The 111,580-nt window shown below is 40.1% G+C and overlaps 6 protein-coding genes across 9 annotated transcripts; 3 read left to right on the forward strand and 3 right to left on the reverse strand.

Annotated features, from left to right (window-relative positions):
- Positions 1-1,176: 1,176 nt before the first annotated feature.
- LOC102787056 (butyrophilin subfamily 2 member A2-like) lies at positions 1,177-8,158 on the reverse strand. Its single transcript, XM_087837264.1, has 10 exons — positions 7,853-8,158; positions 7,609-7,671; positions 7,011-7,373; positions 6,616-6,909; positions 6,412-6,510; positions 6,248-6,283; positions 6,133-6,147; positions 2,065-2,088; positions 1,912-1,956; positions 1,177-1,816 (listed from the first exon to the last, which is right to left on the reverse strand). Exons 1-10 carry the CDS (start codon positions 7,854-7,856, stop codon positions 1,197-1,199), a joined length of 1,563 nt encoding a protein of 520 aa, XP_087693390.1. The 5' UTR covers positions 7,857-8,158; the 3' UTR covers positions 1,177-1,196.
- Positions 8,159-11,662: 3,504 nt separating this feature from the next.
- On the reverse strand, positions 11,663-16,201 carry LOC148104287 (butyrophilin subfamily 2 member A2-like). Its single transcript, XM_087838330.1, has 10 exons — positions 16,198-16,201; positions 15,958-16,020; positions 15,330-15,692; positions 14,935-15,228; positions 14,737-14,835; positions 14,573-14,608; positions 14,458-14,472; positions 13,711-13,734; positions 13,558-13,602; positions 11,663-13,462 (listed from the first exon to the last, which is right to left on the reverse strand). Exons 1-10 carry the CDS (start codon positions 16,199-16,201, stop codon positions 12,867-12,869), a joined length of 1,539 nt encoding a protein of 512 aa, XP_087694456.1. The 3' UTR covers positions 11,663-12,866.
- Positions 16,202-19,150: 2,949 nt separating this feature from the next.
- Positions 19,151-27,107, forward strand: mfsd8 (major facilitator superfamily domain containing 8). Of its 2 annotated transcripts, none has more exons than XM_087837279.1 (12): positions 19,151-19,974; positions 20,400-20,485; positions 20,690-20,733; positions 22,190-22,430; positions 22,539-22,652; positions 22,741-22,885; positions 23,936-23,994; positions 24,247-24,355; positions 25,614-25,748; positions 25,828-25,931; positions 26,075-26,301; positions 26,372-27,107. In XM_087837279.1, exons 1-12 carry the CDS (start codon positions 19,919-19,921, stop codon positions 26,576-26,578), a joined length of 1,527 nt encoding a protein of 508 aa, XP_087693405.1. In that variant the 5' UTR covers positions 19,151-19,918; the 3' UTR covers positions 26,579-27,107. The 2 variants fall into 2 exon arrangements, with proteins under 2 accessions (XP_087693405.1, XP_087693409.1); XM_087837283.1 differs by having other exon boundaries at positions 20,403-20,485.
- Positions 27,108-29,927: 2,820 nt separating this feature from the next.
- LOC102787308 (uncharacterized) lies at positions 29,928-37,803 on the forward strand. Its single transcript, XM_087838331.1, has 15 exons — positions 29,928-30,134; positions 30,215-30,295; positions 30,383-30,451; positions 30,529-30,696; positions 30,893-31,060; positions 31,602-31,665; positions 31,793-31,883; positions 31,974-32,115; positions 32,793-32,897; positions 33,135-33,234; positions 33,398-33,653; positions 35,507-35,581; positions 35,711-35,813; positions 36,416-36,531; positions 36,905-37,803. The coding sequence occupies exons 1-14, from the start codon at positions 29,928-29,930 to the stop codon at positions 36,521-36,523; spliced, it is 1,737 nt and encodes a 578-aa protein (XP_087694457.1). The 3' UTR covers positions 36,524-36,531; positions 36,905-37,803.
- Positions 37,280-96,730, reverse strand: LOC102787026 (zeta-sarcoglycan-like). Of its 3 annotated transcripts, XM_035914547.2 has the most exons (10): positions 96,391-96,730; positions 83,358-83,552; positions 75,220-75,321; positions 65,316-65,403; positions 62,926-63,048; positions 61,081-61,153; positions 46,468-46,591; positions 42,708-43,281; positions 41,107-41,162; positions 37,280-38,779 (listed from the first exon to the last, which is right to left on the reverse strand). In XM_035914547.2, exons 1-8 carry the CDS (start codon positions 96,427-96,429, stop codon positions 43,090-43,092), a joined length of 936 nt encoding a protein of 311 aa, XP_035770440.2. In that variant the 5' UTR covers positions 96,430-96,730; the 3' UTR covers positions 37,280-38,779; positions 41,107-41,162; positions 42,708-43,089. The 3 variants fall into 3 exon arrangements, with proteins under 3 accessions (XP_035770440.2, XP_006806333.2, XP_035770439.2); XM_006806270.3 differs by having other exon boundaries at positions 41,111-43,281; XM_035914546.2 differs by having other exon boundaries at positions 41,107-43,281.
- Positions 96,731-98,326: 1,596 nt separating this feature from the next.
- On the forward strand, positions 98,327-102,387 carry dctn6 (dynactin subunit 6). Its single transcript, XM_006806269.3, has 7 exons — positions 98,327-98,579; positions 98,816-98,880; positions 98,988-99,093; positions 99,213-99,301; positions 101,140-101,187; positions 101,720-101,862; positions 101,971-102,387. The coding sequence occupies exons 1-7, from the start codon at positions 98,545-98,547 to the stop codon at positions 102,067-102,069; spliced, it is 585 nt and encodes a 194-aa protein (XP_006806332.1). The 5' UTR covers positions 98,327-98,544; the 3' UTR covers positions 102,070-102,387.
- Positions 102,388-111,580: the final 9,193 nt, after the last annotated feature.

Consider the following 111,580-nt stretch of genomic DNA (forward strand, 5'->3'; position numbering starts at 1 on the left):
AACACATGTCCTAATCACAGTATAAATAAAACGAGATGGTGTTATTGGCATACAAATACACTCCGTATACAAAGTAAAACATGCAACATCCAACGTGGCATTGGTTCTACATTAAGACGAGAGTGGTTTGAGAACAACTGTAAAACTAACCAAGCCACACACACGGCTGCAATCACAGTATCCTACACACTTGGGTATAAGAAGAAGGTACTGAGTGATACTAACTACTATGTACAGATCTGTGGTATTCTCCAGGATCAATTATTGTGCTCTGTGTTACCACAGGGTCAGCTTTATCAACAACCACAGTAATCATTGCATCACTGAAACACCGTCAGATACTGATGGCTGGATGCGTAGTGTTCTCTGTTTGTATTAACTATTAACTGTTGTTTCACAAAAGTTGGAGATGCAAGGCAGTGACCTCACATTCCAGGATTTTATCGTTTAGGGAATATCACAAAGGTAAGGAGCTTTTATTCCCAGGATAAGAAAGTTTGCCCTCTTTACCACTGGCAGAAGCACAGTAACACACTGCTAACAGAAATAGTCCATTACCTGTGTATAGAATTTTAGAGCAGCCATTGTTTTAGTTTTTTTTTTAAAAAAAAGGTGTATAAATGCGCCTGTAACACAGGTACAAAGGTCATTCCTCTAAACTTTACACCTGATTGTAAAATATTATGCCAATTTATCAGGGCCTAAGTAACCTGGGTCGGCAATATCTGACAGGCATGTGAACAACAAACCAGCTATAACGCTTAGGCTATCTGGTTTACTCACCTCATTTAATTTTTCTTTGTATTAGTGTGCATGAATTTATTATTTTTATCTTTCAGATCATTATTTTTTTATTTTTGGCTCACATTTTTATATATTTTTGTTTTCTTGCTCTTAATTCTTGCATTTAACCTTATTTTATTCGTACTTGCTTAATGTTTGATTCACTTTTTGGACTTCTCTTCATAATTATTTCAGATTAAAAATAAAAAATAAATTGCACACATTTATGTCTCTTCATAATCATAATATGACCTCCAAATTTTTAAACTGTATAAATAACCTGAACATGAGACAGAATTGATTGATTTAATGTCTCAGTAAGTCAGTATAAAAGTAATGTGAGGTCATTCGATACTTTCCCCATAAAAACAAAGAAAATGTTTCAGCTTGTACAGTTTTCCTTACTTACAATATTACGTTTCAGTCTTGTTCTCAACTGATTCTGCACAGTTTCCTTCATCACCTGTTTGACTCTGTACTTCCCTCTGTATTACCACCATAGGTGATGTGTCACCTTTTCCAGGGTTAAATAATGGAAAGATTTCACCTTTGAATGTAGCCGTGAAAGATCCAATTAGTGTTTTCTCTTCTACATTATAAAATGAAAGCTCACCACTGTCACGATCCAAATACACACCAACCGTCACTGGTCTTGAATGTAAAGGTATTAAAATCTCAGGTTTTGTGCTAAACTGAAAACTATTTGCTCTTTTGGGAGATGAAGACAGAAACCAGAAACCATTAGATGTGTTTGGAAAAGATGTGGATGAATTATTGGGGATTTCAGCTGCACTTGTAACTCCTACCCACCAGGACTGTTTGATGACTTGCTCTATGTTTTTATTCGTCATAGAAACCTCCCAGTAGTGTTTTCCAGAAGAGAAGCCAGATGTTCCTTTGATAGCTGTGACACAGGTAACCATGTCTCCATCAGGAAAATGATTTTTAGGAAGATCATCTGGGTGGGTGTCTCTCACTCTGTTGCCTGCAACCTTGAGGTATGGGTTGTTTCTGTCCTCAAGTTTAACATTTACTGTTGAAAATTGAATCAGAAAGAGTTACAAAAGTCATGAAAGAGAAAAAACTGTGAAAATGTGAGCTTGTCAACAAAATGAATGAAGTTATTACCATAATGATTTCTAGCTTCTGAAATGGATGTTGGCTGCACCACTTCTGTAGGGAAATAGAAAATACATGTGTTTATTATATTATGTCCTAATGACATAACCTTCATGAGTCACAGTGATTCTAAGAACAAGGACGGCTTTAGTAACGTCTTACCTCCTGCTAAAAGTTTTTCAGTCTCTGTAGAGAAATACAACAAATAGTTTATCAGTATTTTTCGTTTTAATGGATGAACTCATTTGAATCAGATTTCTTTGTCATGTCAACACTGTGCAAATGATTACAGAATGTCTTGTGTAGCTTTCCACAGTGATACTGATGGGTTAGTGTGGGATACTGCAATCCTATAACTTTTGTAATGTAGGAGGTGTATCTGATATCTCCATGTTGCTGATGTTTCTGCATCATCATAAAACTGTAGGTCCAGGATTAAGATTGCAACCAACCAATTACAATGTTGTGATTTCAATTTTTGTAGTGTGGGGGAAAAGAATAAACTGTCTTTGTTTAGATAAAACTCTCTTCTGAAAGACATGATAAGTATTTTAAGTGTTTTATTCCTTAGTTTTTTCAGTATAACAAATATATTATCGGGTTAGCTTTGCTGTTAGCCAAATTTAGGCTACTCCTGCTGGTTTCCTAGTGACAGTTTTTAAAGCATCAGCTAACTTCTTGACTAATGCTAACGAAGTGCTCAGACAATATGATTGGAGACTTGCAATATTGATCCTGGACCGACATTATGATGATGATGTAAGCACAACACCAGCATGGGGATAACAAATCACAGAGAGAAGTAGGATCCAGGTTCTTTCAGAGGCTGACTTTGCTCCATCTTCAAGCAAATGCTTCATCCTTTTATCCCGTTATTCCACATTTAACAAAACCACAGCTGATGTGAAAAATGATTTGTTCAGTGTGACATTCTTACCACTTAAGCCGTTCCCTGAAACACAAAATATTCATGTCAGGATTCATTTTCTGCCCGGGCACATGTTTATATAACTGAGAGCATTAATTTGAACTTGTCGTGTGCTCTTTCTTACCATCCATTTGGTCTCTTCCTGATTGGGCGTTCCTCACTAAAACACAAAACAAACATTTCAGGATTCAATTTCAGACAGTGAACACTTTCATATGACAGTGGATAACTTTAAAGTATTATCTATTTAAAGATATTATATAAATGTTTTCTTTCCCTAGCGGTAAAGCCTGCGGACCGGATGGGTTCAAGATAGAATTTTATAAAGCCCATATTGATATAATCGCTCCACTTTTACTCAGAATGGTGAACTGCTCTATTGGACGGGGCTCTTTCCCTGATAGCATATATGATGCCCACGTTTGTCTTCTCCCTAAGAAGGACAGAGACCCCACCAATGTGAGTTTATATCGCCCACTTAGTTTATTAAACTGTGATCAAAAAATCATTGCAAAAGTCTTGTCTTCACGCCTTAATAAAGTTTTGGGCACTTTAATTCAACACGATCAAACTGGGTTTATCCCAGACAGATTTGCTTTCTCTAATACCCGTCGTCTATTGAATGTACTGTATGGAACAAATCCTCCAAATTCAGCTGTTATTTCATTAGATGCACAACAAGCTTTCGATCAAATTGAGTGGAAATACCTGTTTGCTACACTTGAGAAATTTGGCTTTGGTAGTAATTTTACAACTTTGGTACGTATGCTTTATGCACGACCAAGATCATCGGTACTGACAAATTTTGATAGATCACATCCGTTTCTACTCCACCGGGGGACTAGGCAGGGTTGCTGTTTATCTCCACTGCTCTTTGCTCTAGCTATGGAGCCTCTGGCCATTGCAGTTAGAAGCAGCTCTGATATTGTAGGTATATCCTGTGGTCCTGTCAAATCCACTATAACTCTATATGCAGATGATGTGGCTCTAACACTGTCTGATGCCAGGCTCTCTTTGCCTCCCCTGCTTCATCTCATTAACAAATTTGGACAACTCTCTGGTTTCACAATTAATTGGGACAAGTCCATTTTTATGCCATTGGCAGATGGGCTCGACTCTAGCTTCATCTCTAGCTTACCTTTTAAAACCACCAGCAGTCACTTTAAATACCTAGGTATTAACATTCCCAGAAACCGTAAGCTGCTATTTAAATTGAACTTTCAGGTACTTATTGATAGTATTAAAGCTAAGATAGATAAATGGACTCTTCTCCCACTTTCTTTAATTGGACGTGTCAATATTATTAAAATGGTAGTACTTCCTAAATTTATTCATCTTTTCCAAAACATACCCATTTTTCTCACCTCATCCTTTTTTAAAACTATCGACTCTATCATTTTGTCTTTCATCTGGGCAAATAAACCCCACAGAATTTCAAAGGCACACTTGCAGAAACCCTTCTCTGAGGGCAGATTAGGCCTCCCAGTTTTCAGGCACTACTATTGGGCTTGCAATGCCAGAACGTGGATTTTCTGGAACAGTGTTTCAGCTGTTCCTGCTGTTCAGAAGGGAGGCGGTCCTTCTTGGCCTTTGATAGAGGCACACAATGCTAAATCAATTTTTGGTACATCACTTGATGGTATTCTGTTTTCTAAGCCCAACATACATACCAAACTTTTAAGTAATGATTTTGTCCTAGGTCATTCTCTTAGGATCTTAAAGCAAGTTAGGGGTGCTTTGTGCCTTCCAGACTTATCCGTTTTTGCTCCCATAACTGAAAACCTTTCTTTTTCACCTGGCTTGATGGACCCTGTGTTTAAGCATTGGTCAGCATTAGGTCTTCACACTATTAAGGATCTCTACATCGACAATTGTTTTGCTTCATTTGCTCAGCTGCAATCAAAATTTATGCTCCCCTCTGCTCATTTATTTAGATACTTACAAATTAGGAATTTTGTTAAACACTCTTTTACCCATCTGGATAAGCCCCCTGCTCATAGTGACTTTTATGATTATTTGATTAAAAATCCCACTTCCAAACACCTAATCAGCCAATTTACTACACTTTTTACACTTATACCACCTACTAACCACATCAAGGATGCTTGGGTTAAGGACTTGGAAGTAGACATATCGGATGCTTTGTGGGCCAATGGGTTAAAGAAGATTAAAGAATGCTCTGTTAATGCCAGACTACAACTTATACAGTTCAAGGTCCTTCATCGTTTGCATTTTTCTAAAACAAAGCTATGCAGCATTTTTCCGTCTATTTCGTCTTTGTGTGACAGATGCAAAGCAATGGATGGAACCCTTGGTCACCTTTTCTGGTCTTGCCCCACACTCAGGAGTTTCTGGGCAGAGATATTTAATATATATAACCGGATTTATGACTTAAAATTAGAGCCGGATGGTGTACTTGCAGTGCTAGGTTGCTCCCTAACCTCATTGGCACTCAGACGTCCTCTTCAGAAAGCCTTAATGTTTGGCATGATTGTAGCTAAAAGGCTTATTCTTAGAGCCTGGAAATCACCATCTCCTCCATTGTTCAGGGTTTGGCTACATGAGATGATTGCTTGTTTGTATATTGAAGAGGTTCGTCATCATTTGGCTGACACCCATTTTAAGTTTGTCGAAATCTGGGGCCCTTTTCTCAATCATATAAATGGGAATTTAACATAAACTTTAACCCCGTTTTACTGCACTTTGTGTTTGTGTGAAACTGCACTTCTGCCGGACCCTGATTCCTTCCTGGACATGTTTCCCACATCTTCTTGTCTTGGTGAACTCTCTGTTGCCCTGTCTAAACTCACACAAAAGATCATCTTTTTTGGACAATGGTGTTTCTGTTGAACTTTTGATTTGTACTGGCTAACTGGTGTATTTTTATTTTTTTATTTATTTTTTTATTTTTATTTTGTTTTTATTTTTTCGTTTTCTTTCCTGTTTGGGTTTTTTTTGTGTGTGTGTTTGGTTTCTTGTTTTTTTTTTCTTTTCTGTGCTTAAATGTTATTGTTTTTGAATCTTATGTCCTTTGTGTGGTGTGACGTTATGTAACTTTGAACTTAAAATCTTATAAATAAACATTAAAAAAATATTGATCCTGGACCGACATTATGATGATTATGTAGGCACAACACCAGCATGGGGATATCAACTCATGTGGAGAAGTAGGATCCAGGTTCTGTCAGAGGCTGACTTTGCCCCATCTTCAAGGAAATACTTCATCCTTTTATCCCGTTATTCCACATTTAACAAAACCACAGCTGATGTGAAAAATGATTTGTTCAGTGTGACGTTCTTACCACTTAAGCCGTTCCCTGAAACACAAAATATTCATGTCAGGATTCATTTTCCGCCCGGACACATGTTTATATAACTGAGAGCATTAATTTGAACTTGTCGTGTGCTCTTTCTTACCATCAATTTGGTCTCTTCCTGATTGGGCGTTCCTCACTAAAACACAAAACAAACATTTCAGGATTTAATTTCAGACAGTGAACACTTCCATATGACAGTGGATAACTTTAAAGTGTTATCTATTCAAAGATATTATATAAATGTATTATGTATGTATTCGGTACCTTTCTTTCTGTAGTACATCACTCCCAATGCAGCCAACACTAATGTGGCAACAAGAAGCAGTGCAAAGGCCACCCACCCACCTGGCGAGGACTCTGACTCTAAACAAAAAGCAAGAAATCTTGTATTTTAGCTTTTACTGTATTTACAATGAAAAACAAATAAAGATAATATAACTATCACACACACACAAAAATTCTCTTTACCAGGTTTAGCAGTGTTATGAAGAGTTCCCAGGCTCACTTTGGCCTCCTTTACCTCTTTATCAGAGAGACCCACTGAGCAGGAAGGCTCAGAGGTGGAGGAAAGAAGAAGCCAACTGTGGACTAAAAAAAGTCCAGAAGACAGATTTCTGTACACCAGACTTTGAGGTTTCACATCCTGCTTCTTGTCTGACCAGCGCAGGACAGGCTGTGGATACCAGCCTTCAGATTCACAGCTCACGTTCACCTTGTCATCTTCTCCCCACACTACTGATAGAAAAGGAGGACTTCCCGAAGCTAGGTAAAGTGTCCGAGGAGGAAGATGAAGAACATTTTAATGCGACGGTTTAGAGCAAAGCTTTGAACATCTTATACATTTCCAGCCCTAAGTCACTCACCTGTCACGATTAGATTAACAGGTGCACTGTCATAACCCTGGCTGCTGCTGACATAACAAAAAAAATCTCCTGCATCCTCAATTGTGACGTTCAGCAGCTTCAGGCTCACATCGCCTGAATTCAGCCCGCCTGACGCTGCATCCTTGAGTCCAAATGAGACTCGGCCAACGTAGGAAGCTTCTTCATATTTGAACTTTTTTGACTGGTAGTGCATTACCGGGCTGTCAAAGCGATTAGCACGGTACCAGCGTACCTCCAGCTCCTCTGCATTTTGCTGTGGACTGAGCCAGCACGGCAATGTGACCTGATGGCCACGAGTCACAGTGACAGGAGACGAGGTGGCAACCACAAAGTTGGTTGAAGCTGTAAGATAAATAACACTGGCATCATTTATCTTTTACACTGGCAGAGTGGAAAAGATGGTTAAACACAGAAAGATAAATCTTATTATAACAAAGTCAATCAAGTTTCCAGGTTTAGCAAGAGAAGTAACAATAACATGTGGCTAAACTTGAACAAATCAGAAACATTAAAGGTATGAGCAGAATCAGACACTGAGATTGTGCGTGTGTGTGTGTGTTACTAATCAGAGACTTACTGGGAGCAGCAGTGCAGGAAGATATAAACAGCGTCAGGAGACACAAACCTGTCACCCGTCGATCTGTAAAAAGGGAGGTGACGGAAAATTGTAAGGGGACGTTATAATTTCCTCCCCATAACTCAAATCTAGTAACGCTTAAGAAAACTAGCGTTTAATGTTGACGGCAGAAAAAAAGGGCCGAGGGCTAGTTCACGATTAGCATGCTGCTAAACGACAAGACAAGTGATCAGTGTCGACCTACCCATCGTGTTTCTGTAGCTCCACCGAGAAATCTCTGTCACACAGTCAGAGATGTGCAGCTTAAAGAGGGGGACGAGAAAAACGTGAAATCCAGGAGTCCGGTTTGTCCTTTCTTTCTCTGCAGTTTCTCCGCCGACCTCGATAGCTTGCTGCTTGCAATACTCTTACTTTCACTTTCATTTTCGTTAGAGAGGGCGGAGAGACGAGGATTTGAACTCTGAAACAACTGTTATTATATCGATCTCAGGATGTCTGTAAGTACAGCGTCTCCCGTTTGGGCCAATCTCAGCGAAACTTTGCGCGAACATCGCCACACATACAGTCATGATTACAATCTATATGATTTTGTTTTGTTTAAAAAAAAAAAAAAAAAAAAGACTTAATGTGAATCTAAAATGTTTGTTTCACGTGACACGCTCAACGTAGGTTGCCCGTATGTAACTTAACGGTCACCGTAGTTTGTATCGGCCACGTGATTTTGTTTCATGCGTCGCTACGAATGACTGCAGACTTTGAAAAAGAGCCGCAGACTGGGTCGATGGCGTGCAGCTCTGTGCCCTCATACAGATGTAGCTACGTACAGACTAAAATGGCTCATACCACTTTTTTGTCCGATACCGATATCATAAATTTGGATATCTGTCGATACTGATATGAATCTGATATAGTGTATTTTATAATCAATAAAACAGTTTTTATGTCTTGTTACATTTTGTATAAGTACATACTCAAGTTTTAAAAAACAAAACTCCAAAGCTATTCTATTATACCCGTATGCAAAAATACATTGCACCCAAAATATTTAAAGTTCACCAATACTGTTCTTTTTATTTTAACTTTTGGTAGAACTTTAAATCTAAGTATTTTAAGAAATATTCAAAAAATAATTCGAAATGCAATTTTATGCATATTTCAAAACCTCTTTGGTTCTGGAAAAAAAGAAGTGCAGTATCAGCACAAAAATAATGTTTATATTCAACAACTTAAAAAAAAATAACAACACGTTGTAGAATGGACCCTTTTATACTTAAAGCTGAACATAAATTGACACCCAGACTGGAAAGCAGTGCAAATAAATGCAAACATGGCTTCATGACACTCATATTTTATTAAGACGGAAGCTGTTTCTATCACATTTAACCTGAGACTGAATTTTGTGTAATTTCTACACACAGCTTAACACAAGTATAAAAAACTTATTTTTCATAGTTTCTTTTTTTTAAAACACGAAACGGTTTCGTCTGCAACACTGCTTTTTCCAAAGAAAGACTTGAGTCTATCCATTGAACGGTTAGATTTAATAATGACAATGCACAGACGTCTGAGCTGCATATATCGGTTGTAAAGCTTAATGTAGGAATGCTTTAAAAACATTCGGTGATGAACTTACACACTTGCTTCACATTTCTGGAATAGGTTGCTCGGAGATTAAATGCCAGTTTGGCAGCATGTAGCGAGGCTCCAAATGCTTTCAGTGTGAAGCAACTCCAGACTGCTGACAGGTCTTGCGAAACCAGCGAGATAGGATCGATACATTGTTTCTATCCTCTGTTCGGTATGTAGCCCTCTGAATTTTGTCAGATAAATGTTTTGGGCTTTTCTTTGTTGTTGTTTTTTTCAATTAAAAAGTCAAAATGTCTGAATGTTTTGTCTGTTTTATTTATAGCCTATAGCACATTTAAACAGCAGATGTTCACGGACAGTGTTTCAGAGACAGGCATTTACATTCCAGGTCTCCAAAAGTCTCCGTTTCGAAATCAAGGAATTAGCTGAAAAGTTTGTTTTGTTGTGTTAAATAATTGTGGAAAATAAAAAAATTTAGTAGTCGTTTAAATGTGTTCAGAGTTTGAAAATTGATGATTCATCTCATAAGTTATTATGACACACGGATCTCCCCTACATAAACTGGTGTTTATTAGCTAAAAGCATCAGTATCGTTATTGGTATCGGCAATGATGGACCACTGAAACACATCGTAATATAAGAAAAGGGAATGTGGTTCCAACCGTATGTACTAGATTTTCCATGAGACAGAAATGCTGCTGAAATAAGTGAAAATTCTTTGAGTTTGACTCTTTGGTCTTAAATTTTAAGAAATAAATGTGTAAAATTACAGGAAAAGATTCTGGTAGCTCGCTCCGCAGACTGTCCTCTAATTATACGTTTGTGTTAATTAATATAAATAAATAAACAAAACCCAAAAACAGACATTTCTGCAGAAAGTTGTTTAAAAAACAGTTTTGTTCTTTATTACTTAATTACTGGGGTATAATATTAATGGGCACTGGGGAGGTTTTTATCAGCTCAATAGACTGAGATTTATTAAAATACATTTAAAAGTAAAAAGTTTAAAGTCATCCAATGAGGTGGATTGGAGTCTTTGCCTGGCCGATTCTGGCCCCTGGGCCTTATGTTTGACACCCATGTTTTAATTACTCTGCCCAGCCTTCGAGGCTTTCTGATGTAAATGATCTTTCAACCTGTCACAGGTGACATGCAGCGCTGATTCCTAGCAGTGTTTTAGAAATCAGCTGTGATTGTTCGCAGTGTAGTGCCATTTATTTGCACCTTTGGTTTGGTGAGTCTCAAATTACAGCTTAGTAGAATATTTGATTGGTGCTGTCTGGGAATATATATTTTGCATCTAAAATACAGTTGGGGTAGAAGCAGAAATGAATATAACATAGAAATACTTACAGAAAATCCAAATACTGCCAGATGCTGAAAAGAAGACAATGTGAAACAGACTTTGAAACAAACTTAAATCAGACAGTTTAAAAGTTTAACTTTTTTATTGACTGTGGCAGAGTTTACACAGGGGGTGATATCAACAGGGAGAGTTCCCGAAGCCTGAGCAGGCTATGTGTGACTCTGTTAGAAAAATAATGACATTCATCATTGATATTTAAATCAGTTTTAATGACACGTCATGATGTACATCATAGGTGTCAAACTCTGGCCCGTGGGCCAAATTTGGCCCGCAGCCTAATTACATTTGGCCCGCGAAGCCATACCAAATTACTATTAGAGCTGGCCTACTGGTATTATACAGCTAATATATATATTGTTTAGTATTAAGCTTTGCTTGTTCCATATTCAGTTTTTCAGCAAAACTTGTTTGAGTCCATAAGAAAGTATACATTCTTATATCTGGAGGAAGATTTTTTTCCAATAAATATTAATGTTAGCCCGCGACTTTGTTCCAGTTTTGAATTTTGGCCCACTGTGTATTTGAGTTTGACACCCCTGATGTACATTATTTATTCTTAAAAGTAAAAACAGAACATTTTAAAAATGACAGACAATCAATTGTTTATAAGGTGGTAACGAGGTGATGGATGGGTTGGAGACAGTGACACTGACAAAATGATTGGAGGCTGAGCTGCAGGTGGAAGAGCAGACGATGCAAAGATTTTAGGTGCATAACAGGAGAGCTATGTGCAGAGCAGAGATAGTGTATATGTCCCACAGTGGAAATTTGTATTTATCGTTTTTATTGTTTCTTTTCAGATTTTAGTGTTTATTTGTGTGTAGTTTTATTTGCATGATGTTATTCTATTTTCATTGCACGTTTTTAGTGTTTTATTTCACATTGTTTTAATTCACAGTTGACTGCCTGGGCATGGGACAAATTAGCTGATAGGGACCACCTGCTGAAGCACGGGTGTGTCCAGACCTATTAAAAGGAAGCTAGCTGAGCACTGGAGGGGAGAGGTCCCAGATATGAGGAGGAACGCGTGGAGGCCAGGTGAAAAGAGGGACCAGCTGCCTGATCATGGGGGTGCGACTCCTCATCTGGAGACGAACCGGTCAGCGTGACGTGGCGGCCCAGTCCCGACAACAGGAACAGCAACAGTAGGAGACAACGTGTGTGATTGGCAGCAGGGCAGAGGTATACCTCTGCCTGCATTGGTGAGTAGTGTCTCCACTGTCGTTCACCGGGTGCAGTCGGTTTGGGGAAGGGTCGCTTCCGGGACGATTGTTCTGGCCCCCATTTGTTTATTTACAGGGCGATGACGTGAGGGGAGCCACGGTGGTATAGAGCGATGGATGCCAGTGCAGAATGCGTGATGGGCCCAGTGAAGGGACAAGATAGGGGTGGATAGAGGCTCTTCCCCGTCGGCCTGGAACAAGACTGGCATGGACCCCGCTCCGCAAGAGGAATGTCTGTCCAGCTCATGAACACCTATCAAACATTTATCCTGGGTTGTGGGACGGTTACATCGGGGAACCGGGTGTGATTTTTAGTGTATGCAGAGAATTTTTTTTTTCCAGCAGTTTTAGAAGTGGGTTTGTTTATTCCCGGGAGATTTTTGTATATTGATAACATTTTGTTTACTTTAAGAAAAAAAAAAATTTAATTAGTGCTCCCTGGCCTGGGAATAAACAGTTTTTGATCAGACCTGCATTATCATTGTGCCCTGGGTTTCTGACTCTCTTGCTCCCCCTTGTATCTAAAGAACCATCCTCCTTAGTAAGGCATCCTGGCATAACTGCTTTAGTGTCAGCATTACATATATAGTGGACAAAGGAGCTTTAAAATGGAACTGTCAAGTAAGCAGAACAGAGAAAGACCCAAGATAATTTTGTCGATGAAGTGAGGAAGAAAAGACACCTTTGAATCAAGAAAAGCCTCCACAGCAGCACACATGTTGTTTACCACATTTTGCCTCCACTTGGAATCAAATGTGTTAAAAGCATAAAGGTTTTCTTAATTATTTGCCAGCCTAAAGATTTAATAGAGACATGAATTAACTTTTAACCATAGCAAGAAATTTATAGTTTAAATTATATTTACATAAAATGATGCTGCAGCCATGGAGTTTGAGTTAATACGACCTCCAAATTTTTAGCTTTACCTTAAACTGTATAAATAACCTGAACATGAGACAGAATGGATGGATTTAATGTCTCAGTAAGTCAGTATAAAAGTAATGTGAGGTCATTTGATACTTTTCCCATAAAAACAAAGAAAATGTTTCAGCTTGTTTGTACAGTTTTCCTTACTTTCAATATTACGTTTCAGTCTTGTTCTCAACTGATTCTGCACAGTTTCTTTCATCACCTGTTTGACTCTGTACTTCCCTGTGTACTACCTCCATATGTGATGTGTCACCTTTTCCAGGGTTAAATAATGGAAAGATTTCACCTTTGAATGTAGCCGTGAAAGATCCAATTAGTGTTTTCTCTTCCACATTATAAAATGAAAGCTCACCACTGTCACGATCCAAATACACACCGACCGTCTCTGGTCTTAAATGTAAAGGTATTGAAATCTCAGGTTGTGTGCAAAACTGAAAACTATTTGCTCTTTTGGGAGATGAAGACAGAAACCAGAAACCATTAGATGTGTTTGGAAAAGATGTGGATGAATTATTGGGGATTCCAGCTGCACTTGTAACTCCTACCCACCAGGACTGTTTGATTTTTGCGTTTATACTCCTCATAGAAACCTCCCAGTAGTGTTTTCCAGAAGAGAAGCCAGATGTTCCTTTGATAGCTGTGACACAGGTAACCATGTCTCCATCAGGAAATTCAGTTTTTTTGTCTCTCACCATTTTGCCTTTAACAATGAGGTATGGGTTGTTTCTGTCCTCAAGTTTAACATTTACTGTTGAAAATTGAATCAGAAAGAGTGACAAAAGTCATGAAAGAGAAAAAACTGTGAAAATGTGAGATTGTCAACAAAATGAATGAAGTTATTACCATAATGATTTCTAGCTTCTGAAATGGATGTTGGCTGCACCACTTCTGTAGGGAAATAGAGAATACATGTGTTTATAATATTATGTCCTAATGACATAACCTTCATGTGTTACAGTGATTCTAAGAACAAGGACGGCTTTAGTAACGTCTTACCTCTTGCTAAAAGTTTTTCAGTCTCTGTGGAGAAATACAACAAATAGTTTATCAGTATTTTTCGTTTTAATGGATGAACTCATTTGAATTAGATTTCTTTGTCATGTCAACACTGTGCAAATGATTACAGAATGTCTTGTGTAGCTTTCCACAGTGATACTGATGGGTCAGTGTGGGATACTGCAATCCTATAACTTTTGTAATGTAGGAGGTGTATCTGATATCTCCATGTTGGTGTTGTTCCTGCATCAACAAACTGTAGGTCCAGGATCAAGATTGCAACCAACCAATTACAATGTTGTGATTTCAATTTTTGCAGTGTGGGGGAAAAGAATAAACTGTCTTTGCTTATAAAACTCTCTTCTGAAAGACATATTAAGTATTTTGAGTGTTTTATTTATTTATTATTTCTGTATAACAAATATATTATCAGGTTAGCTTTGCTGTTAGCCAAATTTACAGGGTATTTTTAAGCATCAGCTAACTTCTTGGCTAATGCTAATGAAGTGCTCAGACAATATGATTGGAGCGTTGCGATATTGATCCTGGACCGACATTATGATGATGATGTAGGCACAACACTTGCATGAGGATATCAACTCATGTGGAGAAGTAGGATCCAGGTTGTGTCAAAGGCTGACTTTGCTCCATCTTCAAGCAAATGCTTCATCCTTTTATCCCGTTATTCCACATATAACAAAACCACAGCTGATGTGAAAAATGATTTGTTCAGTGTGACGTTCTTACCACTTAAGCTGTTCCCTGAAACACAAAATATTCATGTCAGGATTCATTTTCCGCCCGGACACATGTTTATATAACTGAGAGCATTAATTTGAACTTGTCGTGTGCTCTTTCTTACCATCAACTTGGTCTCTTCCTGATTGGGCGTTCCTCACTAAAACACAAAACAAACATTTCAGGATTTAATTTCAGACAGTGAACACTTTCATATGACAGTGGATAACTTTAAAGTGTTATCTATTTAAAGATATTATATAAATGTATTATGTATGTATTCGGTACCTTTCTTTCTGTAGTACATCACTCCCAATGCAGCCAACACTGATGTGGCTACAAGAAGCAGTGCAAAGGCCACCCACCCACCTGGTGAGGACTCTGACTCTAAACAAAAAGCAAGAAATTTTGTATTTTAGCTTTTACTGTATTTACAATGAAAAACAAATAAACATAATATAACTATTACACAAAAATTCTCTTTACCGGGTTCAAGAGTCTTACAAAGAGGTCCCAGGCTCACTTTGGCCTCCTTTACCTCTTTATCAGAGAGACCCACTGAGCAGGAAGGCTCAGAGGTGGAGGAAAGAAGAAGCCAACTGTGGACTAAAAAAAGCCCAGAAGACAGATTTCTGTACACCAGACTTTGAGGTTTCACATCCTGCTTCTTGTCTGACCAGCGCAGCACAGGCTGTGGATACCAGCCTTCAGATTCACAGCTCACGTTCACCTTGTCATCTTCTCCCCACACTACTGATAGAAAAGGAGGACTTCCCGAAGCTAGGTAAAGTGTCCAAGGAGGAAGATGAAGAACATTTTAATGCGATGGTTTAGAGCAAAGCTTTGAACATCATATACATTTCCACCCCTAAATCACTCACCTGTCACGATTAGATTAACAGGTGATCTGTCATAACCCTGGTTGCTGCTGACCAAACAAATGTAATCTCCTGCATCCTCAGTTGTGACGTTCAGCAGCTTCAGGCTCACATCGCCTGAATTCAGCCCGCCTGACGCTGCATCCTTGAGTCCAAATGAGACTCGGCCAACGTAGGAAGCTTCTTGATATTTGAACTTTTTTGACTGGTAGTGCATTACCGGGCTGTCAAAGCGATTAGCACGGTACCAGCGTACCTCTAGCTCCTCTGCATTTTGCTGTGGACTGAGCCAGCACGGCAATGTGACCTGATGGCCACGAGTCCCAGTGACAGGAGACGTGGTGGTAACCACAAAGTTGGTTGAAGCTGTAAGATAAATAACACTGGCATCATTTATCTTTTACACTGGCAGAGTGGAAAAGATGGTTAAACACAGAAAGATAAATCTTAGTATAACAAAGTCAATTTTTGGTATCAGCAAAGTTTTGAGGTTTAGCAAAAGAAGTAACAACAACATGTGGCTGAATGTGAAGAAATCAGAAACATTAAAGTAACAAGCAGAATGAAACACGGAGATTGATGATAAATAGCAGAATGAATGTGTGTGTGTGTGTGTGTGTGTGTGACTTACTGGGAGCAGCAGTGCAGGAAGATATAAACAGCTCCAGGAGACACAGACCCTTCACCCGTGGATCTGTAAAAAGGGAGGTGACGGAAAATTGTAAGGGGACGTTGTAATTTCTTCGCCATAACTCAAATCCAGCAAAGCTTAAGAAACCAAAGTTTGATGTTGACGGAAGAAAGACGGCCGAGGGTTAGTTGACAATTATCATGCTGCTGAAAACAAGACAAGTGATCATTGTCGACCTACACATCGTGTTTTTGTAGCTCCACGGAGAAATCTCTGTCATATAGTGTGAGATAGTGAGGGCTCACTTGACCGCGGTGGGACAAGATAAAACAACAACCCAAGGAGTCCACTTTGTCTTTTCTTTCTCTGCAGTTTCTTCCCCGAGCTCGATAGCCCGCTACTTTCTAGTCACTTACTTTCACTTTCATTTTCTCCTGAGAGGGAGGAACTCTGAAAACAATATTTTATTGTAACGATTTCAGTGCGTCTGTAAGTATAACATCTCCCGTCTGAGCCCATCGCAGCTGGTGGGGTGTCAGAAGCATACCAGCGAGATAGGATCGATACTTTGTTTCTATCCTCTGTTCGGTATGTAGCCCTCTGAATTGTGTCAGATGTTTATTTTTTTTATTTTTTTGAAATAAAAAAATAAAAATGTCGCAATTACGTTTTTCAAAATTCATGAAAAGCTGAAAGGTGTGTTTTGTTGTGTTAACTAACTATTGTGGAAAATAAAACTCACAGTGATTTAGTGGTCTTTAAAACGTGTCCAGAGTTTGCAAATTAATGATTCATCTCATAAGTTATTATGACACACGGGTCTCCCCTACATAAGCTGGTTCACCCCTACATATTAGCTAAACGTATCAGTATTGTAATGATATCGGCAATGATAGACCACTGAAACCAGGGGCGTAATTTCCAGTGGGGTCGTGCCCCCCAATAAAATTACAAATTAGCTTGCATAAATAGGCTGTTGATTTTCTTTACTCGTTTCAGGTATTACCAGCAAAATAGTTGCATGTTTAATCATCTGGAAATTTACCCAGATATATTTATTTATTTAGACAGAGATCTATGAGATCCATGAGACAGATAGGTTTATAAGTTTATAAGCTAACTCTGTTAGCAAAATAATGACATTCATCATTGATATTTAAATCAGTTTTGATGACACATCATGATGTACAGTATTTATTCTGTAAAGTAAAAACAGCAAAATTAAAAAATGACAATAACAGACACCCAACTGTATATAAGGTGGTAACGAGGTGATGTACGGGTTGGAGACAGTGACACTGACAAAACGACTGGAGGCTGAGCTGGAGGTGGCAGAGCAGACGATGCAACGACTTTAGCTGTGTAACAGGAGGTCCTTGTGGAGAAACAGAGAAAGACCAGAGGAGGTGTGTGGATGTAGTGAGGAAGAAAAGACACCTTTGACTAAAACCAAGAAAATTTTAAAAACATTTGTCCTGCACACACTCAAAACACTGTTATAAATAAGGGTTATTTTTATACTAATTTAAATAATGTTAGAATTGAGTTATTGCACTTGAATTCTGTAAAATATATAGCATAGTCCCATTCTGGACAGATGATGAACACTGTTGCTGCATGTGAGAGGATGTTAATAAGGCTTAACTGTAAAAATGAAAAGGAAAGACTACTGGGACAGTTTATGTGGGTTCAAATTCAAAGACAAAGTGGAAACATAGCCTGTATTGATCTTGAGACTGTGCACTAGATGTTTGGCAAATGTATATCACCTAATAACTTACTGTACACATTTCTTTGCACACCGTACTCTATGTCAGTGTATTTGAACTGCCTTGTTCTGTGTTTATGTTTTTATATGTAATTCAGTAAACCTTTAAATTATAAGAAAAACACACCCATTCTTTTTAGAGATTATGCAGAAATACAACCAAATAAATAAAATTATGTTATCCGTATACTTATGTGACATAAATAATGAATGTCTTCATGTCAAAACAACAATGCCCTGGTAAAGAAGGCCTAGCAGCCGCTGCTCTTCTTCCGTGTCCTAAGGAAGAATAACCTGGACCAGAAGCTGCTGCTGGCCTTCCATTACTCCTCAGTGGAGAGTGTGCTCTCCTACTGCATGGGTGTTTGGTATGCACTGAAAAAAAGGCCATGTTGGATTTACTTAATTCAATAGTGGACATTGGTTGCACGCAAATGTTTTGCTTTGGCAGAAACTTGAACAAATAAGTTAAATCAACACAACTTATTCATATTCAATAAACCTGTGCATTTTGTGTTCATAAAATGCGATTGAAACATGTTTTCAAGTAAGTTGAGCTCTTGGAATATTTTAATCCTTCACAATTTTGTCATTTTATTTCAACACTATTCAATAACTTTTAGCCCAATACTACTTGGTCACTTAAATACTACATATTACATAATGTTCAACAAAGTCTAGAGTCTGGTTACCATAAAAAGTGAATGGATCTACAACAACTACCGTCCTCCTATTTTTATCCTGGTTGCAGGGGGGTTGGGGCTTAATCCTGAAGTGATAGGTTACAAGGAAGGGTACACCCCAGACAGCTCGCCATTCTATCACATAGAGACAAACAACCATTTGTACCAGATGGTGGATTTGAACCAGGACCTTCTTACTGGGAGACAGCAGCACTAACCATCATGCCACCAATCCAGGCTTACCAAAAGTAGGAAAGCTATGATTTCAACGCTTGATGCAGAATTTTCTTTACATTTTTGTCCTTGACAGGTTAAACCACAATAAATAGCAATAGCATACATGTGGTGTGTCTAGTTGTCTGCCTCTTATAACTCCAGTGATTTTCCTGCAGTTTGAAATCTCATGTGATTTAATATTTTAATACTGTCATGAGTAGATTAAAAGGTGATCTGTCATAACTCTTGATCTACCTTAATACTCAGGTCACTCACACATGAATTATATTCAGACCAAGTCCTCTGCACTACTTTCAAGCATGTTGCATCCTGTTCACTAATGTGTGTCCTTCTATTGTTTTGTATATATTCCTCTTGTTTTGTACATATTTCTCCTGTTTGTTATTTATTTATGACGTCTTAATATTTATATTTTATTCCTGTAGAATTTTGTTGTACATGTACAATTACAATAAAGGACTATTCTATTCTATTCTATTCTACTCTAATTTTTCACATATAAAAGTCAATAATTGTGCTCAGATTCTTCTACATTAAAGCTGAACTATTTTCCCTTTAAATAACTTTTGTATCAGCCCCGCACTGTAACTGCATCCACCAATCGCAGCACGGCGTCCTTCTCGCCGATCCAATCAAGTGACCCTCGGACTGTGTTTGGGTGGTTTGCTAGTTTTCACGTGAGCGCGGTTCGTCAAGGTGCGCGCTAACAGTCGAGTAAACACGGATGTTATTCGAAATTAGCGTCTAAAACACTGCGCAGCTGGTGCAACAACAAAGGAAAGACACCTCAAAGTGTTTAATGTTTATATAAATAATTTCATGTTAAGTTTTTGATAAGATATGATAAGCGTACTGAAGAAAAACCCCGGCAGAACACAGTTTAATTGGGACTCAATTTGCCTTATTTTGAAAGAATTTACCGGAAGCCGATGCTTAAATAATGGGTGCCTTGCGTGTTAGAGCTGTCACTGATATCATAGTCCAGCTTTGCGAGTTTTTATGTGGCGTACTGTGCTTTATGTGCTTTTTTCTTGGTAAAACGACCATTTATCATGGTTTGTGGGATCAGTTAGACTCGTGCATATGACTTAAGGTGCCAAATGTTTGTCCCTAACGTTAGCTAGCTAGCTACTCGGAGCTTTATGGGAGAGGTGAAAGTTAGCAAGTGTCGTTCACTGACCCTCGACTACATGGCGACCTAAAAGTACTATTTTGCTTTTTCAAAGTCCACGGGTGGAGTCATAATATCGCAGAGTTAGTGTTTTGTTAAAAGATGACTCAACCTGAACCCGACGACACCACCCCGCTGCTCAGGGATGAGAGGACCAGGTAAGTCCAGATAGCCGCATCCCTAAATAAAAACAACGAGAGGAAGCTTGAGTATGAATACACTGTTACCCAACAGGTTGTAGAAGCACTGGATTTACTGGCCTTGTGTTGTGTTTGTTTTGCCGTATGTAAGCAACAGAGTTAAGCTACAAAGCAACTTAACATAGGTAGACTTTATTTACAGTCGCTAAATAAAACACGCAACTGCAGTCAGAGATGGTGGGTGCAGCAGCTTTATTCACCTTTATTCTTTAACCCAGTTTTCCTTTGTCATACTGTGTTCTCGCTCCTATAAAAAGGAGACGCTGACCTGTCACTTGGCCATATATCTTGCTGGCTAGTACATTACTCATATAGGTTACATTGTCTTGCTGGTATGTCATCCTTTATGGATAACTTTATGGATAATCTGTACTCCATGTCAGCAGCGATGACTCACAGGATGATGACTACAGAAGTCGGTGGAGGTCCATCAGAGTCATGTACTTCACTATGTTCCTCAGTAGTGTAGGTGAGGACACGGGAATATAACACTTTTATCATGTTCAAAGTCATGATCTCAGCACTGTTACAGGAAAAACAGAAAAACTGTGGTTTCTGACCTGTGATGCCATTTGATGAGACATGAAATAACTTCAGTCTCTTTTAGCCTAAAAACATGTTGAGCATCTTCAACAGCTTGTGTGTCATTAATGTGATCTGTGCTCTCTCTCAGGTTTCACTATTGTCATCACATCACTTTGGCCCTATTTGCAAAAGGTAAGTAAGTATGACACAGTGTTTTTTGGGCTGAAGATTGTTGCCTGATTCAACTGATGTCAATAATACAAACTAAGCTCCGTGGTTTGTTTTTGCTACTTAAATGCAGTCTTGGGTGTTTAATGAGGAAGTGAAAGATGCAAAGAGGATTGTTGGGGATTTAATTTAGGATATAGTGCCCTGCTCTTTGCCGCGGTCAAATGACTGAAAGATTAAGCACTTGTAAGAAGGGTTCCTATACGGGTGCTGGAGAATACTTGAATTTATGTAGTGTTTTCAAGGTTTACAAAGGTGCTTGGATTTTTAATTAAATGCTTTAAACTGCTTTGAATGTAACTGCAGTCTGTTCATTATATACATGAACAGACTGCAGTTACATGACCCGTGATGTGTTTGGTCAGAAGGTTCCTTTGTAAGTGTGCATGCGCCATTAGCGTGCTGCCTGCTGTAACACATAATTTCCTTCGGGATTAATAAAGTATTCTGATTCTGATTTTAATAGGATGATTCACTGTTTTCTGTTAGCTTGTCATGTCCGCCGCTGTTCTGTCATGCCATTGTCTCCCCAAAAACACTTCAGTCGTCTTTTGTGAGTTCATTTTTCTCCTTGAACTTCTGCTATGTTTTTTTGCTCATTCCATTATGTTTAATTCAACTTCTGTCTTACTTAAGTTGCAGTATACTTAAGTTGCACCACGTGTTGTGCTTTTGAAGCTACAGTTCAGCAGTATATATTCATGTATGCCATAGGTGTCAAACTCTGGCCCGCGGGCCAAATGTAATTAGGCTGTGGGCCAAATTTGGCCCGCGGGCCAGAGTTTGACACCTATGGCATGTAATTTGGTACGCGAAGCCATACCAAATTACTATTAGAGCTGGCCTACTGGTATTATACAGCTAAAATATATATTGTTTAGTATTAAGCTTTGCTTGTTCCATATTCAGTTTTTCAGCAAAACATGTTTGAGTTCATAAGAAAAGATATATTCTTATATCTGGAGGAATAAATATATTTCAATAAATATTAACGTTAGCCCGTGACTTTGTTCCAGTTTTGAATTTTGGCCCACTGTGTATTTGAGTTTGACACCCCTGATGTATGCCACTTTAGTGTCCTAAAACTGGATTCCAAGTATATTTGAAAGCCTGAAATGTTGTTACTTTTCTACATACACTTGTATGCAATGAAGAGGTGAAATAATGTGTATAAACCCTCCTTATGGTTGGACAATGTGTAGGACCCTGCATGTTCTGATTTTACTGTTACACTGAGACATTGGTCTACCAGTGAAGTTTTTCTTCACACTTTCCTTCCACTTCATGCAGCTTGAAAGCCGGTGGAATTATTGCCTAAACATGTATTCAGTTTAATATGTGGTGGCTTTGATCAACAGTGGGGTTTGATGTTGTACTAGGTTTCCTAGGAGGTCTAATGTGGAGCATTCATTTCTTACAGACTGATGACAGCACTGATGCCAGCTTCCTGGGATGGGTGGTTGCAGCATACAGCATCGGACAGATGGTGGCCTCACCCATTTTTGGCTGGTGGTCCAATCATCGGCCACGCAGGGAACCACTGGTGTGTTCCATCTTCATTAACTTGGCAGCCAACATCTACTATGCCTACGCGTACCTGCCGAAGACCTATAACAAGTATCACATCCTCATGTCCAGAGTCTTTGTGGGCTTCGGAGCAGGTGATCATTTAAATATAGACCTAAAAGTTTGATATAATTTCCTTAGTAAGCAAATTGATCTGTTTCCTTTATGATGATCCATGACACGTTTCAGTCTCTCCATGTCAGGTAACGTAGCTGTGGTCAGGTCCTATGTTGCTGGAGCTACATCACTGAACGAGAGGACTGGTGCCATGGCTAACATGAGTGCCTGCCAGGCCCTCGGTTTCATCCTCGGGCCAGGTAAGTTTGACAACAGGGAGCAAAGCTGCGAGTTTGCTGAAGAAAAGATCAGTTTTAATGTTTGTTTATTTTTCTGTGTACATGTCAGCCCTGCAGGCATGTCTGTCCTTCATTGGAGAGGAAGGTGTCACACTGGACTTCATAGCGCTGAAGCTCAACATGTATACCACCCCAGCGTTACTAGCTGCAGTGTTCGGCCTCATCAACATCCTGCTCGTCGTCATTCTGCTGAGGTGACTGAACAAATTCTTGATGTGACTTCTTGTTTGTGTATAACATAGTGTTGCCATAAACTTGATCTCTGTACTGTAGTAAATCTGTCTTCATCCCTCAACTGGGATTTTTTTCTTCTTTTTTTCTTTCTTTGTTTTTTGAGGCACTACCTAAATTAACTTTAGTGGTCACCAGGGTCAAAGATTTAAATCAGGACTGTTTGAGAGTTTAGTATTGTTGATCTGTCAGTTTATGTATAATTAATGTTTTTAAATGCCGTATAAATGTGAAGGTTCACAATTCTTTCAAATTCTGTCTTAAAGCACTATTTGTGCTTTTGAGTTTTATTGAACATACTGAAAAAATGATCCAAGTTTCTCTTCATAACCTAAAAAACGTCCTCTGTGAATTTGAAGAACATTTCATTTTGCTGATTTGAGAAACTCATATTGCTTTTGCAGTTTGTTTTGGGTCATTATCTGTTTACACAGTCTGATCAGGAGCGTTTGGTTGAATCCGAGCAGAGAGTGCAGCCCTGCTGCTTCTATCAGCAGTCACAAAAACACCACTGACAGTCATACATGTCTGCCATAATATTAGCCCCTCCATGTTAGACAGATGATGTGGTATGCTTCAGATCATGAGCTGTTTCTCTCCTGCTCCATACCTTTCTCTTCCCATCATTTCGATACAAGTTAATAAAAGTTAATCTTGGGTTTATCTGAACAAGCATTTTTTTACAGAGCTGTGCTCTTTTAGATGTTTGCTGGCAAAGTCTAGTCTGGCCTTCAACTGGTTGCTTACACCTTTTAAATTATCTGTATTTACATTCATGAAGGTGATTGTAGGCCTTGACAATGATACTCCTGTGTCCTGAAATATTTTTGACTTGTCTTTAACATGTGAAGTTGTTTTCCTTAACCATTTTTTGAAGGAAAAAAAAAGGATTGGTCTTTAGTAGAATAGTTCTGGAAAATTTCACTATTTGACTGTTCATTTTGTTATTTTACATGGACTAAAAAATACTGTGGATATACCCTTTAACTAAAATGTCTGATTCTTTCCATCAGAGAGCATCACATTGATGAAGATGGAAGGCACATTCAATCTATCAACTACACATCAGAAGGTGTATCTATTTTTCTTTAGCATTTACTGTATGCCAAGGAAAGACCACTTCCTGAAGTCAATTTACAGAAAAAATGAAAACTATTTGGACTAAAACATTTATTTATTTTTAAGTCATTTAACATACAGAGTGACATAAAGCAGTACTGCACCGAGTCTGAATGGCTAATGTTAAAGGAATCATACATTTTGAGTATGGAAATAAATGAGTCATGTTTTACAGTTTCTGATGGAAGATATATTTGTTTTCTAGAGAGAGTTGATATTTCAGAAGAAACTGTTGAAAGCATCGATCAGGTGGCTGTCATGACATCCAACATCCTGTTCTTCATCATCATGTTCATCTTTGCCATCTTTGAGACGTATGTATTTCTTCAAAGACGTCAGACTCACAGATGGTACATAAAAGCTGGTTCCAAGTAGGGCTGGGTATCGCCACTGATTTCTATTAGTTATTCAATTTTGATTCATGAGGTCCCGATTTGATTTCATTTTGACTCAGTCAGAAATATTGAGATAATGATCATTTACAAGTACATGTGAGACTTCATCAGAGGTGTAAGCATCACAGCAGATAACTTTGTGTCAAAGTAGATGATGTTCCTGTCCTGGCTTTTTGTAGCAGATAACCTTTAAATATTCTGCAGTTGAACAAAAACTGAAGAAAACCATTAATCATCTCAAGAACATTACCTGATGCTGCTGAAGTGAAGCAGAGCAAAGTTACAGAGGTCATTTTCAACGAGATTAACACTGACAGCACTAGTGGGAATACAACAAATTTGACTGCACATTTACGCAGACATCACCCTAGTGCAAAGACAAGTGGAAGCAGACAAAAACAACAAGCACGCATGCTACAAACTTTACCCGAGTCATTTAGACAGCCGTTAGCACATGATTCTCCTTATGGGGACCTGATATGTTTAATATGCTGCTGAGAATATAGCCCAGAAGAAGCGTATAGTATAGCTTTTATTTTGGAAAGAGCCATTTCTCTGTAATAAACTCTCTTTTCCAAAGATGAGTGATTTCTCGATCAGATAGATTTATTATTATTTTTATTATTATGTTGTTTCAGCAACATTAAATTTAAAAACTGTACTTTTGAGATAAAATATATATTTATAATTTTAATAAATGACAAATTAAAAAGGCATGAACATTTTTTTTTTGTATCGAAAAATTGGCCAGCAGGGTGTGACTTTTGTACTTAAGTGAAAAGACCTAAAGTTGTTCTGATGTCTATGGGAAACAGCACTTTGACTTCCTTGGTCTGTACCCTCAGTCACACTTGGTTTATGGTTTCAATCAGTAGTTTTAAGTCTCATTGAATGTAACAGGAAGTTCATTCTATAGATTTGAATGTAACAGGAAGTTCATTCTATAGATTTGAATGTAACAGGAAGTTCATTCTATAGATTTGAATGTAACAGGAAGTTCATTCTATAGATTATCTCTGTGACTGACAAGCTTCCAATTTACATCTGGTTTCAAAATGCGAGCATGGTGACAGTTCTCAGCCAGAGCTACGCCCGTCTTTTATATCCAGTCTAGGCAGTCTTTCTCTCTCTTTAAAGCCTCTTTTGTACTCTGTTGTGATTTTGTGTTTTTCTTCAGAATTACCACGCCCTTATCTATGGACATGTTTGCCTGGACAAGGGAAGAAGCTGTGCTGTACAACGGGATCATTCTCTGCTGCATCGGATTTGTATCAATCTTGGTGTTTCTGGCTGTAAAAGTGGCTGCTCTTAGGTATCACCCCTCTCACTGCACATATAAATTACATCAAATAAAGAATCGCCTTTCCTGAATTTCGTTAATTTCCTTCCAGATTCGGAGATCGGCCTGTGTTGTTAATCGGCTTGGTCATTATTTTCTGTGGCTTCTTTATTCTTCTTCCATGGGGAAACCATTATCCTAAAATCCAGTGGGCAGGTATTGATCAGTTGAATTAAGTAGTCAGATTAGTTTCCAGTTGTTGCCATTTTGACTCTTGACAGCTCAGTGTGTAGTTGTTACATCTTTCCAAGCATCTGTTTAGATTTAAACTAATTTTTACCCTCCTCTTTCACAAACAGACATAAAAAACAACTCCTTTGTGACTCAGATGCCTGACCTCATGCCAGCCCCGAACAGTACTGTGGAGCCAACGGGGTGTCCCATTGAACAAACCTGGTGCCAGTATACTCCCGCTATACACATAGCTCAGTTCTTCTCAGCGGACTTCCTCATTGGAGTGGGATACCCAGCCTGCAATGTGATGTCCTACACACTGTATTCCAAAATCCTTGGACCCAAACCTCAGGTAAATACAAACGTGTGATGCTTTAAAATAATTTTGAATGTGCCCATATACTTCTCAAATGTTTCACCAGGGTGTGTACATGGGCTGGCTGACGGCGTCGGGCAGCGGGGCACGGACACTCGGCCCGGTCTTCGTCTCCCATGTCTACACCCACCTGGGACCTCGCTGGACCTTCAGCCTCATCTGCGGCATGGTGGCAGGAGCCATCATCCTCCTCATCTCGGCCTACCGCAGACTCATTGCCTTTTCTGTTCGCCATGGAAGGATTGTAGAGTAGCATTGATGGAAACTGATCACTGTTTGTTATACTTGCTTTCAGCACATAAGTCCTGGCCATCATGACAACCTTCTGTCGCTGCCCCTTTGAAAAGTGGGGACGGATAAGCTTTTAAAAGTTTTTAACTCAGGGTTTTGACTTTTTAACTCTTGCAAAGACAGTTTTTTATAACATGATCGAAGACCGCTGCTTCATGATTTATAAAGGAGCTAAAACTGCAGTGAGCACGGAGCTCACTTGTTGGGAAAGAAAACATGACAGAAGTGTGTCTTTGAGTGATGAACATAATTACACATGCATTACATCATAGAACATTACATTTGACAATTTTAACATTTCCTGCTAAACTCTTTTTCTTAATGGAAAAAATACTGATATTATTTTTCCTTCTATTAATGGCTTAACCTGTAGTTGTTTAAAACTGCAAGTTTTTGTCTATTGGAAAATATTCAGAAATGTCTGGGTGGGTGCAGGTGTGTATGGTAACAATAAACTGAATAATAAATAAACTGTTTAAGATTTTATCTAACCCTGTGCTGGCAGTATTTAGTGTGTATATCTTATGATGAGGTGGGCTTCTTTATATCAGACAATGTATTATGTGTAGCCTAACATTGTTGCTCCTCAGAGAAGGCTTAATCAGCTGTGCACTTTAAATTGTTAAAGAAAAAACATGAGAAGAGGCAGGAAGTGTTCCCTCTCTTTAAACAAAAAACACTGCAGACCTCTTCTGGCAATCTGATGGATGACTCTGCATTTGGTTGCCAGGAGCACGATACTTTCTGACTAATAACGTTTTGTGGTGGGGGGATTATGGTGTGAGTTTGTTTTTCATTCCAGTGAAAGGAACTTACTGACATCTTGGACAACGTCCCCAACTTTGTGGAAACAGTTTGAGGATGGACCCTTTTGTTCCAGCATGACTGAACACCAGTGGACAAAGTAAGATCCATAAAGACAGTGAGTGAGTTTGGTGTCGAAAAACTTGACTGGCCTGCACAAAGTCCTGACCTCAACCAGAGAACACTGTTAGCATGAATAAAACAGGAGACCTTCTCATGTAAACCCTACTTTGCACTTTTGGAAGAATGGTTTAAAAAAAAAAAAAAATCCTATAAACACACCCCTGAACCTTGGGGAAAGCCTCTCCGCGAGATCTGGAAGCTGTAAGTGGATCAACATCATATTAAACCTAAAGATGGCCGCTGAAGTTCATATGCGTGTGATGGCAGACGAACCAATGCTTTTGCCAATCCAGTGTCTACGGTGCGTACTTGGCTATATTGTTATAATGATATAACATGTACAACACAGTCTAATGCTGTTAATTCCTAAATTCCTCCACTAGTAGCACACATACCAAAGTAGGCTTTACAGAGCTATCAGACACATCTGCTGGTTCAAGGACTGAAACAGACCCACTACATTTACATTTTTATTGCAAATAAACAACAAATGGTCATCCGTGTGTCCGGGAAAGGGGCAGGAAGACGGCGCGCATGCGTTCAATAAAAGCAAGTCCCGCCCGCGCACTCGTGTGCGTTCACGCGATGTTGAAAGGGATCGAGAGGGAGCGCACCAGTATGTCGGCAGCAAAAGTTAGAGGCTGCTAACATTAGCATTAGTAATGAAACTTAGGGTGACAATAACTGCGTTGTGAGAGTGTGTAAAGCCGTGACAGGACTTATATTAGTAAACATGGAGATTTATAGAGACGAGGAGGGTAAGAAAGCGCTCTTTGTGTCTTTTAAAAAGTTGTTGGCTAACGTGGCTACGAAGCTAGCTCGCTTGAAGGAGTCATGTTTGTGTTGAGAGGAGCCAAAGTCTGGTTATTGAAACGACTGTATTTATATTGCTCTTTGTTCTTTTGTTTGCTTTTGCAGAGATTCCGGATCCTCATATGTTCGTAAGTACGCTCTCTTCCTTAAAGTTTACGCGCGCGTTAGCTTACGCTTTGTGGAAAAGCTCCCCGCGTGTTGGCTCTTACTTCGTGGGGGAAATTTATGGGTCTGGGGACCGGAAAGGTGTTAAGATAATCAGTGGGTTCCTCGCAGGTTTGCCGTAAAAGCAGCACAGTCTGATTTGCTGAATGGAAACATGTAAACACTGCGCCGTGTCACTTCCTGTACATATCCTGTATTCACAGAAACGCTGTACATGCACAGCTGCTTCTTACGGAAATCTAAACACAGCTTTACCAGTGAGCAGGATGTCTGTGAAATGGTTTAGAATACAGTGATATTAGTAATCAGTCTACAAGGAATTGCAAACCATGCTTTACTTTTTTGCGTGACAGTGAGGCGGATATTTGACGTAATAATCTCGTATTGTACGTGCAAAGTGGTCTTAAGTGGACATTTCTGCTCCGAATATAATATATTGACTCCATAACAAACCTAAGCCAGTCCGTGGATTATTCTAAGGAAAAGTGCCGTCTTCGTATCTGTTGGGTTAGTGACATTTCCTCATTAAGTGGCATGTTGTTGCCCCTTTTCCTCCCACGTGTATAATCTGCCTGTGGGTTTCCTTTTTCTGCCGCGGAACTCAAGATGTACAGATTAGCACATCAAAAGTTGACTGAACAGGAAAAGCTGCTCCACAAACAACTCCAGTGGATCAGATAACTGCACAGCTGATTATGTAACGCTTGACATTTATTTTTGTGCCAGGCAAACTTTGCTCCACTGTAATTTATTGGTGCTGTTAAAGTGCAGAGAAAAGACTTTATAGCTTTGTTTAATCACACCAACCTTCTATTTGCATTTGTGCTCAACATTACAGCTCTTATAGTGATTCTTCTAGAAGTCTGACTAAAATATAGTATTCACTATGAGAATATGCTCCACATCCCTAAATTAGATGCAGGCTGCTTTGTTGTTGCATTTACGTGTATTTATTATAGTGCAAGACCAGAGAAAGGGGCTTGCCTGCTGATACAGTGACTCAGAGCTTCTGGATAAAGGAAAGTGAAACTCTTGGACGTGGTGCTTTTCAGTGCCAGCATTCTTACTGGAGCTCAGAGGCATGCTGAGTACTGGCAGTGGTGCAGTTTTTCAGCAGCTGTGGGAATACTCCACACTTATCATACTGGGATCCAGATGTAGGTGGAATGTGGGTAAGAATTCAAGGCTGGAGAGGCTGCGAGCGAGGGCTGTACGTGACTGTTTGTGAATACTTTTCAAATCTCTTTGTCTCTCTCCCCCTCCTGTTTAGAGAACTGTTTTAGGGATGTTTGAAGGACGTCCTCATATGCAAAGAATAATAAGATGTGGCCTTCTTGGTAAGGAGATATTGTGCAACATGTCTGCTGTGCACATTTGAGTGTGTCGGTCTTTATTTGTGTGACTGTATGAAACTTGTTATTGTTCCTACAGGTATTGACTACGATGACGATCTAGACGACCCAGGCAATGATGATTATGTTAGTTGGAGTCATGATTTCCATAGATACCCTGCAAACCGCCTGAGGTCATCCAGCGCTGTATATCAGCCTGTATACTCTTCAGCCCGTAATTCTTCTTGCCCGTCCCCTGTAAGATTTCAGACAAAGGAGCGCGTAAGTGTTTAGTTTTACCGTTTTCTTTTTGATGCGAAGTTGTGCTGCAGACTCTAAATGATTCAAATCTGCTTCTTTAGGATGCTGAGAGAAAAGCCAGATTATTAGAAGAATCTAAAAAAATGAAAGACAAAGCTGAGAAGAAGCGGCTTAAGAAACGGGTAAATCCTGCTTTCTTGAATATGAAGTGATTGGTAATAAATGTCAGCTCGTGTGAGTAATGTTCACTGCGTGTGTTTGTTGATCAGAAACAGAAGGAAAGGAAACGTCTCGAGAAGCTGGAGAAGGACAAGCTGAACCCTGAAAAAAACGAGGAGGTGATGATTGTTTTATGCAACACGTTTTGAAAAAAGAAACAGTCCTCTTATTTCAACTTGTCTTCTGTGCTTTACAGGGAAAAGATGATGCAGAGGAGGGTAAAGCCGTTAATGATGAACACAAAGCCAATAACAATACTAGTGTTAAACCGCAGGCCTCAGCCAAAGATACAGACAGCAGTGACAGTAGCGACGTTTCCAGTGATGAAGACTGCAACTCCAAGAACGACTCAGGCGACTCAGAGGTAGCACTTTTAAGAGTGGATATCATTCTCAAAATGAACCACTGATTGATGCCTGATGGTGTAAAATGCCATTAACCTGATACTGTTCTTTTAATCCAATTTACTGAATACAGGAAAATATGATCGCACAAGATTTGGCTGTATATTATGTCACTTTCTGTTCATCAATTACATTTTTTTCTCATCTCTTTTTAAGGAACTTGATATGACGAGTAGTTTTGTAAGAAAAGCTGCTCTTATAGCCATGCATAAACTGGAGCAGAAGCCTAAACTGGAGAAGAAGGAGAAAAAGAAGATGCCAGAAAAAGAAGAATACAAAACAGGCCCTGAAAAATCACATGAAGAACGGGAGGTTGCAAAGAAGGTGAAGAAGCTCGCATACAGATCAGATTGATACAGTGTTTCCTCTATACGAGTGAGTTAAGTAGGAGACGGAAACTACGTTTTTCCTCCTTCTTACTCGTGTGTGTTTGTACCCGTTTAGACGTCTTTGTTGGGACCAAAAATTGGAATTTTACTATATTTGTGTGGACCAACAGTCACTTGTGAGGACAGAAGTGCCTCTCCTCACGGGTTTGAAGGAATTTTTGAGACTCAAAATGTGGTTTTAGTGTCAGGGCTACATTTAGGTTATGGTTAGGTTTAGGCTAAGGGTTAGGTCAGCGACTAGGGAAAGCATTATGTCAATTAGATGTCCTCACTGAGATGTCAAAACAAAAATGTGTGGGTGTGTGAAACTCACCGCAGAGAAATGAAATGTGTGCACATCTGTTAGGTAAACATCTTAGATAAAACAGCAGTGATGAAGGAAACGCTGGAGAATGACCACAAAGCTGTGAAACCTGCTGTATTGTGTCTTTTGGTGCACGTTAAAGGTTGAAACTCTGTTCTTTCTGTCTACGCAGGACTCTGCTGCTCCCAGCGTTCCCTCCTTTGAAGACCATGTAAAAATAAGCACAGAGCTTGCCGGTAAGTTTCATCATTATTCATTCACATAAATTCTCAGTGAGGTGATTTGACTTTTAAAGAAAGCGTAAAATGAATATTTATCAGTGAGATTTCACATGAGATTTTCTTTTTTCTTTTTTTCCCCTAGTCATTGGAAATAAGCATGCGAGTGCTGGAGACTTTAATTTGGCTGTGAAGTATTTCACAGATGCAATTAAGCACAACCCAAAAGAGTTTAAGTAAGAACATGCCTGCTTACCTAACTTTAAGTAACAGCAGTGATTTAACTTGCACCACTAGCTTTAATGCCATCTTTGTGTCTGTCGCAGGCTATTTGGAAATCGGTCCTTCTGTTTTGAGAAGTTGCAAGAATACGAGAAGGCGTTAATGGATGCAGAGTTGTCGCTTGGCATATGTCCAGGTTGGGATAAAGGCCTGTATAGGAAGGGAAGAGCTCTGGCTGGTCTAAAGGTAAAGATAAAGCTTTTATCTAATCTTAACAACCCTCACATGTCATGTTTAATATGCTGTGTGTTTTTTGTTACAAAGCACTCTTTAACCAAAGTAGCAACACATTTTTCCAACCAATGAGAAACATTAAAAAGGGACATAAACTTGAGTGCTGGTCACAGGGAAGTTAGCTTAGTCTTAACTTGTTGATGCAGCTGCAGTCGGCTGTATAGCGGCACATGCTAGATGTGACCCGTCAGCGGTTGTAATGTTTACAGTTCAGGTTACAGTGACTTTGACAATGTCGCCTTGTCAATCTGAGAATGTGACGGAAAGAGACCGCGTGCCACTGATTGGCCAGTCAGTCACGTCACTTGATGAGTCATGAGAGCGCCAGTTCTGAAACCTGTCAACGAGGGAAATGGCTCCACAAAGTCTGTTAAAAAGCCGTATACTATCGCCTCACATACAGATGACATCAGCCGTGTTGCTATAACAACCCCACACACATTGAGGTGATCCTCAACTGTAACAGGGAGCAACTGAAACAGTCGAGTCGAGTAGATACTATTGAGAAAGAAGCATTAGACTTTTTCTGACTCAGTGTTCTGATTAATTAGGCCAATTAGTGAAGCAACAAAATGATCTGAACCCAGGTTTACTCTGAATTGAAGTTCTTGCTGTCCGTAATGTTTCAGAGGTATGAGGAAGCTGCCCTGGCCTTCACGGAAGTTCTCAAACTGGACAGTTCGTGTGCAGAAGCTGCGCAGGAGCTGATGCGTGTGCAGATAACACAGCTAATGGTATGTAGCAGCTGCGCTTAGTGGTGCAGTCACGTCAGGAGTCAAAAGTAGTGCTACACTACATGCATGTAACTACATTGTGTACTTGAATCCAACCAGAAACAGTGCTAACATGTTCATAGTTGAGATGAGAAAAACCGCCTGCAGCTCGAGGTTTCAGCTGTGAGGGAAAGTTGGGAAAATGAAGACTTAGCCTTTATTGAATGTGCTTCTTAACTTGTTTCTATTTTCCTTCAGGAGTTCGGTTTTACTCGAGAGCAGAGCTCAAATGCTTTAATAATTCATGGGACGGTTAAAAAATCACTAGAAGTGCTGTCTAAGTTAAACGATCGACCAGGTGAGTTTCTCACTCCACCGCAGTTGTGGAAATAAGTCTTTTGTTCTTGTAGCTCACCTGTGTATTATCCACAGAGAGTATCACTTATATATTAGGCTCAAACTGACGAAGTGTGTTTAACTGTGTATTTTTATCCAGTTTAATTGCTGATCTTTGTGTGCAGGAGCTCTTCTGAACGGCTCTCTCCCACCTGTTCAAGTAGCAAATGTCACTGGAGTGTCTCCAATCCTTTCAGCCAACACAATCGCTGCACCTGCTGCCGCTGTGCGTCCTCCTGCTCAGTCCAAGGATGCGCTGAAAAAAACACTTATGAACAAACCTTTGGGCGCAGTCCAGAATACATCTGCTGCTCAGAGTCAATCAAAGCCTATTCTTACTCAGCCCATGAAGGCCAGCAATGGCGTTAATCGACCACCACTGTGAGTACTGATTCACTCTCACCGCAGGGTGCTTATGTGGAAGGTTGAGATGTTGGATTTTTAACACGATAATGTTTATAGTGGAAATTGAAGTTTCTCACGAAGGATCTTTTGAAGTGATGGTGGGAAAAAAAAATCCAGACTGGACTCTTGGCTTAAAGTTCTCATAATACATTAGTTTAGATTTCACAACAGATTAATTCTTGGAGTAAATGTAGTCTAATATAACTGTGCAGAAGTAACAATGTGGGATTGAGGTTGTACACCAGGAGCCCTTTAATTTCTCTGCTTACTGTTCCTGTGCGGCACCACTAATGAAGCGAGAGAACACCGTAAGCCACTCACTCAGCTTGGATTTAGGGCTGCCACGATTAGTCGACTAGTCACGATTACGTCGACTATCAAAATCGTCGACGACCAATTTAATAGTCGACGCGTCGTTTGAGGCTTTGTAAGATCACAAAAGACGCAGGAATAAGTAGTAGGATTTAAGAGTGTAATAACGGACTGAAACAGAAGATGGCAGCACTGCATGTACAAGGATGCCACCTGCCGTTAAACCCCGAAGAAGTAGAAGAAGCTGTCCCAGAATTCATAGCGCAACCCAGCTTAGTTTCCAACAATGGCGGCAGCTAGTTAGTTTTAATATTACTCTTATTACTCTTTCTCGGTCACAAAATAAACGTTTAACGTATTTTCAGGCGAGAATGTAGCTGTGTAAACCTCAAATATCTGCTCAGTTTATCAAGACACCACATATTTTCAAAAGCGCTCCGACGTTTTTGGAGACGTCTGTTACCCACTAGCTCGATAGCTAGCCGGGGGCAAGGCTCACTAGAGCCGTGAGAACACCGGACTCCCGGCACATTGTTTTCAAAGACTGCGGTCTTTTGCTACTCAGGTTAAACATGATATATAAGTCACTTGATAACTTAAAATGTTATTGTTTGGCTTTTTTTAGTATTTTATTTGTTCCTGAGTAAATCGGTTCGGCTGAGATTAAAGTTATAGTTTTTACACAGCTGAATAAACGTCAAGCAGACAGCTGATTATCAGAAGTGTGAGATGCTCGAGAATATACTCCGGTGTCCTGTTATATTTTAGATAGCAAGGAGCAGATGGCTGAGTTTATTAACCTCCAACAAAACAATCTGCAGATTTCATTAAAATTTAATAAACTATCATCTTGTCTTTATTTTTAGTTAGCACATACCTTACACTTAAAGCTGTAAGCTAATGATAGTTATATAAGAGCAGATGCTGCTGGTGCAATAAGCTGTACGCTGTACGTCCAATGGATGATGATCTGATTAGTCAACTAATCGCAAAAATAATCTGACTAGTCGACTATCAAAATAATCGTTTGTGGCAGCCCTACTTGGATTGAATCTATGCCTAAAAAAACAAAAGCGGAGTTTGATATTTTAGCTCAGAAATGGCCCTTTGTGTTACTATTGCTGATTTACTGGTTTCCACTTGGATAATAATGACCTCAAATGGCACAGCCTCACAAACTTCATAACCACAATTTCATCCACAGCTAGTGTAAACAGGTGGATTGATTACATGAAGCAGAAGCAGCGTGAGGTTAATAATAAAACAGATTCTCGATCTGTTTTTGTAATTGCGAAATTTAATTAGTCAACAGACAAGGTACTTTATTGGTATTCTTTCACCTTTAATTAGACGGTGTATCCCAGGAAATCATTAGAGCAGAAAATCATTAGGCGCTTTTTTTTTTTTTTTTTAAACTGTTTACTGTGCATATTATAAATGATTGTGTAGCTATCCCCAAAACAGACTTTGTGGATAGGTCGTATATTGTTTTTTTAAATGGTGTCTTCTTTCAACAGGGAGCTGTTTCCAGTTTGGGTGGGAAACCTGAATTTCCCAGTAACTGACTCCATGCTTGCAAACCTGTTTAACAAGTAAGAGCCTGTAGTGGAGTTCTAGGGTTTGTTATGTAATAAAAGTAAACAGCTCTGCATTGCTGTAGTGTAGTGAGACACTTTTTATGGTAACTTTGTTTTGTTTTTTTACACACTCCTGTCCTGCAGGGTCGGGGTCGTCTACAGCGTCAAGGTTTTGACTGCCAAACGATGTGCCTTTGTTAACTATACAAAACAAGAACATTGTGATGAAGCAATCCGACGTTTTCATGTAAGTGCATCCTTTATTGTGGTACTGTGTCGTAATTCCGTAGTACTGTTTGTGAAGTTGCAGAGAGGCAGACGCTGTTGTAATTTGCAGGATGGCTCTCTGGCAGAAATCCAGGATGCGGGGCCGCTTTAGATTCTTTAATGTATCATTAAATTTTAACTCCCCGAGACACCGAAGCTACAAAAGCCCTTGAATTTATGAAATGAGTTTTAATTTGTCATTTATCTATTCAACTAAATATGAATAAAAAAAGAGGCCCACATTGGTGAATAAAAATTCAGACTGCAGGCAAAGAAGTGCATCAATCTCCAGGGTCAGAAATCTGCCCTGCTTCAAGCCCTGAATTTTGCATTTTAGGGGGTTCATCTTTATGTGTGCCCCCTTTCCTAATCTCCTTGGGCCAGTTTTTTCTACACTTGTGTCTGTCTAGTTTTTGTTTGAGTCTTCTGAAACTGTCTGGATCATGCTGTGAATGCGTTGTTGACGTGTAACCCTTATCACACAGTCACGGTCACACGTCTCTCTGTGATTTTGGTGAATACTTTATCACATGTCCAGGTTACTCCTCCACCCACTAAACTAGTATTGTGTTCACTCATCAGGGCTCTGAGCTGAATCACAACAAGCTTGCTGTCAGGTATCCGGACAGGATTCCTGCAGGCTTGGGTATTTCCAGATCTGCCCTGAGAGCTGATGACCTGCCAGATTAGAACGTGAGGTGAGTCCTTTCATACCAGACTTCACAGCTCTGACTATGCTGCCTCCTGCACGCTCTACCCGGGCAGCTCTCTCGCCTGAACCAAACCGAATACTTTAAGTAGTGAGAGAGCGTCAGTCTGATTACTGGAAGTGTCCTGCTGAAAGGTACATAAGAAAAAGGACACCTGGGGACACCATCCTGCCAGGATGAGACTTTGTGTGAAAATGGGCCAAGAGTTTAAAGGAATAGTTCAAAACTTTATTCCCTGCCATAAAGGAGCAAGCTATTTAATTATCCAACACATAAATAGCAGGATTATAATGTGATTATGTGTTTAAACTGCTAAGTTTAAGTGACTCATACCTAAAATGTAGTTTTGTTTTTATTGCAGGCATAACGAGAACAGCCAAAGGACAGTACGTCCTTAGAAACTCATCCCCGACCACAGAGGGGACTACTGAATGAAGACCCAGCTGCTACTTGGCCTGAATGTTGTTTTCAATAAATACTTCTTGTCCAATACAGACTAATCAACAGTATCTACAGGTTCTCCTGTTGTAATAGCTTTATGTAAAATTACCTGGTAAGTTATGTCTGAAAATATCGTGTTATTGCAAGGTGATAAATCCAGATGTTAACAAAAGCTTCATGTTGCCAAAATTTTCAGTCTGACAATTACATGGAAGGGTTGGGTATGTATTTTAAATGTTAGTATTCAGAAAAAAAAACAGTATAATTTACATATTTGTTTATTTAAAGTCTGCGGATTAGTCTAAGACTGCAGAGCAGGCTTACAGCTAAGCACGCCAGTCTGTTTCAGTAAACAAGTAAATTTGAGTGTTAATTAAAAAGTTGTTCTGTGGACAATTTTTGAGTGATGCAAGTAACATTGGTCATCAAATACAGTATTACATTGGCTCTGAACATAATTTCTTTTAAACATGTTAAGCAGCAGGAATCCCTCAAGTTTTGTTTATGTCGAAATACTTAATATATAGAGCCTAAACATATGTTCAATTAAGGCCTGTGGTCAGCCGGTTTTCCAAAATTATCTGTAGTCATTATGGTCATCCAGAATTCTTATTATACATTTACTATAAGCTTAATACAGCTGTATAACACAAGCATTATGCTGTTTCATTGCTCCTAGTTTATTTTTACCTGAAACGTGTCTTAAATGAAAAACCTCAAGGGTTGAAATGCCATTGCACATTTTTTTAAAAATATATATAAGTCCTCAAATTGTGAAGGTTGTTCTTAATCCAACAATTAAAGTTTCTTTATACTCTGGATTCTTGCATCATCCTTTTCTTTTTCTTTTCTTTTTTTAAAGATATAAACTAACTTCATGGGGCATTGATGGACCTTTCTAGAGAACGCTTGTAGTGGGGTGTCCTGTTACAGATGTGATTGAAAGTGTAGAAGTGGACCAGATCTGTGTGAATCAGGTCTTGATCTCGACATGTAGGTGGTCAGTGATCAACAATAAAATAAATCATCTGCAAAGTGATCACATTTAGGGCTATTCCAGCTCCCCCCTACAGAAGGGCATTGTTTACACAAATCACACCATCTGCAATCCAAACAGGTGAAAATGAAACAGAAAAACATCTTGCTAAAAAGATTTACTTACAGCGGGTACAGACAAGAAAAACGGTGGAACACCAAAATCAGGGCAAAATGTCATTTTTCAAACTCATAAGTAGAGAAAACTAAAATGATGGAACAGATGGGCACAAAAGAGTCACAGCCGTCTTCTTCCAGTTGTTGCAGTACAGGGTTGTTGTTGTGCTGAAGCCTGTTGCTGTTGTCATTAGTTGAGAGGTAGGCTACACCTGCATACTTTTGAACTTTTGGGAGGAAGTCTCATGAGAGACCAACCCAGACACGGGGAGAGCATGCAAACTCATCAGCCAGTGGATTCAAACCCAAGACCTTGCTGTGAGGCAACAGTGCTAACCACCATGGTGATGGAGCACCCATTCACCCTGTTGGCTCATGTCTTTAACATTATGTCACGCTTTGGGGGTAAAGTCTTTGAACTTTTGTCATAATCAGCCTTAAACTTTTGTTTTGCTGTGAAGTCACCTGACGCTTTGACCAACATGATCAGTTCATCCCTGAACCTGAGTGAGTAAAAATGCCAAAATTGGATGGAGCCCATTCCAGGAGAAATCTTGGTAAATCAGAATATTGACATCCACGTTTCTGCCCAGGGTGTATCCCACTTGTGGTAGCTGGGATAGGCCCCAGCCCGCCCATGACCCTGATGAGGATAAGTAAAAGAAAATTGATGAAAACAATTACATCTGGATTGAAGACTAATTTATATTTTTCTTGAAAACCGCGCTGGTGCGTGGTCGTAGGTAAATGTCAAACTTGGAAAATGTGCACATAAGATGGAGCTCTTGATGAACATTTAGAGCAGGACTTCCTTAATTAAATATATGTGATCAGTGCATATGTCTACAATAAACTAAACCAAAAATAATTAGCTCTCAGTAAACTGTGGGAGTGGCTCTCGGGACATGTGCCCTTTGTGTTCAGGCAGTAATCCAGCTTTGAACAGGGAGCTGTAAATGTGAGACCTATATCAGCCAATAGATGGCAGCAAAATCAAACGCATTAAAATGTGAGCCAGAAGTAAACGGTGTTCCAGCCTTGAAAAAAATCCTGACAAATTATATTTTATAAATTCACCCTTATGGCACATGGAGTTAAAATCATGGACCACACACCTCCTTTGTAGCACCTGGAGCTACAGCAGCTTCAACATTTGCCATCATTAAACATGCTTTCTCCACTAAAACATTAATACACACCCACTCTAATAAACACCATGGTTTTGTGTTACTGACTTTTCTTTGCAGCCTCAATTTTGAGTCATTTTGTTACGTGGGTGACTGCAGGTATAGTGCTCTACAAATCTATCGCATCGTGCTACGAGCGTGCTTAATATTTTACTCAAAGACAGGAGTGAAACAGAAAGCTTGGCAAGATGCGTTCAACCTGTGAATAGAGAGCCACGTGCACGAAGAAGACGAAGAAAATGCTGGCATTTTAACAACATGGCATCTCATTGGCAAAAGCTCTGAACAGGTGTATGAATTGGACAGATCTGAACAGAAGCACAAACTGAGGATAAAATCTGAACTTTTTCTGGCTCGGCACGCCAAACAATCAAGCCTCCCCCTCCCTTTGGGATCAGAAACAAATATCCACACTGAGCTTCTTAACTGATATGCATATGAAGGTGTGAATCCAAAGCAGGGATACTCTCAGAGGTCTTAAGCATATGGTGCGTGTTTGAGTCAAATGAATGCTTCAGCATGATCACAAATGCAAAGAGGCCGTCTTTAGCCGGGAGCGAAAACACTCAACTCCCCAATGTGAACGGATTTCCTCTCACCTGTCACCCTACTCCCTTCATACGGGGTTTATGTATTCTTACAGGTGGAGGGGAGCGAGTTATTAGTTTGGAGATTTGATGCGACTTCTGAAGGGGCCTGCGGTGTTAATTGTGTGAATCGTCTAACTACCTGCTTGCCGCAGAGCCCCTCTTGAAAAGCGAGACTTTAAAATACAGCAGCCACAGAGTTCCTGCGACACCAATCGGGTTCCTTGATGGCAACTTTGGACCTAATTAGAGGCAGAAAACGTGTGAAGTGCACCCAGCCGTGAATGTACAGCAGCGGGCTCGATAATATCAGCTCTTAACCCTGCTCCTTAAACACTCTCCTCTGCCTCTTCTGTTCAGACTGCCTGTGGCAGAGAAAAAAAGGCTTTATAAAGAGAGAGAATTATGAAAAAGAGAGGTAGCGGCGTCTGTTAAAAGGCAGGTTTGAATCATTTCTGCTGCTTTTTCAGACTGCTGTTCATTCCTCTCCAGGCCACAGGCTGGAAAAGAAGGGCATTTTTTTTCCCTCCCCCCTTCACTGGATGTGTAATCGTAAGTACTCCAAAATCTTCCCTTTTTGTCTCTCAATTTATAAGAATAAAACTCTAGGCTGGCTCCGATTAACTGGGTGGGGTTTGGAAAATGAGCGTATCAACCTGCAGCGCCGTTATGCATTTTTCTGGGTGTAATTCGTCCAATCTATAGAGGCTTTGCACCATGACATCACCCTATAACACAAGCCCCTATAGTCTCTCATGCAGAGTGGAAAATGCACAAACCTTCTGCAAGAAAATGTGGCTCAAATGTTAAAGAGCTGCGATGCAACAGACAGCACAAATGTATTCAGAAAGAATTCTGATACTCGCAGAGAAGCTAAAGGATCACAGCTATAAAAGTACCGGTGGATAACATGTTGTGTCTTTCTCTGGCTTTTCGTTTTCTTCAGCCAGAGATATTTCACATGAGAAAAGAGAACCTAAATACACTCTGCAAATCATTTACTGACCTTAAATAAACAGGTATGTTTAAATTAAATGTAATAATATGATTTAGGTTTACGTCTGTCACATGTCATTGCTAAACGTGCACCATACACCCTGTGGGACAAAGCTGCAGCGGCCACACAGATGACACGTGCACGGCAACTTAAAGGGTTAGTTTGGAGTTTTGTAAGTGTGGTAGTACTTGAGTATTACCTACAGCATCCACCAGTATGAAGGAGGAGACTGGAGTACCAGCTGAGCCCTGAGACCTAAAAAGAAAGAAACAAGATAGTGAATATCAGTTAAGGTGAACAGCATGCGTTATATAAAATACCTTGAGATGACTATTAAATACATTTCCATCCATCCACGTTCTTAAACACTTGTTTAATTTAAGGTCGCAGGAAGCTGGAGACTATCCCAGCTGTCATAGCAGGAAAGGTGGGGCACGCCTTGAGCAGGTCACCAGTTTGTCTTAGAGGGCAAACACACAGAGAGACACACAACCATCCACACTCACGTCTACAGCAAATTTAGAATTACTAAGTCACCCAACGTGCATTTGTCTGGAGTTTAGTTTAGACTAATCGCAGCTTTGACGGTACGCGACTTTGCTTGTTTGTCAACTTTGCCACTAATTTCAGCTTTTGTGAGGCTTAATCTGAAGATGGTCTGTGCGTTCTTTGGTGCTGACTTGGGGAAAATAACAAACGTGCCCGGTGTATTAAATGCTTTAACAAAATTCAGTATAGCAGAAACTGACTTAATAGGGTGCTTTGAAATAGTCTCAAGTTATCCAACCACACCTAATTTTTTTGTGAGGTACGACTTAAATGCACTTTCAACTTCTGCCCTACTGGTGGCGCTGTAGTACTCGAGAATCGGGGGACTTTCCCCTGTCATTGAACAAATGTCAAAGAAACACTTACCACAAGGTCCACTGACCTGCTGTTCTGGAGCGTTTGATCACATGATGTTCATTCTTTATAGTTTAAGTTATCCTTGATTCAGCTAAACTTAATTTTCAACGCAATGAATATCACATAATATGTGATATACGCTCCAAACGGGTACTCTCAATGAGACGGTCTTCCAGCTAAAGTTGCAGTGCATCATGTCATAGTTATCTTAGAGAGCGAAGTCTTTGAAAATCTGTCCACCTGAACCTCGGGGAATAGTTAAATGTCAAGAACGATGAGTGCCACACAGAAACAAGTTTAATACACAACCTCTGACAGAGTAGAAAACAAACACACACCTATTGAGATCATTCAAAAACAAAAACAATCAAAATTTTTTATAGACTGCATATAAAACATGGAAATAACTTTGCAATGTGGATAAACCTGCATTTTTTTTAATGACCAGCAGAGGGCGACTCATCTTGTTGCGAAAGAAGCTCGACTGTATGAGAAAATGATCCTACTTCTCTCTTCATGAACACAATAAACCATTTTCTGTCATGTTTTGGGCTCAATCAGTATTTTCAGGGCTACTTTAACAAAGGTCACCATCGGTGCCATCATGGACAAACTGGGTAATGCATGTAGTTAGCAAGTTTTTCATGTATGTTTGTGCAGTGTTGCTCAGTTTGTTAGATCTAACAAAGATGTGCCCATCAAAAAGCTACACTCAAGGCTTCACACACCTGTTAGCGGCTTTGCAGTGATTATGTCCATCTTTTATATTCAGTCTATGGGATTTTTAGAGGAAAAAACATCATTGTGCTTACTCCACTTTCTACCATTACAGCTAATGTCTGACTCCAGCTGCACAGACAGTTTTAGAATGAAGCCATTTAAAGCTGAAGGCACCTGTGTTTCATCCATCCCCGCCTCTCCTCTTCTTCCTTATCATAAAAACAGTCACTGCCTGCCAGCACTCAACCTGGAGTAGAAAAATAAAAGTCGTGTCCTCTGAATCTAATAAGGAGATGGAGGCTCTCCTCTCCGTGTGGGATATTCCTGATTTCAGAGAGCCGCTGCGACTTCCACTGGTGGAAGAGTCCTGACCTCCTTCAACGCACTGCAGGTAGCAACCTGGATGCTTCTGTGCTGACCTGACCGCAGCCTCTCTTACCAGCTCCATCTCAGTGTCCCACTCTGTCATTTGTACCATCGGAGAGACCCATCCCGCTCTCTGCAGCTCCAGAGCAGATGTTCTAACTGTCTCCGCTCAACCGCCGCTGCTCCCAGGTCAGCTCCAGAGGCAGATGTTGCTCATGGCCTGGCAGGTGGAGCTGCTCTCTGCGGGAGAGAGGTAGATCTTGCCACTGGGACAAACGCACACCTCGTACACGGTCTGCTCCTGCGAGGCCTGCCTGGGCGACGCTGTGTAGGTGCCAAGCGGGAGGCCTCCAAACTGAACGGCGTTGGCATCTAAAAGTATCTGGAAGGACACAACGTTGGAGACAAGCTGGAAGTCATTCAAATAACACTGTCAGGGGTGTCCTGGAGTGATATAGTACCAACTGGAACTGATAAATGACTGTGGCACTATCAGTAAATACCGTGGCAGGTGGAGTGAGATACAGCAGTCTTGATCTGATGAGTTAGATCAGCAGTGAAGGTGGATTTGGCTTGGAACATTAAATTGGTCTCTCTCTTTTTTGTTTTTTTGGCCACACTAGTGGCTCAAGGGAGCCGAGTGTCAGTTGGTGGGTCGCTGCTTTGGTTCAGACTGAAATGGCTCAACAACTATTAAACAGACTGCCAAGATTTCCCAATTAGTGACTGACAATTCTCTAAGCAACCATTATTAGAACTCTGGAGATCTGTTTCCACCCACCACCAGGCTCAAATGTTAAAAAGAAAAACAGAAAAGTAAAACGACTTCATTTCCACCATATCCACAAGCTCAAAGCAACTGGACAAACTCATAAATATAAGGATTGTGTTGTGACTTTGTTGCAGACTGTTTGCAGTCAGTTACCACCTGCAGTCTGAAAGCAATGACATCACTAAACGCGCTGCCAGGCCTTTACTGCAGCTGCCTTTTGTCTCAGCGTTCGTGGCTCAGTTTTTGTCTCAGATAAGTGAACAGCTGGCTCGGTTGGGTTAAAAAAAAAATCAAGCAAGTGACTCATCGATTTAAGAGCATTAAATATCCTTTGTCTTCTGAAGCTCTTGGGTTGTTTTGGGATGTTTCAAGTCACTGTTCATTTGCACCGTAAAAAGCCGTCCTGTTCGTTTTACAGCACTTGGCTGAATCTGAGCAGGAAGTAGAGCCACGGCCCAGAATTTAGCCTGCTTCTTTTATCAGCATTCACAACAAGAGACTACAAAAACCCAGCCAAGGCTGATCATTTCCTCCGCACCATGCACGAGTTCCTGGATCCAGAAGGATATCTGAATTTAGACTAGTTTGTAAAATGACAAATTTGAAATAAATAAGTTGAGCCAAGCCCAGGCTCTGGCCAAATATTCATGCAAATCATCTTCAACTTTTTGAGTCATCCGGCTAACAAACAGACTAAATAAACAAACCACATAACCTCCTTGCCGGAGCTAATTAATACTACAGACCTAGCTCCACAGGTAGCCGTACATGCAATCACAATGCATCCTCCATATTTGACAAGTAATAATGTTTGCTTTGGATAATTAGTCCTTGCTTTCCCTCTCTTTCCATCATCCAGGTAACAGGGGCAGAGGGTGCTGATACGCCAGAGTACTGCAATATTTTGAAAGATAATACTGTATTGATACAGACCCATCAAATATTGATACTTTATTATATGATCTGCAAAGACAATACTAACTTTTTAGCCCTAGAATAATAAAAGAAATTCCTTTAACAGTTCAACAGATGGTGATCTTGTGTTTTTTTTTCCCCAAGTGACATCGGCATACGGGAGGAAGTTTTTAAAACAGATGGCAGCATTTTAGAAAAAAAAGAAGTAAGTATGGACTTATGTTTGGATTTTTAAAAAAGGAAGGGACAAAGGAGGTGGATCTAATACATGGGAGTGTCATAAAATACTCTGGGAGAACTATGAACATTAGCTTGGCTGTTGCAAATTTTCGGTTATTCTCTATGTGTGACCTGGTCATAGTGATCTTTGCTAAATCTAATTTTCTACATTATAAAATTCTTCAAAATAAAATAAATTATTTGATTTTGCAGCACGTGGTCTCACACTGAAACTGAAAAGCTAATTAATTTACTAATTAATTAAAAGGGAGCTGCTGCACATCCACCTTTACCTGACATATTTACCTCAAACAAAAGCAAAAGATTCACACGACAAAACAAATGTCAGGTTCTTACATCACTTTTACGGTGTTTTTAAAAAGTCACCAGATGAGCCCTTTTCTCTTTTTTTCACTCGTCTCCATAATTTGATCTTGATCCTTTGCTCATACCGAGGCTCCTAGCTCGCGGTTGGCTCTGAGCTCTGAATAGCTTTAGCTTTGTTCGTGTTTCCTTTGCTAGTTTCATGAAAACGTTCATGTTTGTGAAGGTGAAATAGTATCTGGTTGGGTTTATTATTAGGGACGTTTTCGTGGTGGTCCACCATACAGTTTACTTTGGCAAACTTTCTGTCCTCACTGCTGGCTGCTGTTTCTGTGGATGTCTATGGCTATTTGTCTGCACTGCTATGCATTTGCCATGCATACATGAAACCGACTGGTTCATAATCAATCTCAGTCTCTACAAAACAACCAACACTGGGACCACTGACAAAACTACCTGCCAATTCAGAGCTAAGAAAATATTTATAGGTGCCTTTCAAGAAACTCAAGGACACCTAGCTGTACAACTATGTGGAGGACAAAAAGAAGCATTTTCCCCTCCCCAATCTCAAGGCACTGGAACCCAGGTGTGTGACACCTTTTGATGGATACAGCTGTACCCAGGCTCTACAGAGAGGTTAGGCATAAATGTGAGTACAGCAAATGGTTGCATTAACTTGAGACATCTGGACATTACATGCTGTGGATTCATATGTGGCTCATTATCTCACAGATGACTGGCTACTGCTGCTTAAAATACCTTTAATAGTACAGCAGCCCACACATTTGACTTCAGTCGCACACAATGTAGCACAAACAGCTCAGTCTGTCAGGTGCATGCAACATTTTTGATGGATTTTAATGACAGTGTTGGTCAGTCTGTCTGCTTTACAGTTCAATTTTGATGCAATAAAATGACAGAAATGCAAGAACTTTACAAAGTAGAAGAAAGAGATCCTGACCAAGTTTGGAAAAAAAAGGGAATAAATCGCAATATATGTTAATGTGATACTCAGCATATAGCAAAATGTTTAAAATCGCAATAATATCACATCAGGAGCATCATGACAGCAGTGTTCTTGACTTGAATAAATACTGCATTTGCATTTTTCATGCACTTGGAATCAACTCCAGACTTGTGAGTTCCTTAATTTATGATTAAAGAAACAATGAAAGAGATCTTTAAGTCTGTGAAAATGGAAAGACTATAAAAAAAGTATCTTATTTCCTCCTGTGTTAAAGCTAAAACTACTCAGTCACATTTGGTTGCTTCATATCACATGCCTTGTGGTAGAATATTTAAAACAAATATATAGATATAGAAATAAATGCTCCTCACCTCTCCTTCAGTGGACTCTAGCTGTAGATCCTTGCGACTGCTGACCTTCAGCGACCCTTCAGCGCTACTCACTTCCACCCCTCTGGGAGCCTCCATGGTCAGGGTTCGCGTGGGAGACTCGAGCCTGACAAAAAAAAAGAAAGAAAAAAAAAAAAGAAGCAGCTCAGTGATGCAGCAGATGAGCTCATTGATTTATTCTGCTTATACTTTCAGCATGTTTGCATTATTAAAACGTTGCCTTTCAGTTGGATTTAATAGCTAAGGATACAAAATTCAAGGTTACACTGATTGTTATTCAGTTCATATTTTATACATCTCTCCATGTTTAGGCCAGATTAATGACGTGAATCGTCTTTGTTTTCATAACAAATCCAAGGATTTCAAATTTGAGTCAAAATCTCTCACATTTAACAAGAAAGAAAGCGTACTGATATTTCTGTCTGAGTAAGTGTAGCTTGGGGTTTGCCGTACCAACTGCTTCCCTACCGGAGGAATATTAAAGCTGCTGTTCATGTTTAAATAGCTGCTTTCATTATTCCAAAGCAGTATGGCTGTCCTAAACAGCCCATAATTGTATCAGCTGATGTTGACCTTCAGCCACGCTGAGGCTAATGCAATTTGCATTTTCCTCCTGTGGACTATTTGTTTACACAGGGAAAGATAAGTGTGAGAGCCAATCAATGTGGAATTTGTTTTCATAACTCATAACCGTTTCAAATTGATTCCGCCCCCCCACGCGCACATCTCTCTCAAATCTGTTTTCAATGAATTTTAAATGGAAGACTTTAAGGAGCTGCCTTTAAATCGCTTAAATCTCCATACGCTCTGAAAGTGACACATATTTTGGATTATGCACTAGTGGAAATAAGGGTGCGAAGAAAGACGAGCAAACGAATTTCATCTGCATTTGAAAAGCCTGTCAGTAGATACAGTCTGAAGGGGGGAAAACGTGCCTTTGACCCGGGATTGTTTGTGCTCTAGACGTGAAGGACTAAAGAAGACGGAGTGGCTTTTCTTTTAATACCCATCTATTGTTTTCTCCATGAAAGCTGTTCAGTGAGCAGATACGCCACGCTTCAGCATACAGTGTTATGACATGTTTGTTTGTGTATTACGTTTTCCAATTCAATTTTAATCTCAAACCCTTCATGTTGTTGGTTTTGTGAATGCAAATAACGGCTTATTACAGAAAAAAGGCAAGAATGTAATTTTAAGTACTAATTTCAAATTTTTTATTGTGTAAAAACAAACAAACCCAAAACGAAAAAAAAACTCATTCATCTCCAGTGGCAGGACTCAAAATCCCATCTCTCCTCTCAAACCCTCCAATAATTATTTGTTAAGAGTCTGCTGATTCTCTATGGACAGGGCAGTCATTAAAAGATCCATTTAAAACACCGTCCACTGAGCCGTGCCGTAAGAAATCTGTGATATGTAATGCATGAGCCTGTGATATTTTCACTCCATTCAAAGCAGTTCTGTCATCACCCACTGAGCGCACACACACGCACACACACGGCAGAGCAGGCGCTTCTGCCAAAAGACAAAGTGCTCAATTTCCATGAGTGCTTGTTTCAGGCACAGTCCAGAAGAAAAAAAAGCATTAAATGAATTAAGTTAAAAATGTCTCTTCGGTTTTATAACCGTCTCAGACTCCTTCCATTATCATGTATGGCCTTTGTGAGGCTAACGCAGCAGCGTGAAGTCACACTTCACTCTGCCTGAGACTGACTGGTGTAACAAATAAATACATAAATAAATAAATAAATAAACCCAGCAATCACGACATATCAACTGGAATTCATCGATGGCTGCTCAAGACGTGCATTACATGTGTAACATTAGATTAATTTAAATCCAATATTCCTGATAACTGTATTAAATATAGTGAATGGAAAAGAGCCGTGTGTGAGTTTAATAAGTTCCACATGTTAAAAGGTTGATAGAGTTGCGCGACACTAACATTTGGGCCAGCATCAGCACTTGTGGTTTGAATTTTCTGGCATTGATAAAATGTTTAATTTCCTTTTTTTTTTGCTTTGCTGATGATAGAAAGGACCATTGTTTTTCTGAGGATTTTTTTTTGTGCGTGGGGGGGGGGTTGTTTTGTCTTCTAGTTTTGTTATTTTGTTTAATTTTGTGCTTTTTTGTGTTTGTGCTTTTAAATGCCAGGTTCTAATTTACCACAGTGGTTATCTGTTTTTTCTTAGTAAGCTGTGAATCATTGGAAGCTGTCGCTCAGGGGGTGCAGATGAAAATGGCCTTTAAGCTAAATCTAACACACTATACACTCGCTGGCCAATTTGTTAGGTAGACCTGTTCAGCTGCTTGTTAATGCAAATAATTAATCAGCAAGTCACATGGCAGCAAGCCAAAGCATTCAGGCATGTAGACATGATCTAGAGCAGGGGTGGGCAATCTCAGTCCACGAGGGCCGGTGTGCCTGCAGGTTTTAGATCTCACCTTGGGTCATCACACCTGAATCACATGATTAGTTCGTTACCAGGCCTCTGGAGAACTTCAGGACATGTTGAGGAGCTAATTTAGCCATTTAAATCAGCTGTGTTGGTTCGAGGACATCTAAAATCTGCAGGGACACCGGCCCTCGTGGACTGAGATTGCCCACCCCTGATCTAGAGTACCTGCTGAAGTTCAAACTGAGCACTAGAATGGGGAAGAAAGGTGATTGTTGCCCTGGCTTTATGTTTATGTTTTACGTTGTCCTGCTGGAAGGTGAACCTCCGCCCCAGTCTCAAGTCTTTTGCAGACTCCAAGAGGTTTTCTTCCAAGATTGCCCTGTATTTGGCTCCATCCATCTTCCCATCAACTCTGACCAGCTTCCCTGTCCCTGCTGAAGAGAAGCACCCCCAGAGCATGATGCTCCCACCACCATCTTTGACAGTGGGGATGGTGTGTTCAGAGTGATGTGCAGTTTTAGTTTTCCGCCACACATAGCGTTTTGCATTTTGGCCAAAAAGGTCCATTTTGGTCTCATCTGACCAGAGCACCTTCTTCCACATGTTGGCTTTCTTCTTGCTACTCTTCCATAAAGGCCAACTTTGTGCAGTGCACGACTAATAGTTGTCCTATGGACAGATTCCCCCACCTGAGCTGTAGATCTCTGCAGCTCGTCCAGAGTCACCATGGGTCTCTTGGCTGCATTTCTGATCAGCGCTCTCTTTGTTCGGCCTGTGAGTTTAGGTGGACGGCCTTGTCTTGGTAGGTTCACAGTTGTGCCATACTCCTTCCATTTCTGAATGATCGCTTGAACAGTGCTCTGTGGGATGTTCAAGGCTTGGGAAATCTTTTTGTAGCCTAAGCCTGCTTTAAATTTCTCAATAACTTTATCCCTGACCTGTCTGGTGTCTAAATCCAATCGAGAATCTGTGGCAAGATCTGAAAACTGCTGTTCACAAACGCTGTCCATCTAATCTGACTGAGCTGGAGCTGTTTTGCAAAGAAGAATGGGCAAGGATTTCAGTCTCTAGATGTGCAAAGTTGGTAGAGACATACCCTAAAAGACTGGCAGCTCTAATTGCAGCAAAAGGTGGTTCTACAAAGTATTGACTAAGGGGGCTGAATAATTACGCACACCCCACTTTGCAGTTATTTGTAAAAAATGTTTGGAAACATGTATGATTTTCGTTCCACTTCTCACGCGTACACCACTTTGTATTGATGGAATTCCAATAAAATTGCTTCATGTTTGTGGCTGTAATGTGACAAAATGTAGAAAAGTTCAAGAGGGCTGAATATTTTTGCAAGCCACTGTATAGTGCTTTTCTACGCTTTCTGAGCACTCAAAGCGCTTTACACCATTCACACAAGCACTTTTCTTCTAAGCTCTTTCTATATAACACCTATACTCGTTCATACTCTAATCGATGCATCAAAGAACAACTTGGTGTTAGTATCTTGCCCAAGGATATTTGGCATGCAGACAAATTGAACCATCAACCTTCCGATTAGCAGGTGATCTGTGCTACCTCCTGAGCTAGAGCCACCCCAGTGGAGTTAGTGCCCCTTGAATCAGTGATTCAGGCTGGTGGTGTAATGGTGTTGGGGATAATTCCTTGGCAAACTCTGAGCTCCTCAGTACCAACTGACCAAAGTCTAAACACCACAGACTACCTGAGTATTGTTGCTGACCATGTCCATCCCCCTTTATGACTGCAGTGTACCATCTTATGATGCCTGCTTCCAGTAGGATAGCGCACCATGTCACAAAGCTCAAATCATCTCAAACTGGTTTCTTGAACACAAAAATGAGTTCACTGAACTTAGATTGTAAAAAAAAAAAAAAAAAGAGCACCATTTGGGATCTCCAAATCGTCTTCAACTGTGTGATGCTATCGTGTCAATATGGACCAAAATCTTTGGGGAATGATCCAGAACTCTTGAATCTGTGCCACAAAGAACTGAGGCAGTTCTGAAGTCTACAATGGGGCTCTAACCCAGTACTAGAAGCAAGGTCAGTGAGTGTGTACAGTCTGCATTTAACATTTTTGGATTGACTGAGGTGTTTGTGTTCTGCTTCTCAAATTTACCAAATCAGCAGAAATTTCTCTACCGTGTCACAGAGTTTAACCACATTTTGAAAGACTTAGGTAAAAATACAGAAAAACCCAGCTTTTCATCAAACATTTTTTAAATTAGTTCAACATTATTTTTTTTACAAAGTTGGTAAACTGTCTTCTGCCTTTGCAGAAGAATGGGAAAATGTGATAAAACACTAAATGAGTTTTTCTTAAAATGTCACAATTCCCCAAAACGTTACGATCATTAGGCTGACTGATGAGGGCGTCAGTTAAAAGAGGTTGACGCATCCACCATATTTCAGGGCTTTGAAACGTAAAGCCGTCACAAGTGATAACTTATCTGGTATTTGCAGTCGTAAAGGCTGTTTATGACAGGCTCTCCCGCTCTCTGGGAAACCTGACCAACCTTTTGTGGTGTATTCAAGCTGACCTTTACATCCACATAAAGGTCACCGTATCACAGAGCTTTGGAGGAAAATAGCTGTAGGATGTGCTGATGACCAAAAAGGTGATACCAAAGAGAAAGATTTGTTTAAATAGTGCATATCTAGTATGTTTGCTTGGGGGGTGAAAGACTAATTTATTTTTATAGGTCACTATCACTTATAGGGATCCACTGGGCTTTATATACTACCAGCTTTATCAGTTTCCCTTTTAGCACGAGTTCAATAACTGGTTGTGGTGAATGTGTGGCAGTACCCAAAAACTATCTCAAACATTACACAGCAAAAGAAAAACTTTCCAAAACTACTACAGCATACCACAAAACAGTAATGTGATGAGTGCAGAATGAAAAAAAAGGTAATATGCTACTGTTTTCTCCACCATAAATATGAAAGCTATATTCAGGCTTGTGGCCACAAAAACCTAGGATGGAGTATGAAAAATATAAAACATGGACAGAATTTAAACTATGCCACAATGGAAGGACACATAATCATCAACATGAAAAGCTTCATATTAGCAGCTGATCAGAAATATTTAAAAAGGCCCCTTTAGATACACTATTAGAAATCTCATCTTTAAGGTAAAGGCCATGCATGCACAGACATTACTTGAACTCCCAGTGAACTCTTTCAGATGCAATCTAAAATGGCACAACAAAAGAGGCAGGACATGAATGGTTTTTGCAGTACAAAAATAAAATCAACCTAATTGTTCCTCAGGTCACAATCTCCTGTCAGGCGAGTAAAATATAGAACCCACCCAAACTTAAACCAAACATGAGTCATGAAGAGACACCATCTCTGCCAATCACCAGTGGTCGACCCCAGAAATGTGATATTATGGACACGTCATCCACCGACTGCTCATGAGCAAACATTTCCTGTCTTATCAACCCGCCCTTTAGTAATCTCCCATAGGGGAGACAAAGCGGATGGAACAAATACTTTGAAATGGCTCAAACTGTTCAAATACACAGAAAACATGACACAGGTCAGACGCTGTAGTGTCAGTAATCTTTCAGACCAATCGAAATATGTAAACTGCAGACAGCTTCAACTCAACGCAATTACAAGGCGTTTACAGCAAGGTGCAAACCAGCTCGTTGCACTAAACGATGAGAAGGGCAGATTACATTTCACCAGAAAACATCTAAAAGATCCTGCACATGCCTGAAGAAAATCTTTTTGAGAGACAAAGCCAAGGTTTACTTGTACCAGAATGATAGACAGAGAAAAGTATAGAGAAGGAGAGAAACTGCTCGTGATCCAGAGTTAATGTATGGGCATGTAAGGCTGCCAGTGAAACCAGGCCACGAGTGTTTATTGATGATGTGACTGCTGACAGAAGGATGAACTGTGAAGTGTACACGGCTCTACTCTCTGCTCAGATTCAGCCAAAATAATCTGCACATGACCCAAAGCATAATGCGAAAGCAACCCAAGAACTTCTCAAAGAAAACAAATGGGATATTCTTCAACGGCCAAAGGTAGAGACGCACAAACATGCACGAAGTGAAGGTGTTCTCATTAAAAGCCTGGCAAAGCATCTCAACAATCCTTACATTTAAAATGATGTCCAATTACATTTGAGCCACAGCTAATGGAGTACTTTTGTTATAAATAAAATAAAAGCTGAGAGTCTGCACTTCAGTTACATATTGTCTGTTTGACTTTAAATACAATGTGGTGGTGTACAGAGGCCAATTGTGTAGCTGTCCAAATACCTAAGGACCTAACCGTATGCTGAGATTTGATGGAGTCTGGACCTTTAGGAAGGGGGTACGATAATAGATATCCCAAAAGCTCCACACACTTGTCCATGTCTTTACTTATGAAGACACATGGAGAAGCAAGTATGACAGTGAATCCGTATCCCTAACAAGGTTTACACGAATTATTTCCAATATATCTGTAAGTAATCTTATCAGCAGGCCAAACATTCTTCATCTGGTCTACAAGACCATTGCAATAACCAAGAAACAATCTTTCACTGCTGCAGTCAAAATAAGAGGAAAAGAACATGTGCACACTTCTGTAATAACTCTGTGCTCCCTAACTGGTAGCAGTAGTAGAGTCCGACCAGAGCTAAGTGGGAACAAGAAGAGTTTTTATCTCTTTAATGAACATGTCAGTCATGTGTGGACACGGCTAGAGCACGGACTGTCCTCAGAGCTGCTTAGATAAACTGTAGACAGACGTGCAGCTGGCCGCATTGCAGAGGAGAGCTCTAGTAGCAGAAAGTTACAGAGAAAACGAAATGAAAAACTATTTTTCTGCTCTCTGATTCTGAGCCTGATTCATCATGTGATGTCTGCACTGTAAGAACCCAGAGAGCCTTCAAATCCTGTCTGTCCTGCCTTTGCTGCTTAATGTCAGACTTGTCTCACTGCAGATTCCTGTGTGGGTTCAAGCAGCAGTTTATAGCCAGCAAAAAACCCCAAAACTGAGTATGTTCGTTCTTGATACAATTGAGACCTGGAGACTTTGTGTCACATTGATTAGAAGTGAATCTACCATCTGTTGTCAAGAGATGTCAAAAGAATAGATGAAGTCTCCCTAAGTGTATGCAAACTAGATGACAGAAGTATCGCAGCTACACCAGGATAATATCACAGCAGTATCACACAGCTTCCTTTGCCTCTCCTGATGGATTTGGGACATTCGCATTAGGAATCAGAGCACCATCCTTCAGAATGAGATATGAAATTATGTCATTATGTAATTGACAGAAACATTTTAATATTTAAGCCTTTAATTGTGGGCTGCAAGCAAGCTGCTCCTTATCATCAAGCTGCTCCTTATCATCAAGCTGCTCCTTATCATCAAGCTAAGAGGGCAGTTAGGTAGAGAGTCAGAGCCAAGTTTACAGCAATTACCTCTCGTTTTGTCTCAAACTCAGTCTCGGGGGCGCATTTTACGAGTGGAACTGAACTAAAGAAATTACCGTGGGGCGAGGGAGCTGATCGGAGTCTGAAAACAGCTATGTCTAAAGGTAATGAAGCTGTGAGCTGAGAGCAAGAGATGACAAACTGGCACCTCTCCAGCAGGACCAGATCCGCTTCATAACTGCACTCCCCTCGTTTTACAGACCTAACATCAAGAGTTCTCTTCTTTGTCCGCACAAGTGCAATTATCCACAAGTCGCAGCACGCAAGCATACCTTTTAGTTAGCAGGTGACGATGCAGAGGACCAAACACTCTACTCAGTTGTAAACCTTGCACATTGCTGTCACAGCATTCATTACACGGGAGACTAAAGCATAAACAATAGCGTGATTAAGTAATTAGTTAGATTCTTGCATATGCAGAGAGCAGTGTTGTCAAAGTATTCAGAAATTAAGAATTTAATTTTGTCTTTTGATATTTGTGGCTGAAATTACTTCAGAATGACTTTTTCTGTTTTCATCAAACATGAGGACCGGGGGCTAGAACCATCCCACCAAATGGACCAATTCAGCCCCCGAGAGTGCGGTGGAAAGTGTGGAAATTGCAGTGAAGTCATTAATATCTGACATGAGGTGATGTCAGTGTTTCTGTGAAGAAAATAGTCGGTCTCAGAAAATCAGTTTCAACAAGTTGTTTGAATCATAAAAAGTGAAATACCTCTGTTGTTCAACGTTACCTGTCAAGGTTTTTTGCTTTTGCAGATTCAGTGGAATATGCAGTGCACATGTGGTAATCAATATTGCTAAATATTACTACAATTATTATTAGTGAGAATCTCAGATGTTCATCACAACTTTATAAATTGATTGCTTACTGTTTTTACAATATACCTGCAGTTCTAGAAAGTCAGGTTATTGTGCAGCTTTGTTTATACATTACCCATAAACAAGAGTGAGTTTAACACCCCTGGTCTGTGTTTTTCATCTTTAATATAATGCTCGTTTCTGCTTATCAAGGTCTCTTACCCCTTCCTGAAAGACAAAACTCATTTGGGAGGGGGTAAGAGACAACCTTTGCATACAGGAAGTTCTGAGGGACACGGTCAAATGCCAAATCTTAAGTCCACAAAACACACGTAGACTCATTGGGCAAACTTCCGTGCATATTAGGTAACCTCAAGACAATTAAAAAGCTCGTCCAGTGTTCCACGACCAGAATCAAAACCACATTGCCCCTATTGAATCATAACTTTGATTTTAAAAAAAAATGGACTCTCTTCCCCAGCAGCTTGGCATATAAGATGGAACCAACACCCTAGTCTCCCAATCCAGTGGCTCTGTCCCCAACTTCCACATGATACTGCACAAGTGTGTTAACCAAAACAGCCTTACACAACCCAGCTTTTTAACACAACAATGATGAGCAAGTCAACCCACCACCCCCAAATTCTGCTCCTGCTACATAAGGTAGGGCTGCACGATTTTGCATAAAATGAGAATCACGATTTTTTTGCTTAGAATTGAGATCACGATTCTCTCACAATTTTCTTTTCCAGTATAAATATTTATTGCGCTTATTAACTGCACATCAACTTCGTAACAGTTGAGACTGAACATAAAAACAATAAATAAACATAAAAACAACAAATGTCTCACATTTTATCGTTGCCGCAAAATGTTGTACTGCTTGTAATTACGTCTCCACCGTTGCTCGACACTGCGTGTATAGAGCAGGTAGTGCAACAATAGAAAAATAGTTGCGGGACGGCACTGTGTAGCGTTTGTCTAGGGTGTTGATCATTTTCCTAAATCCCTCGTTTTGCACAGTGTTGATGGGAGCCATATCTTTGGTCAGGTGATAAGTGATGGCCTCCGTAATTTCTTTGTGCCTGCGGGAGTTTGACGGGTATAGGGAAGCGCAGTATAAGGTTCCCGTTATTGATGTTTGGGTGGTTGACCAGGACAGATTTTTTCCAGTCACTTTCTCGTCATCCCTGATGTGCTCTCCGTTGTTTTTTCCCTGCCAATTTTAGCAGCCAGCTTCTGTATCACGTGGTATAAGGCTCCGCCCTTGTCATTTGTTGAGCAGGAAGAGTGAGCGCTTGTTTTCATGCAGATTATGTCCCGGATCAAAATGCGGTACAATCGTCGTCTTTTTTTCTTTTTTTTTTTAAATCGTTGTCATTTGGAAATGAGATCGCACATAAGTATGAATTGAGATCGCGATTTTCTAACGATTAATAGTGCAGCCCTAACATAAGAGATATCAGTGGGACTTAAAATATCCTCAGTTGCAGTCAGGCGGTACTGCATCCTGACTGTGCACAGTATACAGTCAGGATTACACAGTGTGATATTCCTGTTTCCAAGAATTGCCTTAAGGACGACCGAAAGTCTTGCTTACCGAACTCCTCCAACATCCACATTTTGACTTCAGCTATTGCTGTGGTTGCAATCCACTTGGCCTGTTGGCCTGACTTGTCGGCTGCCTGTGAAATCAAGCTCAATAGGACTACTTCTTCAACTTGACAGCTGCCCTCTGGTGTCCAATATCTGGTTTGGGGTTACCACCACAACAGGCACCGACCACCTCGTGGCTGCTGTTCCATGTAGCTGCTTTGGCAATGGAGGTGCCATGGGGAGTCTGGTCCACTCAGTCTCCCTCAGAATGCTGTCAAAGCTCTGCTGGAGGTGGGAATTGAAGATGTTGTAGATCAGGGCCTCTGATAGGTGAGCACCCTCTCACCACCTGGTTTTGATTAGTTGAAAGCTTTGCTCCACTCTTTACCTTAATGTCCAACACATAAGGTCTGATGATATGATTATAAAATCAATTATCAAGTTCTGACTTAGGATGTCCTGTTGCCAAGTGCACTAATGGAGAAAAAGTGATTATCATGAAAGCAAAACAAATACAAAAACACTATTATTTTGTGAGGCTGTTCCTTCCAACGGTCACACATTTGTTTACCATGTGAGCATTGAAATTCCCCAGCAGGACATTAGAGTCCCAAGCACGTAAGGCTTTCAGATTGTCCCTACAAATTCACTTGAAGCTGTGTCACAAAAGTCTATCAGGTGATATTCTGACATAAACTAAGAACTCTCACAAGGCAACCAGCCACTAAAACAAATTAAGAAAAAGCAGATGACTCAGCAGATGAAGAAAAGTAAGCACAATCTTTCCAGTATGTGAAACTCCGTCACTGCAATTTTATTCCTGCTCTTGATTGTAGTTTGGAAGGATGTAGTTCTCCTGCTAGGTCTGCATCAACATCAACAAATATACATATTATAGATTTACAAATTCAGATTTCCAGTTCTCTCATTCCAGTTTAAACTTGTACATCTCAGTTGTCTCACGCTTAAATAGGCTGCCAATGCAAAAGATGCTGCAAGCCACTCTGGCTAAGTCATTTGCACTTGTCCACCAGTAAAAGTCACACATAATAAGAAATTAAATCACAAAAGGCAATGATCATAACAAACAAAGACAGACTTGAGTGCCAGCGTACACGGGTAAACTCCAGGAGAAGAACAGGTGCTTCAAAGAGGAAGAAGTTCTCATGTGGATTTCTTTGATTTGACTCTGCTCTGTTCATCTCCCAGATTACCGCTGGCTTTCAGGGAAATAAAACGCATCACAAAGAGAGTGATGTTTCTTTAAACGGGGAATGAAAGGTGACGTGGACGCAAGCCAAGCTGTGTCCTTATCATCCGGAGGGGCTTACCGCACAGGTGACACACGATTTGCAAGGAGGGCTTAACTTGTCATGATTTCAGCGAGGTGGCGGGAGGGAAGAGCCTCATTAGCATTTACGGAAAGGCCCAGAGCTGCATACATAAACAATGCTGAACAAGGCAAATGCCACTTTTAAAAGAAATACTGGAGATGTGGGAAAAAAATGTTTTCTTTGGATAAATAATCAGATTGTTGAATCCAGCTCACATTTTACTGTTTGGCTATATCATGAAAAGTCTCTGCTTTGCGATTGTGGGGATGGAGTTTTGCTGGCACAGTATGAGAGTTGGGTTATTTTAGGAAACAGTCACGCTTTCACAGTCTCAAAACATGGCTGCTTTAACTGCTCATTGCTGGAAAAAAACATCTAATGGACAAAGGAAAGTAGTTTCTAAATCACTAATTCAAGGTTAAGATTACATTTTTATTTTTCTGTGGACAAAATATTAAACGTTCCACTTCATCCAATTTCTACTGTAAAGCCTAGTTTAGTATTTAAGAAATGTAACCACTGACATACTGAATTTAAAATATGCAAGAGACTTTTACTCTTTAATCTGAATCTTGGTCATTTACACTCATGTGGACAAGAAAGTTTTCACAGGAATCTCTGAAAAACCAAGAACACCCCACGAATCACTTGGTTGCAGAACCAAGTTTGGCAGCAATAAGTTTAAGTAATCGTTTTCAGCATGTATACATCAACTTCTCACATTCTTGTGGATGAATTTTACGCATCTCTTCTTTACAATGTTGCTTCAGTTCATTGATGTTTACGGGCTTTCATTTATGCACAGCTCTCTTAAGGTAATACCCAACATTATTTCAGTTTCAGTTGAAGTCTGGACTTTGGCTGAAATTGGGTCATGCAATAGGACAATGATCCAAAGCACAGCGACAAATCTGCTAAAAAAGAAAAGCATCAGGATGTTGCAGTGGTCCAGTCAAAGTTTATCTGTTGGACAGATGTCCTCACATTGGACTTCAGAACACTTTGGTACTCAGAGGGGTTCATGGTCGACTCAGCCAGTGCAAGATATCCAGCACCTGTGGCTGCAAAACAAACCCAAGTCTTCATCCCATTCACCGCCGTGCTTTACAGCTGGTATGAAGTGTTACGTTTTCTCCAAATTTGGTGCTGCAGATTACAACCAAACATCTTCACTTTGGTCTCATCTCTCTGAAGAAGTCTTGTGTTCAGATGCCACTTTAAAACATAGCCCATACTGATATATTCTTTCTCTTCACAAGCCATGCTTGTTATTGTTTTTCTAATTTTACTGTCATGATCTTTAACATTTAACATGATAACTGAGGCCTGTACAGTCTGAGTAAAGCTCTTGGGTTTTTGGTAGTTTCTCTGAGCATAGTTTGAACTTGGTCTGAATTTGCTGGCACTTCCACTCCTGAGAAGATTGTGGCATCGTGTTAACGAACAGTTAAATGCTCCAGACCAGCAAAATGCCAAAACCTTTGCTTTCATTGAGGTGCTCACACTTGCTGATGATCAATTAAGCAAGTATATTTGATTAGAATAACCTTGCTGCGACTTCTTAACTATCATGGAAGCATTAAGCTCAAGTTTTTCACAAGAAAAGAGTCCTGCATTTTTTTTTTTTCATGACTGCAACTAAGAGATAAAAATTGTGATTTTGCTTATTTGCAGGTAAAAATACATTTGGTTGTAGATTTAAATGTGAAAAAATCTGATTAAAAAGCTGTTCAGTGATTATTTTAATAGCTTGCAATAACTAAAGAGGAAGCAGGTCCACCAGGATATCCTCTGAAGATTTCTGTGAACTATAATAAAATAAAATAAAATAAATAAACTTTTATATTTATTTTGCGTCAACAGCAATGTTGTTTTGCCCACAACCCACTTATTCAATAAACAGACAGAATGTTATTAGGCTTCAAGTGATGTCATAAATAACTCACAGGATTATGTTTCCTTCATTTTGCTTTTTTAAGAAAACCATTTGACTCAACATAAAAAATTAAAAATTAAAAATCTTTCATAAGACATTTGGAAAGAAAATTAGGTTTATATAAAAGGAGTCTTTATTTAGTCCTCACAGTACAGTTTGTACATCTGTTTGCTTGGAAATACTTCAGTAATTCGCCAGTGAGGGAAGACAGTCGTCCACAGTCAGACGGCATCGTGGATTTTAGGAAATTCAATTTGGAAATCTTTAAATTAAACCCAAACAGAATCAACCTTTGATAAATTAAATATCATTGATCAAATATGCTTTTAAAAAGAAGAAAATCAGAGCCCAGCTTAAGTCATGTTGCCGTTTCTGTGTGTCGACCGTCTCCTGTTCGGTTTCCTCTCATTAAGACTTTGACCACATTGCAGATGGTCGCTCCTGAGCTGAGCCTGTGTGTGTCTGTGTGAGTCCTGTGTGTGCGCACTCGCTTTAAAGTGAAACTCATCAGTATTCCTCTCACTCTGGGGGAATTAGCTGCCAGAACACCGCTTTTTCTGCCAACTTTGATCCCAGCCCTCCTTTCAGGACCAGTAAGGTGGACAACAAACCACACTCGTTATAGCTCGTTAATGGACCGACGCAGGGCTCAGAGCCTCAGGCAGAGTGCAGTGAGGATCACATGCACGAGGGAGTATAGGACTCCAACACGTAGCTCAACCTTACCCCCTTCTCTCCAAGCTCTCTTAGTGCTTTAATCAAATCCTGCCTGCCAGAGAATAACTAACAAATTAGCTCAACCCTCGGCTGTAAAACTGTTCAAATCTTCTTTTACATTTGTATCATAACAAGGCGACCAGGAGACGCTTGAGTACAAGAGGGTGCTTGAGATAATGATAGTGGTGAATAATGGCTCCTGCCACATGTGTTTTTTTTAAGCACAGTCATTGACTTTGAAATGCCACAGAACATCTATCATCATTATTTAAAGATCTTAATTTTCATTTAACAGGACATGAACGGATGACATTAAGCTTTAATGAATTTCAGTAAAGTCATTGAATATGAACTTACTTCAGGTCTTCAGAAGCCCTCGCCTGGATCAGGGGAGTCTCCACTGAATGTCCGAACACGGCTCCTTCCGAGCCTGCGGATAAAACAAATCCCAGATCGTGTTCAGTGCAGCTTTATATTATGTTCCACAAAATGCTTTTTTTGGTAACGATTTAAACATAGAAACTAAATCTATTTTTCAGTGACTGGCATGTTTCAATTACATTATATCACCATTTAAAAGAGAAGAAAAAACAAGTGAACAGACTGCAGGCAATGGGCACTTATTGTCCACATAAACCTCCTGCTGCAGTCTTTCAATCATTAAAATCCTTAGAACAGCTAAGCCCAGCACTGGCTGTGTGATTAGCTCTGCTGCCTTTTTACTTGCCAAGCAAATGTGTAAAACCAGAAGACCATTGGAGGCAACTTGTTCACGCTTTCATGTTGTTTAAACCAAATTCTGACCCTAACATCAAAATGTGGCAGGAAAAAGACTCACACAACCAGGTGACCAATATCCAATTTTGGTCAGCCTGTGTCAACTGTAGCCTCAGTTTCCTGTTTGGAGCTGAGAGTGTCACCCAGTGTGGTCTTCTGCTGTTGTATATTTGCATTCAGAGATGCTCTTCTGCATACCTTGGTTGTAACGAGTGATTATTGGAGTTACTGTTGCCTTCCAATTAGCGTGAAGCAGTCTGACCTCTGGCATCAACAAAGCACCCAGAGAACAGCTGCTCATGGGATATTTTCTGTTTTTTGGACCAGTCTTTGCAAACTCTAGAGATGTTTTAGAGGGAAAATCCTAGTAGACCAATCACACCACGTTCAAAGTCATCTGACTGCATGCCCAAATGCATTGCTGCCATGGCTGATTAGATAACTGACAAACAAGCAGCCAAACGGGTGTACCTAGGGCTGTGCGATATGACCAAAAGCTCATATCCCGATATAAGAATTCTATGGTCCCGATAACGATATAAATCACACAAATGTAACATTTTCTGTAAATTCTGTGAATCTCGGGCAGCTCGACTTGCGGGAAGTGTTTCCAGCTGCGCGTCATGTAGCTGGACTCGAGTGTTTTAACCGATGCATGAAACTATACATTTTTAGACATAAGTTGTAAAGGCTGCCGTTTTCTTTGTGAGTATTTATTACACGGCGTGCTGCGGGGAAAAGCCTGTTCTAACGTTTGAGTCTAAGGTTTATTTTTTAGCACCTGGCGGCTCTTTTTTTACTTCTCATCCGTAAATATTCTGCTCTTTCACGTGATTCAGTTTATTTTGAAAAAAAAATCTCAACAGGATCTTGAGCTTTATTGTGAAAGGTTTACGTGGTACATAAACAAGCGGACACGCGATGCTGTTACCGTCGTTGTTGCTAACGACAACGCATAAAAACAGGCGCTTGTCCGTCCGTAGTGTGGTTATATTACATATAAGAGAAAGAGAGAACTTTAGGACATTAATATAGCCACTACAGTGACCATCAAAACGGTGAAAAAATATTGCCGTAAACAGTTTATTTTGCGACACCACGAAACAAACGATAGCGTAAAATGAAACGATAGACGTTTTTATATCGTCATCCGATATATATCGTTATATCAAACAGCCCTAGGTGTACCAAATGAAATCACCAGATAGTGTATATTACTTGTGTTGACATATTGTGGATTAAAGTCTTAAGTCTTACTTATGCCGTACTTATTAATGTGCTGGACTTCTAATATACTCCGGGAAAACCTACAGTACAAAAACTTAAGATTCAAATCTGCCCTTTTAGTTTTAGACAATACACCATTGATCACAGTTTATTTAAGATATCCAAAGACAATTGAGTGAGACTCCAGCACCGTTTTACCTGTGACTGTGAACTTTTCTGCTGCCATGATGACCTCCTCCTCGTCGGCAGTGAACAGAAGTGTGCCCCCGTCTCTGCTTCGCACCTCCAGCCTCTGACACTGGGCTTCCACAGCCTCAGGACCTGCAAGAGAGACGTACATACTCAAGTTTCCATTGAAAACCTTCAGTAAACGTTGCTGAGTGCACTCAATTTAACGGCAAAGAAACAATTCAGCCTATTTGTATTCATTTACCTCTACTGCATTTTCCAGTATTTTATGAATGTTTCTAGATCTAACTATACATTTTAGTTACGATTAGAAAAATTTCCACTTCAAACGTTTTATTAGTCTGCAGTGGTAACAACTTTCACTTTTTGAAAATAGCGCTGTCAAATAAAGGTTGACTTATGCAACTCTGGTCTTTTAAATCTGCTCCGGGAAGCTACAGTATGTTTGTGCATGTAAGACTATTAGCAATCTGAAATACTTTGTGGAGTGCTTGCTTTGCAAATGAAAGGCTCCTAACAAAGCTGGATCAGCCATGCTTCTCTGATGAATGAAGACAAATCAGTAATCTGTTCCGCTGGTGAGGAATATTAATTCCTGTTCTCCAGACTTTGGTGTTTTTCCAGATGTGCATGCACAAAATTCGTCTCCTTTTCTTGCTCTCTTCTCCTCTCTCTGCCATTAATCCATGCCCTCCGACGGCTGGGGAATTTAATTATTCTCGCCGAGTTTCATCTCATTTCAGACAAAACGCAGTACCCACAAAAGCAGGCGTAATTTTCAGAGGAAGGTCAAGCGTGACCAAAACGTGTCATATCAACAGTCTTGTCAAATCACCATCAACTCTCTACTTATGCTGGCTAAGATCAATAGCTATTAATGTTAATAAGCAGGTCATTTGCTTTCTAGTGGTGATTAATCATGTAAATGACTTTGGTAATTTAGTCTGACTGATGGCTGAACCTGATGATAAAGAGATGAAACTATTGCTCTTTCAATAAGAGCATCAAAGGTTAGTGTCTGGAAAAAAAACTACTCGAATAAGATGTAGAAGCATTAAAGAGAACTTTAAGATAAATTGTTTTGCTAATCTTAAACGAAGTCATCAACAAATGGTATTGATCTGGTAATTTATACAGCTATAGCCAGATTAATCCAAGACCAGTTTTTTCAATAATAAGTTGTACAAAGAGAGAGGAATACAATGCTGTGCAATAGTCTGGAAGTGCGTCTTATTTCTTCATATTTTACTAGGAAAACATTCATAAGCCAAAAACAGAGATTCTACAATTCTAACAAGCTTGAAAGTCAGTAAAAAATGTGATTCTTCAACACAGCCTGAACTGTTAGGCAGCTTTCTTGTCATTTAAATAGTCTTCAGGAACAGTTTTCCAGGCTTCTTAGAGGACATTCAAAGCTCTTCTTTGGATGTTGGCTGCTTTTTGTTCTGTTCTCTGTCGAGTTGATCCCAAACTGCTTCAATAACGTGAAGCTCTAGATTCTGGGGAGGCCAATCCATGATGGACAGCATACCACTGTGTGTTTACGTCTATCCAGGTATTCTTTTACTGCATTGGCAGTGTGTTTTGGATCATGGTCATGCTGAAAAATGAATTGAGTTGCCAATCAGAAGCTTTCCAGATTGTATTACATGTTGGATCAAAATCTAATCGCGTGTTTCTTTTCCAGTTCTTTTGTAATTTGGCAGAACTCAGCCTTTTCTCCTTGTTTTGCTTCCTTAAGAATGGCTTCTTTGGCACTTGTTTAGGTTACTGGTTGAGCAAGCGCCCATATGCCTTGTGGATGAAATGGAGCAGCAAAGGTTCGAGTCGAACCTGTGGCCTAATCTCTCAGGTCTGTGTCAGGAGTTTTTTCCTTTTGTTAAGAACATAACTTTCAGATACTGTTCTTCTACTAAAGATAGTTTTTGAAGGTAGGGTTTCCAAACAAAATTTTATGCTTGTCAAAATGTGTTCTCATAATCATAACTTTCATACATACACATGATGAAAAGCCTTTTTGCGACAGCCTGCTGGTGATAAAGTGCTTGAATATACAATTTTAAATTGGAAAACAGAAAATAAGTGAAAAAGCAGCCAATCTCCAAGGAAAATCTTTTAAAAACCTTTAAAAAGCCTGGTCAACTTTTGCACAAGTTAAAGTTTAAAATGGCAAGAAAGTCAAAAATGGCAAACAGCAACATATAATGAAATGAGCGATGGCTCGAGACCTTTGCACAGCACTGTAAAAACTGAAACTACTTTTAGGCTACATTGCAGACAGTCATTCCACAGCAGGTGTTTCCTTGCAGGTGAGGCAAGCAGCAATTTATAGTTTCAGGATGGAAATGGCACCAGCAGTAGTAGTGTAGAGGTAAACAAAGAAGGAAGTGGAAACTCACCCACTGTGAGCTGACCAGTTAGCAGGCCTTGTTCGTTTCTGGCATTCAGCGTTACGTTCTTGTCTGACCGCAAGACCAACAAGCTGTCCTAGGGGGAAGCATGGAGGGGGGAGGACGAGACACAGTGGGAGAGAGACGGAGAAGAGAGGAAAAAGAAATGCTGCATTAAAAAGCTTCAATCTCATAAACAGCTTTGGAAACTGTTAAACTTATTCTTTCAATGTTAAAGAACCACAGAGGAAGGAAGAAATTAAATATGTAAGATCACTGAACAGGAATTATTTAAATCCCCACACTCAGCAGCCATCAGAGACTGCCTTGTCTTGTTGAAATCAGAATTAATGTAATTATGCTGGTTTGAAGTAGATTGTAGTCTACAGTAAAAAGGTTTCCCAAGTGGATCTTTCCTGGATAATAACCACCGAATTACACAACATTAAGGCTAAAATGGAACAAATTAAAACCGAATTATTGAAAGATGAGTAATGAAGTGAAGAAAGAGATAGAGGAGGAGGAAGGGGTTTGCGGGGCAGCCGAGGACGTGTGTGTGATGAGCGTGGGTGCATCCTTTTCACTGCTGCAGACATTTCGGCTGTGGACCTGTCCTGTTTTCTGGCAGCTTTGCATTTTGCAAGTTTATAGCTTGTTGACATTTGAATGATGGCACATGTGCATTTTGAAAAGGCTTTGAAATGCACCCATTCTACCTCAGACGTCTACATTACCCTGTAACATCATCTTATGAATACATTTAGGAGACTTCTACCTGGACTTCAGATTTTAAATACCTGACCGCTACAATCACACACTTGCTATCACACACAGTATATATGGTTGAACATCAACATACTCAGGGAGGGTTATGTGGGTCTGCGAAAATGTGAAGCACATATCAATGTTTCTTGTGTGTTGTATCTGTCTGTCAAATGTCCTAAAGTAGCTAGAGATCTTTCTCTTGGTACTTGACCAAAATATTTTATAAACCTATAAGAGCAACATAAATAAGTATTCTGTAAAAACAGATGTTGCTGGAAGCTCAGTGACATAATGACAACTTGTGCTCTAGGGCTGCAAACCCAGACAGTATGTCAAGACTGCCTTAATTGATTTTTGGACATCTTCAGGCAGTATAAGAAGCTGTAGCAACACTGACCTAGCGCCACCGTACAACTCTTATGGTGAAAAGTTAGCAGTAAGCAGTTACTCTTTTACACATGCCACAGAGCGAAATTACCCTTCACTTGGAATTGTTTTCAGAGCTCTGTGTGTCGTTTCTTTTTTAAACAGGCTGTTCTTATATTAAAAATGATCCCCTGTACACATGTAGTTCAGCACAGTTTCATAACGCAATTCAATCTATCCAACAAGACCATTCAGTGTAAATTAGTGGCAGAGGATTGGTTGGGCGATACTTCTATGCGAGTTAGTCACCAGGAGGAGGTAAAGAGAGATGAATAACTGGTGCATCTCAACAATGTTTTAGCCACAGTGCTGAAAAGCTTTTCTGTAAAAGTGGATCTATTCTGTTTGCATGGGAGCTGAGATATATGTGCAAGTAATCCATGCGACTTTGCTGAACAGTCAATTTCAGGCGCTTTCTTCTATTTCTATGTCGATAAAAAGGGGTATCCTTAATACGATCATATGATGTGTTAAGACCAGACTAAAGCTACAACATACAGTACAACAAAACGTGAGCTTTGCAGGGTCCATTTCAAGCATGTAATTTTAGCTTTTTTTTTTTGCCAGGTGCTTGTTATTCACAGGTATGGGTAAACCACAAGGCATAAACATGCAAACATAATGACAGTTGATTTCGGAAATCCTTTTTTACCATATGGGTGTTTACTTAAGTCTTGAATACCAATTTTTTATTACACACTGTAAGGAGAAAAAACCTCTGGAAGCAAAGAATCACAGACTCAGAATTAATACATGTACATGGGCGAATGCTTGACTAGTCCTGTCAATTACAAGGACGAGCAGGCAAAGCGCACCAGGCATTCACTCAGAGTTTATTATATACTGCCCATTCACGTAACACTCATGGGTGGAGTACAAGTTAGGAAAAAACAACTTCTTATCTGCTGCTTGCATACGAGGCTGCACAGGATGCAAGCTTGCAAGACGAAGAGGAACAAGTTGATTAACGATCTTGTAGTGGGTTAAAACAATACATGTGGGTGTTTGTCTAAACTTGAGCAGACACTTTGTTTTTGCTGACACGCTATGTACAGGCATTACTGTGCAATTTAAATAAGCTAAAACATAAAGGTAATAAGGTAAAATCTTTTCACACACACTAAATGGAGGTGGATAGTGTCTGGCTGACGAGTGTAGGAGTTCGCTTATGTTTCAGATAATGGAAAGCTGGCATTGTCCCGTAATCACACAGGGATTTAAATATATTATACTCTCTATAAACTATTATATTTAGCTTTGATTTATTCTTTTTGTTTTTTACATTTTAATGTAATTAAGCATTGCAGGATGCCAACTGCGCAAACAGACCAAACAGCATGGGCACTCATTGCCAGTGTCTGTTGCCATCAGTGTGTTTTATTTTAGTGGCCTAAATATATGAGAATTTACCTCCGTACATGTTAGGGGTACACTAGTACCTGTAGAAGGTTTTTTATGTTTAGTCAGGTAAGCCAGCTGCTACTTTCTTTAAAACATCAACTGGTGCTGATGGAGAATTTTACTATTACTTTACTGCAGCACTCTGGTCGTTCTGCAGTGTGTTAGTCAACCACAGGCTCACTCTGACCCAGGGAAAACGTCATGTCACTAGCTTTACAATTGTACTAAAACAAGTGACATTTACAAGCATTTAATCACAGTCTAGTATTTGAGCAAATAATTCTGCCGTTCCCTTAATCTTAATAATTATCTCAACTTTGCAGAGGTCATTTGGTTCATTTTCATTCCCCGCTCGCTCTTTTCCGATGTTAATGTGCGTCATCAAGTTTCACCACGAGGCAGCGGCATCATGGAGAAATTTGACTTCTTGATTTGAAGTATCCCTTTAAAGAGTTTATAGGTGTTTAACAGTATCCTGAGGGGGCACGGCTGAGACGCTCGTGCTCTCCTTAAAACCTCCCCGGGATCACATAAAAGGCTTTTAAAGTCACTGTGTCTGCAGAGGAAGGTCAAGCGCAGATCAGAGTGAATGCACGTAAACGGAGCCTGTTGTTGTAGGTGTACCGGGCCCCATCAGACTGAAAAATTACCATGACTGGTATAAGGCAGAGGATGCCTCCCCGCATATGATGAATAAGTTCAGAGCGGAAAGCGAGAGCACGTCACCCTCCTCCTAAGAAATTGTTTCAAAACAAAGCAACTCTGTGCTGTCTGACGCTGTTGACTTTCAGCGAGTGAGTATAAAATGAAATCTGTTTAAAGCACAGATAAAGAGCACTGTTCAGAGTTTAACTGTAAGCCTAACCATCTATTTGCATAGAGACATTTAAATTTTAATTATACCGAATGGTGTGCTGGAGGCTCATTTACATACTGAGCGGCACAACTAAATGTAATTTTTTTAAAATGCCAGGCGTGAAAAGGCAATGCTTATTATTCCTTAATTTCCTCATTTAAATATGAAATCTTGCAGCAGGCTGTTTAAAAACATGTCTGCAGTCATATTCAATATTAAAAGTTGCCTGTATTTTAGTGCAATGCAAATCAAAGCGGTTCTAGCTTTCCGAGGCGACGCTGCAGTTTGCGGTTTAAGCTGCTCGAGATTAACAGGTGGATGGCTTTAAGCCGTCTTTTGCCGACTTGAATTCAGAAATAGTGCTTACAATCAGCTCTCTCGTGCTTATCAAATGCAAGTAGGTGAGGCTTAGTGAAGGAGAAGTTTCACTCCAATAAAGATACACCTGCATCTGCGGCTATTTATAGATCAGTCAGGCTCCCCGGAGACGATAACGAGAGCCAACAGTCTGAACAGCAGAGATGTGATTAACTGTATCTGGGCACTGCGATGCACTCGTACCACGGTGTTCAGTTTTCAAATTCCAACCAAGTTTTCATTTGATTTACATTTTTATCAGCGACAGTGTGCCATCTGTATCTAGTGGTTAAAAAGTTACAAGATCATTTATAAAAACCCCAGAAATGTTGTGTTATTATAAAATCCATGTCTGCTCCATGATTTGCCAAGATTACCTTTAAATAAAGACTGACTGCTCCCACATCTAGAGCCTCCCAGCTGTCAGATTTGATCTCCATACTGTCGTTTCTAATGGGGGTAAAATTCTACAGTTGCAAGCAGCTGTGGCTGGAGAGGGTTAAAGAATTCAGCTACAATTACTTTACTATATTTGTAGTTTGTGTACATCCCAGGCCTCCTGCCTTGTGTTATGTCCAGTCCAGCAGCTGATTTCTTTCTTTCTGTAAATGTTTGAGCTGGCAGAAGAAAAAAAAGTTCTTATCATAAATAAAAACACTTGCCTCTTAATTGCCAGTAATTGAAAGTTCTTGGATTTACATCATTAAATTACAAAAAAACAGCAAAAAGACTAATTAAAGTGGACTGGCCACTTTGCTAAAATATATCACTGCTGTTCACTGAATCTAATTTGACCACAGTTTGTCCTTAAAGGCAGCAGAGATTATTAGCCTAATGCATGTGCAAAACAGGAGCAATTCCAAAAGATAAATTGCTAAACTCAAGACTCGTCTCCTTTGTGCATTCATTTTCTGTTTGCAGAGAAATCTGCTGAGACTTTAAGATATGCAATCCCACGGTGAGATGAAACATCGTGCCTAAAATCTTTCATTTAACTTGACGTTAACTAACTTTAACTTTGCCCCAACCAAAATATTCAAATATTCAGATAACCATATATATTCAATTCATGCAGTCCCAGTGTCATTTAAAAGTAGTCTGATCTACCCTGTGAGAAGTTTCCTCTCGATGAAAGCGGGAGGGGTAAGAAGTGCCCGCTCACACGTCTGCTTTCACAAACACTTGAAATTATAAATGCAGTGTTCCTCTGGCAGGTAAAACTCCAAGTGTGACAAGGATTTCAAAAAGCCTGAAATTGCTGTTGCACTGTTGCACTCAGACGGGTAAAAATGTCGAGTTCCAAACTGATTTGTCATGCCTGAAATTATAACAGTATTGTGGCTTTCACAGGTGTAATTTAAGCTATTGTCTCGCAATCATATGCTTGAATTTTGTTGTAATCCAAACATCTGATATTAAGGTCATCTCGCTGTATTGTTTTCACAGTCCTCATACGAGCCTGTGTTTGGTGGAACAGCTCAAGTTTGCATGTAATGTGCTATCTGCAGAAGCTGACAGGTGAAGGCAGAGAGGCGGGGAAGGGGGGAGGGCTGAGATAGGTGGACAGACTTGCAGGCAGTGAGGAAACCTTTGGGGCAGGAAAAAAATAATATAGAAAATCTTCCTTCCATCCATCTGCCTGTCAGTTTTGACAGACAACTCAGCACAGGTACGTATGAAAACTGCAGCAAAAGAGGCTAACATTATCACACATATTAAAACAAGCTGAGGCTCTAACGTTTTACACTTCATTTATGTCCTTACTATTTCAACTCTTCCACTCAACATTATGGTAACACTTAGAATGAATATAGATAATAGACCCTCATTTGATGGCGTGTGTGTTATTGAGCATTTTCTACAATATGGGCAAAGCATTTTTTATTAAAAGGAACAAAATTATCAAAATCTACTCTAACCAGAACCTGAAAGACCCACAGTGAGCTCCCCGAGGCTGCTCCACCCGTGGTGCTGCAACTGGTTGTGTCATCATGGCAGCCTTTGTGATTACAGTCATTGAGTCTTTCAATCTGGAAGAATTTCGGCCACTCCTCTTTGCAGAATTTTTTTAAGTTAGGCCAAACTGGATTTTCCAACATTAATGGCCCATTTAAGGTCCAGCCAAAGCACCTCAATTGGATTTGATTCTGGACTTTGACTAGTAAAAGCTTAAACTTGCTTTTATGAGGCATTCAAAAGTGAACCTGGTGTGTTTTGGATCATTGTCCTGCTGCATAACCCAAGTGTGTTTGAGCATCAGGGCACAAACTGATGGCCGGACACATCCTCCTTCAGGATTTTCTGGTAGAGAGAAAAATTTATCATTGAATCAGTTACAGCAAGACCTGAAAAAGCAAAGCAAACCATCACACTACCACCACCACTATATCTGAATGTTGGTGTTCTTTTTATTTATTGCTGTGTTAGTTTTATGCAGATGTAAAAGAACAAAAAGTTCAACTTTTGTCTCGTCAGTCGGCAGAATATTTTCCAAAAGTCTCTGAGATCATCAAGACAGGCTTTGGCAAATGTGAGACGAGCCGTTGAGTTCCCTTTGGTCAGCAGTGGTTTTCTCCTTGTTCTCTCCCGTGGATGCCCAGTCTCTTTCTTTGGTTCAATCATGAACTCTGACCTTAAGTAAGACAAGTGAGGCCTGCAGCTCTTTGTATGTTGTTCTGGGTTCTTTTGTGACCTCCACAGTGAGTCGTCGGTACTCTTAGAGTAATTTTAGTTCAGCAATATTTTCTCCATTTGTGAATAATGGCTCTCGCTGGCATCCCAAAGCCCTAGAAGTGGCTTTGTAACACTTTCCAGACTGATAGATGCCAAAGACTTCTTTAGATTGCATTTTTGGCTTCTTTTTTAAAACCTTCTTCACTTTGTCAGACAGGTTCTGTTTAAGCAATTTCTTGATTCAGCAGGTCTGGTATGCGTGGCTCGTTATACTGAACTCAGCTTTCCAAAAAATGCAGTTTATCACAGTTAATTCATGACTTAACAAAGGGGGAGGGAGCAATTACTTTTTCACACAGGGCCAAATAGATTTGAATTATTTTTTCTCTTAATTAATCAACATTTAGCAACTGCATCTGCGGCTATTTACTCAGGTTACCATAAAACAAAATGTGAGAATTATCCAAAAAACATAAAAGCAAAAAATCAGGAAGGAGCAAATAAATTTTCATGGCTATAAGGTTACACAGACACGGCTGGAAAAACTTACTAATAATATCAAAACTGAAAGCAGCAATAATAAATTTTCTGACCACTTGGTAAAGTGCAACAAGCTGTGAACGCAGACATATGATCATCTCATGATGTTAGTATGGGTAACCCATTAGCACTAACACACTGCTCACACATACAGCAGCAGATGCCGACCATCATTAGCATTCCTTTGAACTGATGCTTTTAGGCGCTTTCCTTTTAACTCTGTTCGGTCATATATCGGGCTCTTTATCTGCAAAATGTTCAGCAGCAGACCGGCGACTCTGCCTGCTGTTTGGTGCCTAACAAGTTGTGAACAGTGATTTTATCAGAGGTTTCTACTCAAACAGCCATATGCTGCTGCTGAGGTTGACAGAGTGACTCAAAACGCTAAAGTTGTGGGTACAAAAAAACTAAAAAGACACACACACACACACACACACAAAATAAAACGGTAGAGCCGAAGAAAACGGAAGAGCCTTTTTCTGTAGGTTCATCAAAACAAGAACTCTGATATACATATGGTTATTTGGGGAAATGATGCATGATTTTAAGCTCTAGTAATAATATGAAAAAGTTTACAAAAGTCACACAGAAATCCAAACATTCAGTGATTCTGTACACTGCGTGAGACAAAACTTGTTACATGTAACCAATAAATACTGTTAAATAACAATTTATACTACAAGAAAAATGAAATAAAATGTGTTAAAAATCAAATTTAAACTCTTACTAATATATTTATTATAACATTGCTTAAATCTTTAGCTTTTGTTTTGTGGGTAACTACCCTGATTTATTAATGTGGCCTATTTATCACCAGCGTCACACAGAGACTGTAAACTGCATTAACCTACCATTAAATAAACACTAGGTTGGCGCAGCCCGCTCTCCAGCGCACTCGCGCAAAAGAGATTTTAAATCTCAAGAGCTCCACTTCATGGTTAAATAAAGATTTAAACAAAACCGACAAGACTTTGGTTTTATGATTAACAGTGGCTTCTTTCTTCCTTCCTTTCTTATTTCCCTCCTGTCTGCCTCACTCCCCTGGGTGACAGGTAGGTGGATGCAATTAAATGTGCAGGAATAAACTGAACTTCAACTCAACTCATTTGAATTCAATTGAATTTGAAAATAGGGCCGAACAGCAACAATGATACAGAATGACAGTAAAAACAAAAAAAAAAAAAACCAACAAAAAACCCACAACACACACACGCCTTTAAACAGAGCGTATCATCCACAGTGACTTTCTTTTAATCATTTCGACCTGCAAAAGAGTCTGCAGGTCAAAATGCTAACCTGCTGACACTTTAAAAAACACAACAGAAACAACCTGATTGCATTTTTCCATGATTTTGCTCGGTTAATTAATGTAAACTGAAAGAACAGCTGTCACCTCGCAACATGCTACTCTGACGCTGCTCTGCCTTTTTAAGGGGCTACTCAGCATGTACTTTGCTGCCAGCTATCAGAGTTACTGCCAAAATAAGCAGAGGGAGTATTTCAATATGTTACCCGCAGATTACAGCTTCAGTTACTGATTAAAATTTAAAGCAATGATTGACTCGTGAAAAGGAAAAAAAACATATCAAACAGCTTAATGTGAGTTTAGCAGCTGAAGCTTGAAAAAAATAAAAAATAAATTAGGTCATGCTATATTTGATTTTAAGAAACCTTTGATGCACTACCAAGTTCACTGCCATTTGTGGTAATGGCTTATTGATCAATGCTGGTTATCTGACTGTAGAGAAGATCCGTGCACTGTTGTGTAAACATAACCATAATCCCTGCTCTGTGTGTGCTTGACATATTTCCTCAGGTGAGGAAATATTGAGTGACCCATGGAGACTTTTGTCCTGCAAATATCTCTGGTGCGGCAGATAAGAGGGGCCCTGCACAGCGCTGTCTGTAAAACAAGACCGTAAAAATGTCTGCAGGTGGTATTGAACTAAGCGGTGAAATATTGTCTTTGTCTAATACTCAGTTTTGGGCATCTGCTATGGCCGTGAGGTGGTTTTTCCTTCTACCGCTAAGGCACAAGAGCGTTATATTTAAATCAACATTTAGCTCCAACTAGGACATCAAAGAGCACCAGTGGGCAATTCGGAGTTGTTTCTCAATCTGCTGTGGCAAATTGGAGCCATAATCGAGCCACTTCCTCCATCCATGTCCCTCAAAAAAAAAAAAAAAAAAAAACAGAAAAAAAAATCAAATTTATACTGGAACCCTAGCCTACAGTGCTTGAAATTGCTTTCTGCACCATGCCTAATCACTGAAAAAGGGGATGATCCAACTGAGCGTCTGTGATTTGTGTGGGAGAAGAACATTTGGATCAACTTTGGGCTGGAGATGTGTTGGTTAATCTACTAAACATCAAAGAGGAGAACGGAGAGGGAGGAAGTGCACAGGGGGAGGAATTTATCGCGTGGGCTTGATTGGAAATCCAGCAGGGACACTCTGGTCCCCCCCTGTAATCGTCTGTAATCTCCTGTAGGTTGTATGTGGCCTGAGAGGAGCTGAGAAGCAGCCTATTACCCACCTCCTGCCGATGGGAGGTCCTGATAATACGCCGTTTGAGGACGACGGGAAATGAGGGAAGCCGAAGAGGAAAGGAGTAATACACAGAGAGGAAAGGGGTCGTCTTTTATTTTATTTTATTTTTTAAACCCAGGCATGCATAAAATCTGATCTCGGAGAACGTTGGCCTTTGTTGATAATGAATTGATCATAACTTCCTCAACAGTGAAAGATCAATATGAGCTTGTCTGCAGCTTTACAGATATCTTTCTCCCTGAGAGCTTTTAACATGCGTTTCAGTCAATGGTACTTATTCCTAGTGCATCAGAGAGTATTGATCAACAAGCAACTTGAAGCTGGTGAGAAAAGGGAGCAACTTACCCTTCTGGACTGAATCTCATTAACATACAGAGGCAAAAGAAACTCGCTGATTCCCTCCATGCGAATCCCATCCTGGTTCAGCTTGAGGTTTCCCATTCCATCCTGAAACAGAGTCATGATCATCAGTGATGCTGTAAGAAGCTGTGTTCATTTTCCTGATTTGATTTAAAGGATTATAGCTTCCCAAACGTTTTTTAAAAAAGAAAAAAAAAGGATCCTGGCGTCGGTGAAGTACATTAGACGGAGCAATGTAGCAGACAGGCCGGTGGACAGGCAGCGGGGCTGAGTGACAGGGAAGAAGTAGGACATGACATCGAGGTGACAATGCCACAGACACTCAGCACTGTCAGGGTGACAGGCTGCATGCAGTGGGAGGCAAACTGAGGAGGAACAGACTAATGTGGCAGCTATGGAAGCGAATGTTGAGAAGACTCATGGAAATACGAAAGAAATTAGATTTATGGTCCTGCTGATTTGCATGAAATAGTATTAGCTCAGTATTGTATATTAATATGCAAGTTTTGGGGGTTTTCTTCTTACCAAGGTCAAAGTGAGTAGTGTTGTACTGCACTGTGATACATTCAAAGCTGCTGCTAATGTTTTGTCCACTGCATTTACATAAATGGGCACGTGTGATAAATTGGACAAAATTAAAGACTCTGCTGTGGAAAAGAATGGCTGCGAACAATATCAGAGCTTTTTTAACCATATGGGACCTGACAGTCACTGCCACTTACACACCAGCTTTCTTAACTGCTATCAAAACGGCTCAAGCTGCTCCTCGCCACACACGGTTTAATGATTAATAACTGCAAGAGCCAGCCAACTCCTCTTTGAAAAAGGACCAACTTACATTTCAAGCAGCGCGCTGTATTAGAATTTAACAGTAAAATCAGACACTTGGCATGTAATAGCAGGAAAACCATTAGAAAGGAGAGACACGTGACATTAAAGACATCCATATTCTGCAGAGATGGTCCGTTCCAGCTATTATCCATTATCTTCCTCACCTTCAAGTTTTACATAAGCATTTCTCAAACTGTGTGACTGAGCCCATAAACTCTGCAGGAAAGAGTTCACAGAGGTCACGACGGAAAGCTGTTTTTCTCATATACTTCTAAACGACAGGAAGTCTTTCTGTAGCCACAACTATCGCCTTGATTTGGCTACACAATGGGATGTGTCATTGAGGCTACATCCATCATTCATAAAATTAAAAAATAAAAAGTATATGGTATGAACAAATAAACATCTTATATACATATATAAAAACAAGAAATTTTGAGAAATCTCTCAAAAAATTTGCTTAAAACTAGTTCAACGTTCAAATTTAACCACTAAAACTGATTCTTCTATTCAGGAATGCAAGAAAATAACTGATTTGGTATCTTGATTAAAAAAGCAACAATGTTGTTTACTCATTTTTTTTTTTTTTTTGGTAGAACTGTACATTTGAAAATAAATGGATGACAACAATAATTATAATTTCATGTTAACATAAAAAAGGATTTTTGGTAATTACCAGCTTATTTTTATGTGTTGCATTATTGTCCCAATACTAGTACTTAAAATTATTTAAATTGTTCATTTATTTATTTATTGTTATATTTGTTTTAATTAAGTAATTTCTTTACTTTTAATTAATTAATTAATTTTTCTCTCTGATTGTCCGGACTGTAAATATGTTCAGTGCATCTTAGTTTGTGTTCTGCTATGGAAAAAGAAAAATGTTTTTTTAAAAATTGAGTCTCAAAAGAAATTTGTTCCGCCTTAACTACCTTTCCACGTGTTCAGGATTTCACGTTTAAGTTTTCATTATTAATAGCACAACGTCTGGGTAACCGTAGCTGTTAATTAACGCTGGAATGAACAAAATAGGGATCGTTAATAACAAATTTGTTTCATTTGAGATTTTCCTGCAGTAAGAAGCTAAATTTAAACTTTTCAGCTTTAAAAGTTGTCTGGCCATCTGTGTGATTGAACTTTCTGAAAAGCAGCACATCATTGGTGGGATCTTTTGCTTCACCTGCACGCTTTAAAAAAGTCATGCCAATAAAAGTCACACCGATTTTTCAACTATCTAGCTGTACAGCTAGTCCTACCTCTCTCCACAGGTAACAGCCCAGTGGTTTGCACTTAAATTGATTCTTTGCCATCCCGTTTCAACAGAAGCTACATCAATTTTAAAAAAAAAAAATGAAATACCAAATACTGTATGAAATGAAGCATGATCCCGCAACTTCACCTCACATTTACTCGGGGCTGATTTTGGGCTGTATATAATTCAGTAGAAATTGGACAAGGTTATGCCTTGCTGCACCACAATGAGCAGACTGAAGTGTGAGGGCAGCTTTGTAGGGATGTGTATGAACAGATTGGCCCTGAGGGATGTGTTGAAAGAGTCCATAGCGGCACAAATGGATGGAGTGAATTACAGAGGCAGAGAAAAGCAGGGAGAGCGCCATCATGCATGAGAGCAAAGAGCAGGGACAGACAGGAGAACAAAGTCAGGGGAGTTTAGGAGGTGTGTGTGGCAGTGTGGAGGTCAGACTGTGAAGTTGCTGCTGTGCTGGGAGGAGGCGGCATAGTGGGTGTGAAGAATTCAGCACACGCTGCAGTCACTTAAATAAGTAGATGGGAGGTAGGAGAAAAAGGAGGGCGTCACAAACAGCCTCAGTTTGATAATGTTCAAAGCCTAAAGGAGACCCTCAGCATCAGTGAAACAAAGGGTGATGTCCCAGAGGAGGAACTCCTGCCACAGTTAAAAGAGAAACTGTAGAGCCAAAAACAACCTGAGCTTTACCCCCTCTGCCCTCGACAGACGGGCAGAAGTTTTGGAGTTGTTTCTTTAATGCTACATATCTGCTTTATCATCCTATTTGATCCAGTCAGAGGATGAGGGATCCAAGATAGCACACGCACATAGCTTCACCCAGAAAAAAATTAATAAATAAATAAAAAGGGAAAACAGCCCACATGGTTTTCAGACCAGTGACTTCAAAAAGGATTGAGTCACATAATCCATTTTCCCATATTTAGAGGGGAAAAAAGCATTTTCAGAGAAACTTTATTTTTAACAATCAATGCTTTTGAGCAGTGTGCATCATCAGGCTGCCCATGTGATGTAACCGCAGAGATATTCACACACTCAGCTTGCCGGAAACATTCAGGTTGTGACTTCTGATTTACCGGGCAGCTTTATCGTGAGCGTTTATCCCGTCCCACTGGATTATTAATCCTAAGATTAATAGTTGACTCAAAGTCTTAAGAGCTTGATTGCTAGACCTGCAATGAATCCCTGTTGGCCTTACATCATAGTGCTTAACATCATTGTTTGAACTGAGCTAATAATGTTCATCCTGGAGATTATAAATACTGAACAACTACTTTTACTGAAATTCAGAATAGAGAGTCAAATTCAGAAGCAACTGAAAGTGTGATTAGGTTGTGATAACAGCACCGTGGTGTATCTCTAGCCAAGCAGAATACCTGCTAATGCATTAACATAGTGAACACGCAAGACAGTCTATTACTTTTCTAATGATGGAATTATCATTGAGCAATTACATATACTGTATTTACACAGCATATTACAATGTTAAACCATGTTACCACAATAAAACAAACAAACTGTACAACCGCGATACTGTATCAATACAAGGATGCCAAATATCGATATTTAATCAAACAATTAAATTAAAATTCTCCTGAAATACTACAAATATGAGTGATCATCTGATGCACGACCATCCAGAGATAATGTTAGCCAAAAAAAACTTACATTAAATTATCTCAACTGAATTACCATCCAGCAATAGACACACGTAGCTTGACAAAGCTAAATCAGACAAAGCTAATGGCTCGGTCACATGAGTAGAAATAGGAGAGAAACATCCTGCATCTCCAAAAAAAATAAATAATCAGGTGCTGTCCGGTGACTGTTTTGAATTTTTTCATATTCTGTGGCAGACTAAGTGGTTACCCAGAACATGAGGGTGTTGCACACTCACGATCTCTTTTGGGGACAGGGCGATTGCACAGGTCACCTGATAGGAGGCAACCTTTCTGCAAACAGCTGCAGTCTGACTTGGACTGAATGCAATCGCTCTGAGAGAGATTGTTGAAGGTTTGCTGTCTCGTTTATAGAAAGATTACCAACATGTTGCCGTCAGTCTAAATGAGTCTTTGTCAGTGAGCACAACTCCAGGGGACTCGACCCAACTGACTGCCAGCTGGTTATAGTCTGGTTATATTTCTGTGGATTTCTGTCTACGTAGACAACAACAGATATGAGATTTTTGATGATTTATTACAGTTATATTACCAATTTGACTCCATTTAATCACTCACTGATAGCAGACTGACTCTTTCTGGCAACATTTATAGCAGGTTTTAATGAAACAGTAATGCAGTTTTTATGTACTGGAGAAAATGAAACTTAATGTTGAGGATTTTGTCCCTTGATAGGATGTCAATATGGCTGCTGAGTGGAAAATCTCACTTTATTTTAAATCAAGCATTGTTGTGTGCACCAAGTGTTCAAAGTGACTTATTTTTTTTATATAAGTTCTCCAATACCATCTCATTTTAATAAATGATAATCAGTGGCAACTTTAAAATGTAACAGCAATGCCCTCGTGGTGCGGTTCTTAGAAGCTACTGTTATGCTTTTTTTTTCTTTTTTTTTAATGAAACTTGCTGAGTCCTGAGAGATCTGGAGCAGCGAAGTGCATTTTCTGAAGCAACACCAACAGCACTGATAAGGTCTTTCACTCATGACATAGATTGATGACAGAAGAAGGAGCAGAGGAGTGATTGTAATAGTCGAGGGGATTTGGGGGGTTGGGAGGGGTGCTGCCATTGGGAATTTGTTGACAAAATGGTAAATTGTGTGCATTGTCCCTGAAAATGTCACGGGAGGAGCTCGCAGCTTCTGCCTGTTTGGATTTTGCTTGAGATTAACACGTTCTGCTGCCAAGGCTTTTCCTAATACTACAGAATCCAGACGAATCCAGTACACAGCACGAGATGCCCGTTATATATTTGATCCCCTATATTTGTAACCCTGCTGTCAATACTTGTTTAGTTTAGACACTAAAGCAGTCTCAATCAAATCTAACTGCTGTACACTGGCTGATTTGTCTGATTTACATAATTATGTTATTATTATAAATGCTTTTCATAGGAGAGGGTTGGAACACAGCACAGACTGGAGTGTATCAGAGAGGGTAAAGACGGTAAAGCGAAGACAGTGCTGCCAACAACTTGTTAGCCTACTCTAAGTGCAATAAAAGCTTCCAACGACTGTTAATGTGTCTGAGAGAACAAGACGCACACCACAAATGCTGTTCTGGATACAGCATTATGGTTCTGGAGTCAGTGGTCGACACCTCTGATAGGCACAGGAGGACGGGCTAAGACCAACACTTCGTTTCAGTGATGCTGGATTTAATAAGAGAACAAGCCTTTTTTGCAACAATGAGCTTAATTGTGCACATCTGACAGCTCTGAAGGAGAGCCTGACAGCTTTAAGGAGAAATTCTGGACCAGTTTTCTTTACATGTTTGAGGACAGCACTAGAGCTCCTATGAATATATGTATAAATATATGATCTCTAGTGCTGGTCTCAAATATCTACCTGCACATACAGAAATAAGATTTCCTCTCAGGCCACCCCAAACACAATACTGTTTATTTTTTTGTCTGATGAAATTCAGTCGGAGATTTATTTGTCCTGCAAACTTTACTCAGCTCCAGCTGACGGCGAGTCACCCTGACATTATTCTGCAAGATAATGTGGGAATTCATTTTCCCCTCAATAATGGCCACCTGTTAGGAATCAGAAGGCAGCAAAGCAGCCAAAATCATGACCGCTCCCTTTATCCACGGGAGTCCACAAATCACAGACAAGCCCTGGCTTATTCAAATACTGCTCTTCATACTTCAGATTAGAGCGGGACTGATATAGCAGCAGGCGGATATTATTGCCTAATATTAGCCATTTGCTGATATATATATCTACTGGGATTTTTATCAGCTGGTAAATAAACATTTAAAAACACTATTCCACCAATATTATGAGTGCTGGCATTGCATAGTCTGTCCACCAGAGGGCGCTAACCAACTTCCTTGTAGGCATTATGTTTTTGGAACGCCACAGACAGAAGTAGTCCACTTTCATGACTCTGCAGCGGTCTACATAGGCCGGGTCCTTCGAAGAAAAAGCCGGAAGTGCAAGACTGTGAAATTGGATGGTCTAGCCTTCAGATTTGCGTCACCGCTGTCTCGGTGGAGTTTAATAAACTCAGCTGTCTGCTCCTTGCTATCTAAAATATAACAGGACACTGCCGAAATTCTTGACCATCTCATACTTCTTTTTAATCAGTTTTCTGTTTGATGTTTATTCAGCTGTGTGAAAATCCCAGAGGAACCCACCCGAGGGATTAATCAGGTTTTATTTAATCAAATCTAATCTAATAACTTTGATCTCAACCAAACCAATTTAGTCTGGAACAAATAAAACACTGAAAAAAGCCAAACAATAAAATTTTTAAGTTATCCGAGTGACTTAGATATCGTGTTTAACCTGAGTAGCGAAAGATATCGGGGGTCTGAAAACGATGAAGCTGCCATTGTTGGAAACTGGAATTGGCTGGGCCACGAAGGATACACCCGACCCATCCTTCAAATCTGGGGAAAAGGAGGAAGCATTTGTCGGCCGCATTCGTGGGAGTCTACGAATTGGGACAGCCTTTGTCGCGTCGCTGTGACATAATCGGTCTACAAATGCGGCCTCAGGAGGATGCTGCCTACGTTTCGGGACACAGCTATTGTCTTCCTTAGCTTCTCTGTCATGTGGAATTCTTTTTTCTCTTTACCGTCTCCTGCTGGGACTGATTTTTTTTAACCATGGCTTTGTAAATTTGGGTGTTATCTGCATAGAAATGGTAAACATGTCCATAAAAATAATTATGTCAGCTCCCCTAAACCACTGCTGTAGTGCACTGCTCCTCTCTTGATCCTAAGCCTTCTGCAGCCGTATATTAAAACCACAGTGGCTAATCTTGGTCTCAAACTGGCCTTTCATTTTATGCAAGACAAGCAGATAAATTCTGTAAATTCTCTAATACAACCTATAGCTACAGAAAAGGCTAACATTGTTATCTTTTTACAAAAAACAGCTAAACGTGAGGTGTTTTTGGACAAAGTTTGTGTTCTCCATTCTTTAAGCACCGGCACCGTTTCAAAAGTACCGGTTTGGCACTGGTATCGGATAAAATCTAAACGATACCCATCCCTAAGTGGCACAAATAATTTGTGTGGCATCTTATTGAATGCAGAACAGCTGATTGTTCTGTAAATAGTTTGAAATGGTTATTTAAAAAATCAAGGTAAAAGGTAAATAGATGCAAATAATAAATAACTGCAAACTTTGTTTGCAAAACTTGTGCACAGGATTTTAAAATTGACAATTTATATTTGCATTTAAAGTTATGAAATATGATTCATTAAACATGTTAATGTTTAATGAAGTTGTTACAGTAAAAAATATATACTTTTCTACTCTGATTTTATGTTTTTTTGTCTGATTTTAATCAATTTTGTTAAACTAAGCTAAACTGGCTCCCTTTAAAACACATCTTAAAACTCATCTTTGTTCCTTGGTATTTAAATCAGAATCAGAGTGGTGTTTTCTTACCTTCTATTTATTATTATTAATATTATTGGTAAGGGGTTTTTTTTGTTGAGAGTGTACTGCTCCTTTGTATGATACCTTGTCAAACTGGTGTTTTCAATAAAAAGTGCTCTATAAATAAACTGGATTGGACTGGAAAGAACCAGCTGATCTGGGCACAGTAACCCACGAGTTGTTGTGACAATAAAACAAGATCATTTTTAAACAGCAGTCATGTGATCTTAGTAAGAATTCACAAATAAATACATGTAACAAATGTTATTTAAAAAAAATCTCTTTATGTTTTTTTTGCCTGCAAGAAAAATAATTACTGGCCCATATCAACTTTTTAAATCACCGAATATTAACATCAGTCAGAATCTATTCATATGCTGACTTTAATGATGAGATCACAGGCTTCCTTCTGATAACTCAAGGTGTGTGTTTGCCGTGCTGTACTCACCACTGAGAAATTCATAACCTTTATGATCCAGACGGTGAGGGCCAGGTTAACTATCATGGTAACCAGGAGCAGTAGCAGGAAGAAATAAAGGCATCTTTTTCTCCACCCGTATAAACCCACCGGGTACACGGCATCGCAGCCTGGTCGTTGGAGGTGCAGGGACTGGGATGCAAGAATAAACTGCTCCTGGGTAATCTGGAAAACAAACTGTGTGTTAGTCAGCTGTCAAGGATATATTCACTCCGCACAGAAGCAATCCCATATTCTAAGTGGTTATTACCTTGCGAGTGCCGCTAAAATGACTCTATGCTGAGGCACGGCTGTGTTATTTTACAATTTTTTTTTTAGTGGTGCCACTACGCAAAAAAACAAAAGATGAAAGCATGGCATGAATATCAGCTAGGGTATTACCACTAGATTAAGAATTTATATCTCGACATCTTAGACCACAGTTACAGATTTCTGCTGAGAAAATTGCAAATAGCCAATTTATTTATTGGTTGTTTGCAATGTGCATAAACCTGGAAACAGCACAGTAGCCCAGTGATTAATCAAGCTGTGTCCAAAAGACAAGGTCATTTCGTGACTTAATTTTATTTAAAAAAACAAAAAACATAAGAAACCAAATCAAAGCCTTAAGGTTGTGCATTTCATCCCACTGAAGGAAAGAGGGATCATCTGTCAACATTCATTGATCAGAAGAAAAGCCATCAGTTGTCTGAGTAACTGGCCCCGAAGTGGAAAAGCTCTTAAACAGCATACACTGCAAGTCAATGAGCATAAATCTACAGCCAAAACTAGATACTAACGAGCTAATCATAGTGATTAATGTAAGCTACACTCTGGAAAACAAGGTCCTTGACCTTTCTCTTCTTCTTATATTTACGTTCTTTAAAAATCAAACTTCATTTGTACCGGCTTAATAACATGTCACAGCTTTGTTTTCACTGCTAATTACTTGTTGACATTTTGTCATTCCAGTACTTGGAAAAGAAAGTTACTGAGAGCAACGGCTTCCTGCAGATGACCTGTGCAGCATTCGCCTTGGGCTGAGAACTTCACAATGTTACTACCCATCAACCTTTCAGTGGAAAATATTTCACATGGCTGGCTTTATGGAGCTACATCCAGCACGAGATGTGAAACACACTTAGACGGTTGCCACAGGCAGTCAGCACACGACTAAGGTATAGGACTATTTTATTTTCAATTATTTTTTTTTTCAATTAATTTGACTTCCAATGATTATGAGAACGAGATAATCGAGAGGAAAATGGTCATTGTGCCATTTTCAGCTTCTCGGCGATGTTCTCGTTTTGCATCGTTGTAAATCCAGCCCACCTAAATTAACGTTTGAGAAAACACACTGTTAACAACCTTGACGGTTGCCTGACGTTTCTAAAGTAAAATACTTGTGACATCGGCACAGACCAACATAAAGCACGAAGCCCTGCTGTTCAGTATGCAACTTAGAAACTCCCTCTGATTTTTACAACCAATTACTGTGATGAATGATTCATCTATTAAGTGTGTTTTGACAGTGACCATGGGTCAACTCCAGCCTCAAGACAACACAAGATAAGAATTTATACCTTCAAATCAATATTACAGATTATCTTTTTTTTTAAGCTAAATCATCTGGATTTTGTTGGGCATGGGTAGCTGTGCCCAGCAGCTATCTGCAAACACTCACCTATGGTTACAAAAATGTGCCAGCCAGTGCACCAACTCTGAGGCTTCAAATCGTGTGGCCAGAAAGTCAACAGGTGATAGCCATCTTTTATGTACAGTCTAAGGTAAATTAGCATAAGTAATAAGGATGTGCCGACTCGATATCGGCCTGATATAGACCCAAAAAGGTGGATCCCATATCAATTCAATTCAGTTTTATTTATACAGCACCAAATCACAACAACAGTCGCCTCAAGGTGCTTTATATTGTCAGGTAATCTCTGACAATCATCCGGTGTCAGTCCTCTCAGTTCACTTCTCTGTTGGAGTTGGAGGTGTTTCACTGTAGCCACACAAACAGCTTCTGTCTGTATGTTTGCAAAACTGTTTCTCTTAAGAACAAACTGTGGTTAAAGTGAGCCATCATGGGTGAAAAGATCAGATGTGGCTTTCTCTCTTTCTCTCACTCATTCGCTCACTCTCGCTTTGTTCAGAGAGTTTGTCCAAGACGTTAGAAGGACGCTGCTTTAAGCTTTCCTTATACTTGTGATAAAGTAACGTGTTGTCAATGCCATTAAATATTATTTCACTTCAGCTGTCTCCTGTCAGCTGCGTAGCTGTTTGTCAATGAAACAGTAGCAGGCACTGTGATATTCAAAGTCAGTCTGATGCAAATAAATCAGATGCATAACACAAGTACATTGCTTTTCCATTGTATTTATCTTGTTGATATCAATTATTATTTAACTAACAACAAAAATTCTGGATATTTCTTGGATGTATTTTTTTCTTACACTTTATGTTACAAAGTTTGAAAGGATCTTTAAAGTTGAGTCTGATGTTTCTTTACACATATAACAATGATTCTCGGTCTCTGTTGTTCAGTTATGGTCACCCATTATTAATTTAACACTGGTATCGGCTCAGTTCCTGTTATCAGCAGATGCACACAGTCGAGGTATCACTATGGAACTAGAAGAAAGCCGGATCAGGCCATCTTTAATAAGTAAAAGGCTAAAAAGCGAGCTCTTCTTTCTACATCATTAAAGCTGCCTCCTTTTGGAGATTCAAACCACGCCAAAGCAATAACTTAAGCTACAGGCATGTTTAGCACTGCGGAGACACTGAAGTGTCCTGAGCCACTGCTCATCTCTTTGTATTTGGTGGGAAAATAGTAAATAGCCTTCAGACATTTATTGAAATATTTGCAAACATACATGGAAATACAGTAAAAACAATTTCTAACAAGCCTGAAAGTCAATAACGTGTAAGGTCACCTGTATTCTTCAACACAGCCTGAACTCTCTTCGGCAAGAAACTTTTACACAATGGAGCAAAAATCTCACTGCGCTTGTTTCCAACACCACTGAGCCTCCACCGTTTTCTGCAGATGTGGAAATGTCCAAATGTCCACAAAAAAACTTTGAAAGACCGTCAGAAAGCCTGGAGGACTATTGCTCAAGAACACTTTTAAAAGGGAAGCAAAATATAAAGAAATCAAGGGCGTCTCAAGAATTTTGAACAATGCTGTGTGTCTACACTCAGTCATCACAGATCGTTATCTTAAAAGATCTGAACATGTGCTCAGGGGGGTTAAAGCCCTGCTAGTCCCTTCAGATCTGCATTTTGCTCTGTTCTGTCTGTCCTGTACAAATAGGCACCAGCAGATCTTGTTCAAGCAAAATCACTTAAATAAGCTTTTGGCTTTGTGGACAGTGATGGCCCTCTACACACTATGACTTCAAAGCTTTATGCTTTACTAACATTTGTTTTTCTTTTTTCTACAATATGCCAGCATTTAGGGGTCTTAACTGTGAGATGGAACAATGTCCAATGAGGCACTGTTAGTGTGTAACGTTAAAAACAACTGAAAAAAATATAAAAATGCACTTTTCTTTCATTTTTTTATGCAGTCTGCTGAACCCAAAATAACAAAACATGACAGAGAATTTAGTGCTCCACTTCACCCCATCCACATAACACAGCTTAAATTACGATGCTCATTTCTGTGTTTTTCTATCCACTCCACATCAATCAAAACAGGATAAACTGGAATTTGATTGAAGGGTCGATTTTGCGCCATCAAAGTGCCTCACCACTCTGCCTGCATAACTAGGTGCCTGCCAGCCACGAAGAAGCTGCGACATGGGAGCTCTGATCTGAGATCAGAGAAGATGATGTCTGTCAAGTGCGGCTGTCCGAATGAGGGCGAGCAGTCGCTGTTCTTCAGCAGATCGTGACCGCTGGCTGACAGCGTGAAACTCTCGATCACAGGGTGCAAGGTTGGCTGAGCTCTCAGCTGCTCTGCTCAGCTGTAGCTGGCCTGAATTTATACTAAGTTTGCCATGCCACTCACTCACATAGATATACATGAAGAAAAGATACCAGCCCATACAATCCAAGATAAAACGTCCGTTTTATTATGTCAATTTTGTTCTTTTCGACTTTTTTTTTTAGACCAACAAAGCAGTATGAAATGCTTTAATTCCATTACACACACATCCATAGCTGACACACCTATGCACAGTTTCCCCCTGAGGGACCCCCAGATGTGTAATGCATGCACAAGTAAAGCCATGCCCACATGCTTTATTCACACTCAGCATGCCATTAGCATAAGACACTTATGGCAGGCATCATTAGCTTGTATGTGTTTCCCCCCCTGACAGACTTTCATTAACTGTGGCAGAACGGGCAAAGACTCTCAGCAGGGTAAAGAGTTTTTCCAAGAAGAACTCAACTACTTTGCCAAGGTTTGAGCACGGTGAAGCAGAATATATATATATATATATATATATATATATATATATATATATATATATATATATATATATATATATATATATATATATATATATATATATATATATATATATATATATGGTAGCAGACATCTTACTTATAGAGGGAGTCGTGCTGCACAATATCTGTTTTAACAGTCAGGACAGAGTCGCAGTCTGTGAAGGTATTGTGTTGTTGCAACAAATCAATGTCTCTTACAAGGGTGAGCAGTTGATGAATTTTAGTCATTATAAAAGCAGAGACACTGAAGGTGTTTTTGTACAACTGTGCAGCATTGCATCATCAGGCAGTGTGTGGAGTGGTGGTAAAAGGTTGGTGCTAGAAATAGGCACAACCTTCGGGCTGCGGATGAGTTCATGGAAACGCCTGCATTTTACTTTCTTTTTTCAGATTCTTTACTCCACAACTCCAACTCGTGACTTCATTGAAGAATGTGATATCCAAAAGACAAAGGGGGCAAAACATGAATTAATCTTATAGCTTTCCTGCACTGAGGGGCAACCTATCACATCATGTATACACTATAACTATTCTGTAATATGTTATATATACACACACACATGTAAATGGGACCTCTACTGCTCATTCCTTGCTCCATATTTTTATTCTTGAACTCTACTAGAGAGTTTTCACGACTCACACTTATCCTTATTTATCTTATACCAGGCCTGCAGCTCCCCAGTTTATCCTCTGTGTGTAAAAAGTGGTTTTTTTCCCTTCCCTTCTCCCCTCCCCTTCCTGCCAACTTTCTTCCCACTGGATGCCCCTTTTAAAGAGAAGGTTTCATCAGCAGCAGGTGGGTGGGGCGTTTGTGCTCACAGCCAGAGCTGTGGACATGACCGTATTCAGAATATCTTTTATCACTGACATCATGCAGAGCCAAGAATAGGACAAAATGGTCAGTGTGAGCATTTAGGAGAGGACTGTGAACATAGGTTTTATACTACATGGCTAATATGGCCATTTATTTCAGTGCCCAGTGGATTGAGGTATTTGATGTTATGGGAATGAAGGAGGTGCTTGGCGGCATATCAAATGACATTACCAGAATAAATGTTTCTAATGCTAGCAAAAAATATTCCTGCCTAAACCACAACAAATACTCAGTCAGCACAAACTGCAGGCCCACCTGTAAGCCAAGGAACGGGGCACAGCGGGGCATTTAAACAGCGTGCAGAGAGAGAAAGAACAGATAATAAACTGGTAGTTAAATCGAAAATTAAGTCCACAACAGTTCGCCCGTCTCCACTGCTTCACTCAACAACTAATAGCCTAACTGCACTTGTGTGAGTGACTCAGTCTGACTCTCAATGTTGGCTGTGGGAGGTAAGTCTCTTCCTAGTGAGTACGAGAAGTTTCAGTGAGAGGAGGGAGTGAATGCTGTTAGGAGCAGTCACCTTCTTCTTCTGGAGTGTGTCAATAAGCTGAGGATGCACTGGTTACTGAAAGATGCAATAAACTGGTGAGTAACCATCGCCTGTTTACAATATTAATCAGTTTTTTTTACAACACTTAATGAATGCTCTATTTTTAACTATGATAGTTGACACTGGTAAGTCACAACAAACCCACAGACAATCCCAAACCTAGGTCACCAATGCAATTCATCCACGTGACGCTAATCAACCAGTCATGTCACTTCATTGAAAATGTCTGTGTGCGCATGTGCGTAAACAGAAAAGTCTGTGACGAGACGAGATGCAGACGTGCCAAGAAGTAAGTGAGGGAAACAGAAAGAGAGAAAAGAGCTGCTGTCAGTGTTTCCTGAGCTTGGTTACATGTGAAATGCTGTTAATGAAAAAGAATGAAAGGGGAAACTCAAACGTCTTTCTTTTGTTAATTTAAGGACTTGAGAAAACTTTCTCAAAAGCTCTTTTGAAATGTAAAAGAAGAAGTTTTATTTTTTTTTTATTAGATAGCCCTCTAGCCCATATTGAGAATAAATAATAAATATTATTGAAATACTGAATTGAATATTATTTTACTTGAGAATCTGCCGCCGCTTTGGTTTATTGCAGCCAGAAGTTAACATGGTTTCATTCATAAATTGGCGTTTTCGCTCATGGAAAATGCAGCGTTTTCAAAACACTCTCGAAATGCATACATTTGAAAACGTTGCTTTCGCGTCGCAGTGTGGACAGCGAAAACAGAGACTTTCTAAAACAATGACGCATGTTAGTCATATGATGCAGTCATGTGACCAATTAAACTAAGATAGCTGAGGGCCTTATACAGCAGCTGTTTTGTTTGCTCTCAGTTTTGACAGCCCTATTAAAGATTAATATCAGTCTGTACATGCTCCAGATAGATTTTCTTCAAATTCTTTAATTCTCACTCGCTTTTGCAACTTTGTACTTTTGTGTTACTCGCAGCAACAACTCCACCTCATTGTTAGTCCATTTTAAAAACTCTGTGTTTTTGCTCAACATTTTGCAGCGACGTTTCAAAGAGCCGGAAAGTGAATAAGCGGCAGACAGAAATGTGTTTTACGCATGCGCAGTACTGGAACGTAAGCATTTTCGGCCGTTTCAATGTGGACGCACAACTCTGTGAAAACGGCTGAAAACGCTAGTGGGGACGTGGAGCGTTTTCAGACGAAAACGCCGTTTTCAAATCTATCCGGGCTAGTGTGGACGTAGCCTTTGCCAAGCCAATTCTGGTCCCCGGGCCTTATGTTTGACACGCCTGACCAAGAGAAACTGCAATTTCTGCCACTTCCATGTTGGCACCATTATTTTGCTCTGGAAAAAAAACCTTTAGAGCAGTTTGAAGTCATACTTCAGACTCAGCCCAGCATCCACCATTGTCACCCTGTGTAGTACAATAAACTCCCTTTTCTATGTTGACAGCTCATTCAATAATTAAAATAACCATTAACTGCTTTTTAAAAAAAAAAAAAAAAAAAAAAAAGCCATTCAAACATAGGACAGCTAAGCCTTGAAGAAAATACTAATACCTGCAAATAACAGCATACCTCGCTGCAAACACGGCATCTAAAAGACTTTCACAAGCTTACTGCTGTTAAACAACCTAATCCACTCTTCAAGTGATTGTTTCCATGGATGAATAGTTTGGGTCACATCTGCTGGTGCTGGCAGATGTCTCACAAATGGATGTTGCGACTTAGCAGCAAATACAAATGACCCATATCGCTGGCCTAGAAATGTCAGTGATTCCAATTTAACCAGCGATACAGCTGAGGGACAAGAACACTGTGAGAGGTGCTTACACAGAGGCATAAAATCAACTCTGTGTAGTCATGCAAGTCATTTTCACAGCCACAACTTTTCACAACACTGGAAGATGTTTACACAAAACTGACCTGAGCTACTGAACCCTCAAAATTATCATGAGATCTTTACACAACTGGTATCCAAGAGGACCTATCAACATTAATAACTCCAAGAAAAAAAACTATTTCCAACCAATCTTTTAGCCTACAGCCATGGCCCTGCTGGACACTTTTAGTCTATTTTCAATCCACTGTTGCTAGGGGAAACTTCAGCACTTGTAATTTCTATGGCAACCCACTGTTCCCAATGCTAGCAGATCCTGTGATTTCTTTGCAAGGGTTTTTAATGCATATATTACCCTGGTCCACTCTTGCCTCCTAAAGCTTGGTTATTCATAGAGCTAATGGAGGAGTGCATAGTGGCTGGCACTTTGTCAATTTGTCATTTCAGCATGCTGGTCACAGCTGACGCTCGCAAACACGCACGCCTGGACCGATGAAGATGTCCAATTGCATCAAGGTGCAAGAAACAACAGTGACTTTTAAGAAGAAAACAATGATAACAAATAGAACTGACTAATTCTCAGTTTTTTAATGATGGGTCCAGAATATCACAAGTTGCACAATTAGAAAGAAGGTAAAAGTAGAGCCGAAATGGGGCATTTAAGCCCCTCATTGACGTTTGGTGGTTTAGAATTTTTTTTAATATATGTTTTCTTTCTGACAAAGTAAATCTCTGACATCTGTTAGGTGCAATTATTTATGAGTCCTTAGTAAGAGAAAACTATATTGTACCAACAAGTTGTGGATTACTCGTTTACTCTTGCCCAACTCCGCTCGGATGTTGTGTTTGTGTTGTTTCAAACACATGTTGACAACAGAGAAATTGCAGAGTGACCTCTAGTGGAAAAAGCAGGCAACATCAACACTGATACCGTGGTTGAAGGGTGTTTCCTCCATCTCTTCTTTATTTTTCTAAACTTTCATTTATGAGCTTTATAGAAACTGATACCGATACATCTAGCTAATAGCTAATATCAGTTGATACATAGGTTGGGTTTAAGCAAAAACTACTGAAGATTTAAGTCTACATTTTAGGCAAACCCAGATATCTTAATGGTCATTTGGCAATTCATCAAAGTATTTTCTTTCTAAATCTAGTTTATATGCCTGCTTCTACATCCACTTCAAAGCCTCTTGATTCTGTGTTAGAATTTTGACTTGTTTAAAAGTCTGTACTACAAAGACCACCTGTTTACCTGCTGACACTTTATTCACTGGCAACCATAAGACAGGATAATCACCAGAAACCCCACGATGCAATATTACTCAGATTTTTAGTACTACAATGACATATATTGTGATTTATAACAATTTTCCACTCTAAATTATGTGCTTAAACTTAATCTTTGTCAATATATGCTGTATCCACTGAGATAAAGTTGTTGGTTTTTTTAATTATTAATTGTATTTTAATTTTTTTGCTGAAAAATGAGATCAAAAATACAATTCCTGTTATCACGTATATCAGGCTGTGATTGACTGGGGGTCAAGCTGGCAATTACATGCAGTCTTTTTCTAATAACACAACAATTAACTGTGATAAAGCACCAAACATCACATAACCAGAGTACAAGCAGCTGGCAACAAGCTGAGTCCCCTCAGGTTGTGCTCATTAACAAAAACTCTTTCAGACTGATGGCAATCTGTTTGTAAATTAGACAACAGTTATTTGCAACCCTTTGACATATTGAGAGTGACTGCAGTCAGTCCAAGTCAGACTGTGACTGTCTGCAGACAAGCTGTCTCCTATCAGGCGACCTGTGCCATCACCCTGTCATCAAAAGCAGTCACAATTGAAATTCAATACAATCACCAGGCAGACACTGGTTCTTGTTTTCAGATGTAGATGAATGATGATGCGTTCCTATTTTTACTGGTGCGACTCCTCTATTAGCTTTGTCTGAATTAGGCAGCTTTGTCAAACTAAGTGCACCCAGTGTTGGATGGATTTTTGGTTGAGCCAATTTAATGTAATTTTGCTCAGCTAACATTATAACAGGATGGTGGTGCATGAGATGATCCCTCTAGTTCGTATTATTCCCAGAGGATTTTAATTTATTTAATAAATATTTTAAATTTGGTCACCCTGTATCGACACATAATCACCATGCAACATGTCACAACACTATATGCTGTATCGATCCCCCACGCGCAACAACTACTCTTGTACGTGTGTAAATTTGTGATGAAGCATGTGTCGTTATAATATGTTGCACAGAGGTCATTCTTAAAAAAGAGATCACAATCCCATTTAAATAAAGGATTTATTAATAATAATAATAATAATAATAATAATAATAATAACCTTTTAAATTTTGCACAGGTCACAAGAACTGCTTTAAAGTAAAAATAATCTGACCATTGTTGAGTATTCATGTAGTTTAACCAAAATGAGACTCAAAGCTTTAGAGTCTTCTGAAAATACACAATTAAGCTTTACACCACTGACAGCAACCATACGTTTGTGTTCACAATTGCAGGTATGAGAATGATTTTAATCTGACGCCTAAAATCTGTAGATACCGATTTGTATTTGTATGTAATTTAACAGAGCTATCAGTGCTGAAATCATCGAAATATGTTCTACAGCACTCAAGACAAATGTCAACGAATTATCGTGAACAGGTGGGTCTGAAATCCTCTCAGATGGTTTACCATCTACAACCTGTTTTACATGCAGGTTCTATTCATAGGAAGTAAACGCCTACACAGAAACTAGCTTCTCTGAGGTACGAAAGGCCAAAAAGCTGCTATCTCTGTAGATGAAACAGTGTGCTGGAAACATCCGCGTGGATTTGTTGCACAACCAAAGTTATCCTTGCACATGCCTCTTCATCAATCCCATTTAAGTTTGTGCTGAGATCTGAATCTGTCACTTTACTTTTCGCCTCGGGGGTGGGACCAGGTCCTGCTTTTTCTACAGACCTTAAAGCTGGATCCAAAGCCAAAGCCAGCAATTACCCAGCAGTCCCTTCCCACTGCTGCCGTGCCTCATCTTCAGCAATTAGCACAGAGGGTGATACTCTACACGCTGCTTTGATCAAATGCACGACATGCTGCAGAGGCAGCAAAATACAGCTGAGAAGCCCCTAATGAAAGAAAATGAGACGTTATTAATGCTTGATAATGTTAATCAGCAAATCGGCGAGCGCTCTCTCGCTCAGCGGTGCCACTGGAGTCCCACAGGGCTGCCTCAGCTGGAGGTAAGAAAACATTTGAGATGCACTAATGACTGGAAAGCTCGTACGCGTCCATCCCGCGTGCGAGCGCTGCACAATCGCTGAGGCAGCAGCACGGAAAATAGATGGACACGATCTAGCTCCAAGTCTGACACACAGTATTAAAGCACCTATTTATTTCAGTTCTTTGGGCTTTTATTTTGACAGAAAGTTCAATCAAAAGGGTCGCACAGTTGAGCCTGAATACACGACTGTAAGCGGGAAAGCCAATTACGCTCCTCAAAGCCAAGCTCGCCGCATCGACGTTACCCTCTCACATTTTGTTGATGTGACAATCAAGCACTTGGGTGCGAGGGGTGGGTAGGGTGGTGCTGCTGTCAATAGTCATTCCACTTGTACGCGAAATCCAATTTTTGCAGCTCCTTCATCTCTGCAGGAGATACAATAGTTTGTCAGTGGGTTCATCTTCTGCGGTTTGGTTGCCCTTTCTAGGCAAATCAATGGACGGGCACGCGCTTCCTTAAAAAGTCAAAGCAACAAGGTAACTCTACTGTAAGTACGAGACCAGCGGGGATCAAAGATCTCCAATAAGCCCAGCGCAACAAAAGGTCGCAGCTGTTCAGTCGGAGCACTCACAGGCACCAAGAGTGAGCATCACATCACAGGCTGTTTGAAGATCCCATTTGGGTGGGGGGCTGGGGGCGAGTTTCCTTTCTGCTGCAGCACAACTCTGCTTTTGAAGACACTTCCGTCAAATGGCAAATTGCCTGCACTTATACAGAGCCTTTTAGAGGTAGATGGGTTCTTACAGAGTGTTTTCACAATGTGTTTTCCTTGCGCACACAAACGGCAGCTGCCTCGGGGAGCAATTTGGGCCTTACTCAAGGACGCTGTGGCAACATGGGCAGGCCGGCCGTGGCTCACCTATTATGTGGCCGACGATACCTTCTGACCCTCGCATCGTTAATTACAGTCGAGAGCTGGTGTGAAGTCTCTTCAGCAGCTCTGGGGAGGCTGGAACGTGGTAGTGATGGTGTGCGAGACAGTCGACAAACTGCTGATGTAAACAGGCACACACTTCTCCACAGTAAACTAGCTTTCCCTGCTAATCCCCAGCAAATCCTTCGAGAGCCAACGGGGCCATTTTGGACAGCACCCCATAGTCATCATTTGCATTCATCAGAGGAACGCACTGGGGACAGGGGTAGGGTGAAGTGCCAGACTGAGCGCAGCGTTATCAACAGAAATACTGTCACAAAGCACCCCGAACAAAGCCTCTGTTTTAATTAGATAACACAGTGTCAATTCAGAGGATTCAACGGAGCACAGCCTTCGCAGAAAACGGGGAGGAAATGGTGAAAGGAAAAGTTGCAGGACGGACTCTGAGCGGGGCAGGAGGGGTTTCTCGACTGATAAGAGTCACCCAGCCACCGGGTGATGGACTTCAGAGTAGCTTTTTTTTTTCTCTGGATGGGGGGCTGCAGAGCTGACAAGATGCACATACTGTACCCAGAGGTTACTGCCTCCACTGCTAGGCTGGAATAATAATGAGAAAGCATAGCAGCAGAATATTCATAGGCTGTCACATTACAGTGATTCTTGAAGAGCAGGATGCATACAATATGAGGTGTAGTGCAAAGGAAGAGGGGGAGGAGGGGGAGCAGGGGGAGATGTGTGAAGGAGTCCATGCAGACAGGCTTCTTGAAGTGTCTGAGCGCTGGTCAGTTGTTATTAATCACACTACTGCCTGTAGAGAGAAGCAGACACTTTCCATTCATCTTTAATTAGCTGGGAGTTTTTTCTTTAATAGGAACACTTGAAGCCGGAGGGCGCACCTGTTGCAGAGAGGACTCTGCGCGAGTTTGAGCTGCTGCATTTAAAACGAACAACATCATCCACGTTGATAAAAATGTCGCAGGCATCCACAGGTGTCCTCCTGCACGCCAGAACACGCCTAAAACTCCTTTAATGCTGCCAAACTGGACATGCGCCTTAAGCTATGGTTAATGCCACCTGTGCACGTGCGCGGTTCCAATTAAAACGAAGACTTTAAAAAAATGTGTTTTTATCACTGTGACGGGCTTACCTTCAGAGTCTCTATGTCCAGAGTAGCCGACTGCTCCATTTTCCAGTGGCATTTATCACACTTCACATATTTCCACAAAGTTGAGGCGAACGCGTGAAATTCAGCTCCCCCGCCGCGCCGCTAGACCCACTTCTTCACTCTCATTAGAGAAAGAACAAGAGAGAAATGAAGGGGCATAAAAATATATACCTGCTGTTTCAGGATGGTTGTTTTTTTTAAATGTATATATTAACGGTACACTTAAGTTGTGTTTAAGCTGTATTGTGTACGGAAGCCGGTGTTCAAACGAGCTGCGGTCTAATTAATGTACTCCGACTTGCGCGCTCCCCTTTCGCAGCTCGCTTTGACACGCTTCGCTCTCCTTCAAAACTCAACAGCCGACAAGTATGACGGAATAACCAGCTGGACTTCCGCTGCTTAACTTCAAAATAAAAGTCGGAAAATTATGTCGCTTATTCAGCGCCGCTCAAAAAGGGAAACCCACAGCAGTCAACATGCTGTTTGTTGTTACAAGAGTTTTTATTTACTTTAAATTAATCTGTATAGAGAAGTGACCACCTTCTTCTTCATCTTCTTTAGTTGCTCCATTTAGCAGTCCCCATCATTCCTAGCATCCTCCTCTATCACACCAACCGTCTGCATGTCCTCCTTTACTACATACATGAGCCTCCTCTGAGGTCTTCCTCTTTTCCTCCCCACTGAAAACTCCTTCTCCTACGTCCTTTGTTGGGTGGTCCTGGTTCTAGTTCAGGAGACAGAGCAGGTCATCTTGGAAGGTTAGTGGTTTGAGCCCTGGCATGTCAAAGTATCCTCGGAAAAGATACTGAACCCCAAGTTTCTCTCTGATGCATTCATTAGAATGTGGGTGTGTTCAACTTAGTCACCTCAATGTGTGGTAAAGAGCCTAAAAAATAGAGAGAGAAACCCCAGCAGCCACAGGCAACAGTGGGAAGGAAAAACTCCCTTTTAAGAGGAAGAAACCTCTGGCTGAAAGTATCTGCTTTACAACAATACATCTGTACTTAAAGTATAAAAGTCAATCTTTCAAGGATGTCAACATTCACATTTTTGACTGAGAAGACGTGTCTTGAAAAAGGGGTAAAGGAGGCCATTTATGTCCACTGTAAAGGACCATCATCGAACGGAGATCATGGCTTACGACACAAGCTGTCAGCCACTCACAATGTCATCTTGAAATCCCTTCAACCCCCACTCACACCTTGCCTCAGATGACCTCATTAGGTCGCATAATGGTATAGGGCACAATGATGACGCAAGCCTTTTTAATTACATTCATTGGACGACTCACACGATTAAGAGTGGGTCCACAGACTTCACAACCACCTCCAAAGGGCACAACACCCACAAGGGGTTAAATACCTGACATTTCCTAACAAATCTATTTTTTGAACTGAAGAAGCCTGAAGAGACCTAACAAGGCGAGTAAAATTCTCATAATAGTAATAATAACAATAGGGTTACTTAACAAACATCAGATGCACTTTGTAATGACTAGAAAATTGAACTGAGCTTGTTTTAAAAAGGGCAGAGTAGATCGTTTTAATCTGAAAATAACACATTGTTCAATTTCCGGCTTATTCCTAGTGAACTCCGGTTGACTTTACAAAATATAAATCCCACTTAACGGACAATCCAAAGGCAGAAATTGGATTATTCTGAAAAAGCCTACACTCTCCGGGAGAAATCAGTAGACACAAAAATGTGAGAGTATTTGACACTAAATGAACAAACGGGTCAGCACAGTTTCCTCTCTGTTAGTTAAAGGCATTAATGTCACTGGCTCACTGTACAGCTCCATCAGCTCCCAAAAGTTGGTGATTGTTGCACCCTGCAGGAGGCACACCGACAGTGCAGCAAAAAGGAGGCGATCTTTATGTCAGCGTGAGTGTGTAAAAACACAAACTGGTACTCATTAAACTGGGCTTCACAGATAATTTAGACTGTGCGTGGCTTAAGTTGCAATCTGACTTCGTGCACCTCGTTTTTAGCGTTGGAGTCCTTTCCAGCATTTATATAAGAGTCCCAGCAGAGGGGGAAAACGATGTTCCAGCCAGACAGATGCAATCAACCCACGAGCTCCCCAGTTGAAGGATAAATAATCGACCGTGGATCAATTCATTCTTCATCACGAAGATGTCCGACGCTAAGCAACTAATGGCACAGAAAAGGTAGACCCCCCCTGCTTTCCAACCTGCACTGCACCGTGCGTGGCGTATTTTGAAGCAATGACAGATGTCAGGAAATTAAAATGTTCAATCATATTCTCCGTGTATTGCACTGGCTGACACTGTAGCAGCCAGGCGATGATCTATATGTGCTGCTTATTCTCGCTGTCGTGTAGTCCTCGTTTATTTGAATGATGATCTCCGTATATCTGTGTGTGTCTGTGCGTGTTTTCCTGCAGTGCTAAAATCGCCGCTGGAGCCGTTGTGTGTGTTGAAAGCGAAATAAGAGGAGATGTGACTATCGGTGAGTCTTTTATATCATTACGACCTTCAAAATAAAAAAGAAAGAATAAAGAAATCTACAGCTGCTGCTTTAAGCTCCATGTAAACCCAGTTCTTCTTCATTCACAGGCGCTAGAACAGTGGTCCACCCAAAAGCGCGGATCATAGCAGAAGCAGGGCCTATAATCATCGGAGAGGGGAATCTAATAGAGGAGCAGGCGCTTATCATTAACAGGTAACCCATAGGTGATGTGTGACTTTACAGTCTCGCTTTTATTTTTATTGTTTTACATTTATTTTTTCCTGAGTGATCATTTTCATGCACACTTTCATTCCTTTAACGTCTCTTAATAGTTATCCAGAGAATATAATGCCAGACTCGGAGGGAGTCGAGCCAAAGGCCATGACAATCGGGACTAACAATGTGTTTGAAGTTGGATGTGGTATCCTTTGCTGTAACAATAGCCATTATTTATGTAGGCCCACGAATGCCAAAAATAATTAAATAAATACGTAATGAATCATTTAATTAAATGTGTGGTTAATTAATTAAAATGGAAATGAATAATTAGTTAAATACATGAATCATTAATCATATATCAATTAATATAATACATTTAATTAATTATTTGTGTTTGTTTCCAATTTAATGATTTAATGACACATTTAATGATGTATTTGTTTGATTCATTTTGGCACTCGTGGCCCTCTATAATTATTAGCCTATTAAATAAATATATACAATCCTGATTTTTGTATTTTTGTATTATTATTATTATTATTATTATTTTTTTAATTATCTTTTAAATTTTGTTGTTGTTGCTTTATAAGTTAAATGTTTTTTTCTCATTTGGGAATATTGTTGTCCATATAGAGTTTGTCCACCAGAGAGCACTAACAGGCTTTGACTTGCTTATCACATACTATAGACATACAGTACAGTGCAATTACTTAATGCTGATTTCTATCTACTCCACACTCCTATTATATTCTAAAAGTAACTGTGCTGCCTCTAAACTCATCCACTCAACCCAGCTGTTTTCAAACATGTAGTGCAGGCCTCCTTGTGAGAGACTCATTTGGTTTGGAGGACATGATTTGAATGTTTTATGAAGGGTTAGTTAAGAAATAGGGGGCCAGTTTTTTTTTGTCTTTCTTTTTTTGGCACAGCGTGTGAAAACGGTTTTGCTTCCTGGAATTTAAAAACATGTAGGTTACCATGCCAATAAGCAGTTTTAATCAATTTCCCTTTGTTTATTTTCTATGAATTTTTAACTCGAATATGTCAAACTGTGGCAATTCTTTGAAAGACGATGATTTAGTAGAAAAATACTCAGTCATAGCACATTCGTAAATGATTAAATCCCAGATTAAAAACCCCACCAGGTTTACAGGAAACCAATGATCACAACTCACACAGCATCATCGCCTCAGGCTAAAGAGGGAAAAGTTACCAGCAGTGCCAAAGGGGGCAATTTTTGTTGGCTGACTGGCCGAGTCGCACCCCTGTGCTGAGCAGGGATTTTCCTTTCACGCCCGAGAGGTTTAGGACAAAGTAGTGCCATGTTTAGTTGCAGTTTATGGCCCACAAACTGTTAAATAAACAACTTTCTTTTTGACATAGTTTTGAGAATGTTTGAAGACAGTGAAGTTAAGATAACAAACATTTCAAATATGGGAAAGTCTGATTATTCATCACTGTGTCATCGCTTCTTTGTAATTGTGCTCAGCTGGGATCCTTGGTATGCATTTTTGGCTAGTTTTTAACATACTGCATCACATCACATTCAAACTTATCTTGGATCTTTCTTATTGGTATTGTTTATTGTAAAAAGAACAACTAAAAACTAAAAAAAATCAAACTTTTGGCTTCCGAAGCGAGCCTTGTGGAAAAATTTTGAGAACCATCATATTAAGACAACTTCCTTGTGATTGGCTGTCCCTATCAAATAGAAGGATTGAATGGCTGGTGGGTGGAGCTTCTGTGGTCACAGCTAGAGCTGTGTGCCTGAGATGACTATTTTAGAGCTATCCATTCGCTATGACATTGTACAGAGTAGAAAACGAGTTCAGTGGTCACAGGGATTACTTGTACATACGCTGACTTTAGTATTTAGTATTTGTCCATGTTTACTCACAACTGTAACAATATATATGACAGAAAATAAGGGAAAGCATGTATGAAAACAGCAATATAAGTCAGTATGCAATAGCTTTTGATTACATCAGTTGTTTCATTCCCCTGATGTACTGGTTGAAGTCCTTGACAAGTCTGACACAGTCTCTCAAGCTTTGAAAATTGGAGACAACAATGTGATTGAGTCCAAGGGTAAGTACTGCATTAACATTAGAAAAAACTCGAGTCTTGAGCCCGCCCTGAGTTCTTGATATTTTGCTTCCAAGGATCCAGACTTTCTTTCAATGTTTTAAAGTGCTCTTGAGCAATAATTCTCCAGGCTTTCTGAAGGTCTTTTAAAATTTCTCTTTGGACACTGGCTGCTTTTTCACCCATTTCCAGTCCAGTCCTTGTACCTAACCATTTTCGTTTGTCTTTTAAAGCCACTCACTACCAACCTATAAATCATTCAAGCAGAAAGTCACTTTGCTCAGAGATGAACTTTGTATTTGACAGTGTCACAACACATAATGGAAAACCTAGCAAAGATTGCAACAACGCATCATTAGGTACTATGTTACTAGCAGCCTGTCACAAAGACACATTGTTTGTTCACATGTCTTTACTTAAATCTACAAAAACCACTAAAACTCACATGTAAATATGGCTTTACAGTAAATATGGTTTTACAGTGAGCCCAGTTTTCATATTTTTGACTGTGCGTTTTTGTAATGTTCATTCCCAGCTGATCTCGGGAGAAACGTGATCCTGACCAGCGGCTGCATCGTCGGCGCGTGCTGTCAAATCAACACGTGCGAGGTCGTGCCGGAGAACACAGTCGTCTACGGATCAAACTGCATCAGGCGTGTGCAGAGTGAAAAGCCACAGGTCAGTGCTTCACGCTGATGCTTGTCTGCGATCCTCCAGGTCCTGCTGGCTTGTAGGCACATTTGTAATAACCTGGGATGGTTTTTAATTTATTTTTTAATCACATAGCCTCAGACTCTGCAGCTGGACTTCCTCATGAAGATCCTGCCCAACTACCACCACCTGAAGAAAACGGTGAAAGGAAACGGCACGCCTGTAAGAAACTAATGAGGATCCAGAGGATTGAAACCTCCTGCAGTCCCAAGCACCTCCACACACAGACACCTTACACTCGTGCACTTCACTTGAATTCATGTGTACTTATCTTACACTTTAGCATTTCGCTGTCTGATTCTGATTCTTCATGCCCGTCTTCACGGATCCAGCGAAAACAACCACGTGCACTTTCGCTTTTTAGATCAATATTGTGACTATTTATGATCTGCTTTGGACCTGAAATCTCAAATGTATCATGTCTGTTTATGCTAATGTGTCTCATCTATATTTATAAATGTTCCAATAAAATGACATAAATAATGCAGTAAAGATTCAAATAGGTTTCCTTTCAAGCTCAGTTTTTTTTATAATATTATTCGACCACTAGGAGGAACTGTTGAGCAGCTCTTGGCTATGAAGCCTTTGTTTCATCAGGTGATACAAAATATCCAATTAAAGCAGCGTTCTTAAATAACACGACTAAAAATATCTTTTTTGTGTGTGTTCTAGAAATAATACTCACACGATTGAGTTTGTGTGTGGTTAAATATAGTCCTTTCAAATGAAGCGTGATTTGGCTGCGACTCGTTTATCATTTAATAAATGCGATCACTGAGCAAAAGTGAGGCCTTGAAAAGATAAGGATGGGTGTGGCAGCCCCCTTTCTTGGATATGTTGGTGTTGCCAGTCATGTGTCCTCCCACCAGGGGTTACCAAATTGGTGCCGTGGGTGGGTAGAGTGGGAATTCCACACAGAGCGGGTGTGGTTCAATTTCTGCTGCAGAATGGGTCTGATTAATGCCTGGCTGCCCTCCCCTCGTCGTGTCTAAGCCCCCTTTTAGAGTTGCTGAGCCCATCTGTAGCACAGACACAGATTTGAATGTGTGTGTGTGTTTGGTGGACAGGCAGTAGAGCATCACCGCCTGAATCACCTGACATAAAAAGTTCAGAAGTCACAGTTTACAGTTGCTTCCTTTAGCTGTAAAACAAGCTCAAGGCCACTGCTCATGCTCTTCGGAGTCTAAAGGGCTGGTGTCGTGCTCAGTGCATGCTACAGCGGCTCCCTGCAGGAGGCCCACAGCTGGTGTCGCACACTGCCAATACTCATTTGAACATGTCACGGTGGAGTCCCACGAGGAGTGCACGTCAACCAGGGGGCTAATTACTTCAACAGCGGAGTGCAGCCGGGTCCACGTCTAGGCTCTTTTCTGTTCTCACTTCTTCAGCTTTCTTTTTTTTTTTTTTCCACTACCCTCATTTTTATTTTGGGTGTTGCTGAAGCGGTCAGTTTACTTTAATGTGACAAGGAAGACAGATGCTGCGCACAGTTGCACGGATGTGGAGAGTGACAAGCACCTCATGGGGGGCTGGTGTGGCCTTTAATCTGCAGTGGGTTCTTTACGCAGGCAAAATGGCCATGGTGATAGCAGCTCATAGCAGGAATGTGAGGGGAAGTTCAAATATTGTGCTATATTTGGAAGCAGTTATTTATACCCCTCCCTTACTGTACAGTTCTGAAACTGAATTATCCAGCTTCCACTTATTTGTTAAAGCAGGCTGCTCTAGATTGCAGTGGTATTCACTTTTTTCTTTTTTTAAATCTCAAGTCTTTATTTGGCTTTAGCTACAATATGCAGCATTCTTTGAACACGCCATAATGTCTTATCTTAAACAAAGAGAAGTATGATATCTTAGATGGGAAAACAGGGCTGGATACTGAGCAGGCTGCTGGAAAACAATGTGAGCGAGCACCGTTTGGAAACATGTAACTATTGGTATGAAAAAAAGGGTGAGAGAATGTGTTTTCTTGCTCTTTAATGAGCTATTATGGTGCTTTCAGCAGCACTTGCAGTCAGAGTCAGAGAGTCTTGGTCTAATCCACTGTAGTCCGTCATGTTCAAACAGGCCACCAGTTGCTTTTGGAGGACATAAAAGCTTTCTGACAGCTGACCTTTGCATCCAGGTCCGGTCCACCTTCGAAAAGTGAAATGTGACCTATAGGCCGCAGTGATTTCCATTGCAGTCCCACAGAAATAATTAATTTCATCACAAGGGGACCCACAACCTCTGGATGTCATGCCTTTTTGCCGTGTTAGCTGCCTGGCTCTGTGGCTTACAGCGTCACTTGGTTAGTGCAGCAGTTTTGGTCAAATCTGAATTACTGTGGCTGCGCGGTTTCAGTACATACAGCACTTTATTTTATGACTAAACACCAAGTGACACCCTTGTTGAAAAGTGTGGAGTGGTATGCCACTCCTGGTTCAGTGGCATATGTCACATTCCCTGCTGCTCTCGGGTGGTATGTTGCTGGTATTCATTGAGCCACTTTCCAGTGGCAGGTGTTGCTTGATGCTGGTTAACCATTATTGACTGTCACTTCAGTATGCACACCTAATGCCAAGAGACTTTTTTGCTTGGCAAACATTTTGACTTTACAGCAGGGAAAGCACAGGTGGAATAATAAATGGATCACTTCCATTCAGTGTCCCAGCAAGCCATTACAACCACACAGCTTGCTAGCTTACACCTACGCTTTTACTTGGGAGACATTTAGATCCAAGTAATGCAGTAAACATAAAGATATTTACAGACAATGCAGCATGTGCTTGAAAGCATGTTTTTCTAAATGTCTGATTGTAAAATTATTTTATGTGATTGGCACTGCAGAAAATAGCTTTTATTAAAGCTCTCATAAGCTAACAGGCCAACTAAGCTAACATGGCCAAAGTTAGCTTAGTTTTAATAGTATATGTGGGATGAAAGAAGTGGTAGGTCATGGTAGTAGTAGTGGTACCCAATGTTCCCTCTAATTTTTTCATGTGTCTGAGCGAACACACAAACTCCCTGAGCTGTCCCTTGGACCACTTTGAGCAACATCAGATGTGTGCTCTGTTGTCACGCCAGCATCAAATCCATCCAAGTTACATGGTTTATTAAAATAATCAAATTACAGCATTTACATTTATGTTAGACTACTTTTAATTAACTTCTTTAGCCCACTTACAATGAAAATTTAAAAAAATATTGTTGTGTAGTATGTTAACACTATTGGAAGTAAAAAAATAACTTGAACTCCAATTTTGAAAACACAACTTTCTTTCTTTTTCTATATATATATAAAGCTCTGAGTTGTATTATGAGTATGAGTCTGTGGTCTGGGAGAGAGTCCTGTAACTCTGTGTCTGCAAAATACAGTATATAATGACCAATGTTGGGCAATTTAATTATATAGTTGCTTCTTCAAAAAAGTAACTGAGTTATGCAAACAACAAAGTTTTTTGCAGCTGTTTACCTAAAAATGCAGCCAAGGCGTTTTTTTAAATAAACATTTCAAACTATTTACAGAACAATCAGCTGTTCTGCATCAAATTTGATGCCACACAAATTATTTGTGCCACTCCAAAAAATAATTTCTGTCCACTATGAGATAAAGGAGAACAACAGCCTGATACCTGCAGGCCTGACAACAGGAGATGTATCACTCCTGTAACACCTGTAACATTCAGCAGTCGCCTCATTGTTCTGACACACACAACAAAACTATTGACTACACTGCACACTAACTACACAAGATTTGCACTAAACATCTGAAATCTCTCACATCTCAAAACGCTGTCATAGCCTGTCGACGTTGATTAGCTGCGTATATACGAATGTGAATCGCATCATTGGCTGGACTATGGGATAAGGCGGCATCGTTCTAATCCCATATGGGAGCAGCCAGTCACTTACTGACTAACACTGCAAAACAGAATTGTTAAAGTATTCATTTTAATTTCAATTCAGGTTAGATTTTTTCTTTTTTGTGCGCAACGCAGATTTTCTGTGCGCAGAGGCCGTGCCAGCAGTGCGCAATTGCGCACGCGCGCAGCTTAGAGGGAACATTGGTGGTACCTCATTATAGACATGCCTAGTTAAAGAAATAATGTTAACCTTGTTCTATGTAATGTACCACTGGAGTATACTTACCTGCGTCAGCCTGCATACTTAATTGCTTACTGGCTAACTTACCCATGCTAGCTGAGAGGCTACACATAGGATTTTTCAACCAATGTAAACGTGCTTCCATGCAGTCCTCTGAAATCCCAATAGCATGCTCCATGTGGGTGCATCAGTCCAATGCTGATTGGTTGACAAGTAGACCAAAGCAGGGAAGGGAATGTGGCAATGAAGTTTACCAGGAATGGCGAAAGTGTGAAAACAACATCAAACATCGGAAAACAGAAGTACAAAAAGAATTCCATCCACAATCTGGCGCGTTTCATAAGGACGCGGAAGGATACCTTACTATGAGACGCCTCGGGATGTGACAAATTGTCAGTATGTTACACACTGGGAATGAGAACGGACTCTCATACCCCGATGCGAAACTGGAACCGATGAGTCACGTATTTGGACCTTTGCACTTTGTTTGTGCTGTTGGAACATTTTTTGGATATTTAATGATGTCGTCTGATTAATATTAAGGCTTACTGTGTGATACAGACTATCCAAAAAATACTGCTTCAGTGTTGATAAGTGCAATTTTATTATTTTATTTTTTATATTATTCTAATTAGAAGGTTTATTTAAAACCTACAACCTCAATCTTGATGAATAAAGCTTGCTAGACCCCAGACCTTGTGAGGTGGATGAGCTAGTGGTGCAGATTTCCAGGTTATTAATTAAGTTTCCTGGGTTTTGTTTTCTGTTTTTTACAAATAGGTCAACACGTCAAGAGGATTCAGAACTGAATCATGAAGTCCCAGGTTAACCCCTCTGATTGCAGGCCAAGAAAAGTGATGCTTCTTGGTCTGGAAGCACTCAGTCATAGCATGTTTACCAGCTTGGGCGAGGTCTTTGACTCTACCCACCAATGGTGACAGTTCTTGAGGTTAAGATGACAGGACCTTTTGAGGTGAATGTCGCACTAAATGCTTCCATTTGCCACAGAATATTTGTCTGTTTCTCCATCTCCCTCCTTCTCTCATCCATTGCCCTTGCCTCTCCTGAGCACCGGCCTTTTCGCATGGTAATGTTACCATTTACATAAATGAATTCTACATTTTGCCATTTTATATGTGCATATAGGGCACTGAAATAAGCACTTAATGGACAAAAGACAAGAATGCGTGAAATAAATAACTGAAGCTCAGCATCCTCAACGCAGATGTTCCCCTGTATAGATTTAAATATTGTATTCAAAATACAGTTTTTAAGAACATGTTTTTTCTGCACTGCAAGTCAATATTTCATTAAAAAAAAATATCATCACAATAGCTTAAAATGGTGACTTCACAAGAATAAGAATCAAAGAACAAGAACGAAATGGAGCAAAAATGACAATGACCATACATGCATAATTTATATCCACTTTAAGCAAAGGCCAATGTAACATACGTGCCAAGTAATTCAGCTGGTCAAAGCAACCTGCAGAAAGCAAATTACTTTTTTTTAACCTGCACATTGTTCAGTAATGATTAAAAGCAGTAGGAATGAGAAAGGCTTTAGCCCTGGTTTTATTTTAACCTTTTATTACTTCTACTATACAACAGAAGAGTAGTTGTCTCAAGACATTTTAGGACCACTCAAAAACATTCAAAGGGAACATCAGAGTCCATTACAATGTCTTATGTCAACAGTTGGGAATTGACACAATGCCTTGCTCTCTACTTAACCCTTCCTCTGCCCAGCGAACCACAAAAGTTTATGGTAGTGTCTATTGACAAAAGTTTGTGCCTTCTTGCTTAGGATGTTTTATCTTCACACAACTGCAGGTCTTCCTTTAAATAAAGACAGAAAGGTATTTTGATGAGTCAGGTTAGGCACATTTATGGGCTAGACTTGTGGTTCACATTGACCCTAAAGTCTAATCTTAAGCGATAAACGTGGCACAACAATATATGATGAAGCTATGTTCAGTCCAACTTCAATATTGTTAATACTGTTGAAATATTAATGTAACCGTGAGTAAACTTTTCAAGCTAACACGGATTCTCGAAACAAAACGAAACAGTAATCATTGTTTTCTGCAAGTTGCTTAAGTTTTTTTCTACCACTAGCTAAATTAAATAAAGCTTATTAAGCAGTGCAATTATTTGGTTTATCACCAATATTTGAGCAACTACTGCATTCCTCACACATGGGTCCTCTGTCGGAATACAGGAAATCTCGAAAATCCGCCCCAACGCCCTGGACAGAACGTGAAAAGTGGACATGTGCGGGGAAAAGAGGATGGTTGGTCACCCTAATTAAAATAATGTTTCCCATGATATGTCGTGGCTTAAAGTCTTAGAAAAGCTACAGTATCTCCACAGTAAAACTGAATCTCATTGTAGAAAAGAGAGCACAAAATGTTTTTTATTTTTTTCTATTCTCAGTAGATTTCCAGGAACTTAGTCAGGCATCCCCTCCTTTTGTCCACACTGTTAAGGAAATGTTTGTCTTCTGATTTTTTTCTGGATTTGTAGTCAGCCATACTGACTTCTCCTTTCATGATATGGCGGGTGACAGGATCTGTACAGCATGGACATAATAGTTACAGATTCTGGCTATCAGGGAAAACGGATCAAAACATACTTTACAAGCTAACACAGTATGCACATTAATAAGTATGCACAGAGGCTGCCCAGAGGCAAAGGCATAGCTGAAAAGACACTGCTTAAAAAAGGCTTCAGTGGCTTAGTAAAAAATAGGGAAGGCTTTATTGCAGCAAAATGTTGTCTCTGAAGGCAGCGATCTCTGAGCACAACGACTTGAAAGGACAGAAAGGAAAGAGAACAAGCTCGCCCATTAAAAAAAGCTTTAAAAAAATTACTGGTATTGTCACTTAGTGTGATTTTTTTGTGGCGCGGAGGTGGGGTAATTAATTAGAGCGAAAAGGACTGATCAAACTGAAACAAAGCACCAAACCTCTCTAGCCCAATTAGAGCGGGTCAATCTGACCACAAATTGCTCATTAGTGATCTTAGAGGAAGATCAAAGGGCAGCGAGAATAAGGGAGGAACACTCTGTATCAGTAAGTCCAAGGAATGGAATGACCTGGCTCCAAGCCCAATGAGAGCCACTTATCCCACATCACTCAAAGGGGTGAAGTGCATTGCCCTGCCAAACACTGATCTACTACAGACAGTTTTTACAGTTGACATCTAGCAACATTGTTCATCCTCTGATTTTTTTTTTCTTTTGGTAATACAGGATAAAGATACTAACTGTTGATTTGTAAGGAGTTTGCTGGAATGCAAAGAAAGGGTGTGGAAGAGTTACAGGCAAAGCAAGACATTGTTGAGTCATCTGACTGCAGTGCTCACTGAGCGGACTGCAAGATCCATGGGAGTCCTCCCACAGGGATCCACCGCTGGTCAATACATCGGCGATGTGTCATGATAGATTTTTGTTTTGGGCTTAATGTCAAGCTGGCATTTTAGCCATGAGTCACTGATCCAGAAGAAGGTACTAGATAATCTGTGTCTCAATACTCCTGCTTTTGGTTGTTGAATAGCTTGTTACAGAAAAGTTCTCTGGTTCTTGAAGCAGTGCTTTGACATATTGGGAAACAATGGTAGGATACTGGGAAAATTTTTAAGCTTCAGTTTCAGCTTGTAGCCTTGCATAAAGTGTGGAAACAGTAAGGAAACAGCTGGTCTGGCTCAGAGAAAAGATAACTGCTGAGTCATCTCTAAAGACAAATAATTATTATGCAAAGGCTCGTGTGCTTGATCTGTTTAACAAAAAAAGAGTGTAAAAATTACACTTTATGGGGCGATCGTGGCTCAAGAGTTGGGAGTTCGCCTTGTAATCGGAAGGTTGCCGGCTCGAGTCCCGGCTTGAACAGTCTCGGTCGTTGTGTCCTTGGGCAAGACACTTCACCCGTTGCCTACTGGTGGTGGTCAGAGGGCCCGCTGGCGCCAGTGTCCGGCAGCCTCGCCTCTGTCAGTGCGCCCCAGGGTGGCTGTGGCTACAATGTAGCTTGCCATCACCAGTGTGTGAATGTGTGCGTGAATGGGTGGATGACTGGTTGTGTAAAGCGCTTTGGGATCTTTAGTAAAGCGCTATACAAATACAGGCCATTTACTTTATGTTATAAGAGTTACATATTGGGCTATTACGTGCTAATGATCTGGAAGCAGTGCAGCAACAAATTTCTTACTTTCACTTTTTGTTTGGAATAATAAAATAAGAATGAAACAATTACGGGCTGAAAGGCGTAGTCAAGCGCTTTCAAGTGGTTGGTAAGACTGGGAAAGTGCAAGAAAAATGCCTTTCCATTTTCACTTCCACAAGAGCCGCCAGCTGTTTTCACACATGTATCCCTGGCCTCAGCTTTCCCAGACATTTCCCAGAGGAGATGCATGTATATGAAGGCACAAATGACACACATTGTGTTGCCAGATCCCTAGCACAAAATCTGTGTGAAGTCTGATTCCTGAAGCCCTCTCCTACAGACAGCTAAACCAAACTTGAGTGTTTTCAGTAGTCTCCTGTTGTGTTTTACATGTGAGCCGAGAAGTCTTCGGACATTGTTGAGACCTGATTCTGAGGAAATTCCCCAGCAGGGCTCATTTAAAAGAACTTCAGGGAAGGTGGTGAAATATAATATATTAAGGTAAGAACTGAGTCAAACAGAGCTGGGTTAGATTATGTTTATGCTGATCCGACCTTACTGGCTCCCGATTGATTGTAGCTTTCAAGTATTAGTTCTAACCTTCTTCCCCCGACTCTTTAACAAGATTAATATGCACGCTATTTCTGTTTTTATCAACTCTTAAAGAAACAAAGCTTCTCTGAGCAGCCTGCCTGACATTGTTGCTTTTTGCTAACCCAGCAGCCCCTTAGATAACACAGAGATATCTTCATGTTGGGCTGGACCATGTCAAAGCTTGCTGACATGTTACCCAGGACACCGTGACCAGTCTGTCTCCTGCCGGCTCCTCTTTCACCCCCCCCCCCCCCCCCCTCCCACACACACACACACCCTCAGCGTGTCTGTCTGTCTGTCTGTATATATATATATGTGTGTGTGTGTGTGTGTGTGTGTGTGTGCTTTTATGGTGCTCTCCGAGCATCAGACCACACAGCTCAGCCCAGAGACCTGTCAAACACAGCTGGGACATCTCCCCCACCCCGCTCTCTCCGTCACCCCGCCTCAACTCCTATCCCATCCTCTCCTCCGCCTTCCTACCTCTCCTCCCCCTCCTTGCTCCCCAGACTCGGGCTGGAAGCTTTGATACAGGGGTGTCGAGAAGCAAAGGGGAACATTTCCATTTTTATCTGCTTCGAAGGCTCCGAGACCCTCCTCCCTCTCCCATCAGCCGCTTCTCATCAGCATAAAAAGACTCTGCCGTGTCCCTTCTTCGGCGCGCACGCTTCAGACGCGGCGTAATTGATACAGACGTGACCAGGGAGGGGAAAGAGCAGAAATCTGTACGACCCATCCACGACGACTGCTTTTTCCTTCTTTTGTTGCCTTTGAGGTGCAAGTTCAGCAAAAAAAGACAGACTCTCTCTCTTTTCTGCGCAGGCTGTCATAAAAAAGCGAGCTCCT

Source organism: Neolamprologus brichardi, chromosome 3 (assembly GCF_056152115.1).
Source record: "Neolamprologus brichardi isolate AB-2024 chromosome 3, ASM5615211v1, whole genome shotgun sequence".
Taxonomy (NCBI): Eukaryota; Metazoa; Chordata; class Actinopteri; order Cichliformes; family Cichlidae; genus Neolamprologus; species Neolamprologus brichardi.

Coding starts and splice junctions, on each gene's coding strand:
- LOC148104287 (XM_087838330.1), bottom strand. Junction 13,603..13,710: donor TGAAAAACTTTTAGCAAGAG/GTAAGACGTTAC, acceptor ATTTCCCTACAG/AAGTGGTGCAGCCAACATCC. Junction 13,463..13,557: donor AGAAGCTAGAAATCATTATG/GTAATAACTTCA, acceptor AATTTTCAACAG/TAAATGTTAAACTTGAGGAC.
- dctn6 (XM_006806269.3), top strand. CDS start 98,545: ATGTCCGACGCTAAGCAACTAATGGCACAGAAAAG. Junction 98,580..98,815: donor CAACTAATGGCACAGAAAAG/GTAGACCCCCCC, acceptor GTTTTCCTGCAG/TGCTAAAATCGCCGCTGGAG. Junction 101,188..101,719: donor CAATGTGATTGAGTCCAAGG/GTAAGTACTGCA, acceptor GTTCATTCCCAG/CTGATCTCGGGAGAAACGTG.
- mfsd8 (XM_087837279.1), top strand. CDS start 19,919: ATGACTCAACCTGAACCCGACGACACCACCCCGCTGCTCAGGGATGAG. Junction 19,975..20,399: donor CTCAGGGATGAGAGGACCAG/GTAAGTCCAGAT, acceptor ACTCCATGTCAG/CAGCGATGACTCACAGGATG. Junction 24,356..25,613: donor ATCTTTGCCATCTTTGAGAC/GTATGTATTTCT, acceptor GTTTTTCTTCAG/AATTACCACGCCCTTATCTA.
- LOC102787056 (XM_087837264.1), bottom strand. Junction 6,910..7,010: donor TGTTAATCTAATCGTGACAG/GTGAGTGACTTA, acceptor CACTTTACCTAG/CTTCGGGAAGTCCTCCTTTT. Junction 6,511..6,615: donor TCATAACACTGCTAAACCTG/GTAAAGAGAATT, acceptor CTTTTTGTTTAG/AGTCAGAGTCCTCGCCAGGT.
- LOC102787026 (XM_035914547.2), bottom strand. CDS start 96,429: ATGGAGCAGTCGGCTACTCTGGACATAGAGACTCTGAAG. Junction 83,553..96,390: donor TGGACATAGAGACTCTGAAG/GTAAGCCCGTCA, acceptor TTTGTTTTCCAG/ATTACCCAGGAGCAGTTTAT. Junction 43,282..46,467: donor TAGAGTCCACTGAAGGAGAG/GTGAGGAGCATT, acceptor GTGTCCTTCCAG/ATACTTTTAGATGCCAACGC.
- LOC102787308 (XM_087838331.1), top strand. CDS start 29,928: ATGAAACTTGTTATTGTTCCTACAGGTATTGACTACGATGACGATCTA. Junction 33,654..35,506: donor GGCGTTAATCGACCACCACT/GTGAGTACTGAT, acceptor TTCTTTCAACAG/GGAGCTGTTTCCAGTTTGGG. Junction 35,814..36,415: donor AAGCAATCCGACGTTTTCAT/GTAAGTGCATCC, acceptor TTCACTCATCAG/GGCTCTGAGCTGAATCACAA.